Source organism: Conger conger, chromosome 13, assembly GCF_963514075.1.
Source record: "Conger conger chromosome 13, fConCon1.1, whole genome shotgun sequence".
NCBI lineage: Eukaryota > Metazoa > Chordata > Actinopteri > Anguilliformes > Congridae > Conger > Conger conger.
In genome coordinates this window covers 38921102-39035977 of record NC_083772.1, presented here as the reverse complement: position 1 = coordinate 39035977, position 114876 = coordinate 38921102, and the positions used below count along the sequence as shown (strand labels likewise).

Genomic DNA, 114876 nt, shown 5'->3' with positions numbered 1-114876 from the left:
TACAATTAATGCTTCTCATTCACCCATTCATACACACACTCACACACACCAACGGCGATTGGCTGCCATGCAAGGCGCCGACCAGCTCGTCAGGAGCATTTGGGGGTTAGTTGTCTTGCTCAGGGACACTTCGACACAGCCCGGGCGGGGGATCGAGCCGGCAACCCTCCGACTGCCAGACAACTGCTCTTACTGCCTGAGCCATGTCGCCCCTTCTTATTTATTAAACCATAATTTCATGAAAATAGGAAAGAATACATATTTCAGTTTTAACCTCTTATTTGGCTTTAAACCCTGGACCGTTTTCATTCTTCCACTTACCTTATTATTTGCTCATGACTCAAACAGTGCCCTCATCAACAGCTTATTACTTTTTGCCAGGTAGATATCCCACAATATAATAATAATAATAATAATAATAATAATAATAATAATAATAATAATAATAATAATAATATTTATCTTCATAGCACCTTTCATACATAAAATGTAGCTCAAAGTTCTTTACGTTCAGCCAATTACAAATAATTATATAGACAAGACATTGTAGCTGAAATAAATAATAAACTCTGTGATTGTGGAAATATATCCACACAACAAACAAATAACAAGACAATACGCTTTGGGGCCTTTGCCTCCCTCGAGTGGGATGGCAGTGATTGTGGGAATATGTACTGTAATTTCAAAGAACAACAACCAACCAACAAATTACAAGACAAGACAAACACTTTAGGGCATTTCCCCTGTGTCTCCCTCGAGTATGACAACACTGCTTATTGGAATATGTCATTCCAAACAAGCAACAAACAAATAAGAAGACAAGTCAAACACTTTGGGTCCTGTGCCTCCATTGAGCGGGATGACAGTGATTGTTTGAACATGTAATTCCCAACTACAAACCAACAAATAATAGAGCACTGGGCACAAAATAGACATAGCACAAAGTTAAAAGCAAGAAATAAAGTAAAAATAAAAAACAGTGCACCTTGCATATGAATGCTTGGCTCTTGAAGTGACTCTTTTGTTTGGTCCCAAACTACCTTGTCCTCTATCTATCATGGGATTACAGCAGTAAAAGCATTGAAGTTCGTAAATTGAGTCTAAAATAAATTGAGGGATATAAAACAGAACCTATTCCAGGCTGTATTTAAGAGATTGATTAGGTAGCTACAGTGCTTCACAGAAGTCAAACAATTACTGAAAATAAGACCTTGTCTGGTTGTCTTGGCAACCACAAACATTAGCTGTCTGGCTGTTCTGGTTCCAGCGCTAGGACTACTGAAACACTGGCGTTAGTCTAGCATAATGTCATAATGATGGCAACAATAATTGTGGGGGGGGGGGATGCATTAACCACCATGTGGAAATTCAATGTGTCATTATACCAAAGCACACACTAGTCACAAAAGGCAGCATATCCTAGCTACAGGAAACAAAGTTTCACAAGCATACCGAATGTATGATATCGCACCACAATGTTTCACTGTATCATTCTGTGAAGCGTCATTTGAAAGACGGAGGGCAACCATTTCATCTTCAGTATTGTACTCGCCTTCTAAAATAAAAGGCACAGTCACAGCCTCTTTTGTTTCTTTTCGGGATCATCCTCGTAGAACAAGGACATTTACAAACTCTCATTCACACAGTATGAAAGAGACACGATGAATAATGTATGTGGGACAGGATGTCCTTTTTTTACGATAAAAGTGTCAGTGAAAGATGCCAGCATACCGTACATTGCTCAGTTACGGGATGGCATCTGATTCATACAGTTTGAATTGAGAGTATTATAAGTCGTCTTGTTCAGTGTGACCCCGATTATAAATTTTCAAGGAAGAAATGCTGACATGTGGGCAGGCGACTGTGTACTGAGTACAGCAGTATGCTAGTGAAACTTTGTATTGTGTGGGAGTGATTCCTGTAGCTAGGGTAATATATGCTGCCTATAGACTCGTGTTCGCTTCGGTATAATGACACATTGGATGTCCACATGTTGGTTAACTCGTTATTTCTCAATTACATAATTCACAGCAAAATCTTTAAAGCCTCAAAACTCAGTTTTGCAAAAATGCAACATTCATATCTCCAGAAATATTTACTCAATCTCACCAACTGATGCCTCATTTTGCAATTCTCATTCTGCACTTTAACGTGCGATGATAAACTGAAAAAAGTCACATTTTGAAACATGCATCTGAAGCGTGGAGCCGGTCACGTGATGCAGTGTGTTCTCTAACTGTGACCCAGGGTGGTGTACCGGCTGGTGCATGATACACTGATCGACCTCCAGGTCTGGAGTCAAATTATGAGTAGGCAAGCACTTAATGTGGCTGGCAGTATTTTTAAATGGTACCCGTTTGACTTTAGCATCGTTTAGATACAAAGCATTTCAGCCAGTAGGGTATGCGCCATATTACTTCTGGTCAGGTGGGTGCCTTTGTGACCGACGGCGCTGCAGAAATCCAGTCATGTGACGGGAACACTGTGCAGTTCAGCTGGTGGAGCTAGCAAGCGCACAGAATGAAGCCACTGCAGAAAATGAAATGGTCTTACAAATACAGGCTGTTCCAGAGTCTGGGAGAAAAAGTTAGTCTTGCAGGCTATTGAAAGAAAAGAAAGAAAGACAATCAAAAATGATTTATCTGAAATATTTGATAGCTGCTGCAACACAGAAAAGGAAAGAAAAGACTGCATTTTGCTTTACAAATAAATTAATTCATAATTAATAAATAAGACAGTCAATCTAAAAATATATACATTCTATTATTATTCCTGACTCAAGAAATGTCATCAGCAGCAATTTCCCAATAGATCCTCACTCTCTGCTTAACTAGCCGTAACCTTCCTCACCATCACCCATCATCCCCATTCCCCGTGATTAAAAGCACTGACAAATGAATGATGACATTTCTAAATGGATGAAACATGCTTTTCGAACGAAAATATGAGAAGTGAGTGTCAAAAACTGAGCAGCCACATTATCCAGTGATTTGATTGCATGGTAGATGTCATGAAAGTACGATTCCACCCGAGACATTTAAGGAAAATTACTATTATGATTAATAATGTGCATCTGTGCCATGGTATAAGGGCAGCATCTGGATTTTCTCTGCTCCATGCTACCATGTTTTTCTAATGCCTTCTGATTAAATATAAGTACATATTGTCAGGGTTCGGGACAGAGGAACCAATCGCAGACTCAGGAATAAGGCAGGCTTTAACAGCAAAGAGCAGATCCAAAACGTGGTCCAAAAACAGGCAATGATCAGAAACCAAACAAACAGGTACATGCAGGGCAGGCAGAACGTAATCGGGAAAACAGGCAGAGTTCAAAAACCAAGAAGACAGACAAGCGAAGGTATAAATCCAAAAATTCAAAACAGAGTCCGAAAACGAGGCAGAGATCAAAAAATCCAAAAAGCAGAGCAAAGCAGACAGAATATACCAGGGGCATGGGCACAGGCACAGGCACAGGCACAGGGTAGAAGAAGCTAGAACCGGGGTAGGGAATAGAATAACAGAAAGACGAACTAGCAACAAGAAACTGACAACGACAGGTTTAAGTCCACTACTAATAAGCACTAAATGAAAAACAGGTGGAATCAATGACAGTACATATAAGGAGTGGGGAGGCGGAGACATGAAATGGGACACAGCAGGTGGGAAATGGGACACAGCAGAATGGAACAGGAAACAGACTACGGTGGTCACAGAGGGCAACAAGGAACAAAAACACTAAGAACGTAGACAAAACAGGTGCAGGCAAACACAGAACCTGACACATATTTCATATGGTTCTGCAATATTACAACTGATACCAGTATAGTGCATGCTCACAGCTCGAGAGAAATTGAGCATGACTGCAAGTAATCCATCCTGAACTTACGGTTTTGAAGAGTGGACTGCATAATGGATGTTGACATAGCTAAGGACCATGCAGAAATATATTTTACGATACGATGCACTCTAAAAGTCTGGGAGATTGAAAAAAAAATGCCCTAACTTTGAAGTGATATCTAATACAGTATAAATACTTCTAGGTTTCATGGGAAATGCTTTTATCGAGCCAAATAAAATCGCTAGAGTGCGCACCTGTGACACATCAGACATACTTTCGATTAGAAGATGAAAGATGGGGATTTTTGTTCAGTAGCTACTTCAAAATATATACCGTATATAAAAGCTCTAAAAGTATTGGAAAAGCTGACAGCAGAGACAATGTATATATAAGTTCCTCTTAAAGTTGTGATATGAATGGCATTGCAATATGACATCCTGACATTCACTGAAGAGCCCTGGCCTTCTGGAACTGCCAGTACATCAGAGGAAATGGAAGAGTAGCACACCACATAAAGTGCTCTTTGATGTTACTCTTCCAGTTTCCGTCATGCTATGATTTGTACAGTATACTGTCAGGTTCTGTGTTTTTTCTGTATCTGTTTTTTTGTCAACGTTCTTAGCGTTGTGCTCACCGTAGTCTGTCACTTCATTCACTCCATTCATTTGTTTATCTTATCCGTGATTCAGTCCCTACCCCAGTTCTAGCCTGGGTATTCTTGATTACTCTTCTGATTATCCCGTATGTAACCGTCTGCCTGGATTTCGTGGATTACGTTTTGGAACTGCTCCCTTAGAACTCCAGGGATAGGCTGGTATTGGTTCCCTCTACCCGATTCGCTTTCCTTTTGTAGAACTAATTTTCGGTATCCTCATTAGCATCACAAATGTCTTAAAGGGATATAACAGAAGTAATGTTGTGGAGCTTCCCACCATTTTAATTCCATAGAGTGAAAATAAGCAATGTCAGCTGTCCCTGCCAACCGCTAATGCTATCACCGTATCGCCCATTGGTTTGACTCCCTGTTCCCTTCCATTTATTTTTGAAGCCTCACCGAAATGAAACATTTTACACACTAGTACATGCTAATTATGGAGGACAATAGATTAATAAGAAAGTATGAATATCAAATCATCCATGTTTTGTTATCCTTAAAAAAGAAAAAGAAGATCTGGAAAACGTCCTGTTATTTTAACAAATTGATGTATAATTGTTCATGACAGAAAATTCACATGGGCGTGTGCATTATCAAAAGCCAATCTGAAAATAGTTATTCTATTTATAGATAACAAAACCGCCTATCAGCTCAATAAACACAGACCATTAGTTGTCTTTTATGAATCGATTATCCTCCGTAGGTAGTTTGTGCTTTGAAACTATTCATCTCGGTGAGGTCTCAAAAATGAATGGGAGTGAGTTGGGAACCAGACAAATACAGCAATGCTGTTAATGGTCGGCCGTGCTACGGTAGTATTCACTCTACGGAAATAAAATGGGGTCATACCAAATTGAAATATGAAATATGCAGAGAAGAGCAGCCATAGAATACTACTGTACATTGACCAGGGATTGAAAGTCATGATAATCAATTGGACTCTGTTCAGTAAAGCGACTGCATTTCAGGCTTTTTAAGCTGCAACACATCAAAGAGTCATCGGTCACAGCCAGGATACTGCGCAACCAGGGGGCGGGAGGGGTGACTAATCCAGGAGGTAATGTGATGTTTTTATCGCCCGTGTTCAAAATGAGATATGCGTTAGCACCACCGCGCTACACTTTAGCGTGAAGCCCGTTCCTCTTTCAGACAGGCGGAGAGCTGATAGGACTGAAGCCACTGAGTGAGCTACAAGCCAGCCCATCCGTCCCACCAGCGCAAGATGAGAGCCCTCCGCGCCAGCTTCCGTCTTCAAACATCTGCAGCTGGTCCTGAGATGATTTATGCACCAAATAACCACAGTGTACGGGACAACCCGGGGATGAGTCTGTTACTGTGGTGTCTTATTCATATTAACAGCCTTCTTTTTCTGAATGAAAGGCAACACAGGTCACTTATCTGAACACTGACAAAGATTATATCTTAAATTAAGCAGGCTTCTTAATGCTGTGGTTAATGAGGACAAATTTAATTGGGACAACACGTGCAATTCATAATGGGCTGTCATTTTAATTGGAACTTCCACTTTAATCACCCTAAATAAAAACATGGTCATTGATCATATCACAGCGATTATGCGATTTTACTTTAAGGTTTCAACAGACCATTTTACACCCTTCAGTTAACCGAGTACTACCACAGCCGTGACCAGAACATTAAATCACGAGGTCTTGTGACGCGACTCAAACCCTTGGAGGCTTTGGAGTATGTACCTGTAACAGACTGGTGCCATTGACAGCGAGAAAACAGAATAAAATTCAAAGGAAAAACCAATAGCACTGTTGTCTCAACTGACGCTGTTGCCTAGGCCAGCATTTCATTTGCATTGGCATCAAAAGGCATGTAAAACCGGACCGCCATTGGCAAAGACAAGTTACATTTAGGCTAAGATTTAAGAGATACCCAGAGCAATTTACACAAGTAAGCCCAAGAATGGGATGAACATTTTTACCGAGTGCAAAAGAGCTCGCTGCCCACTGGGCTAAAATCGGACACCTGCCGGCAGTGCCTGCATCATGGCCAAGCTGTGTCTTGAAAAGCGTCCAGATCATTTCTGCTCAGTGTTTGCTCCTGTTGTCTTTTTATTAACACACTGCAAATAGAAAATAATAATAATCGAAACAGAGATTAAGCTTTTCTGTAAATTCTACCAAACCTGACTAAGTCACAAGGCGAGAACTTCAAAACACACCACATATTGATCGATAAATATTAACACACTGCAAATAACTTGGAACATTGGCTTACATATGAACGGATTGCCGAATAACAAAACCAACACGCTGAAGGTAAATGCTATATACAGTATATACGGTGGCAGTGTAACACTTGAGGATAATGGAAAAGCGTAGTTCATTAACAATGGTGGCCTGTGCTGTAGTTAAATGGCTGGCAGGCTACTTCTGCCTTTCCATAAAAGATGAGTTCATGTCAGTTACACACAAAAGCGCACGCACACACACACACACACACACACAGACAGACACAAACAGTTACTATTTATCATAAACAGCAGGTCTGGTTGCTATCCCTTTACAATTTCACAGCTATGTTTTAAAAACAAGTCCTTTGACGACCTCCTGTACAAGATAAAAATGTCGGACACTGTTGAGCTGTTAAAGAGGACGGTATGCAGGAACAGGAAAGGAACTGGCTTCAATAATTTATTTTACAGCCCACGAGACATTTCAGAACTTACATCAGGAGACAATTCTCTAATTATAAAAATAAGTCTGGAATGAATTATATGGTGTCTACAGTGCTTTACTCCATATGCAAAGTAGTGAATAAATGACAATGGGAATTGTAGTTGTTTATGCAAAAATAGGGCTGGCTTTCAAAACAAAATGACATGTACACAGACCTAATTGCCATGTGTTTGATTCCTGCAATAGAATGGAAAAAATAAATAAAATGAAGTGAATTTATTTACCTGCGTATTTGGTCCATGTGACTAGACCAGAATTTGTTATCTGTGATGCATTATTTCTAGTCTAGGAATCACATTGTTAATTTGAACAATGAAGGGAAAATCTAGTCAGTCTAGCTCTACGTATTGGCAAAATAAAAATGAACAGATTGAGCTTGCAATCCATAATTCAGAGCTTAAGACATACAAAAGGATGCCAAAGCAAAGAGAACATTAGATTTTTTAAATCCTATTTCCACATTCATAATTCTCTTTACCATGGTCTGTTCTTCCATTTTTTAGTTCGTATTTGACTTTCATAGGATTTGAATTTCCAAGAAAACTGTTTTTTTTTCTTCCCCCTTCAGAAAACGTGCTCAGCTTCAAAGTCCATTCTGTACTGTTGGAATTCATTTCAATAGGCCGGGCCCTTTGTGAAATGGCACCTCCTCAGAACTCCCACAGTAAAATGGCAGAGTCTGTGTGGAAAAGAAAGTCGACAGCCATCCAGTTTGGTTTTCTTTTATGTTTACTCACCATGCCGAAATACTGCACTTCCACTGCAATGGTTGTTAAGTGACCCTTGTGTGCATTCCTGTGCAGATTAATGTTGGAGTGTAGAAGAAACGTGATATTGAAAACCGGTTCTGTGGGGTGCAATGGAAACTAAACTATCCACTGAAACAGAACAGAATGTATGTCTTATTGACAAGCTGCCCCTGTGTTCTTTTTTCAATTTTTCAATCTACTCATGGTTCACCTTTTACTTTCAGACAAAGGCAAAAGCAGGTACTATAGAAATTGTGTGTATCTACAGAATATGAGAAGCTTTTCACTGAGTCGAGGCCAAAGACCAACTCCAACTCCAATTTAATCTTTTCCATCATTTCCACAACTGGGAATAAAAGCTCAGACATAGTGATGTATATCTGGGAAAATAAACATGAGAAATGATTTCTGAGTTTGACTAGTTTTTTCATCTGTACTTTCAGTGGCCTGCACATCCAGATAAAAGCTGCCTAAAATTAATGGAGCTGCCAGGATCTATGAACCACTGACTAAAATGAACCTGCAAAAACTCTAACAGCAAAACTATATGATTCATGAATACCATAGAGTTTTTCTCATGACAGTAAGTCACTGATAACACATGATATCAGGGGTTTGTGAAGTTCCATTCCCCTCTGACTATCAAACACATCCTGATCTCATTCTTTCTGAGAACTTCACTTTTGGGGGAACATTTCATGAATGTTATTGAATTCAGTGACTAATGTACTTGTTATTCATTTGTTTTACTTGTCTGATATGAAAGACAGAAATATTATTTTTTATTATCAGAAATGCAATTAAGAATGTTTTACTTCTGTTTGCAGTGAGGCAAATTCTGTTATCTGCTTTGCAATATAATTAATCTTAAGTACTGCATATTCTGCATTAATTAGAAATGGCTAAATGTAATTATCACTCATTATCAGTGGATAAATTAATTGGGACTTAATAGAAACTTCAATAGAGCAAACAAAGCTTTTTTCAGATTGCAATTTAACAATGATTCAATATTTGATTAAAAAGTGTACTTTTAGATTGGTGTGAAACAAGTGCAAAGCTCAGCATCATTTGTGTTTTCATAACATTGTGAAATGATAAATACAGTATGTAGGGGGTCTACGGTATGTAACTTTTTTGTATTGGTTTGGGATTACACTAGACTCATTTACCATCCATCCATCCATTATCATATCCTGCTTATCCTGAACAGGGTCGCAGGGGGGCTGGAGTCTATCCCAGCATACATTGGGTGAAAGGCAGGAATACACCCTGGACAGGTCGCCAGTCCATCGCAGGGCACACACACCATTCACTCACACACTCATACCTATGGGCAATGTAGACTCTCCAATCAGCCTAACCTGCATGTCTTTGGACTGTGGGAGGAAATCGGAGTACCCAGAGGAAACCCACGCAAACACGGGGAGCACATGCAAACTCCACACAGAGGCCCCGACTGACTGGAATTTGAACCCAGGACCTCCTTGCTGTGAGGCGGCAGTGCTACCCACTGCACCATCCGTGCCGCCCACAAGTCTCATTTACCCTTTAGTTAAATGAAGAAGCTAAGTATTTGGGCAGGAAGCGTGGTGAAACCTGAGACCCTGTTGATAAACTTCATGTTAAGTTCTCTAAAGAATGGGTGCATCTATCTGACATTTATATAAGTCTATCACTCTATGTCTACGTCTATACGTCACATTCTCCTTCATCACATCCCTCTTCTTCTTCTGTTCACTCTCAACTATCATCATTATCGTATCTAGAATTAGAAACAGAGAAATAACAACTTTCTATTTTTCATTAACCATTTCTGTTTTGTTATTCTACATGGCTGTTATACACCATAGCTGTTATTTTTCCTTTTTTCATGTTACTGTTATTATGACCAAAAAAGAAGGGAAGAGGAAAGAGGGAAAGAAAGGGAAAGGAAAAGGATTTGAGAAGAAAGAAAAAGGGGGAAAGGAGGAAAAAGGAGTGAGCTTATGTCAGGTCTACACCCATCACCCATGTCAGTCTCTGCTTGTCAAGCCCATAGTCTGTCACCTCTGGTTGATCAGTCTATGCCTTGTCAATGTGGTCTGCCCTGTTTTTACCCTTGCTGCTTTAAATGTGTGACCCATTAACATCACCAGGAGCTGAGTACCTTCTCTGACCATGCTTGGCAAGCTCATGCTCAATTTGGGGGGCTAGGTGCCTTTAGTCTTATCTTGAAACTGAATGAAACAATGTTCAATTGGATTCAGATCGGGTGAAGCCAGTCAAGAATTTTCCAGTGTCTGGCTTTCAAAAACTTCTTTGTTGCTTCAGCAGTATGTTTGTGATCATTGTCTCTTGTGAGTTAGGAGGCATTTGCTTGAACTTGAGCTGATAAGATTCTTCTGTACTCTCCAGAATTCATTCTGCTGCTGCTATCAACAGTTACATCATCAGTGAAGACAAGTGAGCCAGTATCTGTGGTGTGGCAGCCGCACATGCCCAAGTCTTAAGACCCCCACCACCATGTTTCACAGATGAAAGTGTATGTGCATGTGGGTATGTGTGTGTGGCGGGGGAGGGGGGGGGGGGGGGGTGCTTTGGGTCTTGGGGAGTTCATTTTGGCCTCTTGCCATCACTCTGATACAAGTGAATCTTTGTCTCATCTCTCCAAAAGATCACTTTCCAGAACTATGCAGGCTACTTCAGGTACTTCTTAGCAGGCTGTAACCTGGTCATCATATGTTGGCCATCATGTGTTTGTGGTCAACTAGTGGTTTGCTAGCAGTGTAGCCTAGGTAGTTCTGTTTGTGAAGTCTTCTGTGGACAGTAGTCACTGATACATCCACACCTCCAGGACTATATACACTCATTGAACACTTTATTATGTATTTATTAGACTTTTTTTAAAAGTAAATTATTCTACTGTTGTAGCCTATCCACTGAGAGTTATGTTGTGTGTTCAGAGATGCTCTTCTGCATACCACTGTTGTCATGTGTGGTTATTTGCATTACAGTCACCTTCCTGTTAGCTTTGACCAGTCTGGCCCTTCTCCACTGACCTCTCTCATTAACAAAGTGTTTCTGTTTTTTTTCCCATACTCCAGAGAGTTTCTGAGATACTCAAACCACCCTGTCTGCCATCAACAATCATTCCACTGTCAAAGTCACTTAGATCACATTTTTCCCCATTCTGATGGTTGATGTGAACATTATCTGAAGCTCCTGACCCGTATCTACATGATTGTATGCATTGCGCTGCTGCCAGATAATTGGGTGATTAGATAATCGCATGAATGAATAAGTAGGTGTAATAAAGTAAAAATTCTGCTAATAAAGCGCTCCGTGAGTGTTTACTGAGTGTATTCTGAACGTATACAGTGTATATTCATGATGTATAGAAAAACATTCCTGTACATCAATCTCAATAGCTGCTGAGCACAATCATTCAAGCTATAGACTATGAAAGGCAGGGGAAATAAAGGAGACAGAGAGGCAGTCAGATGACAGTCTTTGGCCGAGCGGAGAGCTGGTACAGTGTGGGTGGACTGGGCACCAGGGACACAGGGGAGGACTAGCATAAAGACGCATTGTGCAACTGCCGTGAAGCGTCGGAGCATGTCAGCCTCTCCTCAACCGAACGACATAATTAGGAGGTGTGTGGACGGACATGTTCATTATATTCCCATATAGAATTCCTGACAGAGGCCATTGTGTCATTGCACATTGTCGGCAAGAAAATACACCCCAAGAACTAAACCAACCCACGTCACAATTAAGGCTCCTTTTATTTCCTTTTCTATTTAATATAAACAATTTTCAACTACCTTCGGTTATGTACGCCCACATACCAAGCGCTCGCAGAAGTCATCCAACCAAAAATCGCTCCTAATTCACACCTTTGCGATTGCAGATTTCCCTTTTTATTTTTCTCATTTTTTCTACAACTCACAGTCTTTTTTTTTGGCTTTTGTAAAATTGTGATGCTGTAGTTATGCCATCATGCTGTTCCGCTGCTTATTTGTGTTGACTGTGCTTTCAGTGGATGTTATCAGTCCTTGGGGGATGGATGAAAAGTAAATCACAAACATTAGGACTAGCGAAATAAGAGGTGAGAAATTACAGTGAAAGTCCAAAGTCATTCTCTCTTGCACATTATCTGAAGTGAGGATTAAATGTTTGAAGTGAACTCAATGTTTGCACTGGTCATGTTGTAAAATGTTATGTAAAAATAACTCAAACAAGATCTGTGCTGATAAACCTTGGAGAACAGGCTGATGTTAGCATTCAATTTAATTTCCTGTCTTTTGAGGCAAATGCAAACCTTTCACTTAAAACTTAAAACATCAAATATACGGTTGGTTCTAGAGACACTGGCTGCACAGTGCAAAAAATCTGTTTCATTTTGTAATGAAACTTAAAATCTTTTTTTCTTTTCAATTAGAACATATTAGCTTGTTTTAAGTTATTGTTTTCTTGACAAGTTAATTTCTTACCCCATTGCCAAATCTTAAAATGAGTCAAACCATCTCAATTGGTAATGTTCCCCCTGACTTTAAAGGTACAATAGGTAAGATTTTTTGTGTTAAAACATTGTTACAAGACCATTGTACCATCCCTTCCTATCATTGAAAAAAGCTCACTGACATGTTAACTCACTCTCTGGCTGTGTTTATAGTCCTTAAATTCGGTTTCAATGTGTACAATTGTCGGGCCGTCACTCTGTATCAAAACATTGTACAGCTGTACAACAATTTAACAGTTCATTTGTTGAAAATTGGTACCACAGCCAATGGCGTGAGGGCTTCTGATTGTTTGTGTAGCTGCCCAAATTGCACTCCAGACAAGTGATCACTGAAACTCTGTATACTATTGCTTATTATCCAATTGAAGACTACATGTATAGTTTGTTTAGTTAGCTTGACAAATTTATCAAATATCAAAATAAATATATAGGCAATATGAACATAGTAGCGATTGCACAAGCATTGTGCTTCAGGTGGATATTTGTAAATTCGGGAAGCTGACTAGTAATAGCTAATTTTCTTGATGTTACTGATAGCGAACTAGTATTGTTTTCTTACTAGATAAGCAATAGTATACAGAGTTTCAGTGATCACTTGTTTGGAGTGCAATTTTGGCAGCTACACGTTCCTTTTATCTCTTTACATGTTAAATTCATAGATTGTGGGAAGCATAAACCACAAACGATGCAACTGTAACTTAGTTTGAGACAAATAAAAGTTTAGCTGAACACGCATGATTGAACATGTAAAGAGATAAAAGGAACATACACTTGCCCAAATTGCACTCCCAACAAGCCATCACTGAAACTCTGTATACTATTTGTTATTATCCAAGCGAAGAATACACATCTAGTTATAAAACATGTTGTGGTATGAGGTGGTTTGTTGTTGCAATTCCTCTCTTGACTGTTAGGAGTCAGAAATTACCTATTGTACCTTTAAACTGGCTTGTGTTACCTCACTCCTTCAGAAACCATCCTCTTCTCACAAGAGTCCCACAGGAGTTCTTTACACAGAATCTCTTGGCCCAGTCATTGCATCACATGTCTTTTCATATCACTGTTATGCTGATTATACTCAACTGTTCCTGCCTTTCCCTCCCTCTTCCACACAGCTCAATGAGAGAATATCTGCCTTCCTGGCCGACATCTCATCATGGATGGCCATCACCTGAAGCTCAGCCTCAACAAGATCCTCTCCTGGATGGTGAGCTCCTCTTCATCCCTCACAGAGCCTCCCTATTTCAAAGTCAGTCATCATTGATGCTACTACAGTGGCTGCCTCCCTTCCTGCTATGGACCTGGGGGTGGTCCTGGACGACCAGCTGGACTTCCAAGAGCAAGTTACAGCAACATCACGGTTCTGCAGCTTCCTTCTGTAAAACATCAGGAGGATTTGACTGTACTATACCTGACCACATGCTCCACACAGCTACTCGCCCAGGCTATGGTAATCTCCTGACTAAATTACTGCAACTCACTACTGGCAAGTCTGCCAGCCAACGCCCTCCAGTTCATCCAGAACACTGCTGCCTGACTCGTCTTCAACCTTTCCAAGTTTTTACATGTCATGCCCCTGCTACAGCCACTCCATAGGCTATCAGTTGCTGCTAGGATCAGATTCAAAGTTCTGACCTATGCTGCAGCCAAAAGATGGCCCCTCCCTACCTACAGGACATACTAATTCACCCCTATGCACCAGCTCGACCTCTCCACTGCTGCCATAAGCCAGTCGTGTGAATGGCTCTCGCTTGTCCCGACTGCGGAGCTTCTCCACCCTAGATCCCCAGTGGTGGAACGATCTCCCCATCCCCATAAGAACTGCTCACTTGCTGAACATTTTCCACCGCAGTCTGAAGACTCATCTCCTCACACTCATATCTTCATCTCCTCTGCAGGAGTCCTCTAATCTATTGTCACTATTGTTTTTTTACCCATCTTTACCCATTTGTATTTTATACCTTAATCTAGGGCTTTTAAATATGTATCTCTCTTGGTACAGTAGTTCCTCAAGTTGTAGTTGTCTTGTTTTGGTAGTTACAGACTTACAGACCTTGTGTACTGCACATATGCTCATGGCCTTACAACCAATCATATATTAATTGTACCTTTTCTGACGTGTTTGGTTGTTTGTTTTATGACCTTGATATGCACTGTTTTGTACATCGCTTTGAAAAAAAAAGTGTCTGCTAAATAAAATGTCATGTAATTATGTAACTGATAATTGCATGGAGCACAGGTGGCACAGCAGTGACTCCAGAAGCACAACTTCCAATTTGGCAGTGGGACGAGAAAAATGATTAAGCTGAGCACAATTACTTTGAGTTGGTAAAGACAATACAGTGGCTACAGTGTAAAATATGGTATTCTATATCCACTCTTGAAAAAGTGACTTGCTAGGAGTGATTGAAAGGCCAGAGCTGATAGAACCGGCTGTGTTCCTAAATACTTTGGGTGAAAGAAATAAGCAGAAAATCTTAGTTTTGAAAAGGCCAAATGGATTATGAAATATCATCTGTCCTACTTTGCAGTATGAGGGACGGCATGCTGAACCATCTGTATAAAGAATGCTGCAGAGCGTTATTTTGCATTAGTGTCATACTAATCATACTGTAGATGAACGACACTCACCTTCAAAGTATACCCACCCCTGCTTGCTCATTTCTGCAATTTATTGCATAAACCATTTTTCTTTCAAGTTTCACGGGTAAGGTGTGACATCATTTCATGTTTGGCTATGGAAACACATTTAAATATCAGAGGATCAAATTTGGAACATTTTTTATTTGTCATCTCACAAGAATATCTGCATTTAATCTGTATATATTAACTTCTCAGTAGTTACTTATTTAACAACTACATTAGTTAATGCCAATTAATCTAATCTTGATGTAAAGTGTTACCACACATAATATACAGTATATTATATACAGTATATTACTCTAATCTGATTGAAGGCAGTCTGTTGCTGTGTCCGCTAAAGATGGCACAGTAGACTTCAATATTCTTAACTCTTCATGACCTCAGTATCTTACTCAACACTCTTACCCTTGGGTAAATGTGAGCAGAAATATAAGCTTTAACTTTTTTATAAACTTTGACTGATACAGAAGGCAACTCGAAAAATATAAGATGAGTGTTTTTTCTTTTTGGAAAAAAATGGGTCATACATTCTTGGAACAGAAATAGACACTTCCTTTGGCTTCATGTATGCTTTTGTCCTTTCAACTCTCTCACCCCAGTGTCGCTAGTTTAAGTACAGGCTAGTTCAAGTACACACTTATAGAGGTCAACAGAACACTAAAGCCTCTGCTGAAAGCTGTCCCATTCAGCCACTGTGCACATATTGTAAAGACTATAGTCACTAAATTAATTTACTGTGCTTGTGGGGAACAAAATCAAATCTCTGAATAGAAGAGATTTTCTTTGCTTTCACCTTCATAAGCCAGGGTACCTATCAGTCATATAGGCTAGTAAGTAAGGCTGGGTGTTTGTCATGGAAGATATTAGTTGAAGTCATCTGGCAGTCACAGCAAAGTTTATTTGCTAAATTAATTAATAGATCTTGTGCACAACAGTGGGAATTAATGTATGTAACTGTAACTGTTAATGTAACTGTAGTAACAGTAAGAAGTTTACGAGTAAAATATTGAGGCTGGTGCATTTAATTTGAAAATAAAACGCCATGCTACCTTGCCTTTAAAATTTTACATAGCATTGTTAGGAATACAGCATGCACAAATACCATTACTAAAATAAAGCCTGGTTACCGTGTGTCCGTTTTTATTTCTTTAAAGATTGCTTTGGTACAACATGCTACACTTCACATTGCTAGTTGTGGAGTACCTCTACATTGACTACATTAACTATTTTGAACAGAGGCTGTCTGAACATCTGATCGCGACAACTGTGAAGTATGGGAATCTTTATCTGAGTGAATTCCAGGATCTGTATACACTGTCGGACTTTGTTTCACCCAGCATCTGGCAACATTGTTAAAATGCCTATACAAATAACGCTGTGGGCTATGTCATGGTTGACAGTTATCATCTGAAAAAACCGAGGAAATCAGAGAAAAGAACAAAAAGTAAAAAATGTGACTTCCTTTGGGACCGATAACACCTAATGCGCTTTATCAGTTGGAGGTACCTTTTCTATAATTATTTTTAATGGGGTTGAGCAGCAGCGTGTATCTGCCCCAGGCGACTCGCAGTTTTTTGGTGCACACGGAGCTGAAAATGATTCTATTTTGATGCGCTTCAAGAAAAAAGCACCCCGTGTCACTCTCGTTCTTTTCTCTTCCGTCCAATCGCATGGAAATAGAGGTGGGGTTTGATTTCACTTAAGGTTCCATCACAAACACAGATGGACGAGAAATCGGTTTCTGTAATTAACACCATTTCGGCCCATCCACACACGATTTCACTAAAGTTGTTTTGTGTTTCAAATCACTCTCCAAAAAGTAGGTGCCTTCTGATTAGCCATAGTTTAAAAAAACTAACACCACACGAAACTTTTTTGTGAAATTAGCTGGCTAATGCCATCAATATTGTTAAGACCGTTGTGATTGTGATAGCAATGTGATTGACGGGAGTGGAGTGCGGTTGCCTAGCGACAGCAGAGAAGACAAGTCTTGCGCATTCTACAGAGTAGGTTTGATAAAATCATACACGTGCCTCGTGTTTTTGCACATTTGGCGTGATCAGGCCCTTAGTCATAAGTCATATTAGTCAGTCATAAGTATTAGTCAAGCATTATATGCAACTGATGTGACAGGGAAGGCAAAATTCATTCCTCTAGAATCAGTTTGTGTAATTTACAAAATGTTTGATTGACAAAACAATTGCATAATTTAAAATATGAGCCAAACTACCTGAGGGCGTGACTATGTAGAGCCATGCAATTTTGCTTTAGATGAAAGGTGAATTTTGGGATTACTGTGCAAATTTTCAAAATACAATGTTTCAACAATGGAAACACTTGATGTGAAGACTTTAACCCAACCTCAACATTGCTCCTCCTGATAAAAAATTAGTTTTCTAGTTTGCTGTGAAATGTATAATTTTTTTCCCCACCTACACAAATTCTAAATATTGTTGATTTGACTTAAACCATTTTGTTTCCCACAAAAATGTATATCAATAAATGTTTTAAGATGTCCTTGGATATTTATAGCTTAGCTTAGGATATAGCCAATACAATAAAAATATAAATGAATAATATGCGCTATCTAATGCATCACTAATATTAACATGAGCACAAATATGCATTATAAACGGTAAAAAAAAACATTTTCTTGAAATGTGCTGACAGCCACAAGTGTCTTGATTCGTGTTAGTGCTTTGTAACCTTGAGTTGTTTGTTATAAACTGGCGATAATGGTAATGTGATGCTTATGATAAGGGCAAGGGCTCTTACTGAGAGCTGATGAAGGCATCGTCCTCAGAAGAATCCGAATCAAATAAAGTGTTACCTGAAGATCTCTAAGGAATCCAGTCTGCCTCAGGCAAGGAGACAGTCTAATCTAAAAGAATCAGTCTCAAATCTGGCAGGCCTCAAATGTGCTCCTGGATTGATTACCTTTGCTAACATTAAAGTTTGCAGTAACACCAGAAAGGCTATTTGGAATAATTTGGCCTAATACTTTATATAGAATGGAAAAAGTCTCTAAAACTGATTGTTAAAAAGTCTCTAAAACTGGACTGCTGAAAAGCTTGTTAGGATTTTTAGCGGTGGAACTCCCCATTTCATATGTTCTGATGCTGTTTGATCTTTTTTTTATATATCATCACCCCCTATTCCAATGCATACAAAGTTCATCTTAATGCCTACTGTATCTGTAATGACTTTATGGGGGTCAAGGGCCTACTTTATTTAATTTCATGACTCTCTAGCATCATCGGTAAAATGAACCTTTTTTCTTTTTTAGTTTACATGTCAATCTTCCTACATTTGCAAGTAATGTAAAAATAGCTCATAAAAATGGTTACCTTTTCATACACTGTTCAGTTATGACAGTTAAAGCAGGTCTTATTAAAGAGCAGGCTGTCGCTTTGAGTGAAATTTCCCCCCACTTTCGTTCCTGCGAGTGTAACTCTCTCTTGCTGCGCTTCCATAAGAGGCTTGGGACGTTGGTTCAAAATGATACATGACTGTAAAAATTACTGCAGATGGATTAAAACAGAAAACATGCACTTTATAATGGCGGCTAAAGTGGGAAGACAAAAGTAACTTCTATACCAGACCATCACTGAACAGGTTAGGATTGTTTATTTATTTATTTATTTATTTATTTATTTATTTATTGGCATTTGTTTGGAAGTGTATCAGGTTTGTATTCAAGGTATCTCCTGGTAGATGGAGAAAGTTTTTCAAAAAGTGTTCCAAACTACCTAAATGTCATTGTGCGTTTCAATCACTGCTGTATATTTCATTTATTTTAAACATATTTTAATCATAGCAATGCACAACACCATTATTCTTACATGGTGATTTGATTTATTTTTGTTTTGAGGCAGTCTTTATCTTTTCACAGTCCAGCTTTCATCTAGTTGAATTTATAATATCATATATTTATCTGTAAATGGAACCTATAATAGAAGTAATCCTCAATATGTTGCATAATTGATTGTATTGATTGATGTCGCATGGAAAGTAAAAAAAAATTCTAACAGAAACAAAACCTTTTCCTGTCTGTATGATTGCTGTGCTAGCATCATTATCACAGGGCAAATTATACACCAGTCATTTGTGAACAATAAAATGGTTGGTGAGTACTTTGTAAATAGGGCACACTCAGAATGTCCACAGTAAAATGTGCATAGCCTGCATTAATTATTAAGGACACACAGGCATCAGGGGATTAACCGGGCAATTTATTTTTATTTCAAAGCATAATTTACTTTCAATAGTGACTTTGCTAGCATATTGATCCACTGCAATAAACAACATTTTCGCTTTGGGTCTCCTTCACTTCTCAGGGATAAAGCTAAAAAAATAAAGAAAAAAAACTTGGCTATCCTTAATGTTCTTTTTATTTATTTATCTTTTTTATTTTTCCTCCATGGGATAGGCAATCTAAACAGCGCTTGAAAATAAACAGAACTGTGCAAGTGCTCAATAAATCAGTTTTAGATTGATGAAAGGTCTTAGTTTAAAAGGCACCTTCAGCCAGTGTATTAGCTCCCAGAGCATAAACCCTTGAAACAAGACCATTAATAACAGGGACAAACATCGGGGCTGAAGTGTGCTGTTTAACACGGGCAGCCATGTGCATCTTGGCCCAGGTTACTGAACGTAGCAACACGAAAAGAAGTGGTCCACACTCAACATACCCTTCCACAAGGCCAAGTCCCAGGGTCAATTATTAGCGCACGCCTCTCTCTACAAGTGCAAGACAGCAGACAACTTCCTTTATGAGGGGAAGGATAGGAGCTCCATAGCAGTGGCAGCCATCTTGAATTCTAAAATTGTTTAAATTCCCAGTGAGTCATCAGTCATTTTTAGTCAGATAATTTTTCAGCCTACCGGAACATGAACCCAGCCCGTACCTAAAGCATAGATGCTAAAATGGCCCTGACCTGACCACATAAACCCAGGATATAGCTAGCATCGGAGTGTGCAGGGCGGGATTTGACTAGCAGACCACTACTCATAACCTCTTCCCAGTGAAAGTGAGAGAGAGATACCGTCTGTGGAGCTCATGGAACTAGTCAACAGAGGTAGCTTTAAGTGGCAACTATTTAAACTATTTGACCCCATCCCTACCCCGCTTGGTTTCACGTTCACAAGTTTGCGAAATCGAATGAGTTAAGAGCAGTAGCTTCCCAAGAGCAGTGACCTTAATCATCTTCACCTTGTAAGAGCAGCGTGGACAAGTACTGATTGCCTGCACAACGCCCTACCACCCTGAAATGTTGAACAAAATGGTGTGGTCCATGAGAGGGAGTAGCCATTTCTAGAGAACCATTTCTCTTTGCCAAAGAGAGGAACCAACCCCCCCAACTTTGCAGCGCAGAATTGTGCACGGACAATCAGTCACAGGGCAAAAAATACCACCCCTGCATGTGTACCTAACCCTTATGAACGGCACTACACACCTTCCAGATCCACTCAAATGGAGTGTGCAAATGCACATGGTTCCTCAGCTTCATATGAACGAATGCCTCTCGGTTCTTCTGTACTTTTCATGAGAGATACAAAACAGAATGTGCTCATAAGGGTGCCTCAGTGAAAAGAAAGGCACAAAGGCAAAGTGACTTTTTTTTATCTTTGAATGATAATGACAGCTTAATAATCATATTGTAAGTGCACAAATGCTTTCTTACCTCAACAATATTTGTTAACCTTGTGTATGCTGAGGTAAGGACCACAGGTTTAAAATATCCAGTCCTGGAATTATAACTTTTGGCATGCATCAGTGGGAACAAATACACCCATTTCTTTGAGATAATATTGTCCTGGATAGATACTTTATCATTTAAACACACAAATTAGTATTATTCTTCTTTTACACTCACTGCTGAAAAAAAAAAAAAAAATATATATATATATATATAATAATAATAATAATAATAATAACAACAACAACAGAAAACAGAAACTTGCATGGGTCTTATGTGCTTGAACCATAAACCTTCCGGGTCCCAGTCATGTACCTTAACCACTATGCTACATGCTGCCCCTGTATTATCCACAGTATGCAAATATTGCGGACGATACCTTATAGAACTTTAATTTTGATTTCTGTACACTGAAAATAGTAGTGCTCCATAACCTTGGACAGGACTAAGAGCAAGGGTCAAAAGGGTTTAGACTTCCTAAACGCTTTGTAGACACTCTGACTCATCACCGGGTGGGTGCACATCTCTCTGGGGTTGTGACGTTCAACTCCACTCCTGCTCCTGCCTTACAAGATGATCCACTCCAGAATGGAAAATCTGCACAGTGGTCCTGAGGTACGATGACGCATTCTGGAAAGGTTACCAATGTGATGCATACAGATCTTTGCTTACTGGTTTTTCTATGCTAACCATTTTGGACAATACTGGTTTTGCATACAAATGAATGTATTAATTTAATGTGCTTTGAATAATAGTGAATAATACATCAGGAAAGAGAAGAGAAGATTATCTGTTCCTATGAAACAACAGCAGATGTTCACAAGCCACAGGATAAGACATAATGTGTAATGTCACCTGCTGTTTCCGGCAACAATATCGAATAATTTCACACACTTTATACGTTTTATGCTGAGGCGAGCTTGCATAATTTCAGGGTTCTAGACACTAGGCAGATAGAATAGCACTTTTAGTTTACCTTTATAACGGTTATACTTTTTTAATATATTAATGAAAATAAACATTTGGTCATATTTGTTTTGTCATATTCAATATATATGCTCATTTAGATGGGAAAGAGAGTTCTGGACATTTTAACATTTAACAAATTAATTATGACTGTGAAGTTAAAGATGTGGATATACGAGTGAGTCCAACCTCAGCTAATCAGTGCTAACTGAGCCTAAATACAGGTCTGGTACTGCTAAAGAGTGGCTCTCCCTGACTCTGAGATTTTTTTTACATATTCATAATTTCACATACAATCTTAACTGCTTGTTGCAGGTAAGAAGGGTTCTTGAAAAATAAACCAACGGCTCTGAAACTGAATTCAATTGAACATGCATTTCACTTGCAGAAGACGAGACTGAAAGCAAAAAAGAGAGATGAAACAAACAGGAACTAAAGATGGCAGCAGTACAGGCCTGGCAGAGCATCACCAGGGAAGATACCCAGTGCCTGGAGATGTAGTATATGGGTCACAGACTGAATGCAAAGGATTTGCAACAAAGTACTAAATATGATGACTTTATTTCTGATTATGTTCATTTTCTCCCTAAAAGACTATGTATAAAAATGGCTGTAGTTCAAACAGGGATCACTGGATATGGATGCAAATAATCTTACATTAAAGCTGACAGTTTGCACTTTATCCTCATATTCATTGCTTCATTTCAAATCCCATTTCAAAAACGTGCTGGAACCAAAACAAAACAACATTTGTTGCCACTGTCCAAATATAGACTGCATTGTATGTGGCTGTATGGTCAGTGGAGCTAAATGCTGTATTTTAGTATTTTGCAGTGTGTGTCTGTGTGTGAGTATGCATGTGTGCATGACTTCATTTGAAAGTTACCAGCTTTTATTGTGTGACTGTAAAAAAATTGTATTTGAACTTATTTGTCCGAGTGGCTAAAAACATCACATGCATACAGGCAGGTACACGATGTAGCATTACATACAGTAGCCTAGATTCAATCATTTGGTTGGGACAGCATGGTAGACCTTGTCCCTCATGAATTCAGAACAGTGATGTAGAAAAGTCCCTGAGCATGGTATTAAAAAAAAATAATAAAAAGTTTAGAATCAGCAGGGTGAGTCAGGTCACTCTGACTCATTCAATGGAAAAAACCAGGTGACAGGATGATTCGAGTTCCATTAAGGCGAAGACATTTTTGAATGCCCTTATTGCAGGCAAGGTAAAAATGCTTATCGCTATAAGCCTCTGTAGTACTTTTTTTGTTGTTCAGCAGAGTTTATACTGGAGCAAAGTACTTATAGGAATGACAGTGACACACCATGGGTTCCAGACAGATAAGGTTGATGGACATACTGTGGCTTCAGAAAGTATTCAAACCCCTTCACTATTGGCACACTTTATTGTGTTGTCGATTACATTTTAAATGGATACAATTGTTTTGCTAATCAATCTACAATCAATGATCAATAATGACAGTGAAATCATGTTTTTAGAAAGATTTGCAAATGTCTTAAAAATCTAAAACTGAAATCTTTCATTTACATAAGTAATCAGACCCTTTGCTGTGGCACTCCAAATTGTGGTCAGGTGCATTCTGTTTTCTTTAATTGCCCTTGAGCTGTGTCTAGAACTTGAAAGGAGTCCTGCTGTGGCAAATTGAATCAAATGAACTCAATAGAAATTCAGACACCTGTGTATATATACACACACAATACACACTGCTTGTCAGGACAAAAACCAAGCCAGGAACTCCAAGGACCTCTCTGTAGACCTCATAGATCATAGGTCAAAGGTATAAAGGTATATAATATTCCCAGGAGAACAGTGGCCTCAATAATTGTGAAATGGAAGAAGTTTGGAACGACTACTACTCTCCCTAGAGTTGACCGTCTGGCCAAACTAAGTAACTGGACAAGAAGGGCCTCATGGAGGTGACCAAGAACCCAGCAGTCACTATAATGGAGCTTCAGAAGTCCTCTGCAGAGATGGGAGAAAAGGTCTGCCGGAAGGATGACCATCTCAGTAGCACTCCATCAATCAGGCCTTCATGGTAGAGTGGCTAGATGGAAGGCACCCGAATAAAAGGCAGACAGTCTGCTTACAGTTTGCCAAATGGCATTTAAAGGACTCTGAAAGCACAAGAAAAAAGATTATCTGGTCTGATGACACAAATTTAACTCTTTGGGCAGAACTCCAAGCACCATGTCTGGTGAACACCAGGCACTGCTCATCACCTTCCCTTCAGTGAAGCATGGTGGTGGCAGCATCATGCTATGGGGGTGCTTCTCAGTGGCAAGACAGGGAGACTGGTCAGAATTGAGGGAAGGATGAATGAATGCAGAGAGATCCTTGAAGAAAACCTGCTCCAGAGTGCACACAACCTCAAACTGGGGCGACGGTTCACCTTTCAGCACAACGAGCCAAAACACACAGCCAAGACAACGTTAGAGTGGCTTTGAGACAAGTCTCTGACTGTCCTTAAGTGGCCCAGCCAAAGCCCAGACTTGAACCCCATCTGTGGAGAGACCTGAAGATGGCAGTTCACAGACGTTTCCCATCTAATCTGGTGGAGTTTGAGAGGATCTGCCAAGAGGAATGGGAAAAACTGCCCAGATCCAAGTGTGCAAAGCTTGTAGAGACTTACACAAGAAGACTCAAAGGTGTAATTGCTGCTAAAGGGACTTCTACAAAGTACTGAATTAAAGGTCTGAATACTTTTGTTAATGAGAAGTTTCTATTTTTGATTTTTTATAAATTTCTAAAAACATTTTTCACTTTGTCATTGTGGGTTATTGAGTGTTGATTGATGGGCACAAATTAAATCTACAACACACTGACGTGTGCAAAAAGTGAAAGGGACTGAATGATTTCTGAAGTCACTGTAAATATACTTATCTTCTTTCACCCTGAATCTCAAAATGACAAAATTTTCTCACATCAAAACGAATGTTCACATATATAATAAAAATATAACATTAAAAATATATCTGAATGCAGTGCACATGTTTATCTACAATTGTACATTTTCCATGAAGCATCCTTGGGTATGAGAACGGCACCATTCAAAAATTGTTTGGCCCCCTGCCTTATGAAATTCTACAACACACTTTCAGCCAGGGAAACAGCCTTCACTAAAGAACACATTAATTTGGGTTCACTCTCCAGGAGTGAAGGCCTACAGATAGCATGCAATATTATCATTTATGTTGAGACAGAACTGGGACTGTTTCTTGGACCGTGTAATATGCAGCATTTCCATTAGCGCGCTAATTTCTGCAGGCATGCAAATGCAGGTACTTTTGACAGAGAGAGAAAGAGAGAAAGAGACAGGCAAAGCGAGTAGACACAGAGAGACATTATTCTTTGTGCATCTTCAGCCGTCTACTGACATAGAATACAATATATTCATTATTAAAACACAACACTCTGTGGTCAACCTCTCCGTTTTACAATGAGGTAAAAAAAAAAAAGAAAATTCAATAGAGTGATGTGAATGCCTTGCGTAAAAGCACACTGCACTCAGGCCTCCCAGGTGGCCTGTCTGCTTAAGGAAGTAGTCTGAGATGTGCGACACACTTCACAGCCCGGATCCTGACCATTTCCCAGAGAGCCGCAGGGGAAAAGCACTACTGACCACAGTGTCACCCTGGCAGAGAAGGTTCCGGGCTGTTGGTATTGCTTAGCCTCTGTGTGCCAGAGCGACACAATAAAGCACAATCCTTCTGCAAAATGGCTACTCAGCCCTGCTGGTGCACTGCTAACTGAAAAAAACAACAAACAGTTATCATCTGCTCCCTCCCCAAATAAGAGGATTTGCAGTAATTGGATGGGTTTATAGAAAAGAATGGCTATTCTAAATGGGAAAGCAAGTAAAACTAGGGGCTAAAAAGTTGTTTAAAAGCACATTTAATTCAAGGACGGGCAAAAAAGGAACCGCATCCCACAACTGTGGGAAGCAGGAAACTGGACCAACACAGTACTCATTACTCAGGCAACAGATAATCCAACGGGCACAGGCCAATATTAGAGTGTCTAACGTTGAATGAAGAGGAGAACACCTAGGATGAAAATATTAATCACAACAAAGACACACAGGCTTTGAAGACTTGAATTTTGCATTGTAGCCTCTCTTATCACTATTCTAAAACCAACTTTCTTCCTGTTCTAAGGAGTGAAGTGTTATACACCCAGCTGCTCAAAGTTAATGATGACATCTGCCACATTCTGCAGAAGACATTTTGCAGAAGACAAATATGCCCCTGACTAACAAGGACAATTATCAGCGTATGAACTGCCTTTCAAAGTGTGCATATAGCATTTGTCATCAGCCTGCAGAAAAAAAAAATTGATTGCACATGCTGGGAAAATATAACCACAGTAATTTCAGAAGAATATTCATAATTTTCAAAAATAATTTTCAGTAAATGTAAATATGATCCCATATAATGAATTGGAATGTATGCAAGTACGTATAGTATGCTTTACATTTTGTCTTCCTAAACTTCTTAAAACAGCACATTACTCCTGTTCAATGACAGCTGAAATTTCAGTGTGAGACAGTGTTGCCAGGATGGTGTCAAAATCCAAAGTAAAAATGATACCTTAGCCAAAGCTATTACAGTCATGACATTGCTCACAGTAAGTACTCTGTCGGGCTTGCAAAGAAAAAAATCATAACATGAACAGACTTAACAGACTTTTCATCACACCATACCAATGTATGCATTTAGTTATGCATGGGAACTTTGTTCCCTGTCGTCACTAGGATGGATGCAAGTCATGTGTTAGCATGTGTTAAAAATGGGTTAGCATGCGTTTTTCCTACGTATAAGAATTCTATATAGAAAATTCTATCATCAGAGATGGGAGAATGTGGAGATTTGTTGAATAATTCAATTACTGGTGGTACATCTCAACTAAAAAAAACTGGAAGTGTGAACTCCTCACACTTTCTGGAGTAAAACACTTAAACACTCATCAGGTATTTATTCCATAAATACTTAATTGAGTACAGGCCAGTCCACAAGACGTGAACAACACCAGTGTCATGGTCCTCAGACTCTCCAGTGACTGCTTGTGCACTGTGGAAAGGGCATTAGAACCTTCAAAGACACCCTTAAATGCAAGAAAGAAATGCTTTTGACATAGGGTGAAGATGATCACAATGTAACCACAGACATCAGGAGTCAACCCAAACCATGCCAGGAGAATACAGCCCACACCAAATACAGAACCACTAGACTCCTTAACTGTCGGAACACTTGTGTTTCCATTTTTATTCACTAGTTATATCGTGTATGACTAGAGTGGGCAGATATTTCTTGGCTTTTGCTATGAGCTTGAAGATATCCACTCCAGTTTCACAGAACCCAGAGGCTGACGTACTTAAATCTTGCAGGGCACACGTTTAGAAAGGTTTCACATGGGAAGGGGAGAACACGAATTTGACTTGCACTGTTCTTCATACACATGGAAAGTCAGACAGACATTTCCTAAGTGCCAGATTAAACATAGCCTGAACACAAACACAAGGTCTGCTCCATGAGACTCTTACAAGTGCCTCAACTAAATGACAGTTCACTTTGCTTTTAGACCTGGGGAAACCACTAATGTAATTTGTTAGAGAGGAAGAAACACTGGAATTACGTTTGGGGAAAACTAATCTGCTTTTCATATAAAAATGTAGACAGAGTACATTTGTTCACATGTTTAGGCATTACTGGGTTGTAGAGATTCAGTAAGCGGAGGCACCATTGACTCCATTCAGCACAGTACTGGAATGGACATACAGCAGAGTTTAGTGTTTACCACAGAAATAAGTACAACAACCACTTTCCCTCACTCCTTATAAATGTTCTGTACACCATGACCACAAACACAATCCAAATGCAACTATGTATAGCAATACAAAAATAAGCAAACTTAAATTCTCCCCATTGGTGAATACGTACAACGGTTACATCAGCAATTAATGGCATCCATTCATAATTGTACCTGCAGGACACACAGGTGAAACAAGCACACATACGTTGAGGCCCACGGGGCGCTGGTTTAAATCAGATAACAGAAAAGTATCGGCTTGTGCATGAGGCGAATTATGTAGCAAGCTAATTACAATCGAAATGTAAGACTCTTCACAAACAGCCAAGATTTTGAGAATTGTATGCATAATTTTCAAATGCAACTCTGGTTTTATTGTTGGCCATTTTGATGTATTTTAGAGTTCCCCACTGCATAAGAAAAAAATTAAACAATCCTAGGTTAAGATATGATATGTACATGCTAGTTTTGGACGAAATGGACATTTCTGACTTCAAAAAGGAAGAGAGTTATATAATCCGTTTTTTTGTTTGTTTTTCTATATTGTTGATGGTGACAAAACCAATAATAAAAACTGATATGTTCATATCACTTGTGAATACGTACAAATCTGTTTGTTATTCTACTGCTTGTGAGCAGTGTCACATGGGTTACACAGCCTATGATACAGCATCCCTGAGGGAGTGAGTACTGGCATGAATTGAATTAGTGGCTTTCTGAAAAACACAAGCACGCACACACACACACACACCTGCCTAAATAAAGAAGCACCAACCATAGTATTGCTCCCAGCATTCCTGACAGACTCCTCTTGATGAGACTTCCGGCTCACACCCTAGATTTGCAGGCAGTCGCGTGTCACTTTTTGCTCTAGGAACTTACAACACGACTTCAAAGATAGATCCCTTCTCTGCCTCTGCTCAGCCGCTCCTCTTCAGAGGGTAATGGAGTGCAGAAGTACAGGTGGAGGGACTGCTAGTTGGCTTGTCTCGTTATGGCTCCCTTCCCGTTTTGGAGCACGGATGAGTCAGCGATCAGGGAATGATTCCGGCCTGCGGCACCCCCGCCTGTGGCCGGTATCCCCGCAGGGGGACGAGCGAGTGGGGACAGCGTCAAGCGGGGTTAGGGAGGGTTCAATCATCAGGGATTGGCGTCTCAGCTGGCGGATTGTGTGCCTGCAAGCCCAACTATTAAACCTGCTCATGAGATGTCCTCCTCTTACTCATTTGGGGAAGCCCAGCTCGACATAGTCTCCTCACCTGATGAGTGTCACTATGAGCTTGTCCGTGCGCTCTGAAATCAATAGTTGTGGAGGGCCTCCAGCTATGAGAGCTGATATATGATTGTGCATTCCAAATTGTGAGGAAAAAAAGAGCAAAGATAAAATGTACACGTGGAGGCCATTTTGAGAAGGATTTTTATGAAAGCATCCACCACAGTGTGTGCCCAAACAACCAATGAGCACGGCTGAAATGCTGCCCTTTATCACTTTAGCTACTTCGCCGTTCTCCCCACTTAATGCAATACTCTGTTCTAAATGTGAATACATTACCGGTAGCTGCATTAGTAAAGCCTGATATTCAATTTGCAAACATATTCCAGCTTAAAGCATATTTAATTTTGTTCTCTTGCGGAATAAGGGAACTGTAAATTAGTATTTCATAGATTTACAACCTGTTCAAAAACTTTCTTTTACTTTTACTTTCCATTTATTTTAATTAAAGTTTCCTACCAGCAACACAGAATTGCAGATGTAAGAAGAAGAAAGAAAAAAAAAAGGACAAATCCGTTGGACCTGTATGGCTTTGAAAGATAATAGTAATTTCTGTTTCGCCTGCACGACCGACAGTGGAACTAATGTGAACAGTATAATTAGGAACGAGTGAAGGAGACTGTGAGGTGACAACAATTTGACCAGGGTGACAAGATCACATACTGGTTCTTCTACTTAGCATGTCTATGTAATCAACACTCTCTCACTCTCTAATTAGACACATAACAGGCACATCCTAATATCAAGAGATTTTTTTTATTGTTCAGTGCTCTGGAAATAGAATATCCTTGAATAATCCTGAATTCAGTAGAGGAATATCTGCGAGGGTAAAAGCTCTGGTGGGGGAACGTCAGAGACTGTGAATACAAATCAGCATTGCTAATATATTTTCAAGCCCTGGTTCCGGGTAAGAGCAATGTACCATAGTTGGCAATCTGCAGATACATCACAGTGTTTCCATAATGGGTCACAACCTAAAAATCCCATTTTGGAGGCATTAAGAAGAAAAATTATTCTGAAATCCGTAGGAATAAACTGGTCATGGTTATTTGATGTGCTTCGTGGAAACCCGTGTGCAATGGGATGTGATTTATACTTACAGGAAATTAGATTTTAGTCAGTCATAACATTTTTTTTGTTTTGTTTTTTTGTTTTGGTAAACGGAAGTGTCAGAGTGTAGTTATTTTGTTCCGCAAAAACATTTTCAAATAGAGCAAAAGCATCGGAACATTTAAGCCATTATTTTATGGTTTCCAGCTTTCAATTAAATTTGTCATTCATTTGTCTTGTTCCTTTTATTATATTGTTACTTTATACCCTAATTGTGAATGCACAACTGTGATCATTAATTTGACAATACAACAATCTTTATTGTTTCAAGAGGGTGCCATCCATCTCTGCAGTATTTCCCAAAAAAGAACCATTTAAGAAGATGTTTGAAAAAGCAGGTTTTAGCAGGCATTGTTGTGTCTTGTATAACTGTCTGGTGCTTCACTACAGCTTCTGCACTTGTTGCTTTGCAGCCAAAGAAAGAAAAGAAAGATTTTATTTCATTTCATGAGCGTATTTGCAGTTTGTGCAGCCCATTTCTGCAAGACATTTCTTCGAGTTGCCTTATAAAGACATGCGGTAAACATCAGGTCATGATTATTCGTCATCTGTTCAGACATTCAAGCTTTTCACATTTTTCTTTTTCTCTTGTGCTGTTTGACTGTGCCTGAACTGTGGATCTTGAAAAGTAGTCTCTCATAACAATAAATTGTACTTGCCTGCTATTCCAGCCATGCTGTAGGGGCAGGACAAGAGAAACATACTGACAAAAGAATTGGTAAATGGTAAATTACATTACATTACATTATTGGCATTTGGCAGACGCTCTTATCCAGAGCGACATACAACAAAGTGCATACCCATAACCAGGGATATGTAAATAGCTGGCATTTATATAGCACCTTTATCCAAGGCGTTGTACAATTGATGCTCTTCATTCACCTATTCACCCATTCACACACATGCAAGGCACCAACCAGCTCGTCAGGAGCATTTAGGGGTTAGGTGTCTTGCTCAGGGACACTTTGACACACCCAGGGCAGGAACCGGCAACCCTCTGACTGCCAGACGACTGCTCTTACAGTGGTGTGAAAAAGTATTTTTCCTCTATTTTTGTAAATAGATTGAAACAATTATTTGCAAACAAAATTTAATTAGACAAAGATGACCCGGACAAACAGAAAATATACTTTTTAAATGATCATTTCATTTATTGAAAGAAAAAGGTTATGACACACCTATATCATCCATGTGAAAAAGTCATTGCCCCCCTAAACTTAATAACTGGTTGTGCCGCCTTTAGCAACAACTGCAACCAAACGATTCCAATAACTGGAGATCAGTCTTTGACATTGCTGTGGAGGAATTTTGGTCCACTCTTCTTTGCAGAATTGTTTTAATTCAGCCACATTAGAGGGTTTTCGAACATGAACTGCCCGTTTAAGGTCCTGCCACAGCATCTCAATGGGATTCAAGGGCTTTGACTGGGCCACTCCAAAACCTTCATTTTGGGTTTTTTAGCCATTCAGTGGTGGACTTGCTCTTGTGCCTCAGATTGTAATCTTGCTGCATTTCTGGATATGTAACTTTCTCTTCTCTTCTCTTCTGGAATTTATTTTGATCGTGGCATAGTGTGCCGCTTGTTGGAACCCAAGCCTACTTCACATTGCTGGAAAGGTTCTATTTAAGTGATGTTTAGATTCACCAGGGCTGGCAGTAATCAAGCCTGGGTGTGCGTAATCTAATTGAACCCAATTATCAATTAAATGTGGCTATTGGTTGATTGAGTGACTAAGGGGGCACTTACTTTTTCCACACAGGGGCCATTGCTGTTGGATAATCTTTTTCCTTCAATAAATGAAATGATCCTTTAGAAACTGTACTTTCTGTTTACCCAGGTTATCTTTTTCTTATATTTAATTTTGTTTGAAGATTTGAAGATTTATGCAAAAATAGAGGAAATCACACCACTGTACCTCCTGAGCTAATGTCGCCCCTAAAGAAAGACACAGAGACATACAGTGATATGTGATATACATCAAAGGGCAAAGCCATTTTTTCTTGATTTGGCTCTGTACTCCACAAATTTAGTATCTTGATTCTAGCCTTTTGATAGCCTATGGAGTCTGTTATTGATGTTTGTGATCATGAGGACCAGAGTTGTGCCAATGAAAGTCAAGGAAGCCATTATGCGGCTGAGACATACAATACAACAAACAAATAGGCTTGTTACCAAAATGCATGTGCATGAATTGTGTTTGTACTGCTTTTAAACTTGCTTGTCTGCCTTACACAGGTTCCCAACACTACACTACACTGTGTGTACTACCTACTGTATGCTTTTCGTGTGCAAAACCCCTGGATCTTACTTTGAAAATCTCTAATTTCTCATCACATCCCACATTCCTAGCATCTGGGACTTTATATAAATGCTCTATTTAAATCTTGACAACATGCTGTTAAGATTCATCCTGACTGAACAGTTGCATTTGGAAATGGAGCTGTAAAGGTGCTTGGAATAACTTTCACTGAAAAAGTGGAACAAACTCAAGGGCATCTTTTCACAGTAGAAAGGGGAGGGACTGGACTGGGGCATGCACACACACACTCACACGCACACATACACGTTGTGTTATGTTCTGGGCCCAAAATATAGTCAAGAGACCACAGTCTGCTGAAGTTATAATGGAGGCATTACTGGTTTGAGAACGTGGTCATCAGCATCGCATAGATCTTGCTTACTTCTTCTCATCATTAATGTCACATCCTACATCTATCCATTCAACCATTACCAGGCAAGAGTGACCCCTAGTGGCCAGGAATATATGGTCAGCTAGTAACTTGTATAGCAGAATAATTATAGTAGAACACAACTTTAAAAACATACTTTTTTAATGCCGTTTAAACCATGAAGTTCTCAGCTGCCCCCTGTCTTCAGGCATGAGTCTGCTCTCATGCAGCTGTTCACATTGTGCATGTGGTGGCTGACAGGTAAATCATTTTGTTCAATTAAGCTATTAGATTTGTCTATGAGTTATGCCACAAATATCAGCTTTGTGCTTCACAACACCCTCTAGCTGTGCCAATATTTATGATATGACAAGGCGTTTGTGTCACATTTCCTGACTATTTATACTGCCGAGTGCAACTATAGTGATTTTATGACACTTCTTTTAAATACCTTTCATCTGACTTCTGCTTTCATTAAATCTCAGCTGCTGAATTCAAACTTACAGCATGCGTCTCTGTGCAATGCTAGGTAAAATGCATGTTCTACCCTCCCCACCAAAAGCCAAATACCCTTCTAACTACAGTATATATCAGACACCGGATAATAGCTTGAAGTCTGTCAGAGCTATGATATTAATTAGCAATCCATAAATCTCAATAATATTAACGGGTCTACCGTTTCTCTGCCAGAGCTATAGAACCAGAAAAAATAGAAATTAACTTATTCAAGTAAGAAAAGCTCTGGTCATTTCTGGAGGTCATGCTGATGGGTTATTGATTAAGATTAATGTCCTGCAGTTTCAGAATGAACCCTTAAACAATAACCTATTACGCGGGGGTAATTGATCATCAGAAAAATCTATTAAATTCCTCCCCTATGGCTGGAATTAATGACTTATAATAGTTATCATGGATTTGAGGGCTGCAATTCATTAACTAGCACATGGAGGAGAATCCTTTTAGGGCATAAGGTACATTATTATATGGACATTTTTGCTGAATTATGTATATCACTCAAAAAGAAACTTATAGAACATTTCATGAAAGTTTCATGTTGTGAATACTATATATGAATATATATATATGTTATGTTTTATAATAAAATGAGATAACCGAGGGAAACAATACCATCCTGCGACAAATCAGTGTTTGATTTGATGCCCTTACTGTTAAATTGTGATATGTGTGATATTTATACTTTTTTTCCAAACAGCTTTCCAAATGATACAAGTACTTTATCCTTGGCTTTTTATGTGATTTTATGTGTATTTTGTTGTCCTCTTTGTTTCAAGCATCACTCATCCAAACAATATTGTTTAGCAAAAGTGGCAACACATGTTCATGTGTCTAATTTTGATATTGGTATTTCAACAATTTCAACTGTAGGAAGTACTACTTGTGTTTGTTTTTGACATGCTCCCACGAGTAAGTATTATAAGCAATACGTGTATATAAGACCTCTGCTTTCATTGGCATTCAGTTGCCCAGTCAGATCACATTTCTGGGGTTATGCTTCAAAAATACTTAGGCGCAAACAAGGAGGCACATTTTGCTTTATAGTCATTTCCACTTGTGAGGAATGCCCCGTGCCCTGTCAATCATTGCAGTAGTGTGAGAGCTGACTACTCATCCTTTCTTTCCATGGCACTACTAGATCAGAGTGGATCTCCCAGCATGGCTGGTGTAGCCTGAAGCCAAACACTGAAGTGCGCAGTAAAAATGCATCCGGAGAAAACTCTGAACAGCACAAACATTCTCACAAAGGTCACACACGGGTCTGTACGTTTAGACAGTTTAGTCTCCAGCCAAACAGCTACGTATGGCAGTCATAACATGCAGCTGATGTCATTGCAATGCATGCATATGGGGAAGAAAGCATTATTTTGCATTTATTTTTAAAGCACAGGTTTAAGTTCCTGAAATCATTGCAGGGCATCATTGGCTGTGATGGGAGCCTGTTTCTATTGACAGCATGACAATGGAGCCAGACCTGAGTCTAATTGTTTTAGATTCAAATTTTTCAACAATTTACTGAGCTTGCTTGCTGTATTGGGACCTCGAGCTCTATTGGGATTGAGCACAGAAAAGTATTTGAATGCAAAATAATTACGTATTTGACCAAGGCCTGGTTGGAACAGGAAGGAGGACTATTGAACTGTCCTATGACTTGGGTATCTTTGCCTCATGTGCTCTTTCAGCACCCAGTATGGTGTTAAATTATCTGCATAACACATTTGGTGTGGATCACATACTGGGTGTGTTTAGCGCTTCTTAATTAGCAGGATAGGGTACCAGTCTCATGGGCTACTGTAAATTATTAATTTACTGGCACTGATGCATGAACTGTTCCAGTTCCTATAGGTGACTACTACAGGGAAGCATGACCATGCATCCATTTCCTAGCAAATGTCAAGGCCTTCTCATATAAAACATTTTTAAAACATCTTGACAAATAGGTTATTTCATTGTCCGTTTAAAAAAATCCTTGAAGCCATTGTGTCTAATGTCATATTGTTTGCATCGTTGCAACAAAATGAATTTATATTTTCTTGAAACTTATATTTAATATCTTAAACATACACTCTGTGAGCACTTTATTAGGTATTTATTAGACTTATTGTCCAGATATATTGGCCTTTTGCTGCTGTAGCCTATTCACGTAGAGGTTTAATACGCTGTGTGTTCAGAGATGCTCTTCTGCATACCACTGTTGTAATGCGTGGTTGTTTGCGATACGGTCACCTTCCGGTCAGCTTTGAACAGTCTGGCCCTTCTCCTCTGACCTCTCTCATTAACAACACTCTTTTGCCTGCAGAACTCCTGCTCCCTGGATATTTTTTTGTTTTTTGCACCATTCTCTGTAAACTCTAGAAACTATTGTGCATGAAAATCACAGAAGATCAGCAGTTTTTGAGATACTCAAACCACCCTTGTCTGGCAACAAAAAACAACATTCCACAGTTAGTCACTTAGACCACATTTCTTCCCCATTCTGACATTTGGTCTGAACAACAGCTGAACCTCTTGTCTGCATGATTTTATGCATTTAGTTGCTGTTGCATGATTGGCTGATTCAATATTTGCATTACTAAGCTGGTGTACAGGTCTACCTAATGAATTTCTCACTGAGTGAGTTTAATTCAGGTTTGGAATAATTTTTTTAATGGTGAGGTCCTGTTATAAGCTCCAAGGGATTTCTCTGCATATCTATCTCTATTACTGAACTGAAGAGGGCAGTTGATACTGTAAATGGTCACTGGACATTATTTTTTTAGCAGTGACATGCAGTTACAGGCAGAAATGCAATTGCAAACAACCATGCTTGCCTTTGTGAACTCTACATTTCATTTTTTTGGGTTGGTTTTGTTTTTCTACATAAAATATGGAAACAGTGACCCGCATTAAATTCAGTGAATTTCCAGCCCCATACCACAGTAGCTCGACTTGGCACCAAGGGAAATAAAAAAAATAGATGCTAAATCGTCAAGCATACTAGCGAATATAGGTTCTTTACAGAACCATACCGTAAACATTTAAAAAATGTATGCCTCCTATTTCCTGATGGAAATGGGGAAAGTTAAGAAGATTCACAGCACCGCTCACGACCACAGAGAACAGCGGCATTAACATTAGGACGTATGGCCAGCGGGTAGCCCTGCAGTAAACCAGTCTGCACCGTTGAGAAATGGCGCACACAGATTTTTTTGGGATCGATGGAGATTTGAACCATGTCCTCCATTCCTGTGGGGTTGAGCCTGCTGCCACTCAATATGCCTTTGCAAGGTCACAGCTCACAGCTTTGTAGTGAGAATGAAAGCTTAGCGAGCATATGCCTTAGGAAGCATAATCAGAGTTTAATACCTTACTTTTAAATTAGGGCATTGCTGCAGGAGGCATCAAAGATTAAAGTAATTTTTTTTTTCATAATTAGCATATAAAACAGCAATACGTTTTCTAAAATTATTATCTCTCTGTGGCGTAATTACCACTGAAACAGAACATTTATATTTTTCAATTGTGATAACACTCTTTCTGCTCCTTATCAGGCATCTGGCAATTTTCTGTTCACACAAACACACAATAAGTATTCTGCTGTTAATTTCCATAATCTAATTAACGTTCACACGTTTGGCATTTATATGGCATAAACTAACCTTACAGTACATAAAATCACACCAATATAAAATTAGAGAAAGCATAATAAAATGATTGAACATTACGTTTGCACCAGCTTGAATGGGCATGTTAGCAGTGCAAAAATATTTGAACAAATAGCTCCCAATAGCAGCTGTTCCTTGCAGGATAAGTAAACATTTGCTGGGTTTGAATTAATTGTGTAACTTTCATTACATACGCTGTACCACTCCGCTATTGCTGGGGGGAGAAAGAGAGGTGACAGGCCACTCATAACGGGCAAATCTTCCATTTTGTTTCCCCCTTTGATCCGTTTGTGCAATAGCCTCATGAACAGGACCATTTATCCATCATACCCAATGAAGATTTTTGTAAAGTCCATGAAATGCCATCTAGGTGTTCAGGTCAAAGAAACTGCTACATTAAGTTTTCTTGCCAAATAGAATACTGTAGATTATATAGACTAGGTCTAGAGTGGCCTAGGTGGCAATCCAGACCAAGATTCCTGAAGGAATGTTTTATTAGACTCTTTATTACCAGATCCAGGGAAACTCAGACCACTGGTCTCCAACCTTGGTCCTGGAGAGCTACTGGGTCTGCTGGTTTTTGTTTTCACCTAAAACTCAACACCCTGTTGGTGAGGTGTTTCAACTGTGTAATCAACTGCTCTAATTGGTTAATTATGCACAATGGAACAAGCAGACCCCGTAGCTCTCCAGGACCAGGGATGGAGACCACCGGTATAGAATAATGTTGCGTCTCCACCGATCCCCAGTGACTTGCAGTAAGATGAACCAACAGTTCTCTGCAATATGCCCAAAATGAAAAATCAAGAACGATACATTTATTCTGGACCAGTCCTTTAAAAAAACAAAAACAAAAAACAAAGTGGAGATCAGTCTGTTTACAAGCAACACTAGTTTCCAGTTTGAACGACTTTCTATTCTTTGCAAAGCAAACATTGAGACGGACTGCCCTGTACCTCTTGAGTTAAGCTGATTATATAATCAATATGAAAGATTCAGCAAACTTCATTAAGCATTACTTTTCCTCCAACAGGAAAATCAACATAACCACTGCAGTGCAGCCAGTGGTGTGTAACTAAGATAATTGAAACCTGCAAAAATGTTTACCATTAAACCTACATGCAGCTGAAAGGAAAATAAATCCATGTTAGTACAAGTTAATCCTAAAACTTGTTCTACTTTAAAGCCTATAAATAGAAGCTGCTGGTCACAATAAATGACTAGAAAGTGTCAAATACAAATAGTATAGGATATGTTGAACTTGCTGAATGCATCTCTGAAATACATTGCTACACAACAAAAGGCAAATTGGAGATTTGAAACCAATACATTCTCTCAACCTGTGAATTTCATGGCTATCTGGATAGACCTGGCTGTGTTCAACAGAAGCATCCCTTACCAGGATGTCAAACAGAATGTGGCAACAATTCCCAGAGCAACACTACCTCCTTGTGGCAAACAAAGGAACTGCTTTAATGATGTTGTGTTTGGAAAAGTGGTTCAAATACACTGGAGAGCTTTTATGGGTCTCTTAGTAAGACCAACACAAATAAATGAGAAGAGCAAAAATACAGTATATTAGGAATTTTATTTTTGTAAGTACATACAGATTTTTTAGGTTATGCTGGGATTTCAGTCAGGTTAGCACTGGGAAGCAATAAATGTTAACATGCCTTCATTTTGTACCTAAGCTTGCCATAAGGAATGAGTTAAAAGGCACCCTAGCAGAAACTATAGGAATTGTGGAGAAGTGCACAGCGTCTCTCCAGAGGAATGCTAATTCAGCACATAACTGATACCACAGAGTGTAATAAGGATCGTTTTTACAGGTCGGTTTAGTAATGGAATTTTTTCACCACTTTAAAAAAAATGCTCCCTCCTGTTCCCCAGAGTGCATGACACAATACATTGAATACCTTTTACCAGACAGCGAATCCTTTCAATGCTGCACTTATCTTTCAAAATAACCTATGCTTTCCTGACACAGAACAGTTCAGGCTTTGTAGGAAAGTGCCAGTACACAATCACTTTACGCTGGGAGATGGGGTTCTGGCTGTTGCATTAGATGGGCTGGTATTGTCCTCCTTTACACTTACGGTAACTAAGTCTTGCCACAGTTGGAGAGTAATAATAATTCCATGCACACATTCTCATTGCAAAAACATATAACCCGCAGGTCTCTTGTTGAGTCATAGCCGGTCCAGACTCTTGTGCACTCCTCGGTAGGCTATAGAAACTCCCATCTGGCACAAGCCCCGACCCACTGACCATACTTTCTTGGGAACCAACCATTAGTCAACCATGTGGAGTATCCCTGAATAAACATAGGTTTAATAAACAACTAACAAATATATTTGATATTTTATTCGCTGATTTTTCCCAATCTCCCACCACTAGCCATTCCTGCCGACATCAGAAGCAGATGGCAGACACTGATGTCACACAGTGCCCATGACGCAAGAGGAGAACACTATTTTTGGTTTGTGCCCCCGCAGGTGCCTGATCTGACCAGGAGTGGCCGCTACAGAGCAATGAGACAAATGGAGGTCATTCCCCTGCGAGGCCAAGCCAGGCATTGCCATGCCAATGTGAACCTCCAGCCATAGCCAGCAATGGCACGACCAGGACTCAAACATCCTGTCGCAGGATGTTGCTGAGAACAAGTATCTTTACAGCCTGAGCCACTGGAGGCCCTAAAAAATATATCATTTTAATTCTGCTGCCGCTGAAACTGGTCTTTGAATTTTTTTATCTGAGGGAAAATCTCCATTGGCGTTAAGTACAAAAAGTAATAAATTGATTGTGCCCTCCTCCTGCCAACACTAAATAGCTGTGAAATATACCTAGAATTTCCCAAAAAGGCTTTATTGAAGTGACTCAGCTCTAGTCCCGGGGACCCTCTGTGAAGATCTTCAGTCTGACTGAGCTCCTTATATTTGATTCAAAGGTTACTCCTCTGAATTTCACATGACTTGTCAGTTTGGCAGTTAGCTCTTCGCTGCAGGCCAGTTGCAAAATATGCATTCATGGTAGGGTAAAAGTGCCTCGTACGTTGAGGCACTTAAATTAATAAATTATGCAGGTGTTCAGCTTTGATTAATTCTTCAAGAGCAATCGGTCTCTAACGGAACCAATAACAGCCAGTCAGCCATTAAATAATCTTAACTGAGACAGCTGCAGCAAATTCTGTCCAGAGACACACATTTAGAAGACACATCATAAATACAGAACAGTATTCAGTGAGTTTGCATCCTTTAGAAGTGGTTTTGCCCCAAATGCACAGTGGCAATGCCTCGAGAATGTGTTAAAACTAAAGAGAATGTGCACACGCACACACACACACAAAATCCCAAGGACTTGTTGCTCTCCTGTTTCTAAAACCACCCGCTCTATGCAATTACTGTTCATTGCATTAATGACATTTGGCAGATGCTCTTATCGAGAGCAACGTACAGTTGATTAGATTAAGCAGGAGACAATCCTCCCCTGGAGCAATGCGGGGTGTGGATCTTATTGTGGCTCACCGGGGATCGAACCACCGACCTTGCGGGTCCCAGTCATTTGCCTTAACCACTTCGTTACAGGCCACCCTGTTCATCATGAAGTCTCCATCCATTCTGAAGTGCTGTAGTACAGTTGCTGCCCCAATTTGAAGCCTTCATTCGTCCAAGGCAGGACCTCAAGTCCAAACCTGGGGATCAGCTGTGTACACCATCTCTCATTCCTTCCATAATTCACCTTTACATATTATACAATGTCTTCTGAAGGAATTTTAACATTTCACATCATGTCAGAAATGGCTATATGTACCATGAAAGATAATTAGTCTATGTTAACATCCCAGGACTTTTAAACAGTCAGACCCACAGATGTTTTAATTTAGCAAAATGCACAGCAATTTCATGAAAAAATATTCCTTTAGAAAGGGAAATCATCTGACCGGTGAAATCAGTGGTTCTAAGTGCTGAAAATATGGGCACCCAGACAAGCTATTAGTGAAGAGTTCACTGACATAGTAAATGGCAATGACCCAAACATGAATGAGGTTAGAAATATTTTAAAACTTAAAACACATTTTCAACCTTAAAACCTACTGCCAGCAAAGAAGCCACAGAACTAAAAAACACTGCAACCCTACACAATGCAATGGGAATGAGATCATTTATTCATTTGTACCAGTATTTTGGATTAATCTTTTTTTTTCTTTGGGTGAAATGTACTGTAGGTGATGACTACTTACTAGCCACTACTTACATTCACCGTTCCTGTGTTGTTCTTCCTGGGTCTCCTCTCTTCCATCCCTTCCTGAAGAGTTAAGGAGAGGAAGCAGGGGAAGGCAATGCAGACTGATGGCGTTCAGACTGAGCAACAGGCTTGTAGTGCTCCCTGACTCTCCACGCGCACCCGCATTAGCTGGTAGACACGTTGGTTGATTAGGTACACAAAGGTCACCGAACTACCTGTTTTCGTTTTTCTGCTGCACAGACACAATGTTCACAAGATTGCAAGGCTGATTCCAAAGCTCAGGCCAAAGTGATGTTATTTTGGTTGGCAGACAGATAACCATGATGTAGCATGTTTTATAAGGTGTGTTTTTATTATCACTCAAAAAAAAAAAAAGGCTGGTTATTATGATTTATTCATGAACCTTGCAGAGTTATCCTATCAAAAAAAGACTTCATTTCAGCTGAGGAGTGAGTTAATTTTGCTATTATGATGCATTACAACCAAATCCGGTCCTAGGCTGGGTTCCATTCCATTTCAAAACATTCCTATCCCTCGAGGGAGGGATTAAATAATGTGCAATAAGCAAACTAAACAGGTGCTCTGCAAGGGAGGATAAAAGAGGAACAAAACAGAACACCCTAGATATAAAGTGCTACCCCATAGTAACTGCAGCTCTGTGTGTGCAAGTTTTTTGTTTTTTTACTGAGTCTTATAAAACACTATCGCCGATCTTTGCAACATCTTTAGGGGGATTTCTTAAACCTCAAAAACGTCATCTAATGTATCGGACACAAAATTAATTCTTAGTTCATAATCCCTCCTTCCCCATCCAATCCCTCAACATGTGCTCATGAATTATTCACAAACCTCCCAAATTCTTAATTTTATACCCCCGGCTGAAGGGAGGAATAACAAGGGAGCTAGTAATGTAATTACGCTCTCCCCTTCAGAATTCAGAACCAAACCACACTTGGCGTGGCCACCATCTTTAATCCTGCCATTTTAGTGATTCCCCCTTGAAGAAAGGTAGAAAGCACGCTGTAAAATTTGGATTTGAATCCAGCCCTATAGATCTTGTTAAGCTGCTAATTAGTATAATCAGGTGTGCCAAATAAGGGTTGAAATGAAAGCCTGCAGTATGGTAGATCTCCAGCAGCAGGGTTGGATAGTCCTCCCTAAGAAGTGTGAAATCAACAATTCAGCAAATTTGGCTTCAACAAAAAGTAGATGGCAACACTGGTATCCACATGCATACACATGGAATACATCATTGCTTGGATGAAATGATTTGTGTTTGTGGAATACTTAAATACTACGGGGTTAGAAATAAGAGTGCGTTGTACATGCGTTGTAACATTTAAAAAAATTCTCATTCAGAAATGAATACATTTGGTCAGAAGATGACAGATTTCCTTGTCTAAGGTTAAATGGCCCATTTCTGGAAATTAAAAAACTCCCTTACAGAAGTTATCCTTCTTACATTTTCACAGACATGTGCCTACAAGATAGCTTGGCCTACTTAAATGTCCTGTGGGCTGAGGATGGTTTTGCTGATTAATTAGATTATCAGATGATCTTCCCATTTCAGTGTCCTGAAGCAGCATCACCAGCAGTCTGTAATCAAAACTCTTTAGGAATGACTGCTTCAGTTGAGAAGGAAGCACAGGGTTGGCTGTGATAAAAGTGAAATTCCAATGGGCTGTGCACAAAGCATTGATTTAATTGAAGCCATTGCATTGAAGGTATTTATTTTACTTTTTTATGTGTATGCACATATATGTTATGTGTGTGTGGTGAAGGGTGACCATATTATGTACAGGAGAGAAAGTTGGTTTTGGTTTGGTTTTGCTTATGTATTTTGCCATCTAGTGGACAAAGGTAGGACTACTCTAGGAGTACAGCTCTGGCACGCACTGCCATACATCAACATCAACAGTATATCGTGTGTTTTATCCTTGCATTTAAGGCAGTTGGTATTAAGTAAGCATGCATCAATGGTGACTAAATGCACGCGAAATAAACACCTAGGTAAACATGAAATTAAGCTGGATGATTACTATTGTGAACAGTGGAATCCTTTGCGCAGCATCTCCCTGACGTCATTAGTTTGCGACCTTTTGATTAGTTTGTTTTGAGCAATGTTTCATTGCTTTATTTTCCACTGATTTATGCTTGATAAATATACCGACATTAACTTAATGTATTTGAACGTTTGTGTGTTGGTGCTTTTATTGCGTTACTCATATTTATATTATAATGAAGTCATAACAACTTCATTTTCACAAATATAATGCTGTAATAATGCACAATTTGTTGCTTCTCAGCTTATCACGGATTTTTCGACTGCTTCTGTGGAAACGGAGATGAATCAAGCTCAAACGTCAATTTCCAGCCGTATCCTTTTCACTCCTGAAGAGGATCCTCTGAAGGAGGAGCAGATGGAGATGGCGTGTGACCAACGCCACACGGATCTCCAGGGAGACGCTGAGGAATCGTACGAGGAGGATCAAAATGAAAGACATACGAGATCCACGGAAGCGCGTGCGTTGATTGATAACAACTGTGAGTAGAGCCTGTGTGTGTTCAATCTTATGTAAAGACATTTGCTTGGTGATCCAATACCTAGTTTCAAAACTGTTTTGATTCACAGCTGATTTCACAACTGGCAAATCGTCCCTTAAGCTAAATTCTTTACATGTATGTGGGCCAACAATTTCAGTCAGGCTGGATAACACAGATCTTTTGTAGTATAAATTAATTATTTAAATTGATTGAGTTGATAACACAACAACAGTCTTACAAGTTTTGTGTAAGAGACTTGGACACATTGACCTGTAATCTACAGCAAGTGCAATTTTTATAAAATAACTACTAAATATTTTACCATCTGAGCACTACATACTTGATTCTACATTGATCTCACCGTGAATATTTACTGGTTATTGGGTGGTAATAAAAGCATTTTGAAAATTAATCTCTGTTATCCTTTATGACATTTGTGATTGTCATTGTATAATTACATTTGCTGAATTTTTTTAGAATTTCTTTTTAGAAATAACTAAATTATTTCTAATGAAGGTTAACAAAATTGCTTTTATTAGCATTTGTTTTACCTATTTTATTTTTGTGTAGACCGGAATCCCTTATTTGTCACTGACCCATATAAAATGTAACCTTTTAAATCACCCTGAATAAACAGTTAACCATGTTTTTTTGTTATTTTTTTAAGGTCTGAGTGCCAGCTCTTTGCTTGCTGTTGGTCAAGACCAGAGGCTGGATCAGCCCGCTCTGGAGGAGGAGGAGGTGCAGGTCCACCCAGGTGGAGAAGAGGCCACTGGAAAGGGAGACAGGACTCTCCCTGCCCCGGTCTCCAGCCCTGGGTCCGGTCTTATCGCCGGTCGTGTCACGGAACTGGGCACGGTTCACATCGTTGAGGATCTCTGCTTGGCACCCCCTTTCAAAAAGGAAGAATGTTCCGGATCCGACGATGTTGTGTTCGTGGATGCGTCTTCTGACGCGAGGAGTGACCCAGCATCAGCAACTGTCTGTGGAATTTCCTCGTCAGAAGACTTGACTTTGAACTCTACAACTCGGAGTGAGTGAATGCGACTGAATGAATGGGTCTGGATCATACTGCTGAGGAATATCAGAATATTCAGTGTGTGGAGTGCCTGAATGTGGGTATGTGTGTCAGACCTGGGTTGAAATGTTTTTTTTTGTTTTTTTGGATTCAAATACTTTTCAATACTTTTTCAAATACCAGTGCTTGGTGCATTTGAGCCTGCAAGGAGGAGCAGGTTTACAGGAGGGGTTTACACTTTTGGGCAAGCTTAGTCAAATCCCGAAAAGTATTAGAATTAAAAATAAATACTGTTCGAACCTAGGCCCGGGGCGTATATTATGAAGCAAGTTGGCTGGGTAAGTTCACAGAGTAAAACCCAGCTATTTCTACTGAAATCCACGTTCCACTTCTGGAAGGGTTCCAGGTTTTACTTGCTGAATTTATCCAACTGACTTCGTAATCCTGCTTCTGATCTACCCCTCTGGTGTGTGTGTGTGTGTTTGTGTGTGTGTGTGTGTGTGTGTGTGTGTGTGTGTGTGTGTGTGTGTGTGTCGTCCTGGTTGTTTGTTTTAAATGTGATTTTGTCCATCTCTGTAGTGGTGGAGCAGTCTCACCCACCGGCCTGCAGGAGGCCGTCACCTGAAGAGGAGCACCAGGCTGACCAGCCTGGCCTCTCGGACTTCGAGCTCCTGAGGGCTCGGCTGTTAAGCGGCCAGACCTCCAGCACCTCGCCCAGCGACTGCAAGCTGTGCGGGCGGAGCTTCAGCCTCCCAGAGACCCTGCACATACACCAGCTCCTGCACCGATTGGACGATGTGTGCAGCTGTGCCGTGTGTGGGCGGAGCGTGGCAGCGGACAGCCAATCGGGACGGGACCAGTGCCGGTGTGACGACTGCGGAAGGAGCTCCGTTCAGCGGAGGAGCCTGAAGAGACATCGGCGCACTCAGCGTCCAGGGGCCGTGTGTGCGGACGCTTAGCGTTAGCACTGTGTTAACAACTCAGACGCTTAGCGTTAGCACTGTGTTAACAACTCAGACACTTAGCGTTAGCACTGTGTTAACAACTCAGACGCTCAGTGTTAGCACTGCGCACTTTCCTGGCCTGGAAGCTGAAAAGGCTGTGGACTTTTTTGGTCTGTATTTTTTGTTCTGTATTTGCGAAAAATGTTTGTATGAAACTCCACCATCCCAGCTTCTCTGTAGTTTTTTTGGGTGCACTCCATTGGTGGGAGTTGTTTGTACTGCTGTGTAGTCCAGTTCTCTATTTTGTCTTAGCCTTGGCTTTTTGGGTGCTCTGACAAGACCAGGAATCTGGGATGGTTGAGGCTGAAGACACTTAGTGTCTTTTTTTAAATTATCTGTTCCCACATGTATGTTTGTATAAATGTCTTCAGATTTTAATAGGCTAATGAACCCTTTACCTTGCAATAAAGGCCTGCCAGTCAAAAAGTGTGATTATTTTGTTTCTATTGGAGAAAAGAAGAAAGAGAAAGATGAACTGAAAATTGATGATATTGCAGAGATCATTGGACCATTGGATCATCGGATCTATTGAAGTAAACCAGACAACCAGAGCTTCCTAATTTTGGGATTTCACATCACATTGGATACCAGAGCACTAATGCAGTCGGTCTCTTGGCAAATAAACTCAAAATTGTTTTCCCCTTTCGATTCTAATGAAAACCTCAAGGGCAGCACTTCTTTTCAAACTGTAGAATACGAATATAGAATATAAACAAAAAATAATATAGTCACCCTTCCAGGCTCTGTAATGAATACTGACCTGCAGTAGAAACATGAGTGGATTGCTCATTTGTGCTTGCTCTACTGCTGTATATAATCACCCATGTCCAGCAGTGGGTCTTATGCTCACTGCTACAGAGGAGACTGCCCAACCAGACGGCAGTTCTGTTCATCAGCCATTGGCCTTCATTTGTGTGTGCAGTGCGAGTACTGCATTTCAGGTTCAGTGGCAATGACAAAAGTACCTGCTCCAAAAGGAAAAGGAATGTCTCTTACGTCACCGTATTTAAGATCAATAAAAAATAAAAAACCAAGCTGTATCTTTTATAAAATCTTCAACCGAGTTTCAATGTCACCCATAGACTTGACTGAAAAGTGAACTATCATTCAGTTAATGCACAAAGCATTAAAGCCTGCAAGACTATCCTAAACCCTGAAAGCTCACTAATGTATGACCTCAAAATATTTCAATTTCAGGTTTATAATTTTGTTTGGGGGAGGCATGGATAGTGGGTAGCCTGTAGCTTAGTGGTTAAGGTAAATGACTGGGACACCCAAGGTCGGTGGTTCTATTGTGTAGCCACAATAAGATCCGCACAGCCGTTGGGCCCTTGAGCAAGGCCATTAACCCTGCATTGCTCCAGGGGAGGATTGTCTCCTGCTTCGTCTAATCAACTGTAAGACTCTGGATAAGAGCGTCTGCCAAATGCCAATAATTTAATGTAGTGTAGCACTGCCACCTCACAGCAAGGAGGTCCTGGGTTCGGATCCCCGTCGGCTGGGGCCTCTCTGTGCGGAGTTTGCATGTTCTCCCTGTGTCTGCGTTTCCTGCGGGTACTCCGGTTTCCTCCCACAGTCCAAAGACATGCAGGTTACACTGATTGGAGAGTCTAAATTGCCCGTAGGTATGAGTGTGTGAGTGAATGGTGTGTGTGCCCTGCGATGGACTGGCGACCTGTCCAGGGTGTATTCCTGCCTTTCACCCAATGTATGCTGGGATAGGCTCCAGTCCCCCTGCGACCCTGATCAGGATAAGCGGGTTCAGATAATGGATGGATGGATGGATTTATGTTTGGAGGAAAACATTTTTCATTGTATAAGCAAGTATGATGGAAGAATACCAGTGTATGTTAAGAATAGCATAGTGAGGAGATGATCAATTAAGGGCCAAATCACAAGAGAATAAATGACCATTGACCAATGTATTATTACATTTAATATGTTTTTCTTTCATGTTATGTAAGTGTAAATGAAACGTGAAAGGGTATTACTGGTTCTACACACATCTGAAAAATATGGCATCATACTACAGTACATAAAATACAGAGGTGCTACTGTTGCAAGTCCTCTGCATTTTCTGTAAGTACAGTGTATTTTTGGTTTTGTTCACTGGCTTGACATATTTGACATTTGATGCATGTTTGGAGGTCTTGGGCTTGCTTTGAATGGTCTACTTCAGCTTTGAGATGAAATGCTCAAAGGGCTATACATCATTTGCTGTATTGTACTTGTTTTTTTGTAATGACACAAAAGACATTTGTTCATTCTTTCATATTTTTATCATTAAAAACATTCTATTGAGACAATAGATTATGACAATGTGTACAAATAAAATAAAAGTTAAATTTCCCTATTCATGACCTGCTTTGGAAGGACACAATTGTAAAGCGAGTGTGGGGAAAAAAATGGCAATAGACTTCACAACAATCAATTTGAGTAAACATTCAAGAACTGAATTCTTTCTAGTGAAAGAAAAAAAACTGTAGGCAAAAAAAATGGCAGTTCCTTCACAGTTTGTAAAATCCTGGTAAAATGGTGTGAAGTGTGTTCATTGTCCAACAGGAGGTTCCACTGAAAGATCTTTTACAAAAAAATAAAATCACTCAAGCCACTTTTCATTCCTGACAGGACCTGGCAATCTCACACTGTGTGCATTGTCCTCTTTCTTTGCAGCTGACACAGAGGGCACGACGTTCACTTTGAAAATTGTTGAGCGCCTTCGTTTCGATACCACGAGACATCTGAGCCAAGCCAATGCCCACCCACCCAACATTTAAAATGTTTTCTCGATCATTGAAAACTTTTACAGTTCGCTAGGTTTGTCAGTCCTGTGTGTTTGAAAATGACATACTAAACCAAAGAAATAAAAAATAAACTCCTGTAAAATAAATCTATGAAACATATTGAACATACTCACTATCCTCAAAATATTTGCAAGTGTTTCAGTATTACTTGGTAATATTTCCAGTCCGTACATTTTGTACATGTCTCCTTTCACTTCTTCTCCTTTACATTAAGGTCAAGCTACTTTACAGAGTATGGAAACACTGCTTTGTGGGAACTGTAGTTCCAGTACGTCCAAATAAAGACAAATAACCTGAGAAGTGATGCATGATTTGAATAAACTATGATGAGTCTGTAGAGAGCCCAGGATAAAGTAGAGGATTATTTTACTCGTTTAGCAAGTCTTCGAAAAAAAACCATGAGACAAGCAATCAATGCATGACAATTTCCCAAATGAGATCCTATTAGCTATAAAACAGCATTTCTGTGCTTGGGTAAGTCCACTTCTTTTTACCAAGAAATGTTTTGTCTCAGTGGAAAGGGGGCTGTCCAGGTGACATGTCTGTCTATGTCAGCGTGTTACAGCTTCACGATGCTGCATGCCCATTGGCCTGGCTGAGCTTGGGTTCTGCTCCTCCTCCCTATCCCTCCCCACCAATCACTACAGGCCTTCCCCATGATCCAGGCCCATGTCGCCGTGCGGCCGCCGCCCTTCCTCCCCGTCCTCCTCCTCCATCTCCTCTTCCTCGTCTTCATCCTCTTCCTCGTCTTCCTCCTCCTCCTCTGTCCCGTCCAGCGAGTCGTCCGCCCCCAGCATGGCCTGCTGCATGGCCAGTGTGGCGGAATCGGAGGAGAGGGAGAGTAGGCCATCCCCCACCATGGAGCCTGCAGGACAGACGGACAGATGTTTGCCCATCAGATGCACAGTTCAAACTAAATTACCCGGTCCTTTTAGTTTCTAATTTCCAAAACAATTTGCTACCAGCTGTTTCAAAACCTAGCTAGAGCAGCTGAAACCATGTTGAGTACGGAGCTGGTCTGAACTGGTCAACTAGCTACCAGATGATTCTAAACATAGTTTGAGCCGGTCAAACTATGTTAAGTATGGAGCTGGTCTGAACTGGTCAACCAGCTACCAGATGTTTCTAAACATAGTTTGAGCTGGTCAAACCATGTTAAGTATGGAGCTGGTCTGAACTGGTCAACCAGCTACCAGATGTTTCTAAGCATAGTTTGAGCTGGTCTGAACTGGTGAACTTGCCACCAGATGTTTCTAAACATAGTTTGAGCTGGTCAAGCCATGTTGAGTTTAGAGCTGGTCTGAACTGGTCAACCAGCTACCAGCTGTTTAAAAACCTAGCTTGAGCAGTTTTTTTCGGCATGGTGCCGCGTTCTCAGTCAATTCAACCAAGTGTGTTATTAACCTGATTATCCTGATTAGCAGAATCACACAGTAATGTGCAGAGCCATAACAGAGACGGTCTCTGAACTGTGTATGAGGAATGAGGGAGCAGAAATGAGATTAAAAAGGGATCGTCTTTAAACAGATGCAAAGCACTTAGAATGATCAATGGCTCGTATCGCACCCTACAGGGGAGTACACAGACCTTTCCTTTGGAATGAGACTATTTACTGTACACCTTCATAAGGCTATTTACTGTACACCTTCATAAGGCTATTTACTGTACACCTTCATAAGGCAATTTACTATACACCTTCATAAGGCTATTTACTGTACACCTTCATAAGGCTATTTACTGTACACCTTCAAAAAGAAAGCAAGGGAATATGTATCCAAATCATTCAGAAAATGAATGATATAATGACTGGTGGAGAACTATGCCTGTATGTGTGGGTCATGCAGTGAGTAAGCAGTGCAACACGGAAACTTTGAACTTCACTGCCTACTTTGCCACTCACTCAAAATGGCTGACTTTCACAGCTTCTGGGATCGGCATAAACTTGTAACAAACTCATTGTATGGAAAAATAATTGGAGAGGTCCTCAGAAATGTTAAGGCCCGGACACACCAAACCGACGGTCGGCCGTCGGACGTCGGTGGCGCCCTGTCGGCCGAGTCTTTCCGGTGTGTCCCGTGACGGAGTGTCGGCGTGTTTTGGAGGGCTCCGACGCCGATTCAACATGTTGAATCGGTGTCGGAGCCCCCGGAGCCGTCGATGAGAGAGCGCTCTCTGATTGGCTGTCCAGCTAGCGAATCAGTGCATGAGAAGAGAAACGCAAGCGACGAAAGCAAGCCATTCCAAAGTTACTATCACTACCAGACATAATTTTCGATTAGTATTACTAAATAGCGAGAGAACAAGGAAATTGCTGCAAACTGTTTGTTGTGAGCGAGACAATGGCTGCTTCTAGGTCCAACGCAATGCAAACGCATTCCCCGGTCTTCCGGTTTCCATTTTTTGAAAGACAAATACAGACTACCGCCACCTGCTGGTGTGGAGAGTTATTACCTCTCACGCAGGCGCAGAACGTACGTGCAACTCGGCCGTCGGCGGACCGTCGTTGCGGTGTGTTCGGCACAGCCAACATTAACGACGCGTATCGACGCGATCTTTGTTGGCGCTTTGCGGCCGACCGTCGGTTTGGTGTGTCCGGGGCCTTTACACCAATCCTGTGTGAACACGTGAACTACGTGGTCTGATGCCACACACTACAGTATCAGGACCCTTTTATGATGATTCTGTTCATTATGACATTTCCACAGTACTTCGGCTTTGCTTGAGCATATGTGATAGCATCCATTCATTTAGTAAATTCTGTCATTACGTCATTCTGCATTTTGCCATGATGACCACTCCCAGTTCATGTATGCTTGTCAAAATCTGAATAAAAAGAGGCTAATTAAAAAGATAAACAAATACATATATACAAGCACATTCTCATTGCCATTTCATTTTTGTTACCACTGTGGCAATGTGTGAATGTGTCTCTAGGGCAGGGGTGGGCAATTCCAGTCCTGGAGGGCTGGTGTGTATGCAGATTTTTGTTTCCACCAATTACCCTGGCTAAATTATCTCATTGGCTGCATGCACTGGTTCATTCAAAGATTAGATCACAGTAAAACCGGGAACACTAGAGCAGTCTTCAGCTGTCATTCATCAAGAAATGTACTGTAGCTAAAATGTCAGATGGCATAAAAGGATAATTATGTAATTAAGGCCAGAAGTTGGTATGAAATCCAGAAGTGGATACGGCCCTCTTTGCCCACCTCTGCTCTTGGGTAAGAACGTAGAAGGCATCAAAAACTGCAGCTGAATTTCCCTGGACACAGAGCCTCTTGTGTTTGTCCATAGGGGGCAGTTCTGGGGGCACTCCCTGTCTGATTCTGGCTAAACTCCCTGTCTGATTCTGGCTCCACTCCCTGTCTGATTCTGGGTGTTCTGGCTCCACTCCCTGCCTGATTCCGGATCTTTCTGGCTTCGGGAAAAGAAAGAGAACTGAAGCAGGAGCAGACTGACCGTCAGAGTTGTTGCCGGAGTTGGGGCCGTGGTTCTGGGCGAGGCCAGACAAGATGGAGTCGGGCCAGAATCTCTGGGTGGGCCGGTGCTGTGACTTCATCTTCTTGGCCTTGGGGGCGGGGTCAGGGTTGCTGGCGTCCAGCATGGGCTGGAGGATCCGCCTGCGAGCGTTGATGAACCTATCGAGGGCGAGACGGGAGAGCAGTGCATTGTGGGACTTCTACAACACCGACCCAATACCTTTACATCATGTTCAATCATTACACGTGAATCTAACTGTTACATTTCTACATCCATTTAAACGTGCTGTTGAATTATGTTCTTCTATGTGTGCGTCAATCTGAGATTACCTATCTGAGATTGCAAAGAAGCTGACACCTGAGACTAGATAAAAAAATAAATAAAAAAAATGTTTTAAATAAAATAGAATTGCTCTAAATCAAAGGTTCTTAAGTTCTGTAATTTTATTCTTCATAGCAATTTCTGGCATAATGTGGCTTGATTACATGCTTTCCTCTATAAGATGAAAACCTTTATGAAAATTCTAGGATTGCAATTGCAGTTACAACAAAATTCTGCATCCACTGATCTAACAAATTGTGACCACTAGAGGGAGCCAGATTACTATGAAGGCCAGAATAGTTTCAGGAACACCAACATAGTTAAAGGTCCCCACGCGATGGTTCTGTGGGACAATAAAACACAAGGAAGTGTTTGTACTGCAAGCACTGACTGTTCTGAGGAGAGACCTATGTTGTGTTTGAAAATTGCAAAACTACAAAGGAAATGTAAATCAAATGGGGAAGAGTGATTCAAAGCCAGAAGGAGGGCCGCGTTAGCCACTAATGCCAGTAGTCCTCATTTTACTACTTATAAAATAATTCTCACCAGTTGTTGACTTGTAGTAAGGTCAGGTTTGTTTGCGCTGCTATCTGTCTCTTCTCATCCTCTGTCGGGTACGGATGCTAGGAGTGAACATGTTTGAAGAAAGAGGAGAACTACTCAAATGAAGTCTTGAGTCCTCGGGCAGCTGAAATCTAACCCTCTACTTCACACAAAGACAAGAAACGCACTGTAGATGCCAACAATGAACTTCATAGTCTGCACAACGAGGGTTATGCCATACTGGCCTGTCCAGGAGTCAAATGAGCCCACATAGCCCATAGGCCATTGCTTCCCAACCAGTGTGCTGTAGCACTGGTGCACCATGAGGCAAGGTTAGTGTGCTGCACTCTGGTGTACCATCAGGCAAGGTTAGTGTGCTGCACTCTGGTGTACCATCAGGCAAGGTTAGTGTGCTGCACTCTGGTGCACCATGAGGCAAGGTTAGTGTGCTGCACTCTGGTGCACCATGAGGCAAGATTAGTGTGCTGCACTCTGGTGTACCATCAGGCAAGGTTAGTGTGCTGCACTCTGGTGTACTGTCAGGCAAGGTTAGTGTGCTGCACTCTGGTGTACTGTCAGGCAAGGTTAGGTGTGCCGTGTGAAATATATCGATTCAAATTAATTTTAACAATGTAAAAATGAACAAATTCCATTCACAAAAACCGAAATGAATGGATATCGCTTTTTTTACAATTAAAACCCGGAGAGAATATTTAGGCGACGCATCACATCAACATCAGTACGTCACTGGCTTTTGAGAGTGGTGTGCCGTAGGATTGTGTACGTTTGGAAAGTTGGGCATGGAAGTGAAAGGTTTGGGAAATGTTGGTCCAGGAAGACGGGTTTCTCCCACATCCACCCCATTGCTCACCATAAGGTGCTGGAAGAGCCAGGAGCGCATAATGTTGGTGGCCTGTTTAGGAAGAACCCCACGCTTGTTCTTCGACTTCTTATCATCCCCTTCCAGGAGGGCGGCGAGGTCCAGGTTTACCTTGGGGGGTAAAAACACGGGGGAGTTTAATGTCGCCATGGTAACAGAGACCACCCATCACAACAATAAAAAAAGGAGTTTACAGAGCCTCTGGCAACCAGGACTTTTACAATCGAAGCAAAAACAGTCACACCCACTGCCTCAACCCACCCACACAGTCGCTACACACAAAATGTCCATATGCTCAGTTTTCAAACCGTGCAAAACATACCCAGCCTATTGGATGAACTGAATGAACTGACCTGACGATTAAATGATATTTATTTATCTGCTCAAAACTTTAACCCTTTCAGCCCCAAAGCCCAATGTGAAGTGGCTCCACCCAGATCTCAAGGGGTTTTGGCTTTTGTTGAGAAAATTTTGCAAGGTTTTAATAGGGGCTCAAAACAATAGTATAGCAGTCGTTTTGACTGGTTGCAAAGGTAAAAGGTGGAGGGAGCCATATGGCACTCTTGGGATTTTATGGTAGTTATGCTTGAGCGCCATATGGCCCTCTTGGCACTGAAAGGGTTAAATCACCTGTTTTATCCCTCACAAGTCTTTTACGTGTGTTACTTAGAATGCATGCTGGACTGCACACTGCTGCTTGATCACAATACTCACACCTTGTGTGTACTGGTGTACTGGTATTTTGAACACAGTAAGACAATTCTCCTATCAGGAACATAGAACACCAGGATCCAGTACGGAGAACCAGGAGTAGTTTTCAGAGTCTTTATTATAAGCACGGCAGGTTAAACAAGTAGAGGTCAACAGCCAGCATACAGGAATAGCAGGGAATAGGCAATTTCGCAATCAATAGTCCAGAAACAGGGTAAAATCTCCAGCAAACGGGTATAATACGGATAATCCAAATTGTAATCGTGGTCACAGGCGAAGGGTCGAAAACAAACAGGCGAATCAGACAAAATCAGAATCCAGAGGCAGAAGTCGAAAAAACAAAAACAGGTCGGTAAACTACGGATCAATACCATACAGGAGGAATGTGCTAAAGACGGAAGTCGAAAACAAAACAGGTCGTACCAGGAATCAATCAAGAATAACTGCTGAAGAGTATGGACTTGACACATAACAATCTGGCAGAGAACTAACAAAACAGACAGGCTTATATAGAGGAATAAGATGGGGAACTCACAATCAGGTGTGCACGATAACAAGGAAGTGAAAACAGGTGAAACGAATGAATGGGGAGACAAACAGCCTACGGAAAGCACTACGGAGGGTAACAATACGCGGAAACGCTAACAACAAAGCCTAAACAATGAAAAACACAGAACCTGACAACTCCATTGTTACAAAACTCGTCTTGTCCATGAGTGTGTATTTACAGTACAAAAAGGTTCAGCAGGAGGGGTGGGTTTACTGTAACATACAACCCAATGTTTGCAGTTAACAGGCCAAATTTAACCGCAGACTGGTGGCTTTCAAATGACTCAGTCAAAGGCAGTGCGATCAGACGGGGCACATTTTGGATGGGAGCCATTTTGAGTGGCTGTGGACCGATGTGACTTATCTCATCGGGAAACGGATTGAGCAGCACCGATTAAACAGGCCAAGGGGGGCGCATTTATGGTCTTTTCAAAACCATCTGCAATGCACTGCAATGTGGATCCTCACACACTCACACACTTAACAGGTTAAGTTATAATAGAATAGTCTGACAAGTCATATTTTACAAAGACAGCATTAGGTGCGAATTATCACAAGTCACTGAGATCATTAGCAAGTTGCAATTGCTCCTCAAACAAAATAATCAAAACTTTAGATAAATACAACAGCTTTGATAAAATAAGTGCAGAACAAACACATTTGCAGTCAAATCAACAAATAGAAACTATACATTACTCTCATTCTCCAAGATGAATTTCATTTATGTGAACATAAAATAAAAGTTTTCATTAAAGATGAGGGCTGACAAAAATATATGGGGATTTGTGTCTAAAAATATACTGTATACACCATGAACTATAGTATATACCAACATGTAGTCTGCTGATACAAATTGTATAGGTGTTTTAGTCCAAGGTCCAATCAACATTTGCCCTTGATATTGACTTGAAAATATCAGGTGCTGGTGCTTTTCTTCTCAAACACAGTTTGGCTCAGTCATTTAAGTCACTGCTGAACACACATATTTACACTGTGAGTCTAAGTTAAGGACAGATGTTGATTGAATATAGCCCATGGATGAATACTCGTTTGAATATAAAACAAGTAAATACAAAAAAATGGCCAAATACAGGGCAGACAGGCTTAACCAGGGCCAGAACCAGGATAAATGATAAATGATAGTGATGGTAGAGGAGCAGTGGGAGAATGATGTTTCTGAGCAGTTGTTGCTGCTCTTTTCCGAGGAGGCGTGTAGCGGGATAGCTGGTGATAGTTTATTTATTTATCTGTTGGGGACTGAGATAGCCACGAAAGCCACAGCTGTCAATCAAACGCAGGCTTAAATCCTGAACAAAGGCATTGGGCTCCTCCCGCCTTATCCATATTCCCCAGCTTTCTCATTTCCCAGCTAAATTTGTGCATAGAATATCACATTTATCCAACATTTCTGTGATCTATATTTGTTTGGTTTTCTACTTAGGCCTTTGAATGAAGCTAATAGTACTAAGGAACCTGTGTTTTCATTTTCTCCCCATCCTCTACCCCAGCTCTACTAAACTCCACGTCCTGCAGGCCGCAGTGTCTGCAGACATTTGTGTCTACCATGCACTACACCACCTGGTTTCACTAATTAGCTTATTACCTGAAGGACACAGGTGAAATGATTAGTGAAATCAGGTGGTGTAGCGCAAGGTATGAGCAAATACCTGCAGACGCTGCGGCCGGCAGGACCAGGAGTTGAGTAGCGCTGCCCTCGTTATTGATGTCCAAATTTGGGCGGGGGAGTCAACAATATCATTCCTATCCCAGAATTCCAGACCCAAGATATAATGCTTCAAATGTGCTTCCACAATTCTTAATAAAACCCCCATCGAAGGCATATATTATGTTGTATTATATTTTCTACATTATATTCTGCTGAATTCCTTTTAATACTCCTCAGCGAAGGTTTCTTTTTGATTTTCTTTTTGGCTTCACTGAATATCCTGGTATATAGAGCTCTTCCCCTTCAGGATAGCAAATTTGATTTTCAAATGTCACAATCATAGACTACTATCTGCACATAACATTAGACATCATTTATAAATTGCTCATAAATATGTTATTTTGTATTACAGCTGTGTATATTTACCCTGTTAGTAAAAGTGATTTCCAATCTTTAACTAGTCATACACAGAAGTGTGTAACTATGTAAACAACTCAAACAAAAGAGACAGTAATCATAATCTCTAAATTTCACTGCAGCAAATGCATTTCTGGCATTAATGTAGCAACAACATCAGCGACACTCAAATCAGGGCCTCGAATCCAAATCTGGTCCTGGTTTTCATTTCCTCCCATGCAATTACCTGAACAATTAGTGCTACTGATTGGCCAGACTGTCACACCTGACTCCCAGGTAAAGGGAGGGTGGAAACCAGTGGTTCTCGGCCCTTGAGGAAAATGATTTGAGGAATAGGTTCATACACCTGAAGCAGGGGTATTCAATCTTATCCATGCGTGGGTGCAGGTTTTTATAGCCCAACACTGAGACACCTGCTTCTACTTATCTTGTCTTGATTGAAGACCAGGATTAGTTAATCAGTTTAATCAGTTTTCTTAGTGCTGGGCTAAATCTTTACCCACACCGCCCCTTTTCAGATAATATTGGACACCTCTGACCAATAGAAAGGTTTGTGCTGTGCATTCGGGGTAGGGTCCGTACCCTCACCTGTGCATTTTGGATCTGGAGAGTTCCCTGGGGTAAAGCCTGGGTCAGAACCTGCCCATGTGATGTCACCATGGCAACAGGCTGATATAATGTCCCACCTAGATGGAACACGGTCAACAGAAGCATAGTATCATAAGCAAATTAAACTGTTTAGGCTGAAAAACAACAAAGCATGCTGCAATAAATCTAGCATGCTATTAAATCATATTCATGAAAGGTTCTCCGTCGTATTTTTTTAGCTGAAATGTAGTATAAAATCAGAATTCCAAGCATTAGCTGTTGCTGTAAATTAGTCATTATTAATCACTAATCACTAATACTACCAAATGTAGAATTTTGCTGGATATTTCTGAAAGGTATTAGACCCACATCAGGGTTGCAAACACAAATAGCATCATAACTATTTATAACCTGTACTATGGCCACATTACAATAATGTAATGGCTACATAGAACATTTAATCATATCAATATTTTTCTCTTTGCACTCTTTCAATACCTAGTTGCAATATTGTGTGCAAGCTATGTACCAGCTAGAATTTAAAAAATGTAAGAAAGCTCATGTAAATAATATAGAATCACTATCTCAGTGAAACTAACTGTAATATCATGGCAAAATAAAAAGATAATTGACTGCTTAAACAAGAAACAGTAGTATGGTGAATGGACTGTACTTGTCAATATACTGCAGAATAACGTGATATCCTTTGCATGTTCTCATGTTCTCAACCTAACCACTTACCACACGGGTAATTAGGCAAACATTTTAATGTATTTTTAAATGAACAGTCCTATTGCAGGTTCATGCAACACTAGTCTTTATCTCTCTACCAGGAGACTCCAAAACATTGCTTGTCCTGAGAGAGATGTCTACTTTCAGCAGCTGTCCGTCAATACTCACCTGGTACGACTGAGTTTATGGTGGTCATGGCAACGTTCCCTTGCTGTAGGGGACTGGAGGGCACCACAATACCCGAGGGGTTGATGGAACTGGAGACCGTCGTCATGGAAGCAGATGAGGTTTGCAGCATGTCCTTTGAGGGATGAAGAGAAAAACAAACAGAATGAAGATAGAGGTAAAATATAGGCTATTTATTACCTGGACTTCATTAAGGTACCCAACTAAAGAGATACAAATGTAATACAGGTGGCTAATTAGGGATGCAGATGCACTTCAATAGCAGATATGCTGGGTGTTCTTCTACCAAAAGAAATTACCAATAGTTATCTCCCATCATCCAAAGACACTTCACTTCTCAATACTTGCATTGACATAGCTTAAGAAATCAAAATCCTTCTTGAAATTGAGGTGACATATTTTTTGTCTTTAGATAACTTCCAGAATGCCCTCCCTTCTATCTCCTTGGTTCAAAGGAAATAGCCGCTTAGAATAAGGTCACTTCAAGGTCAAGTTATCTCTCTCTGGACATTTCCAAGAGGTGTCTGTTCTGAACCGTCGCAATAAGCAGGACCTCATTACCAGTCAAGGTAATGCAAGGCTCCCCTTCTCTATACACGCCGCAGCACCCCGCAGTCAGTGCAGCGCGGACACACACAGTGAAAGAGAGACCGAGGATCACAGGGAGGTCAGGCTGAGCCCCAGACAGGCTTGACTGCAATGATGCAGAAGAATCACGAGCTCTGCCACCCCTTCATTTCTCCAGGTCGGCGGGGCGATCGCCGTTTATTGCGGCTCTCAATCTGGACACTGTCCCTGTCCAGAGGAGCCATTTTTAGGCATATCAACAGTACAAATCAGCCTTCTGACAAGGGCCTCCAGGAAAGAAACAGTAATAACTGTTGGATTTCATTCACAACCGCTTCGGTCATTTACTATTACTTCTGGCACTGAGAAACAGCTGAACCTCTTGATAACGTCTGCATGCTTTTATGCATGTAGTTGCTGCCACATGATTGGCTGATTAAATATTTGCATTTACAAGCTGGTGTACAGGTCTACCTAATAAAGCGCTCTCTGAGCTCATTGATAAATGACCCACATAGGGGTATGAATAAGGGCCTATAAGGGAAGGGCACAGAGAATTCCAGAAAAAAACACAGCAGCAAGGCTACGAAGAGCATAATCAAGAAGTGCCCTGTCACAACCATAATCTCTTCAGACGACTCAAACATCTCGACAATTAGCCCTGTGCTCATTACCACGTCTCACTGCAATTACCTCAGCTTAAGAACAATTAACGTGAAAACGATGGTAGGCTTTCCATCTCATTAGACTCACTCGCTACTTTTTTTTTTTGCGTGTGGAAAAATGTTAAAGGAAATGGGCATGTCAATCTGCCGGGATCCGCACCACACCTCTGCCATCCCCTTTGTTCTCCATCTCTCCTTAGACTCATCCCTAATCTCATTCTCTCTCTCTCCCTCTCTCTCTCTCTCTCTCTAGAATTGAAAATAAGTATCTGTCTTCTCCTTTTATTTGTAAGAGCACATCTTTTTATGATGCACCTCGATGGACAGACCTGTACCTGGTTACCTTGGAAACATGCATAAAATTCCCTGAAGTTCTAATTTTCCTGCACAACCTTCTCATAAATAAATAAATAAATTAAAAAGGAGTTATCTGTGCTGTGTGATGTGTGCGTACCAGGGGAATTCCAGACTTGCATACAGTATGCGTGCGGTGCGGAAAGGAAGCTGTGCTTTCCTTATCAAAACAAATCCCCTCGTTTGCTTTAGAAGTCCGGCCCTACTAAAGATTAGAGTTGGAGCGGACTGGGTGGAGCACCGAGGAGCAGGAATATCTTCTCAATGAAAAGCATGCGATTAACAGCTGTGCAACATGGCTGCTGAAGCTACAGGTGATGATATTGTTATTGTTATTATAATAAATAATGAATTTGTACATCTGAACGGTTACTATTGTCCACACGATTAGTTTTGAGATAATACTATCTTTCTTACGTACACAATACATTGTGTATGTACATGACTGGGACTGGTTCGATCCCAGGTGTAGCCAAAATAAGATTTGAACAGCTGTTGGGCCCTTAACCCTGCAATACTCCAGGGGAGGATTGTCTCCTGCTTAGTCTAATCAAATCTTAGTCGCTTTGAATAAAAGTGTCAGCCAAATTACATGTAATGTAATAATGTAATGTAATGCAACGTATGTGCATACACTGTGTGTGGTGTGTTTGCGGGCAGCATAAATGGAGAATGCTCAAAGAGTTTCCGTGCGTGGTACTTTAACACTGTCACACAATTATTTTCAAGCCAATACTATCTTTCTTACCTGCATAATGCATTGTGTATGTTCATACACTGTATGTGTGTGGTGTATGTAAATGGAGAATGCTCAAAGAGTTTCCGTGCGTGGTACCTTAACACTGTCACACAATTATTTTCAAGACAATACTATCTTTCTTACCTGCATAATGCATTGTGTATGTTCATACACTGTATGTGTGTGGTGTGTGTGAATGGAGAATGCTCAAAGAGTTTTCGTCCGAGCCCCAAGGGGAGGATTAATGCAGCCCCCAGCAAATGTCCGTTCCACAGCACAGTGTGCGATTAATGCTGGGGCTCTCCGGAGGGACTCTCTCACCTGATGCAGGTTGAGGGAGGTGTGTGTCGGGGAGTAAGGGCCACCCAGGTCGTTCCTCAGCAGGTTGTCGCTGTGCATCTTGGTCTTAAGGCATGTGATGTATCGATTGCAGAAGTCTTTGCAGAGTTCGTTGACCTTCTCCAGCTCCAGCAGGTGGATACGGAGGACCTGGATGGCCTTCACCATCTGGGGAGAGAGCGGAGAGGCCATTACGATGCCGTCAGGGTCTCCTCTGGGTCACCTGCAGTCCGGCAAGGGTCCTTTAAAAATCAATGCCTTCCCATCAGAAACATCTTGAGACTTAGGCACCAAAATCTTAGGAACTGAGCCCTAAGAGTTATAAGTCTTTACGAAAGGTAAATTGTATTACAAAATGATGGTGACGCTCTATTTTACAGCTTGTTAGTTACATTCCCATTCACTGGGTAAATACACAGCTGCCTTGTTAACTATTAGGTAACTACTTTGATTTGAGTGGTAAGTACTATGAAACAAAGTCAGTACCATATGTAAGTACGTTTTACAGCCCGTATCATAGTACTTACCTCTGAAATCAAAATTTTTACCTAAGTTACCTGGTACTTACCCAGTAAATACCTGCTAATAAACTGGCTGTAAAATTATTGTTTGAAATTGCGTATCAAATAGCCTTACAAATCTACAAATACATTTCAACTACTCCGCGAGTGCATTTAAAACAACTTGTAAGTACTTTCCACTCTTTCCAACTCTTTTTACCCAACCGAGTTTCCCCATAGTGAGTTTTTCAAAGTCGGTGCCCAAGGGCAGCGGAATGGCGGAAACGTGTATCTCCAAAGACGGGATAAATCTGGCAATTACTGCAGCTCATTTACTGAGGGCCAGGGGCCGTCTCTCTCGGTGCCTGAACGCACAATATAACTGTCCTGGCAGAGTTACAGTGGCCAGGGCTTCCTGTGCCCGGTGCCTCGTAAAACACACACACACACACACACACACACACACACACACACACTTCAACTGAACGAGCGCTTATTGGACCGCTGCCCAGGTAATGATGTGCGTTATGGAGAGGACCCCCCCCGCCCCCCTGACTTCTAATCACAGCTGACTGTCACAAAGGGGGAGGGAGAGTCAGGAGGAAGGGAAGACAGAAGGAGGAGAGTACAGAGTAGTTCTCTGAAAAGTGATCACTGAATTGTACCCTGAGGTGCCCATTCCTATTGTAGAGCCAGAGGGCCTTGCTGCTGCAGTAATTACCTGACTGCGGTTTAGCATCTTGGGCTCTGTAAGTAAGTGTCGCACTGCTTTAACTTTGTCTGGGTCATTCAGGATGGGCTAGTGTGTGAGGGAGGTGTAGAGTGAGCTCTTGTACGACGTAGTGGCAATGTAATGGTGATAGGAGTAAAGGAGTGAAAGTTTGCGTGTATGTGTGAGCGCATGTGTGCATGTTTATGCGTGCGCATGCGTGTTTGTGCATGTGCAACTATGCATGCGTGTCTGTGCATCTTGTGTGTGCGCGTGTGTGAGTCTCTCTGTGTGTACATCTTTTTGTGTGTGTGTGTGTGTGCATGTGTGAGCATGCTCATGCGTGTATTGAAAGAGAACCAGTCTCCAAACGCAAACTGACCAGGTTGTCCAGTTCGGGGTCCTCGCTGAAGAACGGCTTGTGGTCCTGCTCCTGCTGGTGGACGAAGTTCTCGATGTCGACATCGAAGCTGGCGGAGGTGATGCACTCTGACCCCTGCGTGGCCTGCTCACACTTCTCAAACAGCAGCGCCAGCAGGGGAAACAGGGGGTGTCTGCCAAACGCCAGGAGACCAGTTTCATAAATATTTACCCTTTGTTTTTGTTTTTGTGAGACCATCAGTTATATATTACACAATGGTTATAACACAGATAACCATAGAAGAATGTCAGAGAATAGAGCAGACATTAAGACTGCATGACTAAACCTCCTACAGACTGCCAAATTCAATCCTTTAGTCACAATGTACATTTCTAAAGAGAACAATTTTCACATTAACAATTTATTTTATTTTGATTTAATACAGACACTTGTTTGGGTTGTCAGTTAAAGAAAAACACGCTTCGAACAACAACAAAATAAGTGTTATGAGGGCAGTTGGTCTCGGTGCAAGGGGGTCAGAGAAAGGACAGTGTGTCTGGAGAAGACGGGGAGGGGGTCTCCAGTCTGTGGGCAGGGGAGGCAGGGAAGGGGGACAGGTCACTGACTGAACCCCACTACTCTCAGTAGCAGCCTTTAATAGCTCCATGTATTAGAGTCCAATCTACCTCATCTAGCTCTAATGCAGCTCCTTCCAGGGTATGTGTGAGGAATATTAAACAGGCTGGAGTCCACAGGCCCTCCATATACGCTCTGAGGCCCAGTTACAGCAGACACACACACAGGTGCGCACGCACACACACACACAGGTACGCACACACACACACACACACACATACAGGTACACACACACACACACTCACACACACAGGTACGCACGCACAAACACACAGGTACACACACACACTCACACACACACACAGGTACACACACACACACACACACTCACACACACAGGTACGCACGCACACACACACAGGTACACACACACACTCACACACACACACACAGGTACACACGCACACACAGGTAGGCGCACACACACACACACACACACACACACATAGGTACACACACACACACACTCATACAGGTACACACGCACACACAGGTATGCACACACACACACACATGTGCATACACAGGTACACACAGTCATGTGCACAGCCACCCATGCACACACCCCCCCAACATACAAATACAGGTATGCACACACTCATGTGAACACACACATGCACATACACACATACACACACACACACACACACACACACACATCAGGTATATATGTTGTAGGGATCTTCAAGAAAATAACAAACCTGGAAACACGCTGATGGTAATGTAGTGTGATGTAATGCACTGTGACACTGAAAGGCCCTGCAGTGTCCTCATTGTGGTGAAGAGCACTTATTCCTCCGACAATGATGCCCGGAAGACAGTGAAGTTCATTGAAACACACCTCCTTTCCTAAATGAAAGCGTTTGAAGAAGCTTTTCCCCGTCGATGTGGGAGCTATTAATAGTTCACTCAGACATTCCCCAAGCAGTGTTCCGCACAATAGTCAGTTGGGATAATGTCAGATGAGAGACATCAGACCACCTAATAGACTTAAGTTTACCATTAGTAGCTGAGATGCAGTGCAACCAGGAGCTAGGGGGTAACACCTGCAGGTCTGTTTAACAGCTTATGAATGCTGGGAAAATATATATATATTTAATAAGAATAAGCCTGTTCAAAAACAGACTTCACACCATCTTAGTGGGAACCTGTCTCCCCACCCAGCCCAATAAAAATTGTGCACGGCACACAATTCTCAAATCTCTGCTTTATGGAGACGCTTGTAGGCTTCCAGATTGACAAGTGATCAGTGCGTGCGAGTGTAGGTAGTGCCTTGAGTCCAGTGGTCTGATTTGAATGCTTGTACAGTGCATCACCACAGGAGCAGATGCAATTCTGAATGAAGTAGCAGCACAATACTTTTACTGGAATGCAGAGCTAAATTCTTATGAACTATGTATATTTGTGCAGTAGCTATGCGTGTGCGCGCATCTGTGCGTGTGTGTGTATGTGTCTATTTCTGTGTGTGTATGTGTGTTGTGGAGGATGTACAAATTAATATTTGTGTTACATAAGTATTTCCAGATCCCTTTCATTATAGATTCCTCGAACTTTAGGAAAATAAAAGCCTGGTCTTTGCATTACTTGATTCACACGTGGTTTTGTCTGCATGTTTGAAGCAGACAAAAACAACATACTAGTGATACACAAACTAGACTCTAATCATACACAGGAAATCTGAGATTTATTACTCAAACTGTATTTTCAAGGAAACTGGACAGAGAAAAAGCATTGGAACTCTGTAGTCCTTGTAGTTAGTGTGGGCATAAATAATAAAATCAGTAAAGTAGCTATATCCCAATGTCCAAAAAGTTTTATTTGTAGTTTTGGGTCAGTCTTTTCAACTGCTATCAGTTTTTAAAATCAACAGAACCTTCAAAAATGGTGAAAAAAGAGGATAATGAGTTTTAAATTGATAAGCCCCCCAAATTTGCATTTCTTTCAACATTGAAAATACAAGGCCTTTGTCTTGTGGCAATTTATGAAGCTGTCTCTGCCCCAATTACATAGCATTCATCCTTTTGATAATAATCAGATAAACAGATTAAACCAGTGAACTGTAAGCATATTTTAATAAGAGGCCTTACCAGGAATTCTAGGTTCAAATCAAGAACTATTGAATGCAATTTAAAAGGTATTTCTTTAACTATTTATTTTTTTATTTTTTTCAGTGTGATTGTTGGTTGGTACACAGAGACTAAAAGACAGTGGCAAGGGGCAGAGAGAATGAGAGAGAGAGGGAGAGAGAGAGAATGAGTGAGAGAGAGACATAGACTGAAGGAGTCAGAGAGAAAGGGGGAGAAAGAAAAATAAAAAAGAGAGAAAGAGACAGAGAGAGACAGAGACATAGAGAGAAACAGAAAGAGAGAGACAGAGAGAGACATAGAGAGAGAGACAGAGAGACATAAAGACAGAGAGACAGAGAGAGAGACAGAGAGATATATAGAGAGAGACAGAGACAGAGAGAGAGACATAGACAGAGAGACAGAGACAGAGAGAGAGACATAGACAGAGAGACAGAGAGAGAGACATAGAGAGAGAGAGAGAGAGAGACATAGAGAGAGAGAGAGAGAGAGAGAGAGAGAGAGAGAGAGAGACATAGAGAGAGACATAGAGACAGAGAGAGAGAGACATAGAGAGAGAGAAACAGAGAGACAGAGAGAGAGAGAGACATACAGAGACATAGAGAGAGACATAGAGAGAGACAGATACATAGAGAGAGATATATAGAGAGAGACATAGAGAGAGACAGAGAGAGAGAGACATACAGAGACATAGAGAGAGACATAGAGAGAGAGACAGATACATAGAGAGAGATATATATAGAGACAGAGAGAGAGACATACAGAGACATAGAGAGAGACATAGAGAGAGAGACAGATACATAGAGAGAGAGACAGAGAGAGACAGAGAGAGAGAGAGAGAGAGAGAGAGAGAGAGAGAGACAGAGAGACATAGAGAGAGAGAGACAGAGAGACATAGAGAGAGAGAGAGAGACAGAGAGGGGGGTAGGCTCCCTCAGGCTGGCTGACTGTATCAAAGGCAGACCTGCCTCTCTGAGTCGCTCAGCCCCGGGCCTTGACAACGCCGGTCTCCGGGGGCGTGCCGGGGAGGCAGGGAACCCCGCAGAGCAGGGGGAGACTCAGCCAATCACAGGGATTCATTCATCAACATGCGTGTTCCCTTTACTTACTATTTCTCGATCGGCAGAATCATTAAAAGGAATATTCAATTCTCGTTCAAAAGCATAATTTTAGCAGCGGTTCGATACACAGAGGTTGATTTCTTTCATCAATGCCAGATGTACTTATCACTTTTGAGCAATGACTAATTAGAAAAGGTTGTGGATATCAATTGCTGTATGAATTTCAGCTTGAATCTCAGAAAGATAAATCATATCAAAGCAGAAGTTTCCCAGTATGGATGCCGCATGCTGATTACTGTGGTGGTATTTTTTGGCTTGCTTTTTGAGGCAACTTGCAAAGCAAATAAATAGGGTGTTGATAGCTTGTCCAGGTAAAGTCTGCCTTTGTGTAGCACGGTAGCTTTGAAGCCATACTGCTGTAGTAGAATAAAAAACGGGGAATAAAGGAGGAAGAAAGGTTGGACGGACTAGAAAAAAAGTGGGAAGATGTAAGCCCACCCTCCAGTGGGTACCATAAAAGTACAAAGTACAAAGTGTATAAAGCACATCTAAAAACCGTTACAATCGATTGATTGAGGATACAAACCACAAACTGTATTCCAATAATTTCACTGAACTGTTATGTTACTAGTACCACTGCCAGCTCTATTGCTGGTGTTTATCCAAAACAACATCTCGGAACAGTTTTAGGGAATACATTTTCCAACCGCACATGGAACAAAGATGCTTTACAAAATCCACAAATTGAAAAGTCATACATGTTTATCATATCCAATAAGACACTTTCACAGGGTTTCTGAATTCTCAGACAAACGAGAAGCCGTCCGGAAAATCCCATTTCCAAAACGACCTTTGCGGGCCTCGTGCTTGCTTGAAATCCAAACAAAACAGGTGTTGCCGGAGGTAGGCTGTGAAAGGTGTGGCGGTCTTCTGCTCACCTGTAAACGGCTTGCTTGTCCGACTCCAGCTGGGTCTGCGGGTCAAGGGTCACGCTCACTGGGGTGGCCCCGGCCGCAGAGGATGCTGGGATATGGACCGGCTGGGCCTTGGAGTTTGGTTGAGTAGTGCCTGTCATCTGCGTACCGCCAACACACCACAATAACGTTAACCCCCCAGGACAAACCTTTTATTCTCCTCACCGCACTGCCGATACCTCCGCACAACATCTCTGCCTTTCCTGGAGCCGGAAAGAAGGGATGAGATAAGCAGCACCTCGTTTGAACGCCTGGCGGAAACTGCCAGAAGGAAATTAATCTTCTGCAGTACTTATATGGCAGTTGGAATTCATCTCTCTGTCAGATGTGTGTGTATTGACACGTTTGCTTCGTTCTGGAGATAGTGTTCCCCTCCCCTGTGTCTCCATGGGCTTACAGTAAAGCCAGTCTGCCACCTTTATCAGATTTTGGCCTGATTTATTTATTTTTTTCCCCCGGATATTTCCTTTCACGGCTTTTTGCTTCCATTAAGAATTAAAGCTCTTTATTGGGGTACATCAGTTCTTACAAACTGCTATCCAACAACAGGCAGCAGTCAGTCTTATCTGTATTTTATATAGGTAAAATATGGAGTTTTTAAGGAAATGTTCAACTGTTTGCAGCATAAGTAAACAAGAACGATTTGTCCATTGATTCAAAGAAGATTGAAAATGCCAATTTATTTAAACTGGGTATTTCTTAAATCAACATGGCTTACACGCACATGTTTATATAACACGTTATGTTATATGTATAGGTTCCCAACCTGAGCTCTATTCAGAGTTTCATTCACTCTGCTATCTCTCTGTACCACCCCGAGCAAAACCCCTCTTCGTTCTGTCTTATCCCGAGTCTAGGGAGGAAACGTCCAATCTTAATCCTGACTCAGAATGGGAAACCGAATGACCTTATGTTTATGTACAGTGGCTACATCAGCCTGAACCGCATTTTTCCATACTGCTGCAGCTTGGAATCTATCCCTTTTCCCTCGCTGACACTCATTTTCAGTTCCAGCTGTACCATGCCACCTCTTACAACTTATTTTAGACATGAATGAATCATACTCGGGAGAACCTGCTCCACTTCCAAAAACAAGGAATACAGGACAGGACATGTTACATACATTGAGCTATTGACTAACTTTCTGTTTATTTCCTATATTGCAATAGTTCAGTATCAAGAGGGAACGTATACCTCGATTTTAGAGTGTGTAGGAAACGGAAGAGGTTCCATATGAAATGTAGAATCTATTTGCTGCAGCATTTTCCTGACTGACTAACTTTTAAAAACAAAACTTGAAAAGAAAATGAACTTTCCTGCAGGATGATAATGTCTGTCAGAATCTCTCTATACCTAAACATACCACTACCTCTTGAAGCCTTTTAGGCAGCAACATCGATTAAGTTCCTAAAGGGACTTCTTTTTGCTTGTTTGTTTCTCACATTACATTTAAAGCTAGGATTATTGTGCTCCTGTACCAGTGGATGGGGACTCTTACCTGTTGACTCTCTTGGTAAGATGGAGGAGGGACACTCTGTGTGGCCATCATTGTTAGTGCAGGTGCTGGGGGCACATGTTGCATCATGGGATAGCTTCACATTGAGACCTTACAGAAAACAAATGAAAATGGGATTTAAAATGAGCAGTTTGAAGCTTGAAGATTGAAGGATTGAATTACAATGCTTTACAAAACACATTACAAAGTAAATACAGTAAACTATTGTACATGTAATGCCATTAATTATAAACTGTTTCTATTCTATACTGTGTGAAAAACACACAGCCAACTCTGAGAGCTAAGATTACATGAAGAGCTCATTAAATCTTTAGTCACTGGGCTAATTGACATCCAGTTGAACAGGGGCAGGTCTCTGAGCTGGGGGCGGTCCCAGAAGAGGGTCCCAGAGGGTTGTCCTTCGCAGAGCCAGTGTCAAAATAACTGCGTGACGATAAACACCTGGGGAGCTAAGGGGAGGCCACACAGACCTCCTCCCACCTAGAGCTCACCTGCTCGCCTTATCAAACCCATGAGAACACACTCTATCAGAGGAGGGTTACAGCACCATGACCGCTTACAGCATGCAGCACCCCCTCCACACTGACCCTAAGTCGGGCCTTCTCCCCCACATGCTAGCACTTCCAGGTCATATAATCCAGGTCTGTTCTGGCCCCCCATTGGTGGAAAGTGCGTCCCACTGCACTCCCGACAGCAGAAACCCTTCCCATCAACCAATGCAGCCCGAAAACTCACCGATTGCTGATAGATTGCACCATTACTCTGGCTCCATTTAGATATAACTTATTTTTCACTTTCTCTCTCTCAATTCCATTTTGGATAATGGTATAGATATAACTGTGAAAAGATAAGTTGCATATCTAGTGGTATTACAATCCAAGTAGTTGCTTGTTAGGTTAACATTACACTTATTGCTTATATTGGGACCGCCGTGCCTTCTTTGTGATTTCACAGTGCATTTCTGTGTCACTGAGGTTCTCCACTACTGTAGGTTGGATAATAGCGCCTGCTAAATAGCGCCTGCTAAGTGATTGTAATGTGATGCAATGCATGTTCAGCTAATCATTTAATCTGCACTCAGCATACATTATACATGTCACCCTGTTCACAGCCAGCATGTATAATATAGGTTTACTGCACTGCACACCTAAGCATTCAGTGTCATTGTCTGTCTGCATACCATATACAAACAGTATACATTTACTGCCCTGGTCTACATACAATATACAATAGGTTACACACCTAAACGTGTGCTGCCTTGTCAACACAAAATATGCATTAATGTACCATCATGTTGGCATACAGTAAGCACCTCGAAAATGTACTGCCCTGCCTACTACATACAAAATGTATGTCTACTGCCCCATGTATATTTATATACACATATACTGTAAACACTGCATTCACTTAGCACTGCATACTTCTTCACCCGTTCAAAAGCACCAACATCAATTTCAAAATACAAATTACAAAACCACCGTCTAAGTCCGCGGTCGTAAACGAAGCAATTATCTTCCAGCATGAAAGATTGTATCCCCTTACTGTTTTACTTGAAACCAGAACGATGCAGGTCAGGTTCCAGATCAGCGCTTTTCAAGGAGGCTCAGACCGAGGATCCAGTGAGAACTCTGCTGCTTTTTCTAAAACCTCCTGCGCCCCGCAGAACCGAACCCCCCCACCACCAAAACAATAACCGTAAATACATAACCCACCCACAGAAAGTTACGATCTGTGTCTCCCAGACTTTCAACATCCTCTCACACTCCCCTCGCTGAGAATATTTTACAAGTCAGCAGAGTGAAGCTTTATCTCGTTAATGTTTATTGCACTGCGCTGTACAGGACAGCAGTTAGGGAAAAGTTCCCTTGTAAAATTAAAACAATGATGCATGCCCGCGCAGTACTCAAACCTCCGAAATAGCAGGGGGCTGGCCTCTGCCCACATACTCTATGGGGGTGGGGTGGAGGGCAATGGGTGGGTAACACGCAGCAATTTGCCATTAGTTGTTTTATGTTTTCTCTCTCTTTCAGGGCACTACAGCAGAGGCTATTGGAGAGCTCTTACCATAGTGATGAGTGGGAGTTCATGATCACTGCAATGGGTGGGGCCAATGTGTTCAAATAGGAAATTCAAACTAAACCGTAAAACAACATTCTGCAACCGCAAACTCAGTTGCACAACCCCTCTTAGCCCCTTGCCGTGCAGTGTGTGTAAGTATTTTGTTCATGAAGGTTCACTATCAGTTACACAGCCTGACCCCTGACTGCAATCCCCCAGGCCTTGACCTTTGACCTTTCACACCCAGCCAAAAAGGGACATTTTCATTCTGTGTTGGAAATGACAGTAAAAAAACAGCTCAGTATGGTTTAACTGGTAGCCAGTGAAGTTTTATGTTTTCATCATCTGCATAGTAAGCAAACCAACAGGCCAGCAGTAAAATTACTGAAGTTCTGTACCAGCTCAATCAACAAAGAAGTACTGACCAGCTTCAACTTAACGCAAACTGTAAGTGGCCATTTTGTTCATGAAGCATACTAGTGGTTTGCGTTATGAGGTGAACGCACTGCCTAAGGTTATGCTGGGGTAGTCTGCAGTTCATATAGTAGTCTTTGATACATCTATGCCTATGCCTGGAGTGTTCTTGATCTCCTAACAGTTGAGGTTTCCATCACAACTGAAATATTTGTCGGTCATCCACTACAGTAGTCTTCTGTAGTACATACGTAAAGTTGTTTGCAATTGCTGAGATCACCAGTGTATTCTTGCTTCCCAGAAGTGTATCAAATAGTTTATTTTGAAAGACTGAATGTTTCCGATTGATTATTTAGATTTGGCAGCCTCACGATGGCCTGATTTACTGGCTCTGACATTTATTTGGTCCTCGTGTTGACAGAAAATAGCAGCAGACAAAAATTCTGATAGTATATTGTTCAAAATAAATATATTTCAATGTTATAAATCAAATAATCGACAATAAAGTATTCCAAAATAGACCAAATAAAGTAATTTAATTTGTCCATGTATTTTCCACCAAAATAATGGAAATACATTTATTTGAATGGCCATGAAATATTTGAAATAAGTATTTGTCCCAGGTCTGAATGCAAACCAGACTGAGATGGGTTCACGACAATGGGAAGACCTTTAATTTTCTAACTTCCCCATTAAGAAGGTATTCACCATCCCCAGAATACACAGCACGCCTAGCAATGATAATTGTCTATTCCCAACAGGGGGTGCTGTTTCCCCAGGTCTGATCTCACAGCTTCTGAAGGCTACGAGGCTCCAAAAAAAGACTATTTATGGATCGGCGTGGTTATGGTGTCATTGGGCACATCAACACCTCTGGCTCCACGATATTTCATTTTTTCGACAGCTGAGAATTATGGGAAAGATGACACCACGAGCTGGATTCTGGAAGTGAATGTGCAGCGTATAGGAATATGACTACGACAGACAGATAGCGAGGATTACACACTGGACGGCCTGTGCTTGTAATTTGTGAACTGATTGCGAACTGTCTGCCGCTTCCTCTGCATTGTTTTCCGTTGAAGGGCATCTTTAGCATAATCGGTCCTCATTTTAATTGCAAATCCGTTGAGTAAGTTGGTAATCAAACGGAAAATTACACATTAATTGATGAAACTGGAGATAAAATGACTCCAATTATTGCGCAGTATTTCGGGCAGCCCCGAAAGTGCCTGTCCCACGGGAAGTGCCTCACCGAACTCCGCAAATTAACTGACAAAAATCAGCGAATGCACTGACAGGTACACGCTGAAACTGCATCAGATACAGGTGACTACACAAAAGGGTGCCTGCAGGCTTGCACACACACACACACACACACACACACACACACACACATACAGTACTCATACACACACACACACACATACAGTACTCATACACACACACACACACACACACACACACACATACAGTACTCACACACACACACACACACACACACACACACATACAGTACTCATACACACACACACACACACACACACACTCACATGCACATACAGACACATATGCACAGAATCACGCACACACACACACACGCACACACAATCACAGATACAGTACTCACATGCACACAGGCACACACACACACATACACAAGCACACGCACACACACACATGCAGTACTCACACACACACTATCACACACACTCACATGCACATACAGGCACAAGATTTGTGAACTTTTCAATGAATTTGACGTGTGGGTATATCTTAAAAGGGAAATTTAGATATGTAAATGATGGTCAAAATAAATGCCGGTTAAACATTAATCTGTAGTGAACCGCAGAAGCTTAAGTTCCCCTGTGGTGATTGGCTGCAGACCCACTCCCCACCGCTCTGATCCAATTAAGCATTACAGAAGAAGCCTCTCTCCAGCTATAAACACATTGTCTGCGGGGTCAGAGTGCAGAGAACACAATGTTGCACATACACACCTGTGGACAGAGAAACAGACATCATATCGGGTCTGGCGAATCCCGGAATCCACCCCCATGGTAGGATTTGAGTGTAAACAGAGTATTAGTTCTTCGGTCGGGGGATAGAAACATTGGGTTTGGGATCGTTGGGAGATTGATTCCACTCATGCTGGGGGAATCCGCCCAACCTTTCCTCTTGAAAGGCTAATCTTGCCATCAATAACTTACAACACAACCTCTGACCACAATCGTTGGGGTGTCTGATAACGAGGGATAATTTATACAATGCCTGGGGGATGATGTGTATTGATGTAATGGAGAGGCAAACACAGTTTCTCTAATTCTCTTTCTCTGCCTCTCTCTATCTCTTATTCTCTCACTCACAGACTCTCACTTGCAATCTCTCTCCTCTCACTCTCTCTTTCACGCAGACACACACGCAAACACACACTCACTCCCGCATTAAACCGGTAATTAAAACATAAATAAACATTTCATCTTTTATTTTACAGCTTCACTTCTCAGCAGTAATTGAGAGCACTCTGCAAAGAAACAGTGGTATGGAAGAGATGTGGTTAAATCAATACTCTACAGCACATCTGGGCACACCAAAACTGACAAACACAGGAGTTTTAGCATGAGGTTTCTTTTTAAAGGGCAATCAATCACATGTTCAGTTATTTTCAATTTACCATTTCCCACGACTGCTTTACTACAAGAGAAGCCGGGTAATATACTATGTCCTTCAATTCCAAACAGCGCTCTGATTTTTTAAAATAGATTCAGTGTGAAGATGTTATTTTGCTTAGGTCTGCGGATTCGTTTTATACACATAGCATGTGAGCGAGTTTTACATTTATTTCCTGAGAAAAACGCTTATCCGTTGCAACTTGCTGTAGAAAACTCATTATTATGTAGAAAAAATGTAGAAAAACATTTCTTTCATAAAATGAACTATTATCCAACACAACTTACTGTACCAAACATTTGCAAATCAATCTTTTCAGCTACTGCTGATATTTGGACACAATCCAGATTCAGATTGGAGACTATAGCAGGAACACCCTATCCAGAATTTGTGGAGGAAACCGTCATGTTACAAGACACGGTTCTAAAATGACAGTTGCACACTGCCACCACTTGTGACTGGATACTTCATTTCCATACTATTTGGTCTAATTCCACTTGCTGATTCATCAAGGCCTTTGAACCTGCTTAAAGAGGCTCATTTATTTAAGGTTTGGGCAGTAAATGGGTCGTCTGTAGATTCAGCTCATAAATATTGATTAAACTGCTAAACTTGTACCCTGGAAAGTGGCTCTGGCGGAATAGCGCATCATCTTCAGAATTTACCTGACCTGCTAATCCACAACTTGAGAAGTTACATGAGAGCCGGTAAACGCAATGAATAATATTAAGGCACGACTACGCTACCGACATGGAACAGCATGAATCCTAATGCTTTGACTCAAGAAATGGATAGAATAAATAAATAAATTGGACCTTCCTTCGATATACAAGCAGGTGCAGGCTGGCTGAGAATGTGGGGTTGACTGTACCATGGCCTCCAAGGGAATGCTGGGAAATGATGTTCCCAAAGCAGAAGCCCCCAAGATGGGGGAAAAACGAGTGAAAGGGTACCGCTGACACCTATGGTCATACCACCTCAGGGGCCAAACAACCTTCTGGGGACAAGGAGGGTGGGCATGGGCCTCATGGGCTCCTCAGGGTCCTGTGGACAGTTTGTTAATGTGCTCCAGAGGATTATAGGTAACAGCATTAATAGACAACATTAGTGAAGAGGGCACATACTGCGATTAAGAGGAAATAAGGAATTCAGTTTGCTGGAGAGCAATGAGGCATGAGCAACCCTTCCCCTCTAAAGCCTAATTTACGCTTCGGCGACAAAGTCTCTGCTGACAGAACTTTTTCAGACAACGTTCTGCATTTATAGTTCAGAGTCAGTGCCCTTTGTTACTATAGCAACCAGATCTCCTCACCGCTGTCCATTTTGCTATCTAGCCATCTAACCAAAACATCTTCATTCGTCAAAACATGTAGCCGAGTAGTGAACTAGTGTCCTTGCCATGGCAACCTTTTGTCTTCGTTTTAGCCAACCAATCACACCCGCGCGACACCTGTGACGGACATTTTCGACCTTATAAAACTTTCACCAATGCAGAAAACTGGCTTTAAGAGTCGAATTTGCATAATTTTTGTCTGTGGCCACGTCGCAAGACACTCTTAGCATAAATTAGCCTTAGCTCTGTGAGTCACCCTGTGGAACCTCCAGCCATACCCCAGGCCAGTACTGCCAGACACAATATGCAGTGTTGGGGAAATAATGCATTTTGTTCAAGTGCTTTAGCGCGGTGCACTACTCAGGAGTCTTATATGTTCCATTTTGTAGAAAAAAACCCCCAAAAAAACTGGAAAACATTGCACTGCCAGCTTCTAAATCTACCATAGAAGAAATGGTGACAGCAACAACACTGCTTTCTTTGTAATTATGCAAATTATTTAAAATATAAAATTTCTCTGGCTGCATTGTTCTTTTTAATCAGATTAAAGGCTTTATTAAAATAGAGGTTGTTCTGCTTTACCGTGAGGTGAAATTCATTATTCAGTAAAACCTGGTGGCTCTTATGCAAATAGGCTTATTTACATAGCTAAAAGCGTTTATTGCAATTAGGATTTCTTAATGGGGGTGCACGCGTGTGGCAAAGACGGAAGGGAAAGGGGAGTGTTTGTTTAACATACGCTTCAGCGTGTCCTTCAGCACATGCAAATGACCACAACATAGGGCTTTTTATTTCCCCACATAACCAATGTGCTGTGTGAGGAAATTAGAACCGAGAAGGATATGAACCATCGTCCATATCTCCAAATCTCCCGTGCAAAAATGCTCAGAAATGCAGACGTATGCGATAGATGCAATGCTTTGGGTCTTTTACCGTATTTATAATTCAAGGGAGAGGTTTTAGTGCCTTATGTCTTGCTAGCTCTGAGCATTGATATATCGGCTAAGGTAACAGACTTGAGGATTGTTTCCTGAGGACTTGAGGGGGCCGTATTTCTCCGCTATGCGGAAGAAGATGGGAGTATCGAAGGCTGCCACTGCACAGACACTGGAACCCTGGAGGAAAAGAGAGGGGGGTGAATCTAAAGTTCACGGGCAGATAGCTTTCTCCCCTGCCATTTAACATGATGATAAAAAAAAGCGATTCTAGTTAAGAATAAAATGGACATTAAGAGGACTCTGCAGTGACACGGGGAGACTCCAGAGGCTATAATTCTAAATACGGACTCGGATCGTGACTTTCAATTACCATTCGAGATTGTTACTTCAGCATTAGAATGTTCAATTCAGGACATTCGACTCACACATCCGTGATCTCGCACCGCAAAGGGTTAATTTGCAGAACGGAGCTGTTTCGCTAAGCCCAGGCTGCGCAACTTTTGCCTGGGTAGTACCCAGCGGCCGTGGGATGGCAGTGCCCAGCGTTTGAGCGGCGGGAGGAACGAGGCGGCAGTGATCGGCACGTACCTGCAGGCCTGCCTTCGCTGCCTTCACAAAGGGCAGAGCGAGCGCTGAAGGAGCGCAGCGGGGGGCTTAAGAGGGGAGGGGAGCGGAGCACAGGTGTAAAGTGCACGCAAAAGCGGCGCGGCCCAGGCTAAACGGAACGGCTCCGTTCGGCAAACGAACGCTTTGAGGTGCGAGATCACAAGCGTGCGATCAGAAGGAACATGGAGGAGCCTGTTAGTGCGGGGCTGGCGGGCTGTAAACTCCGCGGGGAGGTGTTAACGGGAGTACGCGCCGCGGTGACGTGGGGTCTCCTGACGGGGCAGAGGACCGAGCGGTGACTCATCAGGTAAATCAGGGCCGTGTTGGTGTCGTGCTGGCCAGGGAAACATGGTACGAGTACAGGACACTCCGGATGCCACAGAGCACAGCTGCTGTGTCCTTGCTCCTGCACACATTCAGCTGCTTACGAACATGTTACAACACGTAAAATAAACCCCACACGGGGGTATCTGTTGAGCTATTTGGAGTGTTTGTGCTCAGAAGGCAAAAACAATTTGATTTCCCCAATATCAACACACTGTAGTTCATAGTAATTCTGTTTGGAATGAGAGATGCACCAACTGAGGAACAAACTTCAGACATTGCCTTTGCCATTTCTGAGGACAAATGAAACTAAATAAAAACCCTGCTAAAAAAAACCCTTACCTCAAGCTAACAGTATCAGTGTATTGGCTGTATTTTCTTATCAGTTTAATGCTACCTTAGTGAATCAATTTCTTTAAAAAACAAAAAGAATATGTTTTTTTTTACAATAGTGTATACACACGCGCATGCATGCACGCACACACACACACGGGGCCAGTGATGAGGTGAAATTCACTTACAACTCAATGTCACGCCATGTAATGTTTTCACTATAACTATAAGTTTTATGCTGTAGCTTCTTTAATCTTTAAATCTGATAAAAGATCAGGCTCTGAATTCTTTATATAGTAAAACAGTACAGTATGTTTTATGCAACCACAGACAAACCGCAGACCATTTAAAATTTCATCGAGCCGCGCTGTTCCTGCAGCGCATTAGCAGGCATGCACCGAAACCTCTGAAGAGCCATAATTCCATAATAAATATCTTTTTAAAATAAACAGACCGTGCTTGAGCCTTCTCTATTTCCAGCGAATGTCCGGGTCCAGCACCTGAGACATCCCAGCTGACACAAAACATTCCCACAATGCTACTGGAATGTTACGTGAATGCTATGACATTACCACCATCGTGAGGACATTTTGTGTGTGCTGGGCCAGGGACGTCTCATCCTCTCCTGATAGCCCTGTCTTTGTCCCACAGCTCTGGCCCGGCCCGGCCAACGCATCTGGAGCGTATTAGGTGGTCGGAGGGAGGGGGAAATTTGATCTCCCCCTCATGCCTGGCTGAATGGGTGGCCAGCAACAGCCCCTTTCAACAGCAGCCCCAGTCCAGTGTGATTGATATGGGCCCAGTGTGCCCCATACTTATATTACATAACATTACATTCACTACACTAAATTACATAACACTACACTACACTACATTACGTAACATTAAACTGCACTAAATTACATTAAATTACACACTACACTACACCGCACTGCATTACCTTACCTTACAATACACAACACCACACTACGTTACATAATATTAAACTGCACTACATTACTTTACATTAAACTACACTACACCCCAATATATGACATTACATTACAATACACTACATTACATGACATTAAACTGCACCACATTACATTAAACTACACTACACCATTACATTACAATACACTATACTACACTACATAAACTACATTGCACTACATTAAATTGAACTACACTACATTACATTACAATAAACTACACAAGAGTACACTACACTACATTATACTACATTACATAACATCACATGACAGTACACTACATAACACTACACTAAATTACATTACACTACATTACATAACATTACGCTACATTCCACCATTTAGCAGACTAACTCATTCAAATACTCTGATTTTTTTTGTGAAAAACACATGCATGTGTGCACACAGAAGAACCTGCATACACTTGCGAACACACAAATATCTGTAATGCTCCGTATGCACACGGCTTTCAGGGAGCTGGTGACGGCTACTCTGCCAGTAATTTCCCAGAAGCTCCCATTCCACAGACTGCCTCTTATGATGACCATTGATGATCTTATTCTTCATCTCTCTACCAACAGCACCTGCTGCAGCCAGGTGTTCCTGGGAAGCAGTTACCAGTCAGGGCCCTGTGTACAAACCGGTCATCACAGGAGCTATTTCACCGGGATCAGAGGTCTGTCAAAGCACGGTTAGCGCACCTGTTATGTGCATTTGTCACCAGGCTAATGCTAACGGCAGTGTGCGCTCACTACTAAAATTAAAGTTTGTTTCTGTAGGGTTTCAGTACCTGTTTCCAAGCGTGTGTGTCCGCTGACACTCTGTCCATACCATGCGTCAGTCTGACCCACCTATGTTACATTACATTAATGGCATTTGGGAGACGCTCTTATCCAGAGCAATGTACTGTTGATTAGACTACGCAGACAACCATCCCCTGGACCTTAATGTCTAAGGGCCTTGCTCAAGGGCCCAACAGCTGTGCGGATTGTGGCTACACTGGGGATTGAACCACCGACCTTGCGTGTCCCAGTCATGTACCTTAACCACTACACTACATGCCTCCCACTGTCTGTCTATGACTTGACAAGGCAAGTCAAGAAAAGAAAAGGCTTTTTTGTTGTATTTTTAGAATAAAGCCCAACATAAAGACTTGAAACTCCCTTTCTTCCTTCACATGCTGTACGAAAGTTTGTTATCTCTATTTTGGGCTAGGACAGGCAGTGGCTTAATCAGTTTTTTTCACCGAGGAGACAAACGAAAAGGCTCTAAACGAGGTTAAAGGTGCGACGGGCGTGGATCGGTGACATTTACAGCAAATGGCGTCCAAAAGCCTCTCCAATTATCTCTGCTAGCCACATCGACGGAGCGGGTTTAATTAAAAGGAGTTTAGAGGGAGAGGAGAGGAGTGGAGGTGGGAGTGATTGAGGAGAGGGATGAGCGAACATCAGCACCAGGCGTGAGGCTGAACGTCCATCCACGGGCCACTTTCCCTCTTTTCAATTTGCCTCCGCAAGAGGAAAAGAGAGATAGATGCAGCAATAAAAAAATCCCCAATCCTCGCCTTGCCAAGCGGTACAATCCCTCAGCCCAAATTATTTCAGCGTTTTCATCATCATCATCGTCATCATCCGCGCTCTCTCGTCAAAAAAAAAAAATTAAGTAAACACAATAAAAGGAGAATAAATGATTTTACGCCCCGCCAAATCTCCCATAATCCTCCTGTGTTTTCCTGAATCAGCCTCTGACGGTGACCTTTTTAGAGGAATCTTGTTTCCATGGAAACCCGCTGTGCACCCCCCTCTTTTTTTCTGCTTTCTTCCACTCTTCAAATACCTGCACAATTGTTTCACTGCGGGCATTTTGTTTTCATTTTGCGTTGTTTGCCCCCCCCCCCCCCCACCCCATACATACGTATGACTTATTGCTGACAGCACCCCTCATGGAATTATTCCTTCTATGAAGTTATCAACAACTTGCATATTTCAATTTTTTTTTTCAACAATCTGGACTTTTCATCTCCCTGCGTTTCCAGTGAGCTGTGAAATGGCTGTTCTCTGTCCCTTATCTCTGTTTCATATACTTCTCTCATATTTCAGCTCCTGAAATAGCAGCAGGATTTATTTCACCGGTAACACATGCTCTTATCACTATTTTATTCTATATATGTGGATTATGTGCTATTCCATTTCATATACTAACCCCGCAGTGTTCATTTCCCCGTCCAAAATATTACACATCACAATACCCCCCCCCCACCCCCCCCACCCCATTCTGCTCACAGCTGAATGTTGTCACTCAGCTGTCATCAGTCACAGATATTATTTTGTTTCATACTTTAAAGACATAGTGTCGCACGTTCACACTACCGAAACATGACAGAATGGAGGTTCTGTTATAACCGACTAAGAGGGATATAATTTTCTGCTTCCTTAAAAACACCTTGAAGCTTATGAATTAAATGTATACATGTTTTGTAGATCCAACCGGATGTCTCCAGATCTAATCACAGTGATTGTTCTTTTATTTGTTCTTTTCTGTGATCAAATGAGACATTACAATATGGCTGAAAAACCATGTACACCAAAACAATTGTTTCTACTAAGATAAAATCCATGAATTTCACCTGTAATATACTAATACATTATCAGGTTATTTTTATTCCTATTCTTTTTTTTTGCATTTCTAAATTAGCAGGTGGATTAACAAATAGTCGAAAAAGTTACGCAAAACTCTGGAGTGGAGAGATACGGGTAAGTTCAGAAATCTTCCCCTGAGGACAGTGGGGGGCTGGGGGCTTGGCGGAAGGGAAGGTGGGGTTGGGAGGGCTAGACATGGAGAAAGCGCCACTTCCCCAGGCTAAAACCTGTCTTTCCGTCGTCCCCCTGGTGCATGTGCTCCAGGTTTTGTTTCGGAGCGCGGCACGCTCCCCCGCGCCGGGCGCGAGGCGTCCCAGGGCGACTGGCGGGATTGTTCCGACGGCCTCCCCCGCGGACCGGCTGGTTACCGCGGCAACCGACATACCACAACTGCGTCCCCCGAGGGTCGGCGGGGGGGGGCTCTGGGCTCTAGGAGGACTCGGCAGCAGCTGGAGTACAGCTGTTAGCCCAGGCCCAGCCCCCGGCCCGGTGTGCAGTCTCCCTCCGTAAACACGCGCCCAGGGTGGCCGTTCAGAAGGCCCGCGGGGTACGCCATTTCAAGCGTTTCCATTTCGGCCGGGGGAACCCGAACGGGGCTCACATATTACGCTTAAATTCCCCACCGCGTATTCGGAAGAAAAAAAAAGAAGAAGAAATCCCAACTGCTGGAAAACTGAACTGTGTCTGGCTCGGCTGACCGATGTCTGAGCACGGTGTGGAGGTTTGACATGTCAACACTTCACCCGCATTCCACAGGACTGCAAATGTTTATTTTCATGTGGGACTGGACCAGTGCGCCCACATCTAAGAGACTCCCCCATGCAGCGATGCACACTCTCTCACACACACACGCACACACACGCAGTCTCACACACACACACGTACACACACACACTCTCTCTCACACACACACACACTCTCTCTTACACACACACACAAACAGTTTCACACACAGTCTCACATACACACACACACACACTCTCACACACACACTCTCACACACACACACATGCACACAGTCTCTCACACACACGCACGCACACACACTCTCTCACACACACACTCTCACACACACACACGCACACACACTCTCTCACACACACACAGTCTCACACACATGCACACTCTCTCTCTCACACACACTCTCACATGCACACACACTCTCTCACATACACACATGCACACACACATGCGCACACACTCTCTCACTTACACACACACACACGCACACACACACACACACAGTCTCACACACACACAGTGAGACACACACTCTCACACACACACAGTCTCAGACACACAGTGACACACACACACACACACAGTCTCACACACACACAGTGACACACACACTCTCACACACACACACTCTCTCACATACACACGCACATACACACTCTCTCACACACACACACACAGTACATACACACACTCCGATGCACACACCCTTTTACACACACACTCTCTCACACACACACAGTCTCACACACACACAGTGACACACACACACACACACACTCTCTCACATACACACACGCACACACTCGCTCTCACACACACACACAGTACATACACACACACTCTGACGCACACACCCTTTTACACACACACAGGCACACACACACTCACACACAGTACATACACACGCACACACAACCACACATGCACACAAACAATGATGCATTGTGATACATAATGCCACATTGGCCATATCTCTGAAATAGGCCTATAAGCTTACCTAAGATATTACAAATTATATACAAAGCAAAACTAAATACTTAGATTTATGATAAGAAGACCAACAGTCTGTTATTTTTAATGCAAAAATAGCACTGTCTGCTTGTGCAAACTTAATCTGTATGCTGTCATGGCAAGACATGTTTCCTCTTTCTGTAAAATGTTTAAGGATATTTAACTGTCATACCCCTTTGGTTCAGTTTGAGTAAGATCATTAAGCACTACAACTTCACAGCATTTTAGAGCAGTTTCAGATCAGTGTCGTCCTGTTCTCCATGTCACCAGCAGAGGTCAGAGGTCACTGAGCGAAGCAGGCAGGGATCAACAGCAAAAAAATTCAGTCAGCTTTTATCATCAACATTGACAAAAACAGAAGTATTTGTTCTTTTTGAACTTCGGTGAGTTTCAAACACACAATATTAAGCTGCAAGTTGAGATAACAATGCTGTCCATTGGATTTTGTTCTGGAAAAAGCAAAGGTCAGAATCCAACCTGGGTGTTGAATGCATCCAAGTCAGAAGTTTTGAATCGGCAATTGAAAGAAATCTAATTAAACGATTATGGTGCCATTCAACCTTGGCCCATACATAGATTAATGGGGTCAAGAATGGGGCAATAGTGGGTCTTTTCTTAATGCTGAAAATGCTTAGAGACTGAGGGCATCCTTTACATAAACTAGTTTTTGCACATTGTATTTATTTTTCCTTTATTTCTTTATTTATTTATTTGCAGCTGATCCCCTTCGACTGGGGGAAATGAGCAGATCAGCATCACGCAAATAGGAAAAGCACCCGTGAAAAGCATTAATACGGCCATGGCGAGAGACCATCCAGCCACGAGATGCCATTTTATCCGCAGGCAAAAAATAATATCATAGTCATTTCAATTATCCCCTAGCAGTAATACCCTGACACAGATTACCCCAAACACACACACACACACACGCGCACACACAGACACACACGCAGACACACACACACACGCACCCACACCCCATATAATTTCTAATCATCCACCCAGCCGATACATGAATATGCAAATGAGTCTGGGTTCCTAGATTATCTGTTTTCTCCTAGCCAATGGGATGTGAGCATGTTTACCTGCCCAACTGGCAAATCACAGGGCATTACTTTAGTGTACATGGAGGAAAAAGTAAAGCCTTTTGTGACTTAAACCAGTCAGTGTCCTTCTTTCTGCCATCTTTCTGTCTCACTACACTGGGGAGCTAAGGTGTGATTTTGTGTCTTTTTCTGGTGTTGTACAGAAACTCTAATAACTTCGTAATAGGTCTGTAATTGTAATTAACAACCATTGCAGGAATATTGCCTTTATAAATCACGTCTATCAACAAAAAATACATTGAAGTTCAATTTAATTCTACGGTACATGCAAAGCAACTGTGAGCAAACCAGGTTTTCAGGGAGTGTCAATCATAATCATAACATTGCCATTACATTCCTCTATATATTTTTTGTCTTTATTTACCATTTTCTGAAAATGCCATATAGAGTGTGTAGCAATTACATCTAATTGCTGGTCTTCTGAGGGTTTCTGGATGACATAATTTAGCATTTGAAACGATAAAGGTCGGTGAAATATGCATTTCGGCGAATGACAGAAAAGTGGTTGAGCAGCCCCCTGTGTTGCGCTGTCCTGTACTCCAGTACAGGCGATAAAGCTGAAACAGTCCATCTCTGCTCCCTCACAGCTCAGGAATTTCCTTCTCTTCCTCTCCCGAGTCCCCCCAGACACGCTGAGACCCCGCTCGGCAGACTGCAAAGACCCCCCCCCCCCCCACACACACCCAGAGCAATGGGATTCACAGCAGTACGCTCCAGCCCCTCCATCGCACACAAAACCATATGTTCCCAAACCACGGAGGAGAGCGTGTAATCACCAGCGCCGCCTCCCCTTCCCATTACCGGAAATCGCAAGCAGGACGATTTCGCTCTTTTCATGCAAATTTCAACTTGTGGATTTGCTGCAGTTCCCTGTTTTGTTAGATTATTCATGATTTGTTTTTGATTATTGCAGTTGGATAGGCTTTTCTGAAGACAAGGCTTTTTTATCGAGGTATCAACAATCTCTATTTTAGTTGTCTCCCATTATTTACAATCTGGTTGTCACGCAATTTGGACGTAGTTCAGGTAGTTATTTTTTTTTTAAGAACTAAAGATTTGCCAGTGTTAGCTTGTAATGTGTGACAGGTTCACTAGCAGGACATGTATTTGCAGGTTTCAATAATCAAAATGTATAGTAGGGATTTGGCTACATACACTTGTATTCTTTCTTTTGACTGTGCATGTCTATGGTTACTAACAGCACCACAGCTACAGTACAATAACAACCACAAAGTAAACAATAACTGCAAGCAATTATAGATGTTGCTCTCACAGTATTCTATTCAATTTAGAATAGTCATAAAATTAAATTTTCTAGGTAGATAGATAGATAGATAGATAGATAGAGAGATATGAGATTATATCTATATATAGGGTGCCAATCTATATTTTATGTTCAAACATACAGAAAACTATAAACAATTTCAATATATTTACTCTCATTTTTCAATGTTTTTTATTTCGTATTTTATGAAAACCACATACAATTGGCAATGCAATTGTATTGCCAAATACAACTGGCAATAGATATATAATAGATTTATAATGTATATAAATGAAGGAATAAGCAAAATCCCTCTGTCAACCATAAGCATGGGAAAGGCCAAAGAACTGTCAATTCAGAAGACACAGATTGCAACTGACCATCACAAGTCGGGTAATGGGTACAGAAACATACATAAACAGTTAAACATACCACTTAGCATTGTAAGGGCAATAACAAAAAAGGCGCAACATATGGAATGGTTGCAAACTTGCCAGGAAGAGGATACAAGTGCATATTAATCCCAACGATGGTAAGGAAAATGGTGAGGGAGGCCATAAGAAACACAAGGATTGCAGTTTAAGAATGAGCTGTGTCTTTAAGTCTAAACAAAAAATAAAATGGCACCTCCGTACCAGCAAGCTCTTTGGGAGGATGGCACAAAGACAGCCCTTGCTGAGCACAATAAACAAAACCAAGCATCTTCAGCCAAACCTCATTGGAATTATGACTGGTCAGATGAGACCAAAATTGAATGGTTTGGCCATACACACCATCAATATGTTTGGCTGCAAATGGAATGCATAAAACCACATACCTACGGTCAAATATGGTGGTGGTGAAAATTGATGTTTTGGAGATGTTTTGCTGCCAGTGGTTCAGAGGCACTATTTAAGATCAATGGCACAATTAATTCAACAAAGTACCGGGAAAGCTTGGCAGAAAATCTGAGTCTGGGTCATAGGTAGATTATCCAGCAGGACAATGACTCCAAACATACACCAAAATCCACACCACAATGGTTAAGTACAAACAACAACCATGTTCTTCAATGGTCATCTCAGTCTCCAGACTTAAATCCCATGAAGAACCTGTGGTCTGAACAGAAGAGGGGGGTATCCCAAGGATATCTATGATTCTGGAATGTTCTGCAGGGAGGAATGGTGAAATATAAACTTTATCCTTATCACCAATTATTAATTTTTAATCTTTGCCAAGTGCCTTTGCACAAAGTATTATGCCAATAATTGTGGAACCTGTTTAAAAAAAAAAAAAAAAAAGGAAAAATACAGCTACTGTCAATGACGGCATTATTTCTTAGTTTACAGCACTTTTTGTGCATATTTATCAAGCCAATAATTCTGAAGCCGAGTGCAGATAGGTAGGTGCGTAGATAGGTAGATAGACAGACAGAGAGACAGTTGCTTCATATCTGTGCAGAAATCGTTCTTATATAAGTTTCTGCTTTAGAAATTGTCCTCACAACCAAAGTTTTGAGTACAAATAACCCAAAAGCCAAGGTCGTTCGGTTGTAAAAAATCACACTTTAAGTGTCACATTTGGAGAGCTTTCTCCCTGGCCATCAAAAAGACCACACTGTTTTAAGGCCCTTCTGCTAGACCTTGCAAGAACACATATTTTGAAAGTTGTGAAACGAGGAGCAACAAATCATGAAATAATGAAATAGAAAGTGATTTCCTTGAACAAAATTAATTGTTAACCACCATATTTTAACTACAACCAAATGATGCTGGTGAATAAAAGTAAAACTATATAAAACTATCTAGACCCGTACCTCGATTGGATCTAAAGCCAAAATTCTATCTACAATATAAAAAATGTGCCTGGCCCTTCAGTTATACTTACTGCTTTTTGTTCATTTCAGTGAAGGACTAGCTGTTAGTCACTGTGGTTCAAAAAACAAAGTATTTGCACTCGTGTTCCCCTGGGATGTCTGTGTCTTTATGTTGTTCTGCGTCCGAGTCACTTCCCTGTCTGCATGATTCACTATACGGGTGTTTTTGGAATTTTCCGGTTTGCCATGATTCTTGCTTTTCTGACTTCCTGCTTTCTCTCCATTCATGTTTGCAGATAGCTCTAATATACTAATCCCAACTAACACAGAATTTGTACAGTACTAATTATATTAACGCACTAATATGTTCATCTAACTAACAAACTAACATTCACTAGTTTTGGGTATTTATATTTTAATCACATAACTAACATATAAACATTCTGTATTTCTGTACTGCTCTGTAGCTCCACCTCCCTGTTCTATCTCTGATTGCCAGCCTTAATTTTGCAAAGTGCAGAGCACCTAGTCTCTAACTATCACTACATTCCTTAAGTCTGTGCAATTGTCTACTCCCTAATCCGGAGTCGTTTGTATTACATGTGTGTCAGTGAATCCAGTCCCGCGTTTTCGTTTCCCCCTCATCATTGTGTGATTGCCCTTTCATATGTCTCACCTGATGTTTATTTATTAGACCGCCCTCACTCCCATGCCCCGCCTAGGTTGTCTTATTCCCCTGTGTATTTATACCTGTCCTTTTCAGTTTCACTTTTCTAGTTTGTCTCTTTCTGCCCTTGTATTCCTTTCCCCTGGTTCTAGCTTCCTCTTCCCCATGCCTTTGCCCTTGTGGTATTCTGTCTGGTTTTGCTCAGTTTTTGATTTTTCTGCCTGGATTTTGACTCTTTGTGTTTTTTGAATTTTGCTTTGCACTTTTGCTGGTTTGGTCTGTCTCCTTGGTTATTGAACTGCCTGTTTTATGATTACGCTCTGCCTGGGACATTTATGTACTTTAATAATCTAATAATGTATTAATCTGGTTTTCTGTTTAAAACCATTCTCTCTACAAACCGGTTTCAACCAGCGCCAGATGGGTTCCCCTACTGAGCCAGGTTCTGCTCAAGGTTTCTTCCTGTTGCCAGGGAGTTTTTCCTTGCCACTGTTGCCCTCGGCGTACTCTTGGGGCCTGGTTTCTCTGTAAAGCTGCTTTGTTACAAAGGCCCTTTGTAAAAAGCGCTATACAAATAAAAATTGATTGATTGATTGATTTCAACCATTGCCTGTTTTTTGGATTACATTCTTGTCTGCCCCTTGTTAATAAAGCCTGCCTTTTGCACGTTACCCCTGCGTCTGCTTTTGGTTTCTCTGTCCCCCAAACCTGACATTAATGAAATAGTAAAGGCGTTTTCTTTCTCTCAATTTTTAACCATGCACTGTATTTTAGAGCATTACAGAATGTATGGTGGCTCTGAAGTATTTAATTAAGACTTGCCTTTGGCATTACATATTTATACTTTTTTGGATGTAAGCTACATTCAATATCTGGTCTTCAGTATGTCAGAAAAAAAGATTTACATAACATATTGAATGGCAACAGGGGCATGCATGCATGCATAACGACACAAATGGAAAGATGCAGCTGTAATTCGGAGCAGTATTCATAATCATGCATAATTAAATTACTACATTATTTCTGCTGTGAAGGGTAACATTTTCCATTTTGGTTTTAACATCATAAAAATAAAAACATTATAATAAATAAGCAAAATGCTGTGAAACCAAACGCAGACTATCCTGTAGGTTGCTATTGGATTTTGGCCTTTCATGATGATGAGCCCAGCCACCAAATACAATCCCATTAGCTCCTAATGAAGTCAGGGCAATAGCCCCTCAGCCCCATTCCGAACGACTGCCTGACGGCCATTAGCGAGGAGACAATTACTGGCAGGCGGTGAGAGCAATTGGAGACACCAGTAGGGACACGTAAATACAAAAAATATGGGGCGACTGAGCTAAATCAACATAATTAGGATTATATTTGGTAAAGATACACAAGGAGGAGATGTGGGTCTCTGGTTAAATGGTTTAGGGTACAGCAGAAGGTCAGAGCACTGAGCTCAAAGGCTAATTAGCTAAATTCCCCTTATAAAAACGGGGAAGACGGGGTCCACTTGGCGCTCAATGGAGGACATACCGCAGGATAAAGGTTATGACACAGATTTAACGATTAAGCGCATAAATGTTACACAATTATGTGCTCAGAGGATATTTTTACTGGGTTGACTTACTGTAATATGCTGTATGGTATTCATCTAATTATGCTAAGAAATTATGCATTGAATACTTAGTGGAGAACTGCAGGTAAAGTCACATCAATGGGTCAAGCAAAAACAGCCTAATGCAAGGTTTACCATTTCCATTTTCAGAACACTAAAAGCCTCTCTGAACATATTTATTTGCATGTCCACCAGGAAAGCATACAATTCCACAATTAATTATCATCACATGTCAAACTTCATTAACATTGGCACAGTAATGACAAAATCTCTTTTAAAATGCTTCCTGGGTTTAAGTATCGGCCCCTTTTCTTGACACAAGCTTAAAAATAACATACCCAAAATAAAATGGTCACTATTCTTCAACCCTTACCATTTACTGTGTCAAGATCAACACAATATGTGTTAAAAATGACACATCTCTTCTTAGAGTGTATCCTTCTTTATGCACTAGAGGTAGCTGACTTGAGTTAACTAAACAATAAAGCATACTGTGTGTAAGCATTCACAGTGCATCTTCCAGCAGCTGATGAATGGAAAAATATTAAATCACAAGATGATGAATGAAGATAATGTTAATGCTTGAAAATGGCTCAAGAAGTCAGAAACACTAGGAAGGCAACAACAGAGAGTGCATATTCATAGTCAAAACCAAATTATGTTGCATCTTCACCAGTGGTGCAGGCCAGTATCCAGGAGGCAAGGAGGACATTTTAAAAGTATTTTAAAAATCTTATGGATATTGTTTTGGAAAGGGGGAGGAGGGGCGGGGTGGAGTTTGGCAGTGACAAACAACCTGTCATCTCCCTTCTCTCCTCAGTTCTCTAAGCTGAAGGACAGGTGACAGAAACTTGATCGATGACAGGGCTGGCCACCCTTCCCAGAATCCCTTAGGGCACGAGGCAGGCCGGGTGGACAGCAATGGGTAGACAGGTGGGCAGAGATTGAAGGCCATTTCACCTCAAATTTGGGGAATGCAGATATCAGTTCCCACAACAGCTCTCAAAGTCTCCTTAGACCAATCAGAATTCCCAAGGCTGGTTACTGCTATGGACACAATGTTCTGGCTTTTCAGGGGTCAGAACTTGGATCATAAAAGTTCCCCACTATAATAACTGGCCACTCTTTTAAGTGAGAGGATAGAAATATTTGGTCAAGTTGCAGTTATAAAATATCAAAAATGTTCCTTTGTGCATTCGATATTGAAGATACTTACTTGTTATATTCAGTGACATTGGGGCAACCCATAACCAGAACCAAAACTTTAAAGTTATTAAAATATTGTGTCAAATATATAGATCTGACATAATATCATAAACCTCACCATATACCATTTTTTATTAGTATTTCATATTTTCATATTGAATATGGAACTTAATATTTCAGGCTTGAAGCAGCTAGGTGAACTAATGAACAACAATCTCATTATCACAGTGGTTTTTCAGTATTTCAGTATAAGTCTAGTTTTGCAGTAAACCTACAGTGCATTGTAACACACACACTTGTCCAATGTACATGGCCCTGCCAGCCTTGGTCAAATATAGACTGGTCACAGTGACGCACGGCACGGTTTCAGAGAGTGACTGACATTGGCTGCTCACAGAGGGCAGGAAAGCGCAGTCATCACAAGGAGGACGAGGGAAGTGTCCAACACGGCTTATAAAAGATTTTATCACTTTAATGCCGCCTTTAAAAGTCTTTAAATGGAGACAATGGGCGCATGGACAGCGGCTTATTACCACGCGGTACTCGGTATTCCAGGCTAACGCGCGAAATGGGGGAGGGGCGCAGGGCTTTAGCAGAGTTGCGGCCTTCCTGCGCGCTCCCCACAGCTGAAGAAGGAAAAGGTTTATTTGTCTAAGAAAGATCCACAAACAATGGATTTGGCTGAAGGCAGAGGGGGGTTCCCAGCCAGGAGGAGGAGATTAAATTAGCGGAATCTCGTTAGGGCTAACAAAATTATCCGTAAAACAATACTCAGCGGGGCCCTAGGGAGGATGGGGGGCGGGGGGGGGTGGGAGCGGGCGGTCGTGCTTGCATGCGGCCGGGTCAGGAAGGTGGGGGTGATGGGGGGGCAGGAACAGTGTGGAGCGGCCAGCTGCCTTCACACTCAATTAAGGAAGCCTGTCTCTTTTTCTGCCCCCTACGTTGGGGCTTGACACCCCGTAACCTTTTTTTTTGTCATTTTGTGGTACCCCTATGCGATACCTCACTCCTGGCCATTTTTTCTCTTTTTGATTCCTAATTCAGACTGGTCTATCTCAGTTGTTTTACTCCATACAGATATTAGCATTAAAACCTGGAATCTTATGCTGGAATCTTAGACTTCCACATCAATGTTCACAATCCAACCAAGTTTGTTTAACTCAGCCGTGGTATATGATAAGGTAGGAGAGGAATATGGGAATGATTTGTCCTACCTTGAACAGATAACTCAGCACGAATCGCTATATTATGTGTGTACCAAAACAGTTTAAAGACATTCACACACACAAGCCCAAGAATGAACGATAGGCACAACACGACAGTGGTCAAGTAGGCCCTCCTCCACATCATAAAGCATTTTAATAATGTGAAAGACTATGTAAAAGCAATTCATTATCTGACATAGATATTCTATACACTGAAACAGAAAATGTGGAAAGATTACTTACGGTTAGTTCATTGTCAGTAGAGAAAATTGTTGTCTTCAGCCTTTAGTCTTCTCAGCACTATGGACTCCTTTCTGCTACACAATTCCCTCTGCAAAACAACGGACACAATTCAGACAAGCTTTGCTCACCTAACCAGGCTAATCATAAGATACAGAACCATAATTCATATTCGGTGGGAAATGAAACGGAAAAGCAGAGAGAGGAGGCAACAATCACTATTTGTTTTGGGCACAGCCAGGGTTAATTGCGACCTTTTCCTGAATCCTTAGTGTACTCTCCACGACCTCGGAGAGTTTCCTGACCCGCAGTTAAAGCAGTAATGAGATAGTGTTCTTTAGCTCTGATAGTCTGCAAGCGCTGTGCTGATACAGCTGAATCGGGCACTGTGTGTGTACAGGATGTGAATAGGAGGGAGAGGACAGAGGCCCTTGCCGTCCGTGGATACCACTGTCGGGGTCATGGCGAGAATGTGGGTGGCTTTTGGGGGAGGGTTTCTCCGGTTTCTCCGTGTTACAAAGAAAACATTTTATCCCTGTAATCCTTCTAGCAGCTACCCAAGCTTGTCTGGCCCTGCTATGCCCCCCCCCCCTCCCCACTCCTCCCGAGACTTGTCTTGCCCTTCCTGTTGACGTCAAAGTGAATTAGAACTAGCTCCCCCCGGGGGACCGGAGGGCTAATCGCTGTGTTGCCTTGCAAACCGCAGAGGAAGCATTAGCATTCCTGTAGCCCCGGCCCACCACATCGGTCGGCAGTCGAACCCGCAAACTCCAGGCCCTCCACCAAGAGAATCACCACCAGCAGTATCCAATCAACACAGACTCACAGAGATCTTCACAAGTCAATCGCAAAAAACTCCTACTCCATTTTACTTCTGGGTTGATAAAAGCGCTATCGAAACTGATATGACAGAAGGCAATCCATATTGATGTGTTCTCTAATATACTGAGTGACAACCACTTATTGCTTATTGCAATCTTGCTTTTGTAAACTAAGCTCTATGTACTGTTGCCTATGATATGTCATAAGCCATGCTAAAAGATTCATATGGCAAATATAAATAACTGGCAAACAAAAATATGCCCGTAACATGGTCACAATACTACAGCCAGTTGGCTTTCTTATTTCTCTGCTGTAGTGTGATTGACAGTGTGAGATTTGTCTATTCCTTTTGAGTTCTGTGAACAGCGTCTGATGAAGTCACTGCATGTACAGTAAAATCTACCTACTTTGATGTAAAGATAGACTCTTTTCTGCCAGCAGGAAACCTAGCAAGTTTAATGGGATTTGTTTGAAATACCTTTGGCATATTGCAAACACAGCGAGAAGAATCTAATTTAAAACTGTTAAAACGCAAACTGTTATTTCCCCTCTAATTTCTTCACATGCCTCTCTGGGTTCAGAGTACCTACTATAGGTTCAAAGCCACATCGCACTTTATTTACAGGGGACGGAAGATTTAAGGGGTGAAAACTGGCAATGAAACCCACATGGAAACCTCAGCCATTCATTAATAATGAGTAATTTGCTGTTATTTTGCATGGTGTGGGGATGGAATTTTGCTTCAGTAGTGCCCAGGGATAACAGATTTAGAATTATTCAAAAACCAGACAACATGGAGAGCTGGAAGCATAATTGTGAATAAGGTTGGGCGCTGTCGAAGGGGGGTGGTGTACGGGTGGGGTATTTCCCCCTCGGAATCTCTGTACTGCCGTTTGGGGAGTCTTTGACACACAGATCCATTGCAAACTACTGGTTAATTTCTTCCATCAATTACACAGATCGGACATTACATTGTGTGGTTGAGACCACAAACCAGACTTTGGACATTCCAGTCAAAAACCGGACGTCTGGCAACCCTAGTTGTAGCACAAATAAAAGCAAATACTCCCTTTTCGGGGGAATGATCTAAGCACAAGCTCCAATTCCTGTGATGTTAACCAAGGCCATGAAATAGGAGCAGTGAGACTCATTACCCACAATCCCTTGCCCCACAAACACACACACACACACACACACACACACATGCCACCCACCCCAGCTGCTCATGGCACAGCAATAAAACAGCTACTTCCAGGTTTTGGATTTGCATTGCCATGACAACAGCAGGCTGATTCATATTCATAGCCTTTCAGTATAATAAAGTAAGTGACATTATGCTATAATTTAATTTCCATAACACGCAAGAGAGGAGCGCCGGGCTTCTGAGTGAGAATGCTGAGCTTAAAAGAGAGGGTAATTAATTTTCTATTAAAGGTAAAACTGGCAGGGTAGCCCTCCTCATGGGCAGGTAGTTGCTGCAGTTGAACTTTGAAAGCAATGGGGCTTTCTCCACCAGTGGAGATACGAAAAAGGAACATTATACCTAGTTTCTTTTCAGTGAATTGAGAAGATGGGTAACACTCTGGCTAAGAAAAGAAACTTAATATACCAGTTTGCATGGGTACATGTGCTCCTAAAGTAAGTATTATTTCTCCCTAAATCTGTCAGACTGTTCATGTACCGATGATCAAAGACCCAGTGATGTTAGTGCATACCAGAGGGGGTCGCCAGTGAGCAATGATTGGCAGTAATCCTGGCTGACTGAATCCTTCTCAAACTGTCCGTGGGCAACACTAGAGCATACTGAGGCTGTCATGGTCAATGCACTAGAATAGCGCCTTGACAGGATGAGCCACCCAGCAACCCTGAACAATACCATTAGCAAGCTGATAATAAATCAGAATTGAAAGCTGATATTGTCTAAAAAGAATGAAAGATGAAAGACAAAGAGAGTAAGCGAGAGAGCACAAAAGCTGAAGAAATTATAATTTGTTTCATGGGCTGAATAGTGGGTTATCACACTTAACATCTGAGGTGCATGTGTGAACACACCCCTATGGCTTACACAGGTTTTGAGGGGAAATGTATTTTGCTAACAAAATAACTAGTTAGTGTTGCTAAATAAAAATCACCCAAGTTTAAAAGTTTATAATTTATTTCAAATTATCAGATATATATGAGGAGCATGTCATTCATTTCCACACAATGTTGCAGAAAACAGAAGCTGTATGAAGAGAATATTACACATCCTGTTGCTCGGCCTTACATATGAAGGCTGTTGTCGTTCAGTGAGATAGCTGTACATCTAAACTGAGAACTTTATGGGCTCAGTCCAATTGCTTATGTATCCCTGTGAGTCTCATTCCTCGTCTGACCCAGAAAGGGGCGCCATCTGTAAGGACATTCCAATCTGTTAAATGTTCCTTGAAGGAGCTAGGAGCTAGGAGGCTCCAGAAGAATTCTTAGGCAAGAAAACATAAGCGCCTCCTTTGCAGCAGTATATATGATCAACCTGTGGATCTGCCTCTCCCCATCATGTCGAAAGAGCAATGACATTCCATTTGCCTAATTCACGTTGTCTTGATTTCTCTATGTGTACTTTCCTTATGTTCTCCGATGGGTGGACTTAGGAGGAAATAACAAAAGGAAAGGAAGCAAGGAGGTAAAAATAAAACAATTGGAAAGAGCCCTATGTATTCATCTTTGCCCTATATCCTTCATTTAAGGCTGTCCCCTACTACAGCCAGAGTAATGAGTTCCATCAAGCTTCATTTCACACAAGGGATAAGACATGGTATTTATTAAGAGTTGAAATAATGTTTTTATAATGGAATTTCATATTAACACTCAATAGGAAAATAGTCTGGCCAGTCTGGTAGTTTTAGGTTCTCTTGAGTTTTCAGAAACATGCATTTCCATCAGGCAGAAAAATGAGTCAACAGTCCAGCAGTAATATCTGTTGCCTTAGTCACAGTTAGGGGCTGTCAAAAGGGGTCATTGACCTGGGTGAGAGCTATAAATGACTTGTCCATTATCAAGAAATTCAAAGTTTCTGCCATGATAGCTTCTTTGCCAGGGAAGAGGATGTGAGAAAATTGTACTAGATTACTGTGAGGAAGGCGGTTATGAAGACAAGCTTGGGTGCAAGGTGAAAAATCAACGATCTTAAAGAAAGTCTGGGATGTGTAGTCATAAGAACACACCGTCTCAAAAAGGAAAATCACGTCTTCAGAAGCCACAACACAGAAAGAAAGCAACAGGCTTGTCAAACAGCATATGAAAAATCTCAAGAATGATTATGGCATCTTTCCAGTCAATTGATCACGCACATAATGGCCAAGGCAGAGCTGGGAGTAAGTCTGTTCGTTGTGGGTTTATTCTTTGTTCTGTCTTTTCTTCTGACTTGGATTGCGACTGTAAGCGGCACGTTCCGCTAGTTATTTCACATTTCACAGATAACCAAGCAGGTCCTCCAAAAGGTGTGCAAACAGGTAGAGTTTCAATTTTACACCCGTTAGAATTACCCATCTGCACACCAGAAGCTTGTTAGCTCGTTAGTGGTGCGTTTAAAATAAGCTTTCCTGAGTTCACGGAATCCAAGGGTGTTTCTCAATACCAAGAACGTTCTTGTGTTCTTGTGAAGAGCATTATTGCCATTTGTTTTTGATGACAACTGTTTTAGTTATAGACCACGATTATAAAATAGTTCTTGCCTCATTTTTATTCCTAGAAAGATTTTAGTGCAGAAATTGTGAAAATAATAACTTTGTATTTAGCTTGCCTGGCTCATCTGGTCTCCTATTTCGCAATGCTGGTATATTGGGTCCCTTCTCGTTTGGCAAGAATGCATCCGATGCATCCTTGATAAAAGGCAGGTCTTAGCATTTTATCCGTTCTTGTTTTCTCGTGTGCTTGATATTGGAACCGGACCCGGGCTGTGAGAGATGACATTAAACAACTTCACGAGAACACAAGAACAGATATGGAGAAACACCCCAAGAGTGCCTACAGTACAGAAACACATACAGATTGCTTCAGTAATGCCAACAAAGGAGTTCTCGTGCTGTGACTTTCTTGGCTTTCCTGGAAGGCCAAATTAGTTTATTTGTTGTTAAGGCCAGAAACCTGCTTCGGCAGTGAGAATTAGAGGTAGCAATGAAAGGTGAAGCAAGACTCCAGCTGGAACGTGGACCTCTCTAAATACAATTCTGCCTAAAGTATAGTTCACAAATTCCCCATAACACACAGTAGAAAAGATAGATACATACCACTGTTAAGTGGTTGGTTCCATAGGTTCCAATACTCCAATACTTCCAATACCTCTTGGTTGACTCAATTGCACCAGGCAAGATCAATCAAGTACCAAATATTATTTTAATCCAAAACATTCAATTTAATACTGTGCGACAGTATTAATCAGAGGTGGAAAACCCCAGGATTCCTGTTCTGTTAAAGGCCTGACACACACACACAGACACACACTACACAATACACAGTGTTTACAATGTATTCATGTGTATGTTTGTCTATTCTATCATATGTGCCAGGCCTTTAACAGAATGCTTCTGCTTTCCCAGATCTCCAGGCTCTAGGAGCTTTGTGCCCAGGGACTGCAGGGGTGAGACCCATGAGCTGTCCCTGTATTCAGCTCACTGCCCATGCAGGAAATGACATTGCATGATAGTAATTTGGCAATAAAATGCAAATAATTACCAGAGACAAGTGTGCTGAAACCCCTATAGGGAAGTACGTCACATAGATAAAAACCTTGTAGAATAATCCGATAAACTGACCAAGAAGTGGCAATATCAAAGTATAGCATATAGGGCTAAATTCGAGAAAGGTGAAAGGTGCAGCCTAAAAAGGTGAGTCTTCAGTCTGCGTTTGAAAGTGGTCAAAGACTGCTGTTCTGACCTCCACAGGAAGGTCATTCCACCACCATGGGGCCAGAACAGACAGCAGTCATGACCAGGAAGTGCAGGTGCGACGAGGGGGAGGCGCCAGGCGTCCAGAGGTAGCGGAACCAAAGGATTTTGGATGTATGCTGGGGCTGATCCCTGCCTGGTATGCAAGCATCAATGTTTTAAATTTGATGTCATCTATAAGAGGCAGCCAGTGGAGGTCAGTGAGCAGGGGGGCGATGTGAGAGTGTTGTGAGAGGATTTCTAGTTTCTGATAACATTTCCACACTGAAACACCTTGTATTGCCTTCTTGTTCTTCATCCTCTAAATTAACAATTCTAAATATTCTGACATTAACAAAGGTGGCCAAGTTCCTGTACTGGCGGTAAGAAACCACAGTGCCATGTAATTGGGCGGACCCCTATGTGGTCAACACTGCTCTCGGCCAACAGCCAATCACAGGCTTCTCTGGAACTCCGGTGTTTGTTACAGGGGTGCCAATGTCTTGCGAACGCAGATAGCTTGGCTGCGATCATCGGTATTAAATATCTATAACAGTTTATAAATATCCTGGCAGTGGGACATCCGCATAGACCGAACGGCAGCACGCCAGGCTGTTAAACAGCCCGACGGGGCTCAGGAGTGGGAATCAGGAGGCAGGTGTGAGCATGCTCAGTGGGGCCGCTCCAACACGTCACTTTTCACCTCCATTACCGCCGCAGCCAGCTGATCTGAGAGACGTGTCATCGGTCAGGCACAGGGAGGGGCGGGGCCATAGCGCTGGAAGCACTTGTGAAAAGGGCGTGGCCGTAATGGGTCAATGTGCAAATTACACACACACACGCACACACATACACACACACACATTCACACGCACACACACACACGCACACACATACACACACACACACACACATACACACGCACACACACACACACATACACACACACACACACACACACATACACACACACGTACACACACACGTACACACACATAGATACACACACGCACACACACATACACAAACACACACACACACACATAGACACACACACACATACACACACACATACACACGCACACACACACACGCACACACATACACACACACACACACACATACACACACATACATACACAAACACACACAGACACATGCACACACACGAGCATGCGCGCACGTACACATACACACTCACAGACACGCACACACGCGCATGCACGCACAGTCTCACACACACACACATGCTCACCATTGCCACTGCCTCAGTTCTGCCCAAACCAACCACACACCAGGTGCCACCCACCTGAAACACAGCCCAACATGGGGCATCTAACACCGTTCTGACACTAAAACTAAAACAGGGCATGCCAGAGACTCCTTTGATGCAACGGCAATAAGAAGACTGAACTAAATATAGCACTGCATATTGACTCAGGTCTTGCTTGTTTGCTTATCTGACGGTTTTTAATTAATTAATTAATTAATTTACTTCATGTTTCCTATGTTGTGTCTTGTGGACCGTGCTGCAGACCAAATATCCTTCCGGACAATAAAGTTGAATATTTAAAATTGAAGGTTGAAGTGGAAGGGAGGGTGTGCCAGTGCAGCTTGTCACCCATGTCATGTCCCTGACCTACTCCACAACTAAATCCCCACATACACATATTGCAGCAGTACTGCATATCTGTCTAAAGCACATGCCTTTGGCACGGTAGTATACCTGCGAGAATGTGATTTCACCTGTGGAATACAGAAAGCCTTTGGGCTGAGAACGCATAGGCGATTCTTGTTATGCCTAACTGCCTGTGGAGGTAGTGGCACGCTGCAATAAGAGTGCTGTGCCCACAGTCCAGGCCCAACCAGCAGAGATGCCACCAGCTTCTCTGTCGGTGACTGCATGTAAAAGTTCCTTTTTCTAGAGAACTACATCTTGTGTCAGTTCACTATTTCCCCAGTCTAGCTTTTCCTCCCATGCTTCTCCTGTTACAGACATCAGGTCTATCACCTCATCAATATGGGGATTATAATAGTCCATTGGGTAATACCCACGGTATGGACCATGGCTGCAGACGTATTTTTGGACTGATATCCCATGGCCATGAACTTCCACCCCCATTCCTCCGTAAACATTCAAAATCAAGTGTTATACAGGAAACAGGGGACTGTTATTGGCCACATTTATTTTTTACTTTGTAACGTAAGTCACTACACTGGCACTGCACTGGAAGCACTTGTTGTGCTGATACCACTGGCTGATATAGCAGGGGCTGACAGCAGAGGAGATATACAGACTGCAGAGTGAAATCATTTACTATTCCGAGGGGAAAACAGCTGAGGCTAATGAAACTTCGAGCAGAAACTAAGCCTGCGTGTTTTCTGCATGTCAGAATGTCATTGGGTATGTTCTCCAGGTCATGCATGCAGATCTTCATGTTATACCGTTCTCTTTTGTAAGAAGTAGAATAGAAAAATCTAGAAGTGGATGACCTGCTGTTTACAGTGGCTGGAAAAAAATTATATGTGACGACCATTTTACTAGAATAACAACCTATATAATAGTCAGAAACAATGCATTGCATATTTGAACCTGCATACTGATACAGTGCTCTCTAAGATAATGACACGGTCATGAGAAATGCAAAACATTATGGCAGTAAATATGGCCATGTTATCCGTTTATTAACAACAGGAAGTAACTGACACAAAGTTGAGCAGGGGAACTGGCTATATGGTTTTCAAATGTAGGTATTTAAGTAAAATTTTGAATAACTCAAAATTGATGACCAAATCAAAATCATTTGATGTTTAAACAATGCTAAAAACCAGTGATGTTTTCAAATAGAGCATTTCCTTTTTTCCAGACACTCGCTTTTAAACATGTCTGCCATCTAGAATAAGAGCCCCACATACTGTACACACAATAATGGATCATCAGAAGAAGCCGCTTGTTTATAAGCCAATCAAACCACAAGAATATGGCCTTTTCCTGCTATTAGTCCAATATGTTTTTGAGTCTGGCAAATGAGGCCAGGCCTCATCTAGAATGATAGATGATAATGGCTTGCTCTGTTTAATTAAACAAATCTAAATTGATACCATATATTATGCCCATTGAAGTAGCCACATTAAAAGCTTGGCTTTTGTTGGAATAATAAAATAAAATAAAATTATCAGCTAGAAAACCAGGGATGGGAAGACTTCCTGGGGTTTTCCACATCTGATTAATACTGTCGCACAGTATTAAATTGAATGTTTTCATTTCAGTTTACCCCAGAAGATAGATAGACTCTCTGGAATTGGCCTTCAGCAAATGCTCAAAAGTATGAGGAAATATGACAAATCCCAAGTGAATAGCAATCAGAAAGGTAACATTGTTTCATATTTCCCCGTAAGGCACAGATAGCCCACGTGAGAAGGTAAACAGAACAGCCCCGTAGGCCCGCACGCAACAGTCTGATTACTACTCACAGCAAGACATATCTGCAGCTTCGCCTGTCAATCAAAATTAAACATACATTATAATTAGGAAACTGATTAGATAGAAGAAAACAGAGAAAGAACTACAGCAATTAAAAACGACAAATTAAAGCAATAGGGCATTCACGCAGTTATATTATGACCTGACCATTGGACTGCCGGCAACCAACCAGACCAGAGGACCACAGGAGTTGCCTCTGTGCAGTGAGATAAGTACAACCCTTTAAACTCGATTCCTCCCTCCGCGGGGGAAATGCCATGTCCTGTACTGCGCTGCTTGCCTTAGCAATTGAAACTTGCATTAGCAGGATTCAATAGCGAACCGCGGAGCACGTCACCGCGGTGAAACCCCACACACAGCTGTGCTATTTCGCGCTCAGCGTGATGTAGCTTTCAGTTCCACTCCAAAAGCAACGGCACGCAGATGCTGACCCCCTACAGGTTCTCTGAGGGTCCCTGGCCTCCCAATGCAGGCGGGTTTATCACAAATACAGTGCTCGCCTGGCTAGCTGCTGCTGCTAAGCAAGATAGAAAAGGCCTTGCCACTTCAATGCGAGCAGTGCCGGAGAATCAAATCTCCTCTACCAGGTAGATACATTGAGAGCAAGCTTCTCAACTAAAGTGATGGCTTCCTGGAAGCAGCAATGCTGTGTAGAGTGTAGTAGAAATTAAATGAGTCTGCAGTCAGTCGACATCAATGCAGTCGGCAATGACGGACGGCACAGGCAGATTGCGACGTTTTGTTGAGGACTAGGGCTGCCAGATTTAGAAGTTTGGCAAAGTCTGTGTTTGTTGGACATGGGGAAGCTGGAAGGCTTAAAGTGGGGGGTGGGCGTTGTTGGAAGGGGGTGGACGGGAGTTAAAGGAGGGAAAATAAATGGAGATTCAAATTTCAATCACTTACTCACCAGGCATTTACTATATCATTCGGTCGGAATCACAAACCGGACCTGTACAAATAATTTTTAAAACGGACATTCCGGTCCAAAACCAAGCATCTGGCAACCCCATTGAGGACAGCAAGAAGTATAACCATCAGCAATTACAGAGCTCATTACAGAGGGGGAAAGCTGTTCATGGGTGTCCTATCAGTATTGACAGACAGGAGTGGCCTCAGTATTAAAATTACCAGTCTCAAAATGACCACACGCTATATCATCAAGCTTAAATCATTATACGTTGTTACAGTATTACAATATCAAAACAATAGTCAATTTAAAAGCAATTTAAACGAGAACGTATTTTATGTTATATCTGTTCCCCATCTGAAGGATGATTATCAATTGATTATTGATCAAGGCCAGATAATGCCTTACGATGTAACCTCTAGCCTTGATATATTGATGTGTAAGACATACTATGTGGGCCATGAGAAAAGGCTACACACACGCTATGATTTGGTTTTTAAAGCCAGGTTTCAGTGGGCCAGCTTAACTGAGCCACAGAACAGTAACATAATAAAACGAAAACCTGAAAATGAAAAAATCAACAAGCAGTTTTTTAAGTATTAGGGCACTGGACAGAGCCAGCTAACTGTTTCTCGGGTAAGTTTGCACGTGGCATTCCCTGGATGGTTGGAGCGTGTATTGGGCCCCTCTCTGCCATGTTATTGTTTACATTTTCACAGGGAAAGGGATTGGAGCCATTCAGCTGAAAGCCATTCAGATGGACAGCAGTGGAAGGGAGAAGAAGATGAAAAAAGAGGGAGAAGAGATTGTGGAACAGACGGATGTTAATGGGAAGCAGCCGTAGCGTGCTATGAGGCAATGAGAATTAACCACAGTTGACCACAATTGATTCTGTAGTGTACTCCATTCATAACCTCTTACATTGACTGTGTGTGCCTGTGTGTGCAAGTGTGTGTGTGTGTGTGTATTGAGCCAAAATCAGTCAGCACCACCTAAACACACCTGAAATGAGAATAACAAGCACCCTCTCATGAAACGTGTTGACTCAGCACTGTCTCAGCATTGGAAAACACTCAAAGACATTGGCTCTAAGACAAATAATTTAGTGCATAAATGGCAAGACACAACCAAAATTTCTAAAAACTTATTATAGCTATAGAAATAACACTGTTTTCAACAGTGCTTGGACTGTGCTTGGTTCTCATTCGTTATTTACTTTGTAGTTCATGCATTGGTTAAACCCCACCCCAAACCCAAAATGTGTTGGTTTATGGAATATGGAATAATAATCAATGGCTTTTGCTGATAATTATATTCATTGTAAGAGTAAATTATGTTATATTGCTGACATGATATGCTGCAGCAACAAAGAGGGACATTTTCAAGGATCTTGACTCTAAATCCGAACCATTCGCAGGTCATTTTAAACAAACAAAATGATTACTTTGTGGGACAGGGCTGGGTTCACAGGGCTGAGGTCAATGTGTACTTTTCTAAGAGCTTTCTTTAGCGGGACATTAAATCATATCATATGTCACGGACAGGAAAAGCTTTATAATCTCTCAGAGGCCAGTAACACTTTACTGCCCTGCACTTAGGTACATGAGATGATACTAATTTACCCCATAATGTACTTTTATTCAGAATAGAAAACCCAAAAGCGCATAAGCAACAAATTCACGGGAAATAAAAATGCACATTTCGCCTACTCAGATATATAAAACGTAATGATCTTACAATCCTGAAATGGCTCAACATTAAGGGTACATTTGTGGCTAATAACTACTACTGCAGCATTGTACCATTTGGGCAGTTCTCTCAAGGCTATAAAATTACTCCTTTGAGTTCGGTGCTGACATCTAAAAGCCCATGTTCGCATGCCTTACGCACTTGTTGTGAACTAATAATAACCTTCAATAAGCTCCAGAGAGAGAGGAGGTAAACCGGGGGCTTTGAAGGACAGGAAACCCAAAGATAGTATACAATGTCGCACAGCACAGGACAAACCACAGTAAAACAAAATAAAATGTGATATGCCGCATTGGTGATGTGAAAGAAAACAATGGACTTAGAAATGGACAGGAAGTACTGTATAATGCTTGCTGAAACAGATAAATAAGGCAGGATAAATAATGAGGCTCAACTTTCCGACAGGAAAATAGTGACTGTAGCCTTTCAAAAACGTATTTCCCTCCAGCACAAGCAACAAAGTCATAAAGCAGAATCCGACTTCATTATTATCATTATTTATCTATTTGTACTGATGGATAATTTTAGTAGTGCCAAAACCAAGACTGAAACTTAATTTTTCCAGGGTGAAAACACTTCATAGCATGCCAGGAAATATGCAAACTGAATTTCATATCTCTGAAATAATAAGGAGATAATTAACGGGCAAATTATTCTGTTAACCCGACTGCAAGAGAGGAATGGAAAAAATGCAAAAGGCATTCGGGGATTTCCGTCCATTTATTTATTTTGGAGGGCAGCGGGAAAGTGCTAATTTTGTACAGTGACATCATTTTTCTTTGATTTGCAATTGAATTCAGGCCAAAAAGTCATTTACATCTAAATTCAGCCTCGACGGCATAATGGTTTTGGGTTATGTGGATTCCTACTTCTCTGAGTATCGCAGCAGCTGAAGGAATCCAGAGGAATTATCAGCATTCCACACTAGAAACAGACCAGGCGAGATGGGTTTTGCTGGGGGGGGGGGGGGTTTTCCAGGTCTCTATATGCAGCACGAAGAGTGAATACATTTTTTGAAATATTATCCTTGTGCTATATTAATCATTTGCCCATGCACTGTTTGAATCGTATTTTGCACTACCAGCCAAGGGACATTCAATAAAAAGTGAAATAAATAATATTTTATCACTGCAACGTGTTTACTTATCCAAGACACATGTATTATGTCAAAAACTTTGAATACTTCAGCAGAGAATAAAATGCATGAAATTGTCACCACCTTTATTGCCTGTAACCAACCCAGACATTGTGACATATATTGTTTAACCCTCCTTTTAAGTTTGGGGTAAATTTGAACCCATTTAGTGTTTGACATTAAAATTGTTTCATATTGATACGGTATGATTTTCTAATCAAATTTTCTAATTTGATGGGGATGGTAACATGCAATAAATATACTGCTATGCTAAGTCCTGTACCAACTTTGCATACAAATGTGTTGTGTGGGGTTCTTTTGACCTTCGGTAACTGGATAAATGTCATAAAATATACAATTTTACCTTTATCTCAGATTTCTTTGTGGATGATTCTGGTGGCACTTTTCCATACTGGTGGCAAACGTTCACTTACTGTACCTTAGGCTCTAAACTGAGATGTTTCTCACAGATTTTTCATATTTATGGATAAAAGGCAACAAACAAGAAGAAGGCTACAACCAAAGTGTCAAAATACTTCTATTACAATAATTGTGTGTTTATTTAAACTGTTGGACTCAATTGACCACAAACATAAAAGCGGCTATAAAATCTTAACATAATAGGAGGGTTAATTGTGTTTGCAAGAAAGACAATAGGCGGCATATCCCCTTTCCCCAAATAAACTTTAATAAACTGCCCTCTGTCTCTTCTCTCTCTCCTATTCATTCTCATTCGGCTGAAACCTAACTAATACCAGATGCATCTTGAAGTGAAAAAGCATCACAGTTCATAATCTCCATAGGTGCATCACTAATGAAAGCATCACAGTTGATCATCCCCATAGGTATATCACTAATGACTTTAGACAGACTTTTTTTCTTTATACATTTTTAAGATGGGCCGTTCAATATCTCTCTGCTCTATTCAGAATTGCTTACAACGCCATTCACCCAGCACAAATGCACCTTTAAGTACCTGAATTGTTCTCCCCAAAGTATAAATCAAGCAATCGTGTTCAGCCTAACAGGTCCCTAATGGCAGACTGAAGGTTAAGCCCAGGCAGGAACTGCTGAGTAGGTGAAATGTAGTTTGCTCCAGTAGCTGTTTCTACGCCGACCCAAGAACAATGGCAGAACGGCCGAGCTCCTCGGAGAGTCGTAGGGATCAGCAGGGCTTAGCGGTGAGGACTGACGGCAGCCGTGCACCGTGGCTGTGTGCAGCCTGCCCCGGCCCAACACAGCCACCTCAACACGCCGGTTTCCTGCGAGGGGACCTGGGAAAACGCGCAAAGCCCCCTGCCGACTTCGACCTTATGAATAATTCCAATTTAACCCTTTACCCTGGGAGTAGAGTACTGTGTGTATGTGACAATAACTGGTTGTCAGAATGCCGTTCTATGAAGCTCCTACACATCGCCGCGGTTTCTCGACTGCGACTGCTGTACCAGCAACTGACAACCGCGGAAGAGCCGTTAAAACCGGCATAAAGACTTCAGCTCGCACAATGACAGATAGCACAGTCAGACTGTTACGTTTGTTTGAAGCCTTCATACGTCGAAGACCATACGCAGGATATTCAATAGACCAGCAACATTTCATGATACATTATTGTGTCCTTCACTGCATGAGAAAGGACTGCATCTCTTCATCATGAACTTAACAAAGAACTGCCAGAACCATATAATTGCATTCTTAAAATTTAATTTATCCAAGGGAAAGTGAATATGCAAATGTAATAGCATTCTGTATATGTTGTTTTACCCCCAGGCTAGTTGTCTACTGACAAAAAAATCATCAATTAAGATCTTAGCTGGGCCTGAATTTCAATTGACACTATCCTCTCTGACACAGAACCATGTTTTGACAGCTGCCTAGCGCACAGGTGCATACAAATATCATTACGTAGTTGCCTGCGTATGTGTGTACGTTTAACAATTGTGAGTTATGGGAAATTTGTTGCAATTTCAGCTGTTCCTAACTTGAATAATTTGATCTCTGAATTCAGACAAGTAGATGAAAGATAAGGAGAGATTCTGTTGAACGGAATATAGATACATATATTTAAAATTCATCCATATTTGGAACGTGGAAATCTCTCATTTTTGCCCAAGAATGATGAAGAAGACAGATTTTATTTATAGATTTTATGAGTGTAATTAAGGTATTCTGTTCTACCAGTCAAGATTAGTTTTAAATAATTAATCTTCAAATATTTCACACAGATATTGCCCTTGGGTATGCATGAGTACTTTGTGTTCAGAGTCAGAATCACCGAAAATGCATCTTCAGGTATACCTACTATGTGGTAAAAGTAGGTAGGTTAGGGTGTATTTAGACTAGACAATGTATACCACCCTGATATTAGGACAGCACCAATGATTGATTGAGCGAGATTGATAAGTAACTCATCGTTCCACTAACATGGACAAGGTAAGCTACACTGCCTCACAAACAAGTCAAAATCATTTTCTCCTGTAAGTGTACAGTAAGGCAGCATACCAGATGAAATTACACTTGATTACATCAGACGGTGCCACTGGGTAGACAGTGAATAGATAAATAATTTGCATTCACATCAGTGTCAATATTCAGTGGGAATGGCAGGTGATTGGTTGGATTCATTTATTTATTTATTTTTTTACATTCCTATTGGCTAACCTATCCCACCACGTTTGAGTCCAAACTGTCCAAACTTTCTTCACCACACCTGACCTCATAGCACTGCTCTTGCTGTTGATTTCTGACTCCATCATACCTCCATGTTAACACCACCATTGGTGCAGGGCACTCCAGCTGAGGTTCTCACACCCTGTAGCTGAACCAGCAGTTTCAATTAACCAGGCCGTGATTGGCTGGGACTGCGGCACTGTATGCAGATCTTAGCTATTAGCCACTTTTTGTATAGTGATACAATACTTTTTTTAATTAGAATTAGTTTCACAACTGTTTCTCACCTATATGCTAATATGCTAATGTTATACTACATATCTTTATGAACCATATATTATTATTATTATTATTATTATTATTATTAAAATAAGAAATAAGAGAGTGGCAATATAGTTCACAGTACTGGATAGTTCAAGTTCATCTATATCACATGAAATGATAAATTATGGAACATGAAAACTACTGCATTCCTTCTAAACTGTTACCTGTAGATTTTGCAACCTGCCAGTAAGAAATCCGCACTGCAGTCCAACATCTATGCGGAAAATGAGCAGTGTGTGTGCAAAACAGTGTAGAACCTCGCATCTCCGGATTTTAAAGAGCGTTTAATGTCTGCCTTGGCCACTTAAAATGCATTGCTCTGTAAGAGCATCCGATAAGTGCAGCATTTAAATTACAACTGAAAAAACGAACCCGGTGACTTAATCAAGCAATCTGCAGTAAGAATAGGAAATGCATAGCGCCAATGTGAATTAGTTGTGATATCTGCAAGCGATATAGTGGAATGTTAATTAATAGGGGTAAACAGCAGTGACTTATTCCAGCAGAATTGTACTGTAAATCAACCCAAACATCAATTATATGTACTAGTAGGCATTCCTGAACGTACTTTTTTAAACTAAATAAATGTTTTCCATCCGTGAAATACTACATAAAAGGCATTGGGATACTGCTTTGGAACTCCCGAGAAGGCTCAACAACAAACTGATAAAAGGATAACTGTCATTGTATAATATGCATGACCTCGATGAGTGATGAGTGGAAAAGTCATGCGCTTTGGGTTTGTTTTGAGCAGCTGCGAGAGCAATCAAATTACTGCATTCATAGAGGGTGCCGATACATTTATCCCATATAATCAGCGGCACTTAAAGTCCGACTCGAGTGCAATTGTTTGCTGCATTCCTTTGGTATTCAAATGAAGGCATAAATTTCCAGTGGTTGAGACTGAAAAACAACTGAAAACTTCAACTGTTACACCGTCACAATCCAGTTGCATTTGAAAAGAGAGGTCTGAAATGTAAACTGAATTCGTCCTTGCGTCTGTTCTCTCCAATGGCTTATTTACAGTCATATATTTAATGACAATCACATGGTTTTGCAGCACTGAATTTGTATTAAAAAAATTAACAAAGTTTGAAATTTAGCAGAATCGTATCTTCAAATATGATCTTCACTAAGTAACCTGTCACTTGTGCATGGTCATAATCTTAATATAGCACATTGTTTTTAAGCCACATTTAACGCACAATAAATTATAATTAGCGACAGAAAATGTAGCTAGACTACTCGACTAGAAATTTTAAATTATGTTGCAACAGTGTCATTACAAAATTCACAAAATCGATGCATTTGGCAAAATACTTTCGTAATAAATAGCCTGGGTAATAACGCTCAGAAACAAATGCAGGGTATCAATCCCGTAACGTTTTCTGAGTGCATCAGAGGAAATGGCTCAGATGTAAACTTAAGTTATAGCCTACAACATCTTTAGCGTCAACACGTTGTTTATTACTTTCACATACATTAGAGATCTCAAACATCACCTAAAATCTAGTTCTTGTAGGGCCAATACAAATATAAATAAAGTATGCTGACAACAATTATAATGTTGAATTTCGAAAGAAAGATGAAACGAATATTTAGTCTTTAATAATAAAAAAAGCATTAAGCTTGCCACCTTAGTAGGCTAATCCAAATTTCCGTCGTAATTTCTTCTCTTGGTGGCTATAAAAATGCACCTCTTCACAGTAATATCCAGTTCCCCGCTTCTATTCCCTCTCACAATCTCCTCTTTGCTCTCTCTCTCTCCCTCTTTCTATCACTCTCTCTCCACCTCGCTCTCTCTCTCTCTGCCCCGAGTCCTGTCTGTATGAATAATGTCCTGCCTTTTCTAACGAGACCGGAGAAAAAAGGCGCCGTAGTGTTCGGCTAGTCGGTACTGTGACATTGAAAATGAATGACAGCCTACCTGAATGCCAATCTTCATCAGACTGACACTGGGTTGACAACACAGCCTATACTTCCCAGCGCAGCTAGTGACGTGTACCATGCAAGACCCCTCCCACCTTACACTTTCCTGCCTGCTCAACTCCCCCTTCTGCCCTGACGGTTGCCAGAGGCGCGCGCGCCGTTCCATCCGCGGAGCCCGCAAGCCCCCTGGTGGACCGCCTGGCAAATGCACTTACTCAGGTATCTTTTGACGTCTCTGAAGATATTTCTCATCTTAATTCTGACTAAGGCAGTGTACAGTATGCTCTGTCAACAAATGCTGCACTGTATCTAAGAAAACAATGTCAGTACTGATGACAGTAAACACCTATAATAATTAAACAAATTCAAGCATGGTACACACAGAATTTGGTTAGGGTGTAGTCCGATGGTGCTGAGTGATGAAATACAGACACCTAACTGACTGAACCCTCATGTACCCTTGGTAATGGCAGTTGTATATCGCCCTATGGCCCTGTTCCTCAATTCCCGGTCCTCGAGGGCCGCAATCTGCTGGTTGTTACCCTCCCTTTACCTGGGCGTCAGCTGTAAAGCCAGTTTGAACAATCAGTAGCATTAATTGTTCTGCTAATGACCTGGAATGAAAGAAAACCAGGGCTGGAATTGGATTTGAGGGCCAGGTCTGAGAATTCTGTCCCTATGTAGCTCCCAGCCACAGTCAGCACCGGCATGTCACAGTGGCCACAAGCGACCACCAGAGGGCGCCCACTACCCCTGCCTTGTGTTTCTGTATTTTTCATTTTTTATGTATATTGTAATGTTTCTGTGGTTTTTAGTTGCTGAAAATTGTATTAGTGGTTGTTCTGTTCACCTGTTTCCTTTGTATTTAAACTTTATATCCTTCCTTGTCTCCCAGTTCCTCTACTGCTCCTGATATGGATCGAGGTCCGCCATCTTTAAAGACATTCCAACCCATTACATTACACATTATTGGCATTTGGCAGACGCTCTTATCCAGAGCAACGTACAGTTGATCAGATTAAGCAGGAGACAATCCTCCCCTGGAGCAATGCCGGGTTAAGGGCCTTGCTCAAGGGCCCAACGGCTGTGCGGATCTTATTGTGGCTACACCGGGATTAGAACCACCGACTTGCGTGTCCCAGTCATTTACCTTAACCACTACGCTACAGGCCGCCATTAAATGCTGCTTGAAGGAGCAAGGAGCAAGGAGCAAGGAGTTCGGAGGAGGCTTCACTGGACAAGAAGAGATCTGAGTGCATCCTTTGAGGAAGTATCTTTTCAGAATGCATACGTGGTGTAGTTAGCAGTACTCTACACTAAGGTAATATTAGTAAGAGTTTTTAGCCTTTCGGTATAAGCACATGGGTTTGAAGAAAGGCCAGCACACCGACGTAGCACAGAACGTAGCTTTATCTAGCCATCTGCATTCTCCATTACACTCATAATCATCCACATGTCTGTTTACTGCGCATGTCATAATAATGGATTCACACTTTTCTAATAGCGCCACCGTTAGGCTAATCAGTAGTATTATAGGCACTCAAGATTTGTGCGCGGATAAGCAATGCAGACACAACAGCATAACACATAAATGACGAACCTGTGGACCCACCTCACCTCATCCCATCCTATCTGCCAAACTGACGTGGCTTCAAACTGATGCTTCGACGTATCAAGGGGGAGGGCTGAGAGTTTGAGAGAATTTGATGGGTTCCCTTATCCTCATTCATCTGTTCCTCCTCACCATTATTTTCCTCACTGCTCTTTTCCTCCCTTATCCAGGAGAAGTGGGTGTAATGTGAGGAGGCTTTTCTCTAGCCCACAGAAAGAGCACTATATCCTCAGCAACCAACACCATCTCCCCCCTTATTTCTGTGCTTCCGTGCCGGTAAAAATAGAAACAGCCTACGACTTGCACACAATGAGTAAAGCATCTTGACTGTGTTTTACTAGTCTTGTTCACCTCTACGTCTACATGGTGCAGCACAGCATTTCATTGCTTCTGCATGGTCTTTCCACTGCAGGTTATTTTTTATCATTTATTATATGGGGAGCACATTCCCCCTGAAGCTCGCAAACTGCAGCGATTACCAGAGGAATTGTAGCTCCTCCGGTGCCAAAGAAAAGCACATTTCCCCCCTGAAGTCCATTCAAAACTATGACTTTACCCTGTCTAATTCATACTATTGTGGACAGTACTTTTTTTTACATTGAACTAATTACTCTCCAGGGACCATTTTTTCCTGAGCTGCACAAAAGTAGATAAGATATTTCATTCCTATTCATTCCTTTCTGTTTGGGTACCCAGTGAACATGCTCTGGAGCCCCAAAGTCAAACATGGTCGCCTCCATGAACTGGCATTGAGCAGCTCCCATAGGAATCCATGGAACCATGGTTCTTATACATCTCAATGGTCACGATCTGCTGGTTTTTGTTAAAAAGGGACCTGTTTCGATGTATCACCGCAAAGTAGCATGGCAGTACAAAATGAGCAAAACACTCTCATGCGCATGCCATGGGAGCCAACCAAACCTACCAAGCAATCCATGCATGGCACAAGAAAGTCTGTGTGGGTTTACTTCCATATGAGAAAACAAAACACCATTAATAACAGCTGGTAGTGCAGTAAAATGTTTCAGAGGTCAACAGGTTCACGTTGTACTTTCAGCTGTTTTTGAGGTAAAATGAAACTAATTAAAAAGACTGTATAAACGACACCACAGTTGCGGAGGTTGTTAGTTTAATAGCGATGCCGTTCCAGAGGGTGCAGTCTGCATTCAGTACATGGGCTACACCATTAGTGAGCTGTTTGTTGGTCCTTCATGATACTTTACTCATGAGGGAAATTATTGACTCAAATCTAATTAAGCTTATTTTGCACAATGTTTTGTTTGGATCCAGAAAGAGTTCAGCACTGGTTAAAAGGATCATTTGTTTAAGGATAAATATAAAGATAATAAAGTTTTTTGATCTCAGAATTGCATCAAAACCATTTGCGCCTCAATGCATCATAATTCCGTAAATCCATTCTGGTCACAAAAACAAGTTTTGTCTTCTTTGCTGTGGTGCCTGGAAACAGTGAAAGTGCAAGGTTCTGTAATTGGTTGAATGTATTGATTATGTTCAGAGTGGACCTAGCAGTCAAACATTTTGATAACTTCAATTATTTATCGTTGTGACTTTTTATGATTTATTGCGTCAATGCCTCTGTCCACTGTTGAATGTCAGAGCGTCACCAGTTGACCGAGACTGGTAAAGACGTCGTCGTGTATAAAAGCCAGGTGAAGGTTGGTGGAGGACGCTGGACTCCTCTTCACCAGAACTGCACCGCTCTCTCATCAGAATGCTTTGTGAAGAGAACAGTAACAGCCCGCGCTGCTGTGCGTAAGCAATGGATAACCTCTCCCTGTTAAACAAAGGTACAGTATCACAGCGCCAATTAGGCTGACCCCAGACGGGGGCCTTGAACACAGCGCTCAATGCCACATTAATAAAACATGGAGCCGGCTCCGCGCTTCGTCGGGTGGGTAATTGGCTAATTAAAAAGTGAGATGTGTTAAATGAGAAAACGGCGAGTCCGCTGGAGACACCCCACGCAGCCGCCTCCCCAGTCCCACTTTGTCTTTCTTCGGCAGCGGGCTTTCCGCCGGATCTGCGGGGAGCTCGTTTGCAGCGTTAGTATTCTCTCCCACTCCCTCGGCTCCCTGCCTTTAACATGCGAGGCGGAAAAACAACACCTGTCAAAAGTTTAGCCTTCGTTTGCTCTGCATTCGGATATACCTACTGTATATGAGCAACAGTTTAAGCAGCAACACAGTGATCTATGCGTTTCGCATTGTGTCGCTTCATCAGCATAAGAGGCTTTGAAATGTGACAGATAGTGTCACCCACAATCAATAAGTGAGCAAAAGAAAAAAGGCTAAATGTTTAAGCTAATTAGCAACTCTGACAAGCTAAAGCTTTAGAATGTTGATACTGTAACTATACCTGCATAGCCTTACTGTCAAACTCAGTATGTACTGTATTGGCTTATTCATTGTGTATTTGGCAGATATTCTTGTCTGGAGTGGCTTACAATACAATTATAATAATAAAATGCATATAACAGGAGCAATTGATGCAATGGCATAGGTGCAGAACAGACAATACTCATGCAGGCATTTCATATTAAGAACATAGAGCCAAATAATATCCACCAGGACAACCTTACCTTGCATCATACAAGCATTCTTACAGCGAAGAACACCTGAACTGTGGACCTCCAAGAACAGGACGATTTCAGAGAACCAGGGCATTCTGGCCATTTCAAATTGGTAATTTATTTGCGTATAATATTATTTACAAAATGTGGTATTAATGCACATACTGTCATGGTTCTGGGTTAGACTCGGCTAGGTTTCCCAGGCACCACCCATAGTCACATTCCTGCCTATTTTGGAATTAATTTCACTTTGGAAATGAATGGCGATTAGGTAATCAATGCCCTTCGTACTGAAAACTGATTCCAATTGTCTGCCATGTGGGGTTGATTACTCATCAAGGTCAGCTACGTGCCTGTCTATTTAAGCCCCGTTTCTCTTTGAATCGGCGCTTGTTTGTTCCATTCTCCATATCACGTTATTTTAGATTTGTGCAGGTTGTGGGGTGGGACTGACGATTCTCAATTACCTGTTGTTGCGGAGTCTATGGGAGCTAAACATGTAGCAATTCTCCATCACCTTAGGGTAATGAGGACATTTTGTCACACCTTCACATTTTATTTGGTGCACAAATGTTAGACACAGGACTGTGGGAAGACGGGGATATTGCAACCTTTTTTCCGTACGCGTTCT

The 114876-nt window shown here is 41.4% G+C and overlaps 2 protein-coding genes across 6 annotated transcripts; one reads left to right on the top strand and one right to left on the bottom strand.

The window, feature by feature from the left end:
• Positions 1-42618: 42618 nt before the first annotated feature.
• On the top strand, positions 42619-46042 carry LOC133108691 (zinc finger protein 726-like). 3 transcript variants are annotated; one of them, XM_061218343.1, is made up of 4 exons: positions 42619-42774; positions 43357-43594; positions 44262-44627; positions 45192-46042. In XM_061218343.1, exons 1-4 carry the CDS (start codon positions 42727-42729, stop codon positions 45569-45571), a joined length of 1032 nt encoding a protein of 343 aa, XP_061074327.1. In that variant the 5' UTR covers positions 42619-42726; the 3' UTR covers positions 45572-46042. The 3 variants fall into 3 exon arrangements, with proteins under 3 accessions (XP_061074327.1, XP_061074329.1, XP_061074330.1); XM_061218345.1 differs by lacking the exon at positions 42619-42774 and adding an exon at positions 42796-42910; XM_061218346.1 differs by lacking the exon at positions 42619-42774 and adding an exon at positions 42917-43060.
• A 1872-nt stretch (positions 46043-47914) lies between these two features.
• Positions 47915-110098, bottom strand: pknox2 (pbx/knotted 1 homeobox 2). 3 transcript variants are annotated; one of them, XM_061217048.1, is made up of 12 exons: positions 110042-110098; positions 92126-92213; positions 68981-69088; positions 67447-67583; positions 62749-62920; positions 61140-61325; positions 58476-58608; positions 57570-57673; positions 53636-53755; positions 52768-52844; positions 51880-52058; positions 47915-49285 (listed from the first exon to the last, which is right to left on the bottom strand). In XM_061217048.1, the coding sequence occupies exons 3-12, from the start codon at positions 69065-69067 to the stop codon at positions 49062-49064; spliced, it is 1419 nt and encodes a 472-aa protein (XP_061073032.1). In that variant the 5' UTR covers positions 69068-69088; positions 92126-92213; positions 110042-110098; the 3' UTR covers positions 47915-49061. The 3 variants fall into 3 exon arrangements, with proteins under 3 accessions (XP_061073032.1, XP_061073034.1, XP_061073033.1); XM_061217050.1 differs by having other exon boundaries at positions 57576-57673; XM_061217049.1 differs by lacking the exon at positions 110042-110098 and adding an exon at positions 101480-101492.
• Between the last annotated feature and the right edge of the window lie 4778 nt (positions 110099-114876).

What these genes read in the sequence shown, in the direction of transcription:
- pknox2 (XM_061217048.1), bottom strand. Translation starts at nt 69,067, where the DNA reads ATGATGCAACATGTGCCCCCAGCACCTGCACTAACAATGATGGCCACA. An exon ending in CTTACCAAGAGAGTCAACAG is followed by an intron (nt 67,584 to 68,980) that starts GTAAGAGTCCCC and finishes GGCGGTACGCAG; the next exon opens with ATGACAGGCACTACTCAACC. An exon ending in TTACTACAAGTCAACAACTG is followed by an intron (nt 52,059 to 52,767) that starts GTGAGAATTATT and finishes CGCCCTCGATAG; the next exon opens with GTTCATCAACGCTCGCAGGC.
- LOC133108691 (XM_061218343.1), top strand. Translation starts at nt 42,727, where the DNA reads ATGGGCTGTGCACAAAGCATTGATTTAATTGAAGCCATTGCATTGAAG. An exon ending in TTGAAGCCATTGCATTGAAG is followed by an intron (nt 42,775 to 43,356) that starts GTATTTATTTTA and finishes GTTGCTTCTCAG; the next exon opens with CTTATCACGGATTTTTCGAC. An exon ending in TGCGTTGATTGATAACAACT is followed by an intron (nt 43,595 to 44,261) that starts GTGAGTAGAGCC and finishes TATTTTTTTAAG; the next exon opens with GTCTGAGTGCCAGCTCTTTG.